The sequence below is a fragment of the Muscardinus avellanarius genome (genome assembly GCF_963383645.1).
Source record: "Muscardinus avellanarius genome assembly, chromosome: 3".
Lineage (NCBI taxonomy): Eukaryota > Metazoa > Chordata > Mammalia > Rodentia > Gliridae > Muscardinus > Muscardinus avellanarius.
Window position 1 is genome coordinate 146050663 of NC_137788.1, and position 142604 is coordinate 146193266.

Below are 142604 nucleotides of genomic sequence, written 5' to 3' on the forward strand. Positions count from 1 at the left end.
ACAGGATGTCAGAGAAAGAATGAGACGCGTGACAGGGAGACCGGAACTCCCACCGAGGGCCTGAATTTATTTCGTGCAAATCGCTCATTAGGCCACTTCCTCCGCAGCCTCGGGGTGCTAACAGCTAGATGGGGTGTGAGTTGCAGAAACTACTCGGGGATGGCTCTCCTCCTTTCTTCCCTTGTCTCCTATTAATTGTCCTCCTGCATATGTAACTTTCTCAAAAAGCTATTTAAAATCCTTTGGGGCAGGAGGTGGCCTAGAAACCGTAAATTATACACAGAAGTCAACTTGCATCTGCTCACATGCCCATCTCCCACATTGCAGAGAACAGCCCATCTTCACCACCCGAGCGCACGTCTTCCAGATCGATCCCAGCACCAAGAAGAATTGGGTGCCCGCGAGTAAGCAGGCCGTCACCGTCTCCTACTTCTACGATGTCACGAGGAACAGCTACCGCATCATCAGTGTGGATGGAGCCAAGGTAGTGCCTGCCCCCTTGCTGATATGAACATTCTCGCTTCTTTTCCATCCAGAGCTGTGGGATACATGTGAAAACTGGGAAGAAAAAATGTACCCCAGAATTCTCCCTTCTTAACACACAAGTTGTGCTTACTCACAATGTCTGTGTCGTCACGTACCTTGCCTTTTCTTCCCATTGAAAATTATGGCAAACGAGTAAAAAGTAGATTTCCCCTTGACCACACTCTCTTCGTAACTAACATTTTAACGGCTGTATAATGATTCCATCAGGGGCCTATAATACGCTCCATTTCTCCCCCACGGTTGGCTATTTAAGTGGCTTCCAGTTTTTTGCCATGGTAGATAATAAGCATTCTTGTGTATTAAATATCTTCAGTTGTTCGTCATATACTTATTGCTTTCTTTTGAATGTTTGTTTTCTTAGGCTACATTCCTAGAAGTAATATTATAGGTGGCTCTGGATGCATATTGCCCAATTGGGTTTCAAAAATATGCTTCCGGCATGTATGGAAACACCATTTTATTGTACCCTTGCCAGCACTGGGTATTATATCTAGTTTGGTTGTGGTATAATTAGACACAGGAGTCAAATTTTATTAAATGGTTTTGCAATATTTCTCTTTCTTTCTTTCTTTCTTCCTTCCTTCCTTCCTTCCTTCCTTCCTTCCTTCCTTTCATTCTTTCTTTTTGCAGAACTGGGAATGGAACCCAGGGGCATTCAACCTCCGAGCTATGTCCCCAACCCTATTTTTTATTCCTTATTTTGAAACAGGGTCTCACTGAGTTGCGAAGGGCCTCGCTAAATAGCTGAGGCTGGTCTCGAACCTGCGATCTTCTTGTCTCAGCCTTCCAAGTACTGGGGTTGTAGGCGTGCACCACCACACCCAGCTACAGTAATTCCTTTTAGCTTGTCAAGTGGATCTGCTTTGAGCTATCTAACAAAATCCACAAAACAGTATGCCTTCTATTTTGTTTTAAGATTGTAACTTGTATCCTGGCACGGTCATGCTCTAGTTCTAGTTGGCCTCTTCCTTTCCTATCTCTAGTCTCTCCCAACCGACCTCTGCCTCTAGGTCAGCCTCCCTGGGCAACAGGAAGCAAGGGAGTTGGGAGCCGGGCAGGAGGATGGGACCTGGGTGTCGGCCTCTTCCCCAGCCTACAGAGTAGAAGGCCTGGGGAAGCCTACCCTGGAAGAGGCTGCTGGTGCCAGCTGATCCCAGGAAGCTGCCTGCATTAAGGCGAATTCTCCTTCCAGCCCACGTTCCTCCCCTCTGCTCTCTCAGCACCATGGCGGCTGCACAGGAAGTATTTTGGCCCCACCATTCTCTTTTTTCCAGTCACCCAAACTCTTCCTCCTACTCAGAAAGGGAGCCCAGAAGTCCTCGTTTCATAGCTGAGGTCTAGACGGAGGCAGCGACCCGGCCAAGTTCACACTGCTGGGGAGGTGTGACAGACTGGGGCTGGTGCCCAGCTCCTCAGACACCAGGTGTTGGGTCCCTGGGTTGGAGCAGGCTTCCTCCTGGCTGCTAGAGGAGCCTTTCCTGACACAGGTCATGAAGGTGGTCTCCCCCTTCCATCTCAGGTAGCAGGTGCCTGTACACAGCAGGTGGGTGACATATTTTTGATGAGCGAATATCTGAAAGGTGCTTTGATGTATTTTTAATTTTTTTCTTTTTTACTTCTGGGAGACAGTTGCAAATGCCTCTTCTCTGTGCTTCTGAGCTGGAACTGTCCAGAATCTTTCCAAGATGTTAGTTCCGATAGGGATGGGGATTGAGCCGACCTGCCTTCTTGCATCTGTAGATCCTGTCTGTTCATCTACCATCCTTGATGGGTTTGTACTTTTGTCAGTTATCTAAAGATATGCTTGGCTTATTTATAGATAAAACATCTTCCTTAGAGCAAGTGCTTTGGCCCTATTAGCTAGACTTGTAGTAATTTGTCAGCCACTGTATCCTTAGGGCTCTGCGGCTCCTGGAGGCTGTGACAGCGCAGTAGAGTTTGAGCCAACTGAGGTGGTGACGAGAAGTCAGGCGGGCATAGTAGGGAGGCAGTGCCCTTGCTGCAGAGTAGAGCTAATTTAGGGCCAGCGTGGGGATCCATCAAGTTAGAGACTCACTTAAAGAATAGGAGTTGAAACCTAGGCCACAGGGCGCCACTGAAATACAGAGCCTGAGCCAGAGGACCTCGGGCCTCTACCACCCCTTCTCCTCCATAACTTCCCAGAACCACCCAGAGTTCTGGCCTTACCATCGTACACCGAAGAACTGTGAGGAGGCCTGGGTCTATGGGAGGCCCTGGGGAATGGGGAGGTAGTGATGGAACTTAGTCATGCCTTTGTGTGTATGGTGCTGGGGATTGAACCCAGGGGTATTCTAGCTCAGAGCTACACCCCCAGCCCTATTTTTGTTATTTTTTAAATTTTGAAATAGGTTGCAGAGGGCCTCACAGTGTTGCTGAGGCTGGCCTTGAACCTGCAGTCCTCTAGTCTTAGCCTCCCAAGTACTGGGATTATAGGCATGTGCCACCACGCCCGGAGAATTTAGTTATTTCATTATTATCACCAGTATTCAGGGACAGAGTATTCAGTATTCAGTGGATGGAGGCAAATTTCTTGCCTGGAGAACTGGAGCATTTAGCACTGGATGTGATCCCACCCTCAGTCCGCTGGACCCACTCGACAGTGAGCGGCAGCGAGCGAGGCCAACAGCCAGACCTAGGTGAGATCAGGCGGGGCGTGGAGAAAGGACCTCAGAGCGGGAGCAGCCACCGCACTGCCCGGCATCCCTCAACGCACCCCTCCCCACCTCTTCCTGGTCCTCACCACCCTGGCCCAGCTCCTGCCCTGTCCGAATAACTCCGGATGGATCGCCTCTCTCCCTGTAGACTGGGAGAGGTGCAGTGTGCTGACTTCTAGCCACCTGGGCTGACGCCAGTACAGTGCCTCCCCCGACAGGCTCTTGTCTCGTGTTTGCCGCACCCCCGTCTCTGTTTGGTCAGCTGGGTTCTCCGTCCTCATCCCTGCTACCTGCCCAGCTGTACAGCCAGGCCTCAGGTGGCTTAGGAACGCACCGTGAGCCAGCCACTGAGGCACGGTGGCACCTGGTCTAGGGGAGCGTGGGACTTCCTGTCCTCCCCATCTCTGTGGTCCACTGCATCGAGACAGCTACACTTCATTTTAGGCTTTTGATCCCCAATGTGGACCCCAGCTGAGATGACAGCTCAGCCTTTGGGGCCATGTCCTGGCCTGTGGGGTGTACCTGTTACCTTGGGTGGGTCAAGGGCCTGTGGCTGGGCCTCTCTGGGTTCATCTGACCACATCATTGAGCTCCTGCTTGGCCCTTCTGGCAGAGGGCTGTTGCTGGCTGAAAGAAGAGACCCGCTTCACCCCACCCAAATAGAGTAGATGTGCTTCAGTAACAAGTGGCCGGTGTGGAAGGGGCTTGGAGGTCGTTGTGAGCAAAGGATGTACCAGACCCCGCCACTGTGTGTGAGCAGCCTTCGGAGCCCAGGCTCCCGGAGGGGAGGCGTTACAGGCGGTAGCTTTAGCAGCTGTCATCCCAAACCGAGCGCAGTGCGCTCCTCTGCCCTGGCGTTTTTCGTGCTCTGCTTGGGGAAGGACACGTGGTAGGTTCCTCGGCTCTGAGAGCAGGTGGTGCTGCTCTCGTGGGAAAACCGTATGCGGCCGACCTGGTCTTCATCCTTGCTGAGACGCGGAGGTGTCCCCTTTCTTCAGGGATAGCATTGCGGGTGTCAGTTTCATGGCCCTAGGGGACTATTGGGTCTGCGTCGGGGTATGGCCTACCAGGAGACTGCTAGCTCTTTGAGGAGGGGGCGCCAAGCCCGGCTCATCTTTGGAATCTCCGCTCCAAGCCAGAGCAGGCAACACCGGAGAATTGGGAGGGCGAGTGAGTGGGTGGCGAGGTCAGGCCTGGCCTCAGCCTCCCCAGGCCCCAGCAGGTGCATCGTGTGCCGGGGGGACAGTGGGCAGGGGCACGGGCACTGCTAAGGGGGAGCCAAGACCAAAGCCCAGAGTAGCCCTGTTCACGGCCAGCAGGCAGATGGGGCCACAGGAGGCGGCTTCCCGCTTCCCGCCTCTCACAGCCGTGCCGTGAGACACGGACACACACCCTCAGCCGTATGATTTATGGTGAGTTTTGGGCAGAACAGCCAACTCCATCATTAAGACACTCCATTTCCAGGGCATTTGTTAATGGAGCCGTCACAGCACTGGGGTTCATGGTGCTGTTGGCACTCTTCATAGACAGAGTTAATCACTGCCGTCCTTATGAGGAACTGCCTGTGCCCGGGATGAGGCTCGCCCCAGGCAGGCGCTTCCCCTAGGTGTGCTGGATGACACCACCGCCCTTGGTTCTCAGTTATTTATAGGATCTCAGAAAGGTTTTCTGTCCTACAGATATTTAGCACAGCCCACTGTGTCAAAGTACTGCCTAAGCATGGTGGTTGGAGGATAGCAGCCACAGAAACCCTGGCTCGTTTCGTGTGTCTCCTGGGAACGTAAAATGACTTTCAAGAGGACATTGAGGTCTCATTCCACTCGTCACTGTAGCTTCCTCTTGAATAAATATAAAAGACCTTCCTTCCAGGAAGGGAGTGAGCATCTGGAAGGTTCCTAACACACAGTAGGTTTTCAGTGAATGTTGATTTCTTTGCTTCCCTGTCTCTGTATATTTTTCTAAATCATCTATTAATAATTACCTTGGAAGCAGGCAGCATATCATATATATTACAATATGTGTGGATATGTTTTTATATTGGTGCATTATAGCCTCGCATAATGTGGATCACACTGACAATGGCATATATTCACACAGTCCTTGTTAACCGAGGCAGCATGTCTTTTCATTGCTGTCACCCATTCTCAGCCTTTTGTGAAGAATGTCTAAGTCCTTCCAACTCCCAACTCCCCGGATCTGGGAAGGTTTCCATGAAGAGGAACCTGTGTCTTGTCTCCCCATGTAATGAGCAGCTTCTGCTGAAGCCCAGAGCAGAGACTAGAGACTGACGGAGCTGAGCTTTTTGCTCAGGTATTTTTGTGCATTTTACGAAGACTTGGTTCTAGTGACCTAACGGAACAAACTGGGTCTTTTCCTAGGGCATCTTTTTTCCCTTTGGGAAGAAAGCAGAAGTAGCTCACGAGAAAAGCAGGTGGAAGCCGGGCGTGGTGGCGCACACTTGTGATCCCAGGATTCGGGAGGCTGAGACCGGAGGATCGCGGTTTACAGAGAGCCTCAGCTACTTAGTGAGGCCCTCCTCAACTCAGTGAGACCTGGTTTCAAAAAATAAAGATTAAAAATAGGGCTGGAGCTGGAGCTCGGAGGTCGAATGCTCCTGGGTTCCACAGAAGAAGAAGGAGAAGAAGGAGGAAGAAGGAGGAGGAGGGAAAAGGAGAAGAAGAAGAAGGAAGAGGAGAAGGAGAAGGAGAAGGAGAAAGGCAGGTGTATGCAGGGGTCAGGAGCCCTCTGAAAGCTCGTGCCCAGGACGCTTTACAAAGCAGCCCCTCTCCCTCCTGAGAGGAATGATGTGGAGGCCGGAGAGGAGCTGCCACAGAGAGCAGAACTAGAAGCATCTGTCTGCCCATCTTGTCAGGACTTCATCTTGATGGCCAAGCGTGTAGGCCAGGATGTAGCTCCCACAACGTGGGAGGTGATGGAGAAAGCTCCAGGGTTCCCCACTTTTGAGAGCACAGTTGCCCAGGATATTGTTTGCTACTTTTGTGGCTTTGAGAATGTTCAGACCAGCTGTCTTTGGTGGTCATGGCAGTGTAGAAACATGCTGGAGAGATTGGAAAAAAAAAGCCTTTCTCTGTTCTTTTTCTTCTCTCCTCCCCTTTTTACTACCCCCTGGATCTGGGAAGTCCCAGAGCCCTGGGGTAAGCTGTAAGGAGCAGGTAGGACATTACAAAGCTGCGTGGAGCCAGAAGTATCAGCGGAGCATGATAGGGAGAGCAGGCATGGAGCCGGCGCCGTGGCCCACCTCTGTAAGCCTAGTACTGGGAGGCTGAGACAGGAGGATTGCAGGTTCATAGGCGGCCTCAGCAACTTAATGAGACCCTGTTTCAAATAATAAAATAGTGGTTGGGGTAGAGCTCAGAGGTAAAAGTCCTTGGGTTCAATCCCCAGTACTACCAAACAAAAAAAAAAGAGGATGGGTTTGCATTTCTCTCCGTCCTGGCTGACCCCCAGATTGTGGGATCCTACAGGCTGTGTTCAGTAAGCACCTGGATGCCTTGATATTGGAGACAAGGAGGGGGATCTGTGTTGAACCAGGATTAAAGCAGTTCCCCAGCAGAGCAGGGGAATGAGAGGACAGTAGACTCCCCCTGACTTCCCTGTTAGGGGGAATGAGAAGGACAGTAGACGCCCACTGGGAAATTCTAACGAGTTCCTTCAAAACCAGCATCTTGTGTCCCAAGAGGGATGTGATGAGGCACTGCGCAGCGTGTGCTGGGGAGGGTGTGGGTGAGGACTGCGCTGCTCTGGGGGACGGGGTGAGTGAGTTAGGCTGAGCGCTGTGGGCTGTGGGCTGATACCTCCAAACTTGCTCTCCCTCTTCAACATGCTGCAGAAGGGAGGAAGAAAGAGGATCTTAGAGGACTTAGAGTAGCTGAAGCCTGAAATCACACCAGCAAGGGGCTAACCTGCCTGAACATACTTTTGCTCAGCTGACATACCCAGCAATCTTATGAGAAGTGTCATGCTTTCCATTAACTTTATAGAAAATGTCACTCGAGACACATAGTAAATTACATCTTTCAACTTCCGTGGATTCATCGCTTTGTTTCTGAGTTAGGTATAGAGGTTGCAGCAGACCAGTGTTCCCACTGATAACTAGCAGGGGGTAAATATAGATAAATAGGGTGTGTGTGTGTGTGTGTGTGTGTGTGTGTTATACTGGGATTGGACCTAGGGGCCAATCCCTATGTCCAATGTTTTATTTTTTATTTATTTATTCATTTATTTATTTTTATTTTGAGACAGGGTTTTTCTAAGTTTCTGAGGCTGGTCTCGAGCTTGTGATCCTCCTGCCTCAGCCTCGTGATTCACTGTTTTTTCAGGCATGTGCCACCGCTCCTGGCAGATAAACACAATTAAAAGCATTGAAGAACAGTAGAAATGATGAAGACTAGAGTGACCACGATTCCAGAGAGATGAGTCTGTCTGTCCGTCTGTCTCTTTCTCTCTAGCAGTCACCAGTTCTGAGTGCAGGCTGGAGATGGGGCTTGACTCTTACAGAGTTACTTCTGGGTGCAAGAGAAATCAACACAGCACTTAGCACTTGATCACAGGGCTCAGAGATCAAGTTGGAACCTCAAGGGGCTTCAAACTCAGCTGATTTTTAATCACAAGATATTTGCTGAATTCCAGGTCTGTCTCAGAGTGTAAAGAGTTAGGCTGCTACTTGGAGTAAAATTCTTCTCACATTGACTGTGCCTGGAAAGCAGAGTCCTGCAAGGGGGCTTAAAAAAGTAGTAAAGACATAAAAGCCTGAGAATCAGCCCTGGACACCTGCATCCCTATTTAGGGAAGCCACTCACTGATTCTAGAAGCAGCTAGAGGCTGGGACATCCGGCCTCGGTCCCCAGGAAGTCTTCTGCTAACAGAGACGGTGTCATCATATAATTTAGTGACAGAATGCGAAACTTGAAGGGCTCTAAACAGGTGGCCAGTTTCCCCTTTGTGATCTGTGAAACTATGAAGCTGTGTGAATTTGAAGACCATGTTACTATGCCGGACCCTTTTCGAGAATGCTACTGAATCTCCAGCAGCCTTTCGGGGCAGAGGAGATGAAGACCTGACAGAATCTCCAATGAAATCCCTACAGGGGCCGCCCTTAACTCAGGGGTGAAACAGAGGTGATTTTTACCACAGCTGAACCCCAGCCCTGACCCAGCTCTGTCCCTGAGAAGTAGGGACTTCCTGCTTGCCTCACAGAAATAAAGGAACGCTTTCTCTGGTAGATGAGAACATTATATGAAGCCTTAATGGTTCATTTATACTAATTATCCTACAGTAAAAGTGACTAGACTTGTGAGAAGGTGAGGTAATAAATATCCTTGGAGTCAGGAGGGGAAAAAAACCAGGTAATAGAAACATATTTTAAAAATGATCCAGATGTTAGAGTTTGCATCAAGGATTTAAAAATAACTGTGATTCATATATTCAAGGAAATTGAGGGGGAGCAGGCAGATAGATGAAGGGAAGAAGAATATCCCCAGATACTCAGAATTTTTTTTAAGTATCAAATGGATAATTGTACAATTTAAGAAATATCATATCTGAAATTAAGAACTCAGTTGATTTAGACTTAATAGCAGATTGGCTGCGTCGATAGCCAAGATTATTAATAAAGTAGAAAAAGATCAATAAAAACTCAAATTGAAGCAGAGAGAGCCAAGAATTGGGAGAGACTAATTGATCAGTGTAAAAAAAAAAGGTTAGACATACCCAAAGGTCTAGCGTATACGTGTTTGGAGTCCTAGGGGGAAGGAGAAACAGTGGAGCCGAAGCAGTAATCATGGAGAGAATGATGGTGAATTTTCCAAAAACTGATGATGAGTTCACAGGTTTGAGAAGCTAAGTGAAGCTGAACATGTGCATGCCTGTGATCTCAGGACTTGGGAGGCTGAGGCAGGAAAAGCTCAGGTACGAGGCCAGCCTCAGCAACTTAGGCCCTCAGAAACAGCGAGACCCTATTTCAAAGTAAAAAAAATAAAATAAAATAAAATAGGGCTGGAGGTGTCACTCAGAGGCGGAATACCCCTGGGTTCCATCCCCACTACCATAAGAAGGGAAGAAGCAACAGCTAAATTAACCCCTAATCGTGGTAAATCGATTCTGCTCTTGAAATCCATTGTTGCTTTGTAAGTAATGCGTCCATGATACCCTTTTTGACTATTCGCTACTTTTATAACCTTGAACAAGTCACTTGACCTTACTGATCCTCAGGGTCCCCTTTTGTAAAAATAAGGTTTAGATAAAATACTGTATGGAAACATGCCTTAGAAGCGGTTAGGGTCTCAAGCCAGAGAGCATCGCTGTCGCTGCAGCTTGACTGACTCTGGGGTCACCTGCTTGGGGCGTGCTTGGAAGCTATGCCCTGGCCACTGGTCAGCCTCTGTCCACTGCCACTCAAGGGGACTTGTGAGGTGGGGCGTGTGATTCCCCTGGGGGCCTAGGGCTGCAGGGAAGGCAGCAGCAACACTTAAATCAAGTTTCTGGATGGTCTGGGCCTTGCTTTGCCCTCCCAGGATCCTAGTATTGGAAGATGTCCAGGGTTGGCATTCTGGGCTCATGAATTCCTCCTGATTTACATGCCTTCTCTAGGTCTGCCTTGGTTCTGCCATGTCAGTCCGGCCTGTGACTGAGCCAGAGACCCACCACCCTCCAAGGTCTCAGGAACATTCCCCCGTACCTGCCCATATTTAAACCTGCTTCTCCCACACTCCACTCCCCTGTCTCCATTTCCTGACCATGTCCGGGGACAGCCAGCAGATCTCTTTACTAACTGTCTGTGGTAAGCAGAGTGCTTGGCACATACTAATGCCCAATGTTCGTTGGATGAATGGATGGATGGATGGATGCATCATGTGCTGGATACCATCCTTCCACCCCTCTGGGTTCATTCTCTACCCTTTACCCTGCTCTGGTCCCAAGAAGCTGACCTGCAGATGACATCAGTGGGCTCCTGGGGCTTCTGGTTGGGTTTGGCCAATGACAAATGGTGATCAGAGGAAGAGAAGGGATTTGTCACCCCCCGCCCGGCTCCCCTGTTTTGCAGTCACACATGCGAGCTGTGTCCCGAAACAGAACAGAAGGGCATCTCCTTTCTCCAGGCAGCCTCTCCACCTGAGCCCGGCCCTCCAGGGCCTGCAGCCTCCCGTCGCTTGCTTCTTCCTTTTGGCCACGGGGTGGTGACAACACCAGGTCCCTGTACCATCCTTTAGTTTCCTTATGCTCTGCTTACACCTGTGTAATTGTCTCTATTAATTAACTCTCTACAAATTGTCCTAATTGGTGTGTACCTTCTCCTTCCCATTGGGAAGCAGCAGGCCCCCAATTGCTTATGAAGATTTTAAATGGTTTGAACTGGGCACTGGAGCTACAAGTGATTTTAAAAAGTACATATACTACAGTTCTTCCAAGAATATTGCCGTGGCTGGCCTTGAGGGGCGCTCTGGTGCGTAGCAGCTATGGAGCAATAAACGGCAGTTTTGAAACTACTCTCTGCTTAGGAGAAACCTTCTCCCACTGATAACCTGTAGGATCTTATTTAAAAAAATGTGTGTGTGTGTGTGTGTGTGGTATTGGGGATTGAACCCAAGGGCACTCTCCACCTCTAAGCTACACCTCCCATCCTATTTTACTTTTTATTTTTGAAACAGGGTCTCACTAAGTTAAGGATAGCCTCACTAAGTTGCTGAGGCTAGCTCCAAACTTACAATCCTCCTGTCTTGGCTTCCTTCCCCAATACTGGGTTATAAATGTGTGCCACCTCGCCCAGCTTAGGATCTTATATTAGATCGACTCCCTCTTGTTTAGTGTCTGGAATTGCCCCTTACCATGGCTGTGAATCTGACTGTGCATGGGATGTGCTAGAAGAAGAGCTTAGGACCAAATACAGCAGGGCAGGGAAGCCGACTGTAACACTGCTCTGTCTGCAGAGACATTTTAAAGAGCAACTGTGGCGTCCAATTTGGTGTTTACGTTTCTTTTTCTTTCTTTCTTTCTTTTTTTTTTTTTTTGGTGGTGGTACTGGGGTTCCTGGAAGCCCTTCTACCTCCGGGCTATACTCCCAGACCTATTTTCTATTTTTATTTGAAAACAGGGTCTCTTAAGCCAGCACGGCTGGCTCCGATCCAGCGCGATCCTCCTGTCTCTGCCTCCCAAGCACGGGGATTACAAGCGTGCGCCACCACTCCCGGCTGGTGTTTACATTTCTCCTCTGGAATGTGTTCCTGCAGGTGATCATAAATAGCACAATCACACCGAATATGACTTTCACCAAAACGTCGCAGAAGTTTGGACAGTGGGCTGACAGCAGAGCCAACACGGTGTTTGGTTTGGGGTTTTCCTCTGAGCAGCAGCTGACAAAGGTAGGTGGTCTTTTCTTTTCTTTTCTTGTCATGTCTTTTCTTTTCTTTTCTTTTGGTGGTACTGGGATTCCTGGAAACCCTTCTACCTCTGAGCTACACTCCCAGACCTATTTTCTACTTTTATTTGGAAACAGGGTCTCTTAAGCCAGCGCAGCTGGCTTCGAACCAGCGCGATCCTCCTGTCTCCGCCTCCCAAGCGCGGGGATTACAAGCGTGCGCCACCACGCCCAGCTAGGCGGTCCTTTCTACAGTTCAGTAAACACCACACGGGTTGCCGCTCTCATTCAGAAATTAACTGCGCTCTCATTCAGAAATTAACTGCCGAGGGATGGAGTGGTGGCCTTGGGGAGCAGGATTTTTTTTTCCTGGTGTTGCATTTCACTCTTTTGATATCACAGCACGGCCAAAGCAGGTACCCTTTCTGAAACACAAGCTTCCTTAACGATGGAGCAGTCGGTTGGGGAAGGAAATTCATCTCCAACAAATGTTACTTCAGGGTCTGCTTCCTGCCATCCAGGGGCCAGCTGCCGCCTCCTGTGCTCAGAGTCGGTGCACACTCGGGGGAGGGTGCCCTACCTGCCCAGATGCTGTCCACCGGATCTTCAGGACCCACAGGAGGGGACAGTTGTTGAAGGGTGGAATTCTGAGGAAGAGGCCACATTCCTGTACCAGCAACTGTGCGTCTTCGTGAAATAAGCTGGCTACGTGTTTTAAAGCATAAAGTACAGGGTGCCCAAACAGGCAATACCGTCCCCCAGCGGCTGATAGAATGAAAATATAGAACACAAACTTAGGTGACTGCAGTGGTATATGCTTATAATCTTATTACTTGGGAGGCTGAGACCGTAGGATTGCAGGTTCAAGGCCAGCCTCAGCAACTTAATAAGGTACCGCAGCGACTTAGACCTGTTTCAAAAGAAAAAAAAAAAAAGGCTGGGAGTATAGCTTGGGAAGTTTACTGAGCTCAATCCGTAAAAAACAAACAAACAAACAAACAAACAAACTTGTCACTTCACTTTTTTATTTATTAAAGAGAGTAAAATTCACCGGGCGTGGTGGCGCACGCTTGTAATCCCCGCGCTTGGGAGGCGGAGACAGGAGGATCGCGCAGGTTCGAAGCCAGCAGCGCGCGCTGGCTTAGGAGACCCTGTTTCCAAATAAAAATGTAAAAATAGGTCTGGGAGTGTAGCCCGGAGGTAGAAGGGCTTCCAGGAACCCCAGTACCACCATAAAGAGAGAGAGAGAGAGAGAGAGAGAGAGAGAGAGAGAAAGAGAGAGAGAGAGAGAGATATTCTAGTGTGCACAGAGTACTTTTTGTTTTTGTTTTTGTTTTTCTGAAACAATTTTCTGAAAACTATTTGTTTTTCTGAAACTATTTTCAAGTTTGGTGTAATTTTTTTTTTTAATGTGCTGGAGAGATTGGAACCCAGAGGCCTTTTAACTTGAAGGTACATCTCCAGCCCTTTTTATTTTTTGTTTTGAAATAAGATTACACTTAGTTTCTGAGGGACCTCACTAAGTTGCTTAGGCTAGCTTTAAACCTGTCATCTTTCTGTCTCAGCCTCTCAAGTACTGAGATTACAGGCACGTGCCACTGTGCCCAGCTATGATTTATCTGTGACAACCATCAATGCCAGTGACTGGAATCCTCAGAGATAGGGGATAAGGTTTGTTTAAGAGGAATCCTTAACCTGGAGTCCCCACACTTCTTAAAATGCCACATAGTGGTATGGAGGGGTCTTTTTTTTTTCCTAGAGAGAGGGTTCATAGGTTTGAGTCCATTCTCTAAGGGTCTGAACACACCTGTGAATGGCTGGAAAGGAGCTGAGCAGATCAGAGCTGACCACAGACCTGGGGCCGAGGGAACAAGCCGATGCCGCTGAGGAGCCTTGCCGTTGAAGGGCTGGAAGCCCGACTTAGAGAGGAGTCTCCTTTTAGGGTAGAAGAGCCCCTTGTAGAGATGCAGACTATGTGGGTTGAAAGTCAGGTTGACCAGTTTATGTGACAGGAATCTCGAGTGTCAGTATCTCAAGGAGAAAAGGGAGAGCTGGAAATCTGGGCCCCAGAAGGGCTGTGGCCGGGCCGGCTTCCGGCAGCTGTTTTTCTCTAGTCTGTTGCCCTGAATGTCTGATTGCCTGCCTGCCTGCTGCTCTTCCAGCACCGCGCTAGGCACTGAAGCGCAGAGACGCGGGCCCTCTTTCAGGAGTCGCTTTGCAGGATTCTTGGGGAACTGACAGAGTTACATACTACAGGCTCAGCTGGTTGAGTTCCCTGTGTGTACTGAGGGAGATTTTTAGTGTACTGGGGATGGAACCCAGGAGCTTTCTACCCCCGAGCTACACTCCCAGACCTATTTTTTAAAATATATATTCTATTTAGAAACAAGCTTTCACTGAGTTGCTGAGAGCCTCACTAAGTAGCTGAGGCTGGCTTCGAACCTGTGTGATCCTCCTGTCTCAGCCTCCCAAGTACTGGGATTACAAGTGTGTGCCACCATGCCTGGCTAAGGGGGATTTTTAAAGAAAGGGGAATTAGGGTGAGTCCAGAAATCACTCCAACAGTGGCCTGCTGATTTGTACTCTCCTTTCGTTCAGTGCTTACACACATTTATGTATGCAGGCACACTCATACACACAGGTCTAAGGAGGCTTCCACACACAGATCGGGCCATCCCACACCCACTCCCCTGACGGGGATGCCCACAGATGATCCTCTGCATCCCAGGGGCTTCCATGAGAACTCTGTTCCCTGAGAAGCTCAAGAAGTTCAAACAGGCCTGGTGACGCTCTGTCTATCCGTTGTCATGCCACCCATCACGGAAGCATTGGATCATCGTGGCCCATAAATTCAAGGCAGCCAGCACAAATGTTGAGGGTGGGTCATTGGATGCTGTGAATGGACATGTCCTCTCCACCCTGATCCTGCTGACCCTGGCCTGTGGTGCGGTGCCTCTGGAGCTGTGATGTTCCCGCAGGCACACGCACAGCAGAGCACCGCAGCACATGCCACTGCTGCTGACCAGGGACGTGGGAGAGCCCGAGTGTCCCTGGCAATTAGACTCCTGCTTCCCTGTGTCTGCAAACGGGCGAGTTCTCTGTTGATTCCTTCGGGCTGAAGCAGTGTTGTGCGGGGCCAAAAGCACTAAGGCGCTACCATCTGTAGTGTCTGTTGACGTAAGGATAAGTCACCGCTCCCTCTGTTATGAGCTTTCATGAGGGAGGCAGCTGGTCACTGAGAGCTGGGATGCTTAGGGTGGGTCACCGTGTTAGCAGCTGGACACTCAGCAGGCCAGAAGTGTCCCCTGGTACCATGGCCGGTGTGTCCAATGTGTCCAGAAGTCTTTTGAGCAAACACTAGGTTGTCTGGAGGAGTAGAATCACTAAGTACCCACACAGCAGCCTTCCTGTCACCGAGTTTGAAAGATTCTCCTTTGCTCTGAAGGGTGGGGATTTCTGATGAGCATTCACGTGGAACATGGCTATTTTCAGGCTTTGTTATATTTGGATCTGTTAACATTGCCATTTTCCAAATCTCTGCCACTAGTCGTCCAACTTGATTTCCTCCTTTTCCCATGCAGGCAGGCCCTCATTTCCCCAGGGTTCAGTACAGATCCCGGTGCGGGCCGCCTCTCCTGTGCATATGCGTGGTGAGCTCTTACAAGCTGGGGGCGTTCCCTGCATGCATCGTCCTCAGACAGGAGGACTAGTGAGGCAGTCGTGGTGCTGAGTGGTGTGGGCGAAGCCGCAGACCTTCACAGAAGGCCCTGATTTAGGAGGGCAAGGCTGCCAGAGGCCAGCCCTCGGAGTGCCTCGCTGGTCCTGCTGGGGTTTCTGGGATTTGTCCTATCACCTGATCACCTGAGAAGGGTTTTTTGGTTTTTTTTTTTTTTTTTTTTTTTTTTTGGTGGTACTGGGGTTCCTGGAAGCCCTTCTACCTCCGGGCTACACTCCCAGACCTATTTTTTTTATTTTTGGAAACAGGGTCTCTTAAGCCAGCGCGGCTGGCTTCAAACCTGCGTGATCCTCCTGTCTCCGCCTCCCAAGCACGGGGATTACAAGCGTGCGCCACCACGCCCGGCCCTGAGAAGGGTTTTAAGCCCAGAAGGAGAGTGATCAGATTTACATGTTAGGTCGGTTTTGTTTTTTGTTTTTGTTTTCTGGCAGCGCATCAGATTGTTTTATATTACTTTATTTGCAGTACTAGGGATGGAACCCAGAGGCATTCTACCTCCGAGCTATAACCCCAGCCCCATTTTTTACTCTTTATTTTTGAAACAGGTTCTCACTGAGTTGCAAAGGGCCTCTAAGTAGCTGAGGCTGGCCCTGAACCGTGATCCTCCTGTCTCAGCCTCCTAAATGCTGGGATTACAAGTATGTGCCACCATGCCCAGCTACATCAGATTGTTTTAGACCAGAATGGAGCTAATGAAAGGTTGAGTAAGAGAGGTATAAAAGATTGAGGAGCTAAACTGGCAGTTCTTGGCAAACAGATGAGGGAGGGAGGGAGGGAGGGAGGGGAAGACTTGGGGATGATGATGCTGGCTTCTGAAATGGGGAGGAAGAGCAGGTGTGTCAAGTGGAAGTGGGCATGATGGGGAATGAAGGAGTGAGAGGCAGCGCTCCCATCTGAAGTGGGCAGGGTTACGGGGTCTTCCTCCTGGAGCGGCCCCTGGAGGGAAGGGAATGACAGGCACACCCAGGGCCTGGGCGAGTGGGCTGGCCCATCTCTGCAAGTGGTCCTGATCTGGTCCAGGGCCAGAGGTTCTTCCTGAACCCCAGGCTGGTTTGAGAGAATCACTCGTAGCTGCCTGGAACAATTTCTTCAGTATTTGGAGAAATCAAAGTAGCTGGGAAGAATAAAAGGGGGGATGTTTCTATGAAAAGAATCGAAAGCAGAACTCCAAACAGAATCCAGAACAAGTTGTTAAAGCTCAATTCTTTGTGCCTCTGGGAACTAAAAAAGACCTTGAGCTATGCCTGCTTCCAAGGGCAGCCACTTCTAATTTTTCCCAGACAGAAGAAAATGTCCTATCATTAAGGAGGCGTGTCCTGTCTTCTCGAGCCAGTCTCTGGCAGCTCTGGAGTCTCCACTCTGTCACAGTGACCTGCCATCGTCACAAAGACTTCTCAGACTCTCGGGTATCTCTTTTGTCCAAAATATTTCAAATCAACTTTCGCCTTTTCTTTGAAGGGAACCATTAGCCACACGCTGGTAAATTGCCGGTGAAGTGAGGCTGGCAGTCTTGACAAGTGGCAATTAGCTGGAGGGCTCCGGAGAAGTGTGCTGGAGACAGCTGTGGCTGAGTATTCCTGGCTTCCCAGAGCACCACCCACAGACCCCCAGGGGGATGGCAATCAAACTCTCTAGACTACAGAAAGGAACACCAGTGTGGACGTTCCCATTTAAGAACACTTTAGAACTACTTCTCTAGCCCCCAGAAGGAAAATAGATACCTTGGTCTTAACAGCTCTCATTACAAGGACCACTTCACAGCCACCGTCCAAAAACTGCTGCAAGGAAACTTTCTGCTCTTTAGACAGGCTTTCCAAAAATAATAGAAGTTATGTATTCCCAGAAGTAAAGTAAACTGGGACTCATCTGTCCACCCGCTGGAAAGACACAATACCTCAGCCTACTAAAGAATGTTGAAAAGGAACTCATGTGTTCAGATAAAAGGAAGAGCTTACGAAAAAGGAGAAAACGAGAGAGGGAGACCCAGATACCACAATGACCCAGTTATTGAAGTTCAGCTTCTTTCTGGCCTCTGGCCTCAAGTTGTCTCTGTTCTGCGTTTGGCTTCATCTCCGTCATCACAGACAGAAGGAAACACATTTTGTCACCAAGCAGAGCAGTCTGGGAGTCACGACTCCCTTGCAGTCGGTCCAGCTCAAAGCCAGTACACAAGTGGTACCTGCCTTCCACCCATTTCAGTACTTTTATCTCTAACTCCTGTTTGTCTCCTTATATCTATTTTGTTCATGGTGTCATGGTAAGAACATTGCTCAGTCTTCCACCTTTCTGTCAGTATAAGCACTGATCTTTTAAACGGGGGATATTACTTGTTCTTTTGATATGTTTTAGTCTAGAATGGTTTGGGCTGCAAGTAACAGAAAAATCTAATCAGTGATTAAACAAGGTTATTCTTCTCACCATAGTGCTGGGTCTGAGAATTCTGATGGCTCTTTTGTTCACTGGCTGCTGCTTTTTTGACCTTCCCTTCATGGTGACATGGTGACTCCTCAGCTCTGCACCAGCATCTGGGCTCATAGCAAGAGCCAGGGAGGCAGAAAACTACTGAAAACTACCCCGGCAGGCTTAGAGGTCTGGGCTCCATCGTCATTCCTAAGGCCCTGGTCCACTCTGCCCCTCACCCCCAAATAAAGGGAAGTAGATCGCCATGATCAGCTGGGTCCAGCACTGACGAAGTCTACTGCCCCGGACAGACTTGGCATCTGTTAAGCTTAGAGAAAGGGGAAAGTAGATTCTGAATGGTAAACAGTAGCGTCTGCCACAGGTCTTCAATGGCCGAGGCTAAGAAGAGCTATGCCTAAAACCAAGCAATAGTATTCATCTTTCATTTTTCACGATAGTGTTGGTGATCATTTTGATTAAAATTGTCACCACAGCTTTAAAAATTGTAGGAAATTGCCTTCATAAATGCATGAGGATTTGGTAATATGTTTCAGAAACCTTTTTGGTTTGACTATCCTTTGATATGTGGGTTTCATTTACAGGAATACATTCTGAAGAAATAATTGAGAACAAAGATTTTACCTCTAGGATTTTCCTTGTAGCATCATTTGTAAGGATAACTACAAGAGAGACAGAGAATAAATATAAACCTCCAACGGTTGGAAATTGGCTAAATAGCCCATTATATCTTTCAGGGTAATACGGTAGAGTAATTAAGAAAATGTATTAGAAAATCATATAATTCCATGGAAATATTCATTCCATATTGCTAATTCCAAAAGAGGCTATAAAATGAGATGTGCAATGTCATTCCATTTTTAAAAGAAATATATGTGATGGATGCATATATACAGACATAAAATATTGGAAATTTGCCTGGTTAGTGCTTATTTTGGGGTGGTAGACCATAGATTTAATTTTTTAAACTATATTTTCCAAGTTTATAAGCATAAGAAAAGGGAAATACTAAGGCAAACTGTAGAATTGGCCAGGCATGGTGGTGCACACCTGTAATCCCAATAACTTGAAAGGCTGAGACAGGAGGGTTGCAGGTTTGAGGCCAACCTCAGCAACTTAGCAAGGCCCTCAGCAACTTCGCAAAACCCTGTTTCAAAATAAAAAACCAGCTGGGCATGGTGGCGCACACTTGTAATCCCCGCGCTTGGGAGGCAGAGACAGGAGGATTGAGCAGGTTCGAAGCCAGCCACGCCCACTGGCTTAGGAGACCCTGTTTCCAAATAAAAATGTAAAAATAGGTCTGAAAGTGTAGCCCGGAGGTAAAAGGGCTTCCAGGAACCCCAGTACCACCAAAAATAAATAAATAAATAAATAAATAAATAAATAAATAAAACAAGCCGGGCGTGGTGGCGCATGCTTGTAATCCCCACGCTTGGGAGGCAGAGACAGGAGGATCGCGCAGGTTCGAAGCCAGCTGCGCGCACTGGCTTAGGAGACTCTGTTTCCAAATAAAAATATATAAAAAAAATAGGTCTGGGAGTGTAGCCCGGAGGTAGAAGGGCTTCCAGGAACCCCAGTACCACCAAAAATAAATAAATAAATAAATTAATTAATTAAATAAAAAACAAAACAGGCCTGGGAGTGTAGCGCAGAAGTAGAATGCCCCTGGGTTCCATACACGCACACACGTGCGCACACACCCACACACCAACTGTAGACTTGGAGGGATTTTTACACCGAAGGCTGATCTGTCGGTGCCTCTCGACCTGCTCTTCTGATGCTGGAGATGCTAAGAGGGAACCTTCTCCCGTCATCTCCCAGGATTCTCTGCGTTGCTTCCAGGTCTTTGTTATTGTAGGTAAGATGAGGGTCACACCCGTCCTGTGGAAGGCCTTCTTTCCTGATTCCCAAGCATTTGTGCAGAGCAGCGCCCCAGAAGCGCTGCCACCGAGTCAGCAGGTGTGAACAGTTTTCTTTTTCTTCACTCGTGCTATTTCCAAAATGCTTCTCAGCAGGGCTGTACCAAACCACAATAACAAAAAGATCTTGCACTGGGGTTTATAATTGTATTTAGTGTTTGCTAATTTAGCAGGGAAAGAATGGTACCTCATTATTTTGATTTGCATTTCCAGTGAGGCTGAACAATCTTTTCTTTAAGTTGTTTAGTTATTGCATTTATTCATGAATTTTGCCATGTATCTATTGGGGTTTTTATATATTTTTCTTTTTATCTTGCACAAATTCTTTCTGTACTAAAAATAATAGCCCTTTTCCTGTTATCCCAGCCCAGCTACAGATATTTTACCCACACCGTTGTTTTACTTGTATGTTAGTTTCATTTTCCTTTTTTATATTCAAAGCTTTTAAATGGTTTGTAGTCAAAACTGTCGTTTTTGTGATTTTCTTTTATTTCTTTCAAGTTTAGAAAATTATATTCCCACCCCTCAAGCCATAAGTTTGATAAATATTCAACTTGATTTGCATCCAGACTTTTTGGGTTTAGCTTCTTTTTTCTACTCACCTCTTTAACTCATCAGTAATCTACTATGCTACTGGTTTGTAATAGGGTGGCGTTGTTGTTTTGTGGCACTGGGGGTGGAACCCAGAGGCTTTCTACCTCTGGGCTATACTCCCAGACATATTTTCTATTTTGTTTGGAAACAGGGTCTCACTAAGTTGCCGGGAGCCTCACTAAGTAGCTGAGGCTGGCTTCGAACCTGTGCGATCCTCCTGTCTCAGCCTCCCAAGCGTGGGGATTACAAGCGTGCGCCACCATGCCCGGCTTCGTAATAAGGGTTTAAATCCCCTCCCCAATTACTAAATTTCTCTCCATTACGTGTTGAATAATCTTCCTACATAGTTTATGATTCCTCCTTCATCATAAGTAATTTCTTTTCTTTTTTTTTTTTTTTGGTGGTACTGGGGTTCCTGGAAGCCCTTCTATCTCCGGGCTACACTCCCAGACCTATTTTTACATTTTTATTTGGAAACAGGGTCTCCTAAGCCAGCGCGCGCGGCTAGCTTCGAACCTGCGCGATCCTCCTGTCTCTGCCTCCCAAGCGCGGGGATTACAAGCGTGCGCCACCACGCCCGGCCATCATAAGTAATTTCTATCTAACTGGTAGGGCTCTGTGTGTTCTGCTCCATCATGTGTCTACCAGTAACATAGCGTGTGTGTGTGTGTGTGTGTGTGTGTGGTGCTGGAGATGAAATCAGGGACATTCTACCTCTGAGCAACATCCGCAGCCCTATTATCTTTATTATTTTGAAATTTTGAAAGAGGGTTTTACTAAGTTGCAAAGGGTCTCCCTGTGTTGCAGAGGCAGACCCCAAACTTGCAATCCTCCTATCTTAGCCTCCCAAGTACTGGGATTATAAACAGAGACCACCATGCTTGGCTACAACATATCTTTTAAAATGAGTATTTATTTAAAGTATATCTAGTAGGGCTTTTCTTATTTTGTTACATCTTAAACTTATTTTCTTAAATTTCATTTTTGATTTGTGCCTGTTGAATATAATCAAAATCCTCTGCAGAGCTGAGCGTGGTAGTGGGTGTACCTCGGAGAACACAGGTTAAAGGCCAGTCTCACAATTTAGCAAGGCCCTCAGCAATTTAGTGAGACTCTGTTTCAAAATAAAAAACAAAATAGGGCTGAGGGTGTAGTTCAGAGGTAGAATGCCCCTGGGTTCAATGTGTGTGTGTGTGTGGGGGGGCCTTTGAGGGCAGGAACCAAGCCTTTGACATGATCCTCTCCTTTCTCAGGGGCAGGGCTATGCAAACCTGAACCCAGAGAACTGAGAGCTCATCCATTCACTGAATAAATGATTGGTGCCTGCTTTATGCCAGGTGTGGAGGTGGCTGCAAAAAAGAGAGGCCGGGACTCCACCATCCAGGAGTTCATGGTGTGACGTTTTCACCGAAGGGGTCTCCAAAACGAGGAAGGGACTTCATCCATCCCTGCTGAGTTTGATGCAGTTTAAGCAACAAGTCATGGCTTTTCCTCTGACAGCTCTAGGAAGGTTGAAGGTGAAGCCCCACGCCTGTGGCTTTATTAACAGGGTCTGCAGCAGCAACAAGAGCCAGAACTGAAAACCCAGCATTTTAATCTCAGAGGCCAAGGTGTGGGTCCCAAACATGGGTCTCACTGTGTTTGTTTATCCATCAGGGTGAGCACTGTGAGGATTCTCAGAGGACTGCCTCTGCCCAGATATAAATGAGTCCTCAACAAGGCCACAGAGCTGTCTGTAGCGTTGCAACCTGTTCACTCTTTGTCTGTCTCTCAACAGTGATGTTCAGCTCTCCAACCTGTAGTACCAGCATCCTCCGTAACTGACTGTCTTCTGTTCAAACCATTACCTTGCCAGTAGCTATGAGCCAGTGATTGATATGGTAGCCCGGCCTTTTAAGACTTTTTTTTTTTTTTTTTTTTGGTGGTACTGGGGTTCCTGGAAGCCCTTCTACCTCCGGGCTACACTCCCAGACCTATTTTATATTTTTATTGGGAAACAGGGTCTCTTAAGCCAGCGAGGCAGGCTTGACACCACTCCTGTTAAGACTTTTTTTATTATGAAAATACTAAAACATTTTTGTAGAAGTAGAGAGCATGGAAGAATGAGCATTCTCTACGCATCACCTAGATTTAACAGTCATTAACATTTTGCCACGTTTACTCATCGTGTGTTGTCATTGGAGTCTTTTAAAGCAGATTCCATAATTAGGGGCTTAGTCATAGGCTACATGTTGCATTACTGTTTTGTATCCTTAAGCTTTTAAGACCTTCAACAGTTCCTTCCCCAAAACTTCGTGGGTGTCTTCCTTTTTCTTGAGGAGTTTTTGGATCTTTTTGACGGGGTTGGGGACGTTTTTTCATGGATTCCTGCGATGTAGCTATGTTTATTTTGTCGTTTTTGTCTTAGTTACTGTCATTCTGAGGTTATTCATTTGTCTGTTTTTTATACCTCAGCATCAAACCAACATGAGCAGCTTGGAAGCTGATTCAGATCTGACCTTGACCAATAGTATTTACTGAAAAATAATCCTTATATTCATTTTTCTTTAATCTCAAAATTATTTTGGATTTATATGGGCTTTACTGGATTAAAATGGATACAAAATAGTAAGGATGATTCCTTTTATTTATTTATTTATTTTTTGGTGGTGGTACTGGGGTTCCTGGAAGCCCATCTACCTCTGGGCTACGCTCCCAGACCTATTTTTTTTATAGGTTTTATTTGGAAACAGGGTCTCTTAAACCAGCGCAGCTGGTTTCGAACCTGCGCGATCCTCCTGTCTCCGCCTCCCAAACGCGGGGATTACAAGCGTGCGCCACCACGCCCGGCAGGATGGTTCCTAAATGACAGCCATGAATAATATTGGTAAAAACCCTAATAATGGTTTCTTCTGTTCAGTTTGCAGAGAAATTCCAGGAGGTCAAAGAAGCTGCCAAACTAGCCAGAGACAAGTCCCAGGAGAAAACTGAGACCTCAAGCAATCATTCCCAAGTAAGTGCTTTGACTATGAAATAAATCTACTGTGATTAGTGATCAAGACTTCTCACTCCTTGCTGCTCATAGCAAGAAAAGAAGAAAAGGAATTTTGGCAGTAGGGCATTTTGAAGGCCTTTTCAACTGTTAGCCTGCTCACAGTGAGATAGATAGAACACATATTTCTGTAAAACTTCTGAATTTTTTTTTTTTTTTTTTTTTTGTGGTACTGGGGTTCCTGGAAGCCCTTCTACCTCCGGGCTACACTCCCAGACCTATTTTTTTTTTTTTTGAAACAAGGTCTCTTAAGCCAGCACAGCTGGCTTCAAACCTGCGCGATCCTCCTGTCTCCGCCTCCCAAGCGCGGGGATTACAAGCGTGCGCCACCACGCCCGGCTAAGGTTTTGTTTTAATAGTTATCCCCTTGAAGTGTTCTGAACCTTAAGAAGTATATACCCAATAAGATATCATTACACACACACACACACACACACACACACACACACACACACACACACTCACATACTAATTATGTAGAAAATGAGTTTTTGTAGCCAGGTTTCGTGAAGCACAAATATAATTCTAGTACTTGGGAGGCTGAGAAAAGGAAGATCACAGTTTAAGGCCAGCTGCAGCAACTTAGCACGACTCTCACAACTTAGCGAGAATTTTTCTCAGAATAAAAATGAGGCTGGGCGTGCTGGTGCCCACCTGTAATCCAGTACCTGGGAGGCTGAGACAAGAGGATCGTAGGTTAGAGGACAGCCTCAGCAAGCAGTGAGAAAGATCCTGTTTCAAAATGAAAAATAATATTGGTCTGGAGGTATATCTTGGAAGTAGAATACTTCTGGGTTCAATCATCAGTACCAAAAATTTTTTAAAATTAAATAAAAATTAAATAGGGATGGGGTGTATCTTGGAAGTAGAATGCCCCTGAGTAACACACACACACACACACACACACACACACACACACACACACTGAAATGGGTTTTTGTTACTAAGCTTTAGTTTTTATGTACCCTTCTTGATATTTCCCCAGAAATAGAGATCATTGTACAGTTTTTTGGTTTTGGTTTTGGTACTGAGAATTGAACCCATAGGCATTCTACCTCTAAATTACACCCCCAGTCCTTTTTTTGTACTGGGGATGGAACCCTTCTACCTCCAGGCTACACTCCCAGACCTATTATATATATATATATATATATATATATATATATATATATATATATTTTTTTTTTTTTTTTTTTTTTTTTTTTTAAATTTGGAAACAGGGTCTCTTAAGCCAGCAAGGTTCTTCGAACCTGCATGATCCTCCTGTCTCCACCTCCCAAGCACGGGGATTACAAATGTGTGCCACCACATCAGGCCACCCCCAGTCCTTTTTATTTTATTTATTTAGGTACTAGGTATGGAACCTAAGGGAAGATCGTAGATTCTATCTCCAAGCTACATCCCCAGCCCCTTAAAAATTTTTTTTTATTTTGAAACAGTGTCTCAGCCAGGTGTCGTGGTGCACGCTTGTAATCCCAACAATCAGGAGGCTGAGACCGGAGAATCACAGTTCACGGACAGCCTCAGCTACTTAGTGAGGCCATCTGAAACTCCGTGAGACCCGGTTTCAAAATAAAGAATAAAAATAATAGGACAGGGGGGTGTATCTCGGAGGGAGGTCGAATGCCCCTCTGGGTTCCATCCCCAGACCCGCAGGAAAAAAACAAAAAAACAAAAAAAAACCCAAAAACAGTGTCTCACTAACTTTCTGAGAGTCTCACTAGGTCACAGAGGCTGGCCTCAAATCTGAAATCTCCCTGCCTCATTCTCCCAAGTCCTGGGATTACAGGTGTGCGGCACCATGGCCTGGTTTCATTTTTCTTTTTATTGGACATCAGTTGCTTGTTTTTCTGAATCTCTTAGAAAGTTAACACTAAGACCAAGATTTTCAAAGATTTAAAGCACCTAAGGACAAAAACACTTAATATGGGTTTGTTTGTTTGTTTGTTTGTTTGTTTTTTACTGTAAAAGCAGTATGCGAGAGCCGTGCGTAGTGGAGCATGCCTATTGAAATGGAAGTGCGTGCTGAAGGTGTGGGCATCATCGCCAAGGTTTATCCTGCATAACTTGTTCATTCCCTCAACCTGCAGAAACGTATTGTTCTAACTCCTGCCAGCAGTGACGAAGCCTTGTTTTCCCTACACCCTCACCAAGAAAGCTTTGTCCATTTGACATTTACAAAATGCATCTCAATGACTTTCTTCATCTTGTATTTCTTTCCTAGTGACATCAGATATTTTTTATGTTCATTGAATGTATTTCTTCTTTCGTAAACATCAGCCTATCTTTAACATTTTTTTAAGTTAAGGTGCTCATCTCCTTTTTGTATTGATATCTATGCGTTTTATGTGTTTTTAACATGAAATTTTTGAACAAATAAAATGTTAGGCAGAATTATATAATGAACTTTTATGTATCCACAGATCAGCTTTAATCATAAGGAACTTAGGACCTATTGTTTAATCTATGCACTACACGTCTACCCTAACCTCTATATTTTCAGAAAGTCACTGAATTTTAAAAACATAAATATTTTAGTAGATAGCTCTAAAAGATGAGGATTCTAAGAGTTTTACAATATAGAAAATACATTAGCATTTTAGTTTTAATATCAGTTGCAAATATTATCCCCAGGTTTTGTTTGCCATTTTAATTTTGTTTATGGCAATTTTTGCAGTGCATTAATTCATACATTAATACATTTATTTTAGCCAGATTTATACATAATTCCCTTCATGGTTTCTTCTTTTGCCTTTTTGCATATTGGAGGCTAAATAAGATCTTCCAGAGATCTCCTCCAAGACTAGAAGTGGTTTCAGTTATTAAAGAAAACACTTCAGGATATTCATAAAATGCTAAATAGTAATGGGGATGACAAACGCCCAGGTCTTGTTCCTGTTTTTTTAATGAGTATGTTGATCTGACTCTACATAGCCCTAGGATTTTTAAGTTGTCTCAGTTTCTAATACTTTTTCCTCTATCTTCATTCACTATTTGTTATTCTCTCTCTCTCTCTTTTTTTTTTAGCTCATAAGCTCTTTTAACTTTATTTTTTAGAATTTGATAAGCCGGGTGTGGTGGCCCACGCTTGTAATCCCCGCACTTGGGAGGTGGAGACAGGAGGATCGCGCAGGTTCGAAGCCAGCAGGGCTGGCTTAAGAGACCTTGTTTCCAAATAAAAAAGTATAAAAATAGGTCTGGGAGTGTAGCCCAGAGGTAGAAGTGTTTCCAGGAACCCCAGTACCACCAAAAAAAAAAAAGAATTTTATTTATAAAATATTTATCATTGTGAGATCCAAAGTGATACATTTATATATGCATGCATCTCTTGGCACTGTGTCTTACTTTTTGTTATTTATAGTAATCCCCAGTAACAATAAATAAATAAATAAATAAATAAATAAATAAATAAATAATAAATACCATAGAACACAAGTCACAGATTAAAAGGGGAATTACAAGGGTGTGCCACCACACCCAACTGTCCTGTGGTGTTTAAAGAGACCAGCCTGGGCATGGTGGCGCACACCTGTAATCCTAGTACTTGGGAGGCTAAGACAGGAGGATCGCAGGTTTCTGGCCAGCCTCCGCAACTTAGTGAGGCCCTCTGCAGCTTAGTGAGACCCCACTTCAAAATAAAAACTAAAATAGAGCTGAGGATGTAGCTCGGATGCAGAATGCCCCTGAGTTCAATCTTCAGTACCACAAATAAAATAAAATAGAGACCAGGTATGCAAGCTTGGGTTTACCTGTGAAGTTTGAGTAAAAGGGGTCTGAGCAGTGGCCCAGGTGTTCTCTCTACCAACTCCCCGGCCTCTTAGGGCCTTCCTCTGCTCACTGATCCTCTTTGTGGTCTCTTTTCCTTAGTCTTCAGTGCGTTCTGGTTGGACGCATTGAATCATCCATACTCATAAGCACACTTTCTCATTGTGCCTGAATTGCTGCCCGTGCGAAGGATGAGCAGTAAGGTGTGGAGAGAATTCACCGTGGCCAGGAAGCCAGGTGTAAACACTGTCTCCTCTGCAGGCATCCAGCGTCAATGGGACGGACGATGAGAAGGCCTCTCACGTGAGCCCGGCTGACACGCACCTCAAGTCTGAGAATGACAAGCTGAAGATTGCTTTGACACAGAGGTGAGGCTGCCTAGAACCTAGGCTGGCGTGGTGCACCTGTGATCCTGGTGCTCTGGAGGCTAAGACTGGAGAATCACAGGTTTGAGACCAGCCTTAGCAACTTAGTGAGACTCAGCAACCTGATGAGATCCTTAAAATATAAAATAAAAACGGTTGAGGGTCACCAGGCGTGGTGGCACACACTCAGCATTCGGGAGGCTGAGACAGGAGGATCATGGTTCACGGCCAGCCTCAGCTACTTAGTGAGGCTCTCTGCAACTCAGTGAGACCCTGTCTCAAAATAAAGAATAAAAAATAGGGCTGGTGTAGGTGTAGCTCAGTGGTTGAATGCCCCTGGGTTCCATCCCTAGTACCACACACACAAAAAAAAAGGTTAAGGTTATATCTCAGGATTAGAATGCCCCTGGATTCAATACACACACACACACACACACACACACACACACACACACACAAACACACATATCTAGATTCTAGCTAGGCACTGTGGCACACACCTATAATTCCAGTACTTGGGAGGCTGAGATAGGAAAATTGTAGGTTCAAGACCAGCCTCAGCAACTTAACAAGAATAAATAAAAAAATCTAAATAAAATAAAAAGACTTTTTTATTTTTTTATTTTGTTTCAAAATAAAAAGCGAAGCTGGGCGTAGTGGCACATGTTTGTAATCCCAGTATTTGGAATGCTGAGACCAGAGGATTGTGGTTCACAGACAGCCTCAGCTACTTAGTGAGGCCCTCCACAGCTTAGTGAAACCCTGTTTCAAAATAAAAGAATAAAAAATAGGGCAGGGTTGTAGCTCAGAGGTCGAATGCCCACTGGGTTCCATCCCCAATTGAAAGAGATAGAGAGAGAGAGGGAGGGAGGAGGAGAGAGAGAGACTGGAAGAAAGAAAGAAAGAAGGAAAGGAAGAAAGAAAGAAAGAAAGAAAGAAAGAAAGAAAGAAAGGAAGGAAGGAAGGAAGGAAGGAAGGAAGGAAGGAAGGAAGGAAGGAAGAAAGAAAGAGCGGGCTTAGGGATAAGTATCCTAGGAATCAGTTCTTAGTACTGGGGTGGCGGGGTATGGAGAATCCAGATCCTATTTTCTTCATGTTCAGCCCAGGAAGAAAGACTTTTCTACTCTGCAGGGTTTTAGAAAATTGAAATAGAAAGCAGTCCTGCTCAGAGCACCCAGTCTTGTCTCCTGATCAAAGGAAACCCAGCTGGCTTCATTGTCCTTCTCCATCTGGCCAAACACATCAGCATCAGTTAATCCATGCACGTGTGTGTGTGTGTGTGTGTGTGTGTGTGTGTGTGTGTGTGTGTAGCCTGTGCACACAAATTTGTATAGGATGTAATGGAGAGATCGCATGTGCACATGTGCGAGGGTATGTGTGCTCAGGGAAACGTGTGAGTTGTAGATGAAGAGAGAGTGGTGCGGCCCTGTGATTTTGCTTTGTTTTGTTTTGTTCTTGAAGAGACACATTTCATATATTCACATCAGATACGATTGTTTTGAACATCCACAAAAATCATATAAAAACCTAAGGAACTATGAAAAATGATATGAAGTCACACAAAAATCAGTAATTTCCCTGTATGCAAAAAAATCACATAGAATATGTATATCAGAAGAAGAGATTTGGCAACAAATATACAGTGTCTGTGTGAGGCAAACTTTTAAATTACTTTTGAAGCCAGGCGTGGTGGCGCACGCTTGTAATCCCCGCGTTTGGGAGGCTGAGACAGGAGGATCGCATGGGTTCGAAGCCAGCCTCAGCTACTTAGTGAGGCTCTCAGCAACTTAGTGAGACCCTGTTTCCAAATAAAACATAAAATAGGTCTAGGAGTATAGCCCAAAGACCTCTGGGTTCCACCCCCAGTAGCACACACACAAAAAAAGACTTTTGAGGATTACAAGTGAATCATTAACAAGTAGATATATCCTTCAAGGTTTGGGATTATTTTTTTTTTTTTGGTTTTTTGTGGTTCCAGGGATCAAGCCCAACATCTCCTGCATGTTAGCCAAGCATTCTTATCACTGATAGCACATATTCCCAGTCCCAAATTATATTGTTTTTTTCAAATATATATTTTTAAAATTTTAGTGGACATGTAATTGTACATATTCATGGAGTACAGAGTGACCTGAAACCCATGTATACAGTATGTAGCGGTCCGTGTAAGCAGCATCTCCATCGCTTTAAGCAGCCTTGATATTTGATAAGGTATTCATTTTCCCTAAGTAGATCTGTACGTTTAACATGACCCCCATACCGATACCAAGAAGGCTTCAATTTTTAATGACAACTCGAGCAGTGCCTGGGTGTCTGTGTCTTGAGGACTGGCCCATGAGTGCTTGCGGGTCATTCTGCTCACCTGGTCAAGAGCTTTGGCCAGCTCCCCTGCCGCCTCCTTGTGACCCAGAAGCTGGAAGTCCTCCTCAGCATACTCCTTTAAGAACTGGGTCTCCTTATGAGCCACTGTGTCCACATCCCCCCACTGTACAGATGAGAAACCCAGTCCCCGCCAGTGTCCACATCCCCGCACTGTACAGATGAGAAACCCAGTCCCCGCCAGCAAGGTGACTCCCCGCCCAAGGTCACATGGCTAAAAGTACATTTTTGCTGCTGGGTGTGGTGGCGCTCGCTTGTAATCCCAACGCTTGGGGCACTCGCTTGTAATCCCCGCGCTTGGGAGGCTGAGACAGGAGGATTGCACAGGTTCAAAGCCAGCCTCAGCCACTTAGTGAGGCTCTCAGCAACTTGGTGAGACCCTGTTTCTAAATAAAGTATAAGATAGGTCTGAGAGTGTAGCTCAGAGGTAGAAAAGCCCCTGGGTTCTACCCCCAGTACCACCAAAAAAAAAAAAAAAAAAGTACATTTTTGCATCACCCCGTATGGCCTGCCATTCATTCAAGGCTGGATTACGGTCTCTTCAGGAGCACCCCACAGGCAGAGCCACCGCAGGGCTGGCACCTGCCTCCCCACTCGGTTGCCCAGGCCGGGCTTAGCGCTTAAATCCTGTGATCTGACCTAGGAGTCGCAGGAAGCATATGAGACCTCTAGACTTGACCACCTGCCTCTGATCTACTTCAAAGGACAACACTGTGACCAGCCTCTCTTCTTACCCATCAGGTGATTGTGAGGACTATTTTTGGCTGAGTCACAATAGACAGCCTGGATGAAAAGGTTTCACCCCTAAAAATAAATGTTTTTTAAGTCCAAGTTTAACAAACAAGTGAGGTCCAGGAATGGTGTGAAGCCATTTTCTTAAGTCAGCTTAAATTCTCAGTTGTTAACTCTAAAAAATTCATCAGATAACAACATTTTACTAGTTTTCAGCCTGTGGTATTTGAAAGTGAAAGCGTGTCTTTTCTGATCACATTCCTGGGTGCTTGAGGCTGCGGGCTGAAACATAACACAAATTATCAGTCACAATTGTATTTGCTCTGTTTTGTACTCAGGATTGAACTCGGGGCCTTTCTGCCTCCAAGCTACATCCCAGCCTTTTTTATTGTCTTTTTTATTTTTAAACAGAGTCTCACTAAGTTGGGGAGGGCCTCAGTAGGGTGCTGAGGATGATCTCAAACCTGTGATCCTCCTATCTTAGCCTCCTAAGTACTGAAATTACAGGTGTGCACACCACACCTAGCTTTAAAAAAAAAAAAAAGTTTAAAGAACTCGCTCATCAGGGAGAAACCTTCTGAGGAGCTGGTCACACGCGGCCTCAGGTCACATTCAGTGCCACAGCCGTGCGGGCTCCACGCTGCGGGAGTCACAGGAGAGTGGAAAGGGGCCCAGTTCCTGTCTGTTTTAGACTTCTTCCTCACTCAGCACATAGAAGCCAAAGTAAAACAGGAGGCCTCTGTGGCGAGAGCAGAGGTGTCCTCCCGTCCCCGAGGTGACATGTCAGCCAAAGCTCCCCATGCCGAGCCTAGGTCCCCAGTTCTGTGCACCAGGGGCTGACTCCCAGGCTCTGTCTCCTATGGCCTTGAGTTCTTGGCTCTCGCGTCTGGACTCCTGGAAGGCTCTGCGGAGGCCCCACTTGTAATCAGGCCGTTATCCTTATTGGGCTCCAGGAGGCTGGTGGCTTTCACAAGAGTCTCAAAGGGCCCCTGGTCCACCCCAGCAGTTCAGAGCCTCTGTCAGGAAAGAAAGGGCAGGAGAGAGTTCTGTGGCAGGGGGTCAGCCAGGAAGGATGGGGGGGAGAGGGTGTCTTTACTTCATGCCCTAAGAGCTCTGCTCTCTTCTAAGGCAATTCTTTGAGAAAACGGCCCTGGAGGGGGATATGTTCACAGTAGATCGGGCACCGGCCCTCTTGACACTTGGTTGGTCCATCCAGCCACACCACTCAGCTGCCCGGTGGCAAGAGTGTGGCTCCCTCAGGCGGGTCAACAGGCAGAGCCCCTGTGCAGGCGGGGACGCAGCACAACGGCCGGCATCCCCACCCCGACTGCTGCCCGCTTTCCGCCCCGCAGTGCCGCCAACGTGAAGAAATGGGAGATCGAGCTTCAGACCCTGCGGGAGAGCAACGCGCGGCTGACCACGGCGCTGCAGGAGTCGGCAGCCAGCGTGGAGCAGTGGAAGAAGCAGTTCTCCATCTGCCGAGACGAGAACGACCGGCTCCGCGGCAAGGTGGGCCCCCCCGGCAGCTCGCGGCCTCCCTCCCGGTGCCCCCATCCCCATGGGCGGGGGAGACTTGTGGCCTCTCCCTGTGGACAGCCCTCCGCCGCCCTGCTTTTTTTTTTTTTTTTTTTTTTTTTGTGCTACTGGGGATGGAACCCTTCTACCTCTGGGCTACACTCCCAGACCTATTTTATTTTATATTTTATTTGGAAACAGGGTCTCTTGCTGGCTTCCAACCTGCGCTATCCTCCTGTCTCCGCCTCCCAAGTGCAGGAATTACAAGCCTGTGCCACCACGCCCGGCTCCTCCCTGCTTTTCTTCGTAGGAATTTAACCACGTAAACTACTGATTTAATACGTTTATCAAACCAAGTTTTCTCGCGCCCGTTGCTGAGGGGAAGATGGAAGCCCTGTCCCTCTCCAAGCCCCCTCTGGTGCCGGCCAGCGTTGCAATGGCCTCTGCGCGGCATTTCTGTAGCTCAGTACTGTTCAGCGGAGGAAAGGGATCCAAGGATGAGTGAGACTTAGTTCTGGGGAACAGCGAGGCCTCAGAAGCCCAGCCTCCATTCACATCATCCTGAAAATGCAAAGGAGCGAGGAGGGTGGCGCTGCCGGCTGCCCTCTACTTTCCGACTCCCGTGTCCTCACACTTAAATTCTTTAAGAAATTCACCTCAGCCAGGTGTGGTGGTGCACACCTGGAATCCCAGTACTTGGGAGGCTGAGACAAGGAGGATCCCGGTTCGCAGCCAAGCCACGGCTACTCAGTGAGGCCCGCCGCAACCCAGTGAGACCCTGTTTCAGAATAAAGAATAAAATTGGGCTGAGATTGTAGCTCAGAGGTAGTATGCCCCAGGGTTCAATCCCCTGTACAAGAAAAATAAAAAGAAGGAAAGAAAGAAAGAAGAAATCAGTTCACCTGTAGCCTCTCTGTAATTAGTCACTCTCACTCTTCGAAGTTGTGCGGAGTTGATGAAGTGGTTTCGGGGTCACCAGAGCCTCCCCCGTTGAGGTTCTGAGGTTCATGCTGCCCATGCTGTGATGGTGAGACTGGGAGCCCCTGAGGTTACAAGGGCTTTGGCGTCCGCCCTGCGGTGCGGGGCTGGGGCTGTCACAGCTAACCCAGCCGGAGCTGCTGCAGACCTGTCTCTCGCCTCCTTGGTGCTGATGGCACACAAAGCATCTCGTGCTATTTTTTTTTTTTTTTAATCTCAGTGCTGAAGGTGCTGACAGTAGGGATCCCAGGCCAGTTGCTGACTCGGCACAACCTGTCAGGTGTGCCTGCCAAAGGATCTTTTTTTCTTCTTTTTTCAAGCAAAGAGCCAAGTTTCTTGCTTGGATCTGAGTATGAAACCCGAAGGCAGTGCATGGGAGAGAAGGAAGAGCATCGCCTAGCACGTGCTGCTTTGGGGAGCGTGTGCTACTTTTGGGGGGCAGGTGGACGTCCCTGGGTGGGTGGCATCCGGAGCTGGGTTTCCATGCTGGGGTGGGAGTTGGTGGGATTTCCAGCAGCAATTGCGGCAGGGGGTTCAGGCCCTGAGGGCTGGTGCGGGCGCCTCTGAGAGGTGTCCTCATGGCAGCCACCCAGATTGTCTCCATATCAAACACTGTCGCTCGTGGTCTCCAAGAAATGCTCCTCACGGGATGGCAGTATCAGGGTGTCAGGCTTTGCAGTCTTGTTCCATATCGGGAACTCCTTTTGAGGAGTCAGACCTGGGAGAGAGGGAAAGTAGAACCCTGGAATTTGCCATTCGGGATCGAGGAAGAGGCCTCCTGGCCAAGCCCCGTCTGTGTGTATCCATAGGGGAGGTCACCTGCATATATACAGTGTTTGAAATGTCATCGCTTCCCATTTGATAGCCACTGTGCTGGCTTAAATCTTCAGATGAAACAGAATAATTCAGGCCATGATTTAAATGCTGTAAAAATCGTTTCAGGAAAAGCATATCAATTCACGTGACAGCTGGCCTCTGATGGATTTTTAAACCAAACCTAAACGTATTCCCAGGTGGCTATGAGAGAAAACCAGAACCCAGAGCCCCCTGAAGCCAGGTTTGGCTACTTTTTGGTCCTGCTGGTTTTAAGGGAGGCAACCCTTACGAGCAGAGGCAGGCAGCCCCAGGGGGAGCTGCTTGGAGCTCGTTCATAGCCACAAAGAAAACTGTGCAAGTGGGTTGATATGCTTTAAAAGAACGTGTAAAAATAGACGTGGGAACCTCTTGTCTAATTACGAAACTACTCCATTAAGATGAATGACTACAGTGCCCCAATAAAACAATAAGTAGATAATTCTAAAACTACCATCCTTGCTTTCGTATTGCAATGTTTATTAAAGATTGATGAGTTGGAAGAACAGTGCAGCGAGATAAACAGGGAGAAGGAGAAGAATTCCCAGCTGAAGAGAAGGATTGAGGAGCTGGAGTCAGAACTCCGAGAAAAGGAGACGGTGAGTAGTGGTCTCTGAACTCCCTTCACCCCTGGGTCTGGGGCTGACGCGACGACCCCTACCCGGGGACAGGCAGGTGGCTCGGGGCTTGTGGCTGCCTGGGCCCCGGGTCGGAGAGCCAGGAGTCACTGCAAGGTGCTTAGGATTTAGTCGGTAACTCAGGTCCAAGAGCGAGCCGAACATCGCACAGGGCTCTTGGGCACTCTTATGGGTCATCTGTCGCCCAAAGATGAGCTCTGCTGTCAGTGCGGCTAAGACTACTAGTTACCAAGTCATTCATATTCTGGGAGGCACAACAGTTAAGTACACACTGAAGACCCTGGACAAGTTACCACATCCCCTTAGGCCTCAGTGTGTCCATCTACAAAACAGAAATCATGAGCAATACAGGGCTTTTTATGGTGGTGTGGCCTTCATGTGATCATACGTTTAACACACGTAGCCCTCCGACTCGCCTGATGTTTAGGAATATGCTGTCTTGGTTAATATTTATGCAGACAGGACAGGGTGCCTAAACAGCACCCTGAGTATGTGTGCAAGTTGGTGATTGTCAAGAATACGCTTATCTGGATGCTTCCATGTTCTTTTTTGAATTTCTCTCTCCCATAGGAATTGAAGGATCTCCGAAAACAAAGTGAAATCATACCTCAGCTCATGTCAGAGTGTGAATATGTCTCTGAGAAGTTAGAGGTGAGAGGGGGGCACACATCTTTTCTGGCTCGGATGAGAAGGTGACTGCATGTGGCTTGATTCTCCATTCCCTCTCAATTTCACACTTAGGGCAGTAATGAGAGTGATTTTCTATTCATAAGAAGCGAGCAGTAGTTGCATGCCATTCCTGCCTCCAAACGCAGATTCCGCAGCATCGATTTTCTCGGTTTTTCACTTTTTTTTTTTTTTTTTTTGCAGTACTGGGTATGGAACCCAGGGACATCCTACTTCTGAGCTTTTTATCCTTTATTTTTATTCTTTGTTCTTTACTTCCAGCCCTATTTTTTAATTCTTTATTTTGAAACAGGGTCTTACTAAGTTGCAGAGGGCCTCACTAAGTAGCTGAGGCTGTCCCCGAACCGTGATCCTCCTGTCTCAGCCTCCCGAGTACTGAGATTACAAGCGTGCACCACCCCGCCCGGCTTTAGGTTTTCCACTTGTACAAAGGGGTCCTTGTGTGTAAATGTAGTGTGGGCAACTGTTTTCCTGTCACAGAAGTCACTGCAGGACCACGGAGATGGTGAGGAGGGGCAGCTGGGTGCCTGAGAGCACAGGGTCCCCGCCCCCAGCCCCTGACTTTGGGACTGGCCTCGGACAGGCCTTCCTGGCTGGCCTTGGCTTTCCGATCCATAAAATTGAAGGTTTTCGGGTCCTCCTTCACGTCCAGGGATCCCCTCACCTCAGGCCCCTTGACATACACAAGGAGCATTTTACTGAATTCTACAACTCCTGTTATGTATTGGTAACTGGTTCCTGGGCACATGTTCAAGAAAATCCCAGTTTATGTCCACAGAATAAAGCCAGTTATTTGACATGAAGAGTATAAGATTAGCTGGACATGGTGGTACATGCCTATAATCCTGGTACTTGGGAGGTTTGAGTTCAGCCTTAGCAATTTAGTGAGAACCTTCACAATTTAGTGAGATCCTGTTTTTTGTTTTGTTTTGTTTTGTTTGAAGTACTGGGATGGAACCCAGGGGTATTTCACCTCTGAGCTACACCCCTAGCCCTGTTTTTTATTCTTTATTTTGAAATAGGGTCTCACTGAGTTGCAAAGGGCCTCGCTAGGTAGCTGAGGCTGTCTGTGAACTGCGATTCTTCTGTCTCAGCCTCCCAAATGCTGGGATTACAAGAGTGCGCCACCATACCTGGCCTAGCGAGATCCTGTTTTAAAGTGAAAAGGGCTGGGGGTGTAGCTCAGATATAGAACTCCCCTGGGTTTCATCCCTAATACCACTATAAAAAAAAATAGTAGTAATTCAGGCTCATTAAAGGATGCGTGGCCATCCCATCTCTGGGAGCTTGTCTCTGGTTTACCTCAGCTGGACCATGGGGCCTGTTCTGCAGAACACCTCCATGGTAATAGCACCAGAAGGTACACAGACTGCCTGTCCCGAGTCCCTGGCACCACCCGGCCTCCCTAGCCATGGGCCAGAGACTGGCCTGAGGCCACGAAGGTCTCTCAGTAAAACCAGGGAAACAAGCCACTTTTCCATTTATTCTGTTTCTCTCCCTCTCAGAGTATAACCAGCAGGTGTCCTCTGCTGACCATTGTGGGATTGGGGGTGAAAATCCTCACGCCAGAATTTCAGAATCTAGGATTTCAGAATCCTTTTCTGCTGGGCCCTCTGCTAGAGCGCTCTGTGTTCTGCCTTGCGGGTTAGAATTTGGGTTTTCATCCAGGTCTCAGCCACCCACTTGGCCTGTTGGCTCCTCGGCTAGAGGACAGGTAGAGGAGGCCACCCCGCGATGCCCACTGCCTCCCTTCCCACAGCGTGATCACAGGCTCGGGTCACGAGGGTCTCGCCTCTCTCTCCGTGGGTCTGCGGGGAGTGGCTGGGCCGGCGATCCCAGGCCCCGCGAAGGCGCCCGTCCCTCTTTTCCAGGCTCTTCTCCCTTTTGTTTTGTCAGGCAGCGGAGAAAGACAATCAAAACCTGGAAGACAAAGTGCGGTCTCTGAAGACAGACATCGAGGAGAGTAAGTACCGACAGCGTCACCTGAAGGTGGAGTTGAAGAGCTTCCTGGAGGTGCTGGACGGGAAGATCGACGACCTCCACGACTTCCGCCGAGGCCTCTCCAAGCTGGGCACGGACAACTAGGGCCAGGCAGGGGCCGGCCGGGCCAGCGTGAGTCCCGAGTGTGTGTGTGACAGAGGGGACAGAGGTTTCTCCTGTTGTGTTACTTCTGTGAATTCAGGCGCCGCGTGTCGTGTTTCCAAGCCAGCTGTGCCGTCCACTCCTTCTTCTCCAGGATAGAAATCTCTCGCTTCTCTGGCCTCGTGAGGTTGTGGACAACTGGACGATTCTGACTCAGGAATCCAGAACTAGGTCTACCTTAAACGTTTACGCAGTCAAGGCAGGGATGTTTATATCTTTCTTAAGGGCTGCTGTAACCATACGAACTGAAAAAAAAAAAAAAAGCATTTTCTAATCTAAATATCAGTACCTTTACAGAGGCCATTTTGCTCTTTTTATTGAATAAAGGTTTGGAGTACGTGCTGGCCCATCAGGCCCCAGTCCACAGGGCAGGCAGGGGGAGTGACCAGGTCTCTCTCAGTAAAAAAAAAAAAAAAAAGTGAGATACTTTAAAGCAACTATTGAGTGGCGATTTATCTAGAAAAAGAAAACAAATTCCTGGCGGGTGCATTTTCCGGTGTGGGAATCACTTGTATCCACTGTATCCATCTCCCCCAGTTTATCCGGTTGTGGCGACGGTCCTTCTCTGGGTTTTATTTTCTGAGCAGATGCTTAGGCTTTTGGGAACAGCACAGGGTGAGGGTGCCCAGGACAGTGCCTGGCACAAAGTGGGTGCTTAATAAATATTTATTCAATTAAACATACAAACAGAATTTAGTGTTTTAATCAAACCCCTCAGCAGAGTTCAGAACACTGTTGAACGATACACCATCTTTGCTGTGCTGGGCAGTTATCAGAAATGAGCGTAACTAACTGTGGTCAAACCCAAGGGTGGCTCAGGTGGCCCTAGGGCCCAAGGGTGACAGTGGAAGAATCAGGCTGGCCCAACGGTCCCCAAGAACGCAGCCATGATGTGGTACCCTGGGACCACCTTCTTCTCTAGGCACTTGGTGGGGGGGCTGTCACCTGAAGATTCCAGAACCCTGGTTGTCCATGCTACCAAAGCTGCCCAGGGCTTTGGAGTTAGGCTGGGACCTTTGATAGGTTTAGACAACTGAGGAATAAGTCATCCAGGCTGGTGAGCCTCGGCCTCCACGACAGAGAAGCTCTGCCCAGATCTGCCCTGTCCCTCTCAGTCCCTGCTAAGGAAGGGACAGCTCTGTGAGCCTTTCCTCTCATGCAGAAGCCCTCGGTGGCCAGGGGCATCGGGTGCCACCGGCCTCTTTCAATGGGAGAGAGGGTCTGTGCATGACAAGACATTTTGAGTCCCTGATCCCAGTACACTTCCAAATGCCTTGGGTGAGCAAGAGGAGGCTTTGGTGTCCCCTTCGCCTCTCTGAAACCACCTAAGAGAACTTCTCCCTCTAGAAGCATTTTCCCATAGGGTTAGAAATTCTTCCTGCTGAATTTTGTCATGAAAAACCAGCCTGGCCGGACGTGGTTTTAATCCCAGCATTTGGGAGGCTGAGACAAGAGGGTTCCGTTCACAGCCAGCTTCAGCTACTTAGTGAGGCCCTTTGCAACTCATTGAAACCCTGTTTCAAAATAAAGAATAAAAAATAGGCCTGGGGGTGTAGCTTGGAGGTAGAATGCCCCTGGGTTCCATCCCCACTAACACACACACACACACACACACACACACACACACACACACACACAGCTTCAGGAGCATGTCGGGGCCTCAGGGACAGACCCAGGCCCCGAGCTGAGCTGGAGTCCTCGACTCTCCTTCCCTTTTCCTGGCTGAGATGCCTTTCTGAGCTGGGGAGCCTTGTTTGGGATAGGAAAGGAGGGATGGCTGGTGATCTGGAGGGCCAGGGTACTTTGGGGAGACCCCACTGACCTCAGGTACACAGGGCTCTTAGACAGGAAGTGGAAAGTGTGCTCAGCCCTTCTGTGGTCCAGGCCTCTGCCCAGGTGGCTTCTGTAGCAGCTCTCGACTGGCTGCTCCAGGAGACCAGGAGCTGGGCGGGCCATGAATCGGCCCTGTGGCCCAGCAGGACCCTATGGGGTAAAGGAGAGTCTTCCCAGGAGCAGTGGACACTGGGAACCCCAACACCTTCCCCTTGAATCTTCAGATGACTGTGACCTCTGCCCACAGGCAACCTGCTAAGCTAGAAGGAACCTTTTTGGCTGACTGGAACACGCCTAAGTGACATAGACCTAGGAGATAGTGGCTAAAGCATTTGTGCATCCGCAAAGCAGCAGTATTTGAAAGTGTTCAGAGTGGAAGTAAGTACCACACAGGCTGCTGCGGGGTCAAGACCATGACCTCCATTCATCAGCCACTGAAGAGTGCGGTGAGCATCTCGTAGGCACTGGGTAAGGACTGAGGTTCCTCGTACTCTTGGGCTTTGTCCAGCCCTAGACCTGCTGTAGCCAGGAGCTAAAAGCAGTAGGGGTTCCTTTAAAGGGAGAGTTGGGTTCCACAGTAGAAGCGTAAAACTTTACAAAAGCACTAAACTTTCTGTTCCTTTTGCTTTTTCTTTAAAGACCTTAATGTTTCTACTTTTTATTTATTCATTTATTTATTTTCAGTACTGGGGATCAAGGCCAGGGGCACTCCACCACACAACTGCATCCCTAGTCCTTTTTATTTTATTTTTTTTTTTATTTTGAGATAGGTTTCACTGTATTGCAGAGGCTGGTGTTAAATTTGCAATCTTCTTACCTCGGCTTCCTGAGTAACTAGGGTTATAAGTGTGTGCCACCTGGCTTCATTTATTTATTCTTATTTTTAAATAATCATGGCCCAGGAACAACTTGGCCAGTCAAGGGATTGGCCCTGCCAGGCAGCCTGTGGCCCTGTGGAAGGCGGACTCAGCCTTGACTCACCAGACTTGTTAGTCTGCTGTGTCCATCCCAGGCTGAGGCGTGCAGGTGGGACCCACCCGAGCATGCCTCTCCCTCGTGGCCATCGCAGCCACTTCAGGCTGCCTGCAAGAGGCAGAGCCACCGCCGTCCTGCCAGTTTTTATACAAGGTGCCCTGGTTTGGGCATTAACCAAGGCTTCCTGTACCTTGGTTAACTAACTTTCTTTCTTTCTTTCTTTCTTTCTTTTTTTTTTCTGCATTCATGAAACCTGGGGCCTAAAGAGGCTAAATAAAACTCGGAACCCTTTTAACCATGATGTTCCTGAAAAATAACTTTTTGCTCCAGTCAAGCCCCAGCAGGACACATTTCTAAGTTGGGAGTGCAGAGGAGAGAGGGCACTTTCCAGGTGCCCAGGGAATGTCAGAGCCCAGAGTGGCAGGGCGGGCGCAGCGGAGTCCACAGAGGGCTTCTGTCCCCGCCTCCCGACACGCCATCACCGTCCACCTTTGTCAGGTGTGAGAAGTGGACAGAGCTCGTTTCTTGCATTGTGTAGACAAAAAGCAGAGGCAGAGAAGGTGGCCTGGCCAGGGTCACCCCGCCATGACCAGGAGCGTGGACTCTGCACCCAGGTCTCCTGGACCTTGGTCTAATTTTTTTTTTTTTTTCTATGAGCCATATCGCGTTTTTCCCTTTAGTGACCCTTGGGTGCCAAGAGGGAAAAATTCTCTTGTATCCTAATAAGAGCACATGCACATTACAGTTATTTTAAGGTGTGTCCACAGTGAAGGTCAATTTACAAAATCAAAATTGCATTTACATTCATTACGAACAGTCCCATTTTCTAAATGATTCTGGCCTTTTAGCCCTCTTTAGAGAGTGCTGGTGACAGTCGTGTTGGTGCTCTGAGAGGTGAATTCAGCAGAACACAGACTTCTTGCTTTGAGTTCTTTATTGAGGGTTTTCATGGATGCAGACTAGTGTCTTTAGCAGATGGAAGGCCCTGAGTTTTCAGAGACGTCAACAGCAATCTGGCCAGGGCGGCTCCATCCAGGAGACATACCAGTGCTGGGAGGGAGGTGACTTGCTCAGGGCTTAGAGCAGGCCTCCTGGAACCTGACCAACACCCAGGAAGACTGCCATTGGGGCAGCCAGTCCCCAACCTACAGGGTCCACAAGATAGCCTTTGTGAAGGTGGTTGGCAGGTGCCCAGCTGATAGGTACTAGGCTTCACATGAAACATCAAATAAAGGGCAGCTTGCCACGCAAGAGCCAACCACAGGATGTGCCAGGATTTTATCACGGGACTTCTACGTGGCCAGTTCATGCCAGGGATTTTATCACGGGACTTCTTCGTGGCCAGTTATACCCTTGGAAAGAAGGCAACCATGATGTGACTTAACTGTCGCACTCGAAAGAGGCTGCCCTTTAAGAGGGGACCCGGCCGTTACTCCTTGTTAGGAGGCAGGCGGCTTGTGCCGTTCATCCTTCTAGAAGTTAAAATTCTTTTATCCATGGGAAACAACACAGATTTTGAAGCACTTAAAATAGAAACTAGAAGCTTAAAAATCAATGTCGATATACATTTTTAAATGATATACATGGTTTAAACAGGCCCCCATTTCTGAATACATGGCTTTGCCCAAAGAAATGGTGTTTTCTCTGGGGATAGTGGGGGTCACAGCACGGAGAGGGACTCCTGTGTAGAAAGTGTTATTTATGTACGTGTCTTTTTCCTATACCTGTTTCAAGAATATAGCTAGCTCCTCATTAAACAGGGGCCTGATAAGAAGGTGATGGGGCTATAGAGAGAATTTTGAACTGGACGAAGTGTTCTGGTGAATCTAGGTGTGTGTGTGTGTGTGTGTGTGTGTGTGTGTGTCCGTGTCTGTGTGTGTGTGCGTGTGTCTGTGTCTGTGTCGGGGGAAGAGGCAGCAAGGGGAAGCAGGAGAAACAACGAGAAAGTGTTTTCAATCAAAATATCTACTTAAGAGGAGCCTTTGTTTGAATACTTCTGGTGGTGATGTTTTATGTCCTGCAGTGCATTTAGGAGAAACGTTCGCAGGTCTTTTGTTGAGTGCCCCGCTGTCTTTGACGGTACCGAGCTTGCTGCAGAGGGTTCCTCAGTGACGCCCTGGCAGGAGCGCAGACCAGCCACATTGGAGTCCAAACTCTTGTACATGTTGGCCGGTGATGGTAAGACTGAGGACGTGCAGTGGTGGCAGATGTGTTGCTGTTTTTACACTCTGGTACCACGTCTAATAGAAAGTCCTGACTTCTGCTCAGCTGTTGCAGCGGTGTCTAACCATGTGACAGGCAAGAAGGCACTCCTTACGATCCAGTGTAAGCGCTTTATAAGTATAGGGTAGATGTGTAGACTGTCCCAAGAGTACCAGATTTTTTTTTCTTTTTAAGAAATTTTTTGGCATATAAGTAATATATACTTTTTGTAAAAAAAAAAAAAACCTAAAGATAAGTGAAAAGAAAAGACACCTGTTATTATACCATCTCATTATAACCACTGTTAACATTTTAGCATCTATGTGTTCAAATTCTTTCTCTGCATCTGTATTTGCTTTATTACATTTTCTATGAAAAATAATATACATTCTGCTCTGTGACTTGCTTTTTTTCTCTCATAGTATTACACTGTGAATATGTTCACAGATCAGGAAATATGTAATTACGTCCTTTTAACCTTACAGGAGTTGTACCTTGCTTAGACAGGTAGGCTTTTTACTGTCGTAGTCAAGGACGTGGTGACGTTCTTCTCAAATTTCTGTAACGTTTTCAGAATATTAGGATAATTTTCTAAAATTGGACCCGTCTGTTCAATCTCATGCTTCTCCAAACCTGCGGCTCCCTTCCTTTCTGGGCCTCGCGGAGACCGCACTTATGCCCCGCTGTCATCATCCAAGGTCCTGTGGCTAACTGGCCGAGACCAAAAGCCCAGGCAGCGTTCCAGTCTGTGCTCCGTGGCCTGAGCAAATGGAAACGTCCCATTACCCCAAAGCGATGGAGCTTTCGGCATTTCAGAAGGATGACCCCAATGTCTTCTCCCACCAGCACTGTGAGAATCTCCTCCTCCCTCGTCAACACTGTTAGCCTGGAGCAGGGAGTTTAAAAAAATTAAATTTTTCATTAAAAGATGACCTTAAGCCAGGCGTGGTGGCACACGCTTGTAATCCCAGCATTTGGGAGGCTGAGACCAGAGGATTGTGGTTTGCAGACAGCCTCAGCTACTTAGTGAGGCCCTCTGCAACTCAGTGAGACCCGGTTTCAAAGATAAAGAATAAAAATAGGGCAGGGGGTGTAGCTCGGAGGTCAAATGCCCCTGGGTTCCATCCCCAGACCCGCAAAAAAAAAAAAAAGATGACCTTAGTTAGCAAAAAAAATATGTATATTGTAGCTTACCTATATTCACTTCCTTTAGCCAGTTTCTTATGTCTAACACTCATTAATTTCCGAAAAGTTTTTTAAAAATAAATATAAAAGTGGGGTGTGGTGACGCATGGTTGTAATCCCAACATTTGGGAGGCCAAGACAGGAGGATCGCGGTTCACGGACAGCTTCAGCTACTTAGTGGGGCCCTTTGCAACTCAGTGAGACACTGTTTCAAAAATAAAAGAATAAAAAACAGGGCTGAAGGTGTAGCTCAGAGGCAGAATGCCCGTGTTTCATCCCAAATAAATAAATAAATAAATAAATATTTTAGTTGGGGTGTGGTGGCATATGCTTGTAATCCCAGTACTTGGGAAACTTGGACAGGAGGATCATAGGTTCCCAGCCAGCCTCATCAACTTAGGAGGCCCTCTGCAACTCAGTGAGACCCTGTTTCAAAATAAAGAATACAGTAGGGCTGGGGGTGTAGCTCGGAGGGTTCAATCCCCATTACTGGAAAAAAAAAATAAGTTGTATGCATGGCTGTGTGTGTGTGTGTGTGTGTGTGTGTGTGTGTGTGTATTACTGGGAATTGAACCCAGAGCCATTCTGTCTCTGAGCTACACCCCCAGCCTTAGAAGTTGTGGAAAGCCTCACTAAATTGCTGAGGCTGGCCTTGAACCAGCAATTCTCTTGTCTCAACCTTCCAAGTACTGGGACTACAAGCATGTGCTGCCACACAGCTATATGTGTGGCTTTCAGAAATGTTCATGTGTGTGCGTGCATGAGTGTGTGTGTGTGTGTGTGTGTGTGTGTGTGTGTGTGTTTACAGGGGATTGAACCCAGGGACATTTTATCTCTGAGCTAGACCTTCAGCGCTTTTTTATCTTTTTAATTTTTGTTTGTTTTTGAATCAGGGTCTCACTAGGTTTCTGAGGGTCTTGCTATATTGCTGAGGCTGTCCTTGAACCTGGGATCCTCCTATCTCAGACTCTCAAGTACTGGGATTACAGGTGTATGTCACCAATGGATCTGGCTCCTCAGATTTTTCTTTTTTCTTTTTTTTTTTTTTACTATGGATTGAACCCAGGGGCATTCTACCTCTGAGTGACATCCCTGATCTCTGACCCTATTTTTTTTTTTTTTTTGGTGGTACTGGGGTTCCTGGAAACCCTTTACTTCCGGGTTACACTCCCAGACCTATTTTTATAGATTTTTTATTTGGAAACAGGGTCTCTGAAGCTAGCGCGGCTGGCTTCAAACCTGCGCAATCCTCCTGTCTCCGCCTCCCAAGCGCGGGGATTACAGGTGTGCGCCACCACGCCTGGCTTGACCCTATTTCTTTATTTTGAAACAGAGTCTTACTGAATTGCGGGGCTGGCCACAAACCTGTGATCCTCCTGTCTCAGCCTCCCAAATGCTAGGATTTTAGGTGTGTGCCACTACCCCCGGCTTCCTCAGATTTTTTTTTTTTTTTTGTACTGAGGATGGAACCCAAGGGCATTTTACCTCCTAGCTACACCCCCAACGCTATTCTTTATTTTGAAACAGGGTCTCACTAAGTTGCAGAGGGCTTCACTAAGAGCTGAGGCTGTCCACGAACTGTGATCCTCCTGTCTCAGCTTCCCAGGTACTGGAATTACAAGCGTGAGCCACCACGCCTGGCTGCATATTAAAAAACAAAACAAAACCAAAAACAAAACAACCAAAAAAACTTTTTAGTGAACTCTGCCTTTTTTTTTTTTTCTTTTGTGGTGGTACTGGGGGTGGAACCCAGAGGCTTTCTACCTCTAGGCTATACTCCCAGACCTTTTTTATATTTTATTTGAAAACAGGGTCTCACTAGGTTGCTGAAAGCCTCACTAAGTAGCTGAGGCTGGCTTCGAACCTGCGTGATCCTCCTGTCTCCGCCTCCCAAGCGCGGGGATTACAAGCATGCGCCACCACGCCTGGCGAACTCTGCCTTCTTTATAGTTACCACCTTCTCTATCGTGCTTGCTAAGGCCTTTTCAATTTACATTCCAATGTTATATAAATATTCATTAGTCTTTTATTACTGATGTTTCTTTTCTTTTCTTTTGTAGTACTTGGGATAGAACCCAGAAGCATTCTACCACTGAGCTACACCCCAGCCCTGTTTTTTATTCTTTATTTTGAAACAGGGTCTCACTGAGTTGCAGAGGGCCTCACTAAGTAGCTGAGGCTGGCTGTGAACCACGATCCTCCTGTCTCAGCCTCCCAAATGCTGGGATTACAAGGGTGCGCCACCATGCCCGGCCATCAAGTACCATGTTTACTGTGTACCCGGTCGTCCTGCTGGGCACCTCGGATGCACATACTGTCTGTGTGTGTGCTTCTGAACTTTCCAGTGCTGTTCCAGCACTGATCATTATAATGTTAAAAGAAATGTCCCCATTAATTAAAATTTTTCAAAAATTTTCTCGTGTATTTTGCATATTAATATTTCCCAAGAAAATTTTGGGTCATTTTGTAATGTTTGGAAGAGTTAGAAATTGGATTATATAATTTTTATATATTACTATAAAGTTTACATCTTTTTATTTTCTCTTTCATTTCAGTAAATTTATAATGTTTAATTTTATGTCCTTCAGTCTAATATTACTAGAAATAGTATTTGCAGTTGTGATTACTTTTGTAAATGAGATCTTTTGTCTGTTGTATTTTCCTGCTGTATATTATTAGTATGTAGGTACCCCACTACTGTGTGTGTGTGTGTGTGTGTGTGTGTGTGTGTGTGTGTGTTGTCCTGGGCATTAAACCCAGGGACATTCTACCTCCAAGCTGCATCCCCAGCCCTGTTTTATTTTTATTTTGAGACAGGTCCTCACTAAATTACTGAGAGTCTCGCTACATTGCTGAGGTTGACCTCAAACCTGCGATCCTCCTATCTCAGCTTCCCAAATACTAGGATTGCAGGCACCATCATGCCCAGTGACTATTCTTTTTTTAATGAAAATTAAATCCATTTATATTCTAATTTAAGACATTTAATAAAAGTTATGAAGACTTAAACGTGAAAATCATAACGTAGAAAATGAGAGCTGAGTGTGGTGGCGCACACTTGTAATCCTGGTACTTGGGAGGCTGAGACACAGGTTCGAAGCCAGCCTTGGCAACTTAGCGAGGCCCTCTGCAACCTCGTGAGACCCTGTTGGCAAATAAGAAATAAAATTAGGTTGGGGTTTAGGACAGAGGTAGAATGTCCCTGGGTTCGATCCCCAGTGCCACAAAAGAAGAAAAAAAAAAAAAAAAGAAAAGAGAATGAAAGTCCTTCAAAATTAAAATGTCTCTGCACCCAAGATAATCAATTGATGCATAATCTTCAGATTTTTCTCTAAAACGTGTTTTTTTGTCTTGATGGTACAGTCTCTCTGCTACCTGCATTTTTCAGTTGACAATAGCGCGTGTCTATCTTCCTGTGTCAGTGAACAGCCTACCTCATCCCCACCTCGGTGTACTAGAGTAGGGTGTAGTTGTGTGCGAGCTTATTTAATTTGGAAAAGGGTTATTTTGAAATGAGCCAGTTATTGAATTATTCTCATTCTAATCATTTTTGTTCATTCCTTTTGCCTTTTTCAGGTAGGCAATAGTTCTAGGTACTTATAAATAATCTTACCTTCAAATTTTTAACAAACTTACTTCACTTTCTTGGCCCATTACACTGATCATCCCATTAGAACAATTTTAAATAACGCATATATACTTGTGTTGGTCCTGTGCATTCTTCTTTATATATTTTCCCATAGTGAGAATATTTCTTCTGTTTCTCCAGAAGCATACATTTAAGTCTTAGTATAAGGTATTCTTAATATTTGAATTCATATTAAAGTTATGCTCTTCTATTTCTAGATTGCTAAAAATTTTTAACACTAATGGATATTGGGATTTTAATGAAAGGCCTTTTTCACATCTGTCAAGGTGATCAAACGGCTTTTCTCTATTATGACTTAAGATAAATAATTTTAACAGATTTGCTAATGTTAAGCCTTTTCTGCATTTCTACAAAATCTGACACAACATAGTATATTATTTTAATATACATCTTTGAATGTTAACAGTGGTTATTTATAAACAGGTTGATCTATGGTCAGTTTTTCTTTTGTGTTTCTTGTCTGAATTTTCTGATTTTTCTACAAAGATTGTATATTACTTGTATAGTACAAATAAGAGCTTTACAATGAGAAATATCCTTCTGGGTTTGGTTTGTTCATTTTATTTTGGAAATTCCATGTCTAAATAAAATGAATGGTTGCAAATTTTTCTGCTGTCTTTGTCAGATATTTTTATGTTTACTTCTTTTAAAAAAAAATGAACTTAGAAAGTTCTCTTTTTTCTGTGCCCTGGAACAGTTTAAATAATATTTAGAACTTTTTGCTCTTTGAGGTTTTTTTATAAAATAAACAAATTGCCCAAGTCTAGTGCCTTTTTAGGAAATAATTCTTTGATAATTTTTTCAATTTCTTCCATGCTCATTGACCTCTTCAAACTTTCTTCCTATTTTATACTTTTTTTGGTATTTTAAATATTCCTAAGTAATAACTCTATTAAGACTTTCAAATTTGTTGGCAAGGAGTTGTATATTCTCCTTTCTAATTCATAATGTTAGGTGCCTGTGCTTTTCCTTTGTATTCTGATTAGCTTTTCCAGAATTGGTCTATTTTATTAGTCTTTCCAAAGAACCAGCTCTGGGATTTATACCTTAACTTAACCATTTTATTATTTTTTATTTATTTTTGCTCTTATTAATTTCTTTATTATTTTTCTACCTTCTCAAGTTAAACGCTTGTGTGTGTGCGCGTGTGTGTGTGTGTGTGTGTGTGTGTGTGTGTTATTTGGAATTGGACCCAGGGGTGTTCTACCTCTGAACTACAACCCCAGACCTTTATTATTTTGAAACAGGGACTCACTAAGTTACTGTGAGCTGGCCTGGATTCTGCGATCCTCATGTCTCAGCCTCCCAGGTTTTGGGATTACAGGCATGCACCACCACAGCCAGCTGTTGAATACTATTTTAACTTTTCTTGCTAAATAAAAGACAATTACCAGCATTGTAAGACTGAATTTTCCTTTGAATATATCTATATAAAATTTACATATGTATTCTGTTATAATTAATTTATAATTTCAGATTTGACTTATTTTTATTAAAGAGTTATTTGAAATTACACCTTTAGATTTCTAGTCTGGTATTTTTTGTTGCTTTTAACGCTAATTATAAACTTACAGGTGTCTTGCCTTGTCAATGAGTAAATTTAAGTTTTAATAAATATCCCCAGGAAACTGGAGAAGGCATATTCTCTGGAGGGGACAAAATTTAGTTTATATGTATTAATTTGACAATATAAGCATAATATTATGGATCTTGCCTTACTTGATTCTTTATGACTAAGAAAGCTATGTTAGTTCAAACTACCGTTGTATTTCTGTTTCTCTTGTGTATCTTAACAGTTTTCACTTTATTTAGTTTCCTTTTGATGTTATTTGAAAAATGATTTTTTTATATTTAAGGGCAAAGTTATTTTCCTTTAAAGATTTATATATATATATGCAGCTTTTTTAGTTTGATTTTGTTGTGCTAGAGTTGTTGATGTAGAAATACATAGTTCAGTAAAATGTTGGTGTCTGTTTTTAGCTGACAGAAATCTTTGAGAAGCCCTCTGCTCGTTCACAAGTATTTTAGCTCGTGTCTCTCCAAGCTGACTGCTGCCCTCTGGGGCTCCTTCCTGAGCCAGAGTCAGTGCATCAGTCTGGGTTGGGTTGAAATCATCACTGTGGAACAGAATGAAGTTTTCTCTGAGCGTGCTGACATTTCTGGGCCCTGCTTTTGGGCAGCCTTGTGTGGGGTGGGGGACCGCTTAGGGGGACCATTTAGAGGACCCTGCCCTACAGCTGGCCACATTCTGCCTCCTGAGGCCACACTCAGGTACTGCTCAGCCCAAGAGCCCCTCCCCCCCACGCAGAGGCCAGCCTTGTGAGTACGGCGGGGCAGAGTGTGTGCTCTCATGCCTGGCTGCTGAGAAAAAAGCTAATCTCAGAGCCTCATCATTCTAAAAAGGATCTTCCCAGAGCTGTTTCAGTAGGTTGTTCACATGGCAAAGCCTGTGCCAAGCACATAACCACCTTTCCCGGATGTACACAGGAGATGTGAATTCCAGCCTCAGCTCAGGAATAAAAGAAAGGACCTCATTTTTTTTTTTTTTTTTATTTAGCTGATATTTTGAGCCCCAGTTCCACCAGGCTCTTAAATTTTATCTCAATCAATTATGCAACTCACTTTTCTCCAGAGGTGAGTCTTCGAAGGTTTTTGGGGGGGCTGGAATATTCCCAGGGTGTTAGGAGGATGGGGCCCATGTCTGCCGAGATGTTCTCTCCCTCTCTCTACCCCTACTGAGCCTCGCCACCACCACCTCGCCACCACCCGGGAGCTACTCAACTCCTTCCTGCAGGGATCTCGGGGAGCGTCCTCGGCCTGGACTCCTGGGCCCTCTGCAGCTACCTCCTGTCTGGCGCAGCCTAAGAATGCCAGCCAGGAGGGATAACACGGGGGGACCAATAGGTCGGCCAGGCGATTCTGTGGCCACCTCCAGTGCAGCCTGGCTTGCTGATGGCCACACGCCCGGGCCTCGCGCCCCAGTGCTGGACTCTGGAGTTTCCTCTAGTTCCTTTCTCTCTGTGTGGACAATTCCTTCTCCTCCCCCACCTCCTCCTGTTCAGTTTTCATTGGAGTCTCCAAAGCTCTTCTTCCTTTAATTCTTTCTTTCAATCTTTCTTTTTTTCTTTCTCTCTTTTTTTGATACTGGACATGGAACCCAGCGGCATTCGACTTCCAAGCTACACCCCAGCCCTATTTTTTTATTCTTTATTTTGAAACAGAGTCTCACTGAGTTGCAGAGGGCCTCACTAAGTAGCTGAGACTGGCCGCAGAACCGCGATCCTACGGTCTCAGCCTCCCAAATGCTGGGATGACAAGCGTGCGCCACCATGCCCGGCTCTTTGAACTCAGGCCTTCCACCACCAGCTGAACCACTGCTCAGCGTCAGACCTCCTCCTCCTCCTCCTCCCCAGCGCTGCTCCTGCGTCTGCCTCCCTGCCCAGCAGCCCCAGGGTCCCACGCACCTCCCAGCGCTGGCACCGCCTGAGCGCTCCCCTTGCTGCCTGTGCAGTGAGGCACAGCTTCCTGCCTCGATCCTCGCCACCCCATGGCCCCGCTCCTGCCAGAGCGCCTTCCTAGCTAGCGGGCTCGCTCCCTGCCCTGAGCACACGCCAGGCCCAGCGTTGCATTCTCCCAGGTTCTCTCCCACGCTGTCCCCGTGGCCTGGAATCCCCGCTCTCTTCCAATTGCTCCTCTTCTTAGGCTCGGGTCAAAGGTCCGCCACATGAAATTCAACCCAGGACTTCCCATGGCTTGTATAGTTCTTTTCATACTTAATAGCTTTTAAGTCATTCACGCGTATATATATTTCACAAATACTTATTGAGCATCTTTATGCCCCAGGCGCTGGGACACGAAAGGGAGAAGAAAGGCTTGGTTACTCCCCAGGCCTTTGTTACAGTCGACTGACCTGTTGCAGGGGTTACAGGGGCTCCGCTGACGGGCGTTTGGGTGGCTCCCCTCAAGATAGCTCTCACAGGTGACCAAGAACTGGGGCCAGGGCTTTTCCAGGCCTGGAGTGACCCCAGGCCACTGGAGATTTAGTGACAGATGGGGCCTCAAGGCTGTGGACCTTCAGAGGTACCTGCAGTGAGTCAGCATGCCTGCATCCTCCCTCCCTCCCCGCCAGCCCCAGTTCCATCTGGCCGTGTGGGTACTATCAGTGTTTTCTAAGGATGGTCTGCAGACCAGCTGCTATATGGGTTTCCAGTCCATCTCCGAGAAGCCCAGATTAGAGCCTGTGCAGCCTGGCCCTAGAAATCTGCCTTTTAGCTAGACACATAGTAGCCCCCAAAGAAGTCCACACTAATTCCTGGAGCATGTGACTGTCGCTTTACAAAGCCAAAAGGACCTTCAGACAGGAGGTTCCCTGGACTGTCTGGGTGTTTTTGGTCTACCCAAAAGGCAGGGAACCTTCCTGACGATCAGAAAGAGAAATGACGGAGGGAGGGAAGGTCTGAAGACCATCGCTGTGCGGGCTTTGAAGATGGAGGAAAGGGCGGGAGCCAAGGAACTCTGGCAACCTCTAGAAACCAGAAGAGGCGAGGAAGCGGCGGCTCCCTGGACCTTTTAGAAAGACTGTCTTGTTGAAACCTCAGTTCTAGCCCTGTGAAACCTGCGTCGGACTTCTAACCTACAGAACTCTAAAAATAAATTTGTTTTAAGCCCCTGAGTTTGCAGTAGTTTGTTATGGCAGCAGTAGAATACAAGCCCTCCCCACAGGCATTTATGCGTGTAAGGTTTAAGCCTTGCTGCGTGGGTCCCTCGCCCACGTGATTTCACAGGATGTGTAGTCACGAATCCAAGGCTTTTGGTTCTGGCTCCTGCCACAACCTGCTTGATTCCCAGTTCATATTGGAGAGGACAAGTGAATAAATAAATCAAATTGGAGCCGGGCGTGGTGGCGCATGCTTTGCAATCCCAGCATTCGGGAGGCTGAAACCTGAGGATCGTGGTTAGCAGACAGCCTCAGCTACTTAGCAAGGCCCTCTGCAACTCAGTGAGACCCGGTTTCAAAACAAAGAATAAAAAATAGGGTAGGGAAAGCCGGGCATGGTGGCGCACGCTTGCAATCCCCATGCTTGGGAGGCGGAGACAGGAGGATTGCACTGGTTCGGAGCCAGCCTCGCTGGTTTAAGAGACCCTGTTCCCAAATAAAAATATAAAAATAGGTCTGGGAGTGTAGCCCGGAGGTAGAAGGGTTTCCAGGAACCCCAGTACCACCAAAAAACAAAAGGGCAGGGGTTGTAGCTTGGAGGTTGAATGCCCCTGGGTTCCATCCCCAGACCCGCGGATGGTCATGGCTTGGCCATCTCCAAGGACCAGAGACTAGTCCCCAGTCAGCCCACCAGCTGCCCTCAGAGCTCCCCTGTGGACAGGGGAGGCAGTGTGACTGGCGTCCAGGATGTGGCACAGTGTCTGTGCAGGGTGAGGGCGCAGGGCAGACCCCAGAGAGGAGAAAGCCACTGGGCTGGGGCTGGAGGAGGAGCCTGGGTTTGCCAGGACACAGGTGGTGAGGATATACTCCTGGTGCGTGTACTCCAGAGAGCAGGCTCTTTGGGAGCTGGCAGCAGGCAGTTGGTGGCGGTAGAGTAAAAACTGTAGTAGGGAAAAGGGACGGTGGCCAGGTCCCCGAGAGTTGTGTATACTATGCTGTGGGGCCAGCCCTTAATTGTAAGGGTTGGAAAGTCAAAGAATGCAGAAGGCAAAGATTGATTGGCAGTTACTTTGGAGGGCGTATTGGAGAGATTTGAAGCTGGATAATAGAAGACATGCTTGCCCCCTCCTTGGCTCTGAATTCCCCAAAACCAGGGTCTGGATTTATATCAGGGCTTGGCTACAAGAAGGGGGTTAGGAGAGGAATGAGGGAGAGACGGTTCCGAAGGTTTTTTGTTTTGTTTTTCCAGTACTGGGGATGGAACCCAGGGACATTCTACCTCCGAGTTTCACCATCAGCCCTATTTTTTTATTCTTTATTTTGAAACAGGATTTCACTGAGTTGCAAAGGGCCTAAGTAGCTGAGGCTGTCCACAAACCATGATCCTTCTGTCTCAGCCTCCCAAATGCTGGGAATTACAGGTGTGCGTCGCCACGCCCGGCTCGGAGAAATTTTGAAGCACTTGAAGACACTACTGGGCCAGGAACTTTGAGAGAACACTTCAAAATATCTTTTTTTTTTTTTAAATGGCTTTTCATCTTTGGCAGCCCCTCAAAAGTTAGTTCTGAGGATTACCCAAACCTGACAAAGCTCTCCGGTGTCTTGTAATACTGAAATTATAAGTAACGAAAACAAAAGCAGTAAGAAATAATAAAGTCCCACAAAGCCCAATCTTGCCATTTTTATAAATAGCACATTTTTCCCTAAAGAATTCTTTGGTGCTGAGCCGGGCCTACCTGTGATGGAGGCCGCTGAGGCAAAAACTTCCTGCCTCAGGACTTGAGAACTAAAGCTCAGGAAGAAGTCAGCAGGAAGAGCACCCCCCTTGGGTGCCCCTAGACCCTGCAAGGGAGCAGTAGGCTGGGCCAGTGCAGAGCCAGGGCTGGGTCCCTCGGACACCAGCACCTTGACAGGCCCGAGCCCGTGGCGAGGGGCACTCACTCACTCACACACACGAGCTGCACGGGGGTCCTGGGAATGTGGAGTGACGGGCCCAAGGGCAACCCAGCAGTGGCCGCCCTGGAGGATTCTGGCTGTGGCTGCTGAATAAGGACTCGGACACCCCCCACTCCGCCCCTCAGGTTGCTATGGGCTGGGGTTAAGAAACTGGAGATAGGAAGACTTTTTGTCTACAACTTTTCTCTGGAAACAAGGAAGGTGAGTTTACCTTGTTTTGTGGAAACCCAAGATTGAAGTAATAGAATGAGCTGGCAGAAGATGGGCAGTTTGAAAAATGAAATGGATTGCTTTGTATTTTGTATCAGTCCCTTCCCCTTTCCTAACTTTAACGCAAAGCAAGGAAGCCAGGGACACCGGAGCGTGCCTGTAATCCCGGCACTTAAGAGGCTGAGATGGGGATCGCAGGTTCGCGGCCAGCCTCTGCAATTTAGCGAGGCCCTCTACAACTTAGGCCCTATTTCAAAGTAAAATAGGGCTGGGCTGAGTGTGGTGGTGCATGCTTATAATCCCAGTATTTGGATTCGGGAGGCAGAGACAGGAGGATCGCAGGTTTACAACCAAGCCTCAGTTACTTAGTGAGGCCCTGTTTCAAAATAAAGAATAAAAAATAGAGCTGGATGTGCTGGTACATTCTTGTAATCCCAGTACTTGGGAAGCTGAGACGAGAAGATCTAGGTTCTTGTATAGGCTCCACTACTTAGTAATACCCTCCACAACTTAGCGAGACCCTGTTTCAAAATAAAGAATAAAAAATCGGGCCAGGCGTGGTGGCGCATGCTTATAATCCCAGAATTTGGGAGGCTGAGGCAGGAGGATCACTGTTCAGTTACTTAGTGAGGAACTTTGCAACTCAGTGAGACCCTGTTTTAAAGTAAATAATTAAAAATAGGGCTGGGTTGTAGCTCGGAGGTCGAATGCCCCTGGGTTCCATCCCAGACCCGCAAAAAAAAAAAAAAAAAAAAAAAAAAAATTGGGCTGGGGTGTAGCTTAGAGGTAGACTGCCCTGGGTTCAATCCCCAATACCGCAAATAAATGAATTAATTAATTAAAAATAGAGCTGGGATGTAGCTCAGAGGCAGAACCGGGTTGAATCCCCAATAACACAAAAACAAGTTAACACAGAGCAAGAAGCGGAAAGATGCCAGCACAGGGCGTCGGTTCCCAGGGGGGCGGGAGCCACACGAGTCCCACCCTCAGTGTCTGCATGACCAAACGTTTAGCTATGAGCTTACTGAAATTCAAACCTATTCAGGCAGCAAGGCTTCGCCTTTACAATGTAAAGACAGTTTTCATATTCTCAGAAGCAACACTGACACATTATAAATAGTTCTTTATTTAGGAGTGTACATAGTACTTAACATGTAAAATAAATTTCATCTAAGTATTTAAAATAATTCCTGAATATAAGCAATTTATTCTGACTGTAGCTAAAATAACGCTCACATTCAAACCTTTAACGTGAGAAGACACTATTCTGTATGTACAAGCAGACATAGCCAGTAGTCTAGCCGTGCACTTTATCACAGTAGTGTAAACTTCCTTCAGAATCAGGGAATGATTCTAGGTTACCCCTGGTGAAAAATAAGTACTTGCAGGGCACGGTGGTGCGTGCCTAGAATCCCAGTCCTTGAGCAGCCAAGTAGGAGGATCACAGGCTCATGGTCGGCCTCAGCAACTTTAGCAAGACCCTTGCAACTTTGATTCAGCTTTGGGGGAAAAAAGATGAAACAGGGCTGGGGGTGTAGTAGGCAGAATGCCCCTGGACTCAACCCCCAGTACAAACACAGAAAGATAACTGGTGTGTTAAGCCAGTGACACTGACTACGGGTTGTCGCCTTGGCCAAATCACAGCTGCGGCGTCACGGGCCGGGCTGCGCGGGGTGCCGGGCGGCCCCTCCCCGGCCGGCTCGGGAGGACCCCGTGTCCCACTCGCTGCTCTGCCCATCGCTGTGCTCGTCGCTGTCCGAGTCAGCAGACACGCGCTTGATTCTCTGCAGCGCTGCCCTGATGCTCCTCTCCAGGTCGCTGGCTGGCTTGTCGCTGGGGCTGGAGCCTGAGCGGACCTTCTTCAGCTTCACGCCTTGCCTGATGGCAGCCATAAGGTGCTCGTGGACAGAGGCCCGGGGCGGGGTCGGAGCGCGCACTTCTGCTTTCTGGAGGGGCGTTCTGCCAGGCCTCAGGGAGGCCAACACTTCATCCATGGATCCTGAAACAGAGCAGACAGCCAGGGCTGTTATCAAGTACAGGTTGCCAGAACGGCACTGTTCTAGTTTAAGCGACAGTTTAAATAATCATTCCCTTAAATGCTTTGATTACCTGCTAGACAGATCAGTGATCAGCTCTGTTTGAATCCAAAATAGTTGTTTTGTTTTAGCAGTGCTGGAGCTGGCACTCAAGGCCTTAGGCATACTGGGTGGATGCGACCTCAGCTACATCCTAGCCCCCAGGAGAGCTTAATAACTAATGTTTTTATCTTGACTATTTACTTCCCACTAACTTCTTCAAAGCCCTAGCTGCTTACAGGTACAGTCATACACACGTTTTGTTGGAATGACTGTTTTTCAAGAGACCATAAAGAACCTGGGGTGGAAATACTCTGACCCACAGTGCATGACTGAGCCCTCTAAAATTAAATCTCCATTTCCCTTTCCTTTTTTTTTTTTTTTTGGTGGTACTGGGGTTCCTAGAAACCCTTCTACCTCAGGGCTACACTCCCAGACCTATATTTTTATTTGGAAACGGGGTCTCTCAAGCCAGCCAGGCTGGCTTCGAACCTGCGCGATCCTCCTGTCTCCGCCTCCCAAGCACAGAGATTACAAGATTACAAGCATGTACCACCACGCCTGGCTCCCTTTCCATTAAGAAAGATCTTTACAAACACACACCCTGCTGCGTTTCTCTACATGCAGTCCTGGATATTAGTTGGCTGCGGCTCATTCCAGGACAGTGAAGTGAGCAGGTCTCCACACACAAAGGTGCACAGTAAAATGTGGTGTGTGTGGGGGGCACACTGGTGCATTTCTGTGTGGTATTTAAATCCACCCACATAACCATGGGGTGGCTACAGCTAGGGGGCGTGAAATGCTGTCAAAACACAATTAGCTCAGAATTTCCAGGTGCTGGTGAGAAGAAGCTATTTTCCCCTCTAATACCTTGAGACTCTGTGGAGGTAAAATCTTCTATCACCTGCTGGATGTAGGGGCATGATGGTGGCCTCTATTTTAGAAATCTTCCAAGTAAGCCCGCAAGCCCCTAAGATCTGCAGTCATTTCTAGTTGGGGATGGAAATGCCATGCTGTGGTCAGCAAGGGCTCTTCCACTTTGGATTTAAACATACCCAATAGCACTCTCTCCTGACAGTGACATGCCAAGGCTCACAGCCGAGGTCATCTGCTGACTCACACTTTCTTTTCAGTGTGCAATAAAGCAGTGTTTATGAGTTGAATAGAGCCCCCCAAAACGAAAACAAAGGCACCCCTCAAAGACCTGCGTACATCTCAACTGCTCCAGGCCAGCACAGTGTCACTGCAAACCCACAGAAAAGGGCTACCTGCTCCCCATCTAGCGTGGACGTTTTCACTTGTACCTAGTTCCGAATACAGTGAAACTGAGAAATCACCTGAATGCTCAATTAGGCGGAACCATAGCCTGCAACGTTACCTGTGCATCATTCATAGCATCATTTGTTATGGGTACCCTGCACGCTTTAGGTGGGACTGCTCAAGCACAGTTTGGAAATGAGTGCACAGAGCATTTTGCTAGGAATTATCTAACACACACATATGCACACGCACACGCACGCACGCACGCACACACAGCAGTAGACTCTGAATCTAAGCAGATATAGACCAGTATCCTCAACAGTCAATGCTGAAAGCCAGAATTATGTGAAAGAACTATGGCCCTCATTAAACAAATACTCAGATGCATTCAGTTTACTATACTTGCAGAACAAACAGTGGCTCGCTCTCTTCTAATCATTCTGCAAGAACAACCTGCATACTGGTTCATATTACTCTACAATGATATTTTCTTTTAACATCTTAAGTGAATCTACAGTGATTTCCAAGCAATGCTCTCAAGACACAACAATTTGGTAAAAGATTCAGACACAACAATAAGTTGATTTTAAAGGTATACTGAAAAATATCCCAAGCTGGGCATGGTGGCACACACCTATAATCCCAGTACTTGGGAGGTTTAGACAGGAGGATCTCAGGTTTGTGGCCAGCCTCAGCAACTTAGGGAGGCTCTCAGCAACTTAGTAAGAGACCTATTTCCAATAAAAAATAAAATATGGCTGGGGGTATAGCTCAAAGGTAGAACACCCCTGGTTCAATCCCAAGCACCATAAAAAAATTAATTTAAAAAATATATGTGTGTGCCAGGCACGGTGGCGCATGCTTTAATCCCAGCATTTGGGAAGCTAAGAAAGGAGGATCGTGGTTCATGGACAGCCTCAGCTACTCAGCCCTCCGCAACTCAGTGAGACCCTATTTCAAAATAAAGAATAAAAAATAGGGCTGGGGGTGTAGCTCAGAGGTAGAATGCTCCTGTGTTCTATCCCCAGTAACACACACACACACACACACACACACACACACACACACACACACACTCAGAATAAAAAATGAGCTGGGGGTGTAACTCAGAGGTAGAATGCTTCTGGGTTCCATCCCCAGTACTGCAAAAAATTGTGTGTGTGTGTGTGTGTGTGTGTGTGTGTGTTTCAATGGTGGAAGTCAAATGCATTCTAAAGAAACCTGTAACAAACTGATTCTTTAACAGCCTCAGAAATCCCACACCGTGTGACCAAAGTGTGGAGATGGCTTTTTCCAGGCTGAGTTAGCATTTATCAAACTCAGATTTCAGCTGTACTAACTTTGCAATAAAACACTAACCCGAGGGAACAAATACTGGAATATTTTAAGACTAGAGAATTGTGAACAAGATTCTAAAGATGATGGTCTCTAAAGCTAGAATCCTCAAGAGCTTAACAACCAGAGCAGAGACTTGGAGCAGATTACCTGGGCAGGGAGATGGTCCCCAGGGAGCATGTGGTCCCTCAGCAGGGGGCTCACACACCAGAGAGCGAGGCTGGTCATCCTGTACTGCGGTCCTGAGGCTGGGGTTCTGATGAGTGGCATCTTGAGAGGATGCAGACAGGGCAGGGAGAGGGGGCGGTGGCGGAGGGGGAGGAGGAGGGGGGAGAGGAGGAGGAGGAGGGGGAGGAGGAGGGGGAGCTTGCAGGGGTGGTGACAATTCCTCATTGGATTTGCAGTGTGTTTGGTCACCAACTGGAACACAAGTCTGGGCAGGGACATTTTCACCACAGTCTTGCTGCTCAGGGGTTTTCAGGTCACTGTCTTCAGGCAAGAGAGGAGCACCTCCGGTGTTCCTGGAGGACGGCTGAGAAAGGCCGCTTGGCCAGTGTGAAGCCACAGGTTCTGGGCGGGAGGTTTTTCTTATAGACTGAGCTACTTGTTTCTGAAAATGGAAGATGGTGGTGAGAAATGTACCACAAATCCAGACCATTAAGATGCTGGAGCTGTCTACAAACAAATGGAGAAGGGAATTCTGGCAGGCATGGGTGTTCTAGTTCAGGCAGCGGCTCATCACTTGTGAGGCCATCTTTGCTACTAAATCTATTTTCAGGTGTTAAAAAAGCAAGCACCTAGTGTGTGTGTGTGTGTCTGTATCCATTTTAACCTGTGATGTACAATTAAAGAGCACCAATAAAAGTATAAATAAAAAATAAGCATTTATGGCCAGGCATGGTAATGCATGTCTATAATCCTGATACTTGGAAGGCTGAAACAGGAGGATCACAGATTTGAGAATAGCCTCAGCAAGTCAGCAAGACCCTGTTTCAATTTTTTTTTTTTTTTTTTTTTTTTTTTTTGGTGGCACTGGGGTTCCTGGAAGCCCTTCTACCTCCGGGGGTCTCTTACGCCAGCGCAGCTGGCTTCGAACCTGCGCGATCCTCCTGCCTCCGCCTCCCAAGCGCGGGGAGTACAAGCGTGCGCCACCACGCCCGGCTAGACCTTACCTCTTTATATGCCCTCAGTCGCTGGAGGGCTTTCTGGCGTTCTTGGTTTAACCATTCTTTTTTCTTTTCCTCTTCTTCTTTCTTTTTATCTCTTTTCTACATTTAAACAAACATATATTTGTAAATTTCTCAGAATTCGAATCATATATATCTTGACATATAATCAAAATATATCCTGACAGAGAAAGGGGTTGTAATCTGATGTCACCCCCCCACCCCCCCACCCCGTGTGCCCCCGGCAGGGCAGGAGGAGGGGGCAGACAGCTGGGTCTTGCAGTGACGTTCCAGTTCCCGCAAGTTTAGGACAGAGCTTCACATCATGCAGATGCAAAATGTGGTCCTTCAGTGACTCACCATCTGAACGCTGTGATGCTGATGAAAACAGCGTACACTTTCTTCAGCCTGCAGCAACCTGAGCCGGTGGTTTTCTTTGCATTGGTCCTGATGGAACAATGTTAATCACCTACATTATCTTTAGTATTACGATGGCTATAGCATAAAAGTTTAAAAGAAAAAAAGCACTGCATTTGGGCTGGTAGTGGGAGGTATCCATTAATATTAATTTCTGGTGTGTCTCGATGGCAAGGCCTCCTCCAGCGATGTGAGAAGGACTGACTGGCTGCTTACAGCAGTGTTTGGAGAGATGAAAGAGGATCCTCCGATCATGAAAGAATACACGAGCAGAGCCAGGCGTGGTGGCGCACCCTTGTAATCCCAGCATTCGGGAGGCTGAGACCGGAGGATCGCTGTTTGTGGACAGCCTCAGCTACTTAGTGAGGCCCTCTGCAACTTAGTGAGACCCTGTTTCAAAATAAAGAATTAAAAAAAAAGGGCAGGAGATGCAGCTTGGAGGCCAAATGCCCCTGGGTTCCATCCCCAGACCTGCAAAAAAAAAAAAAAAAAAAAAAAAAAAAATACACAGGCAGTCCTCATTCTTACATGGGGCATGTTGCTGGGTAAGGCAGCCCAATCCTATAATATTAGTACTTGGGAGGCCGCGACAGGAGGATTACAGGTTCAAAGCCAGCCTCAGCAACTTAGCAAGATTCTTATCAATTTAGTGAGACTGTTTCCAAATAACAATAAAATATGTTTGTGGGTGTGTAGCTTGGAGGTAGAATACCCTGGGTTTAATCCCTGCACCGTAAGGGGCGGGGGGTGCACCTTAGCTGCTTTAAGGTGATTGACATTTCCCCATATTATAAATATACCTACAACAGCATAACCAACCTACAAAAAGTTGAAAAACTATGTTAAAAATTATATCTCCTTTATGTTTAACCACTTATAACCTTTAATGTATGTGGAAAATAATAGAGTAAGAATAGTGACGCTTACTGAGTGAGTATGTTTTAAGTCTCAGCATCGGTGCCAACCACCTCTCATGCCATTTGATTCTCAGAATAACCATGGAATTTGTATTAGTGCTATGATTATCCTCTTAACAGAGGAGAGAACTGAGCTCAAGAGAGACTGAAGTAATTCCCCTATGGTCACGTGGTACCAAGTGGCCCAAGCTGGACTGTGAGCCTGACTCGGCTCCCATTCCATTTACCCAGTGCCTTCCAAATTCCAGCATTTCCAGAGCCCAGTGGAAAGAGCTTCCTGCCTGGCCTGGAGAAGGGGTGACAGCCACAAGGTGAGGGTCAGTGTTCGGCATGGCTGAGAGAAGCCAGCTATCCCAACAGAGGCAGACAGCTGGCCGTCTCGCCACAGCCTGTGGTGCTTGCAGGCTGCCCTGCCCCGCACCCAGAGCTTTCTGAAATGTAGAGCAAAGGACAAATGTCCATGAATATTCAAATCATCAGGACATATTCCAGCAGCTTTTACCAAAGTATTTGTTTGCAAGGAAGAGTAAGGCACATATTTGGAAGCTAGAAGTCACAATTTTCATTTTAAATTTAAATTATAATAAGCCAGGCATGGTGGCGCACGCCTAGAATCCCAGTACTTGGAAGGCTGATACGCAGGTTCAAAGCCAGCTTCAGCAACTTAGTGAGAAACTTAAAAAAAGAATAAAACAGGGCTGGAGGTGTAGATCGTAGATCCAAGAAAGAATGGCCCTGGGCGCAATCCCAAGTGTCTGTCTGTCTGTCTCTCTCTCTCACACACACACACACACACACACACACGCGCGCGCGCGCGCGCGCACGCTAAGAAAAAGAGCAGCCTGGCCCCCTACCATTCTGTTCCTGAGAGAGGCCCTCCTGGCGCAGAGCCGGCCCCGCCTGGTCTCCAGCCGCTGGCACTGCAGGCGGAGTTCTCTCACCTCTGCCTGCTCACCACCCTGCAGCTCCCCCGCGCCGCCTGCTACTCGAAGCTCCTCTGGACTTTCACACGGATCGTAATAGACAACTTCCTCCAGTTTCTCTAAAAATGTATTAATGGTTTTCTTAAACATGTTTCACGATAAGAAATTAATGCATAATTTCTTAAATGTAAGCCAAGTAAAAAAAAACTTGCAATTCCACCACCTGGAAAAAAGCACTATTAACTTTTACATTCAGATATACACATACTACTCATATAGCTACACGCATAACAGTTCTAAGGAGAATATTTTCCATGGGATGGAAATATAATTTTAATGGCAGCATGGTATTCTCTAAACATTCTCTGATGTACGAATGTTCCAGTGTTCCATTATCCATCTCTGTATATGATAAATCTTGTGTGCATTCTAACTCCTCTTTCTTAACAGAGGAATATCCCAGCCTCTTGAGACTTAGTGCAAATTGCCTTCCTGAAAGGAAACTTCTATCAATGGCACACTATAAAGGTACCCTATTGATATTTAATACTGACTATACTAATTTTTTTTAAATATGTTTATTACAACAAATTCAAACCTTACGGAAGTACATAAAGAGTGAAATTTTAGGTACGTAAAATGGTTATAACTCAAAACTACTGCAAAATTTTTGAATACCCAGAATTAAGCTAAAGAGTCAGGATCTACATGAAGTATCAAACTTGGAGGGCCTGTGGTGGGAAAACGACAGTTAAATCAGTGGAGAAACGTCCCATAATCTTGGTGGGAAGATTCAAAATTGCAAAGATGACAATTCTCCCCAAAGCAATCTCTAACTTTAAGCACCATCTCAATCAATATTCCAGTGGGTTTTGTGTGAATGTGTTGTTTTGTTTTGCTTAACTTGCCAAAGTGATTCTAAAGTTCATCTGGAAGAATAAAGTGAGAAAAGTGAGAAAGCTTGTGAAGTGAGTAATGAGGGGTGACACCTGCCTAGGTGTTAAAACGTGGTACCCAAACCAAGGACAGAAAGAGCAGAGCTCGCACCGCAGTGCTCACCATCAGCAGAGGAGGTGGCGGGTCACAGGGAGACGAGTCAGCCTCAAGTTCTAGATCTGAGACACAGCCATTCAGAGCAGCAGGGGGAATGTTTTGAAAAGCAGTCTTTGGAACTAACAATTTGGGCAGAAAAGTTAAGATTCACTTTTCTTTTCACTTCACAATTCACTAATATACGTAACGTGGAAAATAAATATTCCAAAGAAAAATGGGCAAAGACCAGGAACAGACAGTTTGTAAAATGAATATAAGTGGATGAATGGCCAGTAAACATACAAGACTGTGTTTAGCACGACTTATAATTAAATAAATTAAAATGAGAAGATGCTATTTTTTCTACCAAGGAGCCAAAAACTTTTAAAAAAAAAAAAAGGCATGAGTATAGGAAAACATGTTTTCATAATCTGTTGATGAGAGTATTATTTTGTACAGCTTCTCAAGAAAGCCATTAAATTTAGAAATTAAAAGAATACAGGGTGAAGAAAAATGTATCTCAAATGACTGTTGTAATGTTGTTTTCACAGGTATGTAGTATGTAGTAAAATATAAATTACACATTTTTCATGACACAATAATTCCATACTTAGAAATTTATCTTAAGGAAATAATCTGTCCTATACAGAGACATGTGTGAAGGAAAACTTTTCTGCCATACTGTTGTTCAAACAGTGAAAAACTATAAATCAGTATATCTATAAAGCAGAATACTATGCAGCCATTAAAATTTTGATTTTATTAAATTACTAAAATAAAAAGGTGATTATGTATTACTGAACTGTACAAATAGTTTGGGTTTTAAAAATTCATAGATATAAGCTAGGCATGGTGGCTCATGCTTCTAATACCAGTACTTGGGAGACTGAGACAAGAGGACTGCAGGTTCAAAGCCAGTCTTGGCAACTAAGTAGGATTGCAGGTGCGAGGCTGGTCTCAGCAACTTATTTATTTTTATTTTTTTTAATTTATTTTATCTTTTTTTGCAATACTGGGGATGGAACCCAGGGACATTCTACCCCTGAGCTATACCTCCAGCCCTATTTTTTTATTTATTTTGAAACAGAGTCTCACTGAGTTGTAAAGGGCCTAAGTAGCTGAGGATCTGAGAACCTTAGTCCTCTGTCTCAACCTCCCGAATGCTGGGATTACAAGTGTGCCCAACCACACTTGGTATTTATTTATTATTTATTTATTTATTTATTTATTTATTTATTTATGTGTGTACTGGGGATAGAACCCAGGGGCCGTCTATTTCTGAGATACACTCCCAAGCCTATTTTATTTTTTATTTGGAAACAGGGTCTCACTAAGTTGCTGAGAGCCTCACTAAATTGCTAAGGCTGGCTTCAAACCTGCAATACTCCTGTCTCAGCCTTGGTCTCAGCAATTTAGCAAGACCTTGTTTCAAAACTAAAAATTAGCTGGACATGGTGGCAGACACTTGTAATCCCAGTATTTGGGAGGCTGAAACAAGAGGATCGTGGGTTCATGGCCAGCCTCCGCTACTTAGTGAGGCCCTCCACAATTTAGTGAGACCCTGTTTCAAAAAAAAAATTAGGCTGGGGTAACTTGGAGATAGAATGCCCCTGAGTTCAATCCCCAGTACCACAGAGAAAAATAAAAACATAAATAAAATAAAATAGGGCTGTATCTCAGAAGTAGAATACCCCTGGGTTCAATCTGCAGAACCACGCACACACAAAAAAATACTAAAAGGAAATTAAGAAATTTCATAGACAATTTATAAGAAGTAATTGATACCATGGGTCATATTTCTTCAAAACACAAAATTTACCTTTTATAAGTCTTTTAATAGAGTCCAACTGTGTAATAAGAAGGATTTCCTCATTTTTTAATATCTCAAATTTAACCTCATACAGTTCCAACTGAATTTCATAATACTGTATTTCTAATTCATCTACAAGAGCTATATTTTTTTCTTGTTCTGGAAGATCTTCCATCTTGTTTTTATGGGGAAAAAAACAAGTTAAAATAATTAGTACATTTAAAAGAAAACTTAAGAAGGATTTCAGCTATTTTCTATTCCTTACTCAGTATTAAAAAAAAATTAGCAGAGAAGAAACATTTTTCTTTAGTGAGACAAAAATGTTCATTACAAATACTTTGTCTCATCTTTGAAACATATGGCATATGAGACATGGCTCAGTGGTAGAGCACCTGCAGGGCCTGGGTCCAGGCCCCAGGAACACGCACGTACACACACGCACGCACGCATGCACGCACGCACACACGCAGAAAACATTGCTAATTGATTTTAAAGGATATTAACCACTTCAATACTGAGCTCAGTGTTATTATAAACTGAATCCTATAATATAGTATTTTGAAAGCATCTAAAAGGAAATTTTATGGCCAACCTTCCAGCCAGGCGTGGTGGCACAAGCCTACAATCCCAGTACTTGGGAGGCTGAGACAGGAGGATTACAAGTTTGAGACCAGCTACTTAGCAAGATACTGTTTCAAATTTAAAAATAAAACAAGCTGGGGATGTAGCTTGGAAATAGAATTGATCCTAGGTTCGATCCCCAGTACCACACACCCACAAAAAGTCTAAAGTCTTTTTGACTAAAAGATGGTATTAGAAGTCCATCAACAGTGTGAAACTAGGGTCCTATGTAAAGTGAGTGTATTTTCAGAACCATTCCCGGGCATCTTTACTTACCTTTCTCCGAATTTCAGCCCTTTTGTGATTCAGACACAGCTCTTGGGCTCTCATGAGCTGCAGGGTCTCTCGGGCCCGCATGAGTCTGAGCTTCTCCAGCCTGGGTGCGGCCGTGGCCCAGGCTGCCTGGCCAAACCTCTTCCCGTCCTGCTCCATTTGCCTCTGCATTTCTGTGGGTTATAATTAACAAAATAAAATTACAGCTCGCACAAAGGGCGGAACTTATCCTGAGCTAGCCCTTTGTTGAATGCCGCTCATTATTACCCACAAAACACTTTTTAAAAGAAATTTTGTGCCGGGCGTGGTGGCGCACACTTGTAATCCCCGCGCTTGGGAGGCGGAGACAGGAGGATCGCGCAGGTTCGAAGCCAGCCGCGCTGGCTTAAGAGACCCTGTTTCCAAATTTTAAAAAATCTAAAAAATAGGTGTCTGGGAGTATAGCCCGGAAGTAGAAGGGTTTCCAGGAACCCCAGTACCACCAAAAAAAAAAAAAAAAGAAAAAAAATTTTGTTTGTTTTTATAATTTTTATTACCACAAAAGTAATACACGATCATTGATTTTAAAAAAAAAAAGTATTAGGTATTACATTTTGTGTGTGTGGTACTGGGGTTCCTGGAAGCCCTTCTACCTCTGGGCTACACTCCCAGACCTATTTTATATTTTGAAACAGGGTCTCATAAGCCAGCACGACTGGCTTTGAACCTGCGTGATCCTCCTGTCTCCGCCTCCCAAGCGCAGGGATTACAAGCGTGCGCCACCACGCCCGGCCAAGGTATTACATTTTTCAAAAGGGACAATAACTCATGATCTACCTAGCTGGCAACTGATTCTGATATTCTGCTTTATATTTTGCTTATATCACTCAATATCAAGAACTCTTGCAAGTCATTTAAAAACAAATAGAGCCATGTGTGGTAGCACATGCTTGTAATCCCAGTACCTGGGAGGCTGAGACAGGAGGATCACAGGTCTGTGACCAGCCTCGGCAACTTAGCAAGGCCCTCTGTGACTTAGACCCCATTTCCAAATAAAAATTAAAACAGGCAGGGCTGGGAGGTAGAATGTAGCTGGGAGGTAGAATGCCACCGAGTTCAATCCCCAACCCCCCTCTCCCCGCCACTTACACACACACACACAAAGATATAGAGAATCTTGCTTAAGAGTTAAGTAGTTTTCCATTTTACAGATGTATCATCTTAAACTGACTGACAGACCTCAAGTCGTGTGGTGGGGCTCTTAACTGCAGTGCTGTAAGATTCCTCCCACCGCAAGCACTCTGTGGTCTGAGGGTGCCAGCCTTGCTAGCACTACCCCTACCTTCACACTCCCCCGTGCTCTCTGGGGTCCAGCCCCCGGGCTTCCTGAGGCTCCTCATACCCGCCAGGTGCTCTGCATCTGCTCCTCCCACACCACTCTCCCTCGCGTGCCCACCCTCACTCCCCGTCCTTCAGTACTGCTCTCGGAGGCCTAGGGAGGCCACCTGGTCAAAGCCACTCTCTCGGGTTCTCCAAGCCCGTGCTTCTCCTCATGTCCCTGCCTCTGCCATTTTCCTCCGCGGAATGAGCACAGGGCAGACATTTCTCTCCCCTCACCAGACCGTGCAGTGTCTGTTTATACTTCTTGGGTTGAATTCCTAGTACCTAGAAAACAGTACCTAGTGCTTAAGAGGCACTCAAGATGTTTGCTAAATAAAATTAAAATTGCATGTATCTTAGAATACCCAATTTTATTATCACCTGCTAATGCTTTTACTGTTTCCTTAAAATAATTCACAGTGATATCCTGAATAGAGACGACAGCTCCTTCAGCCTGCCGGGTCCAGTCTTTGGCTTCCTTCTGCAGGGCAGCTACCCTCTTGGGGCCCAGCTCATCCTTGTCCAGTGACTTCTACAGAAAGGAAAAGATGACAGGAACGTGAATCATTCACAAACTGAAGGAAAACGATCACAAGGATTGTCTTAACTACTTTTTTTTTTCTTGGTACTGGTGATTGAACCCAGGGGCATTCTACTTCTGAGCTATACCCTCTTCCAGCCCCTTTTTATTTATTTTTGTTTTAAAACAGGATCTTGGTAAGTTGCTGAGGTTGGTCTTGAACCTATAATTCTTCTGTACTCCCAAGTACTAGGATTGGTTACAGGCATGCACCACTGCTACTGGGGTGTGTGTGTGTGTGTGTGTGTGTGTGTGTGTGTGTGTTTACTAGAAATTGAACCGAGGGGCATTCTACCTCCAAGCTATACTCCCAGCCCTATTTCTAATTTATTTTAAAACAGGGTCTCACTAAATTGCAGAAGGCCTAAGTTGCTGAGGCTGTCTGTGAACCTGTGACCCTCCCATCTCATCATCACAAGTACTGGGGTTACAAGCAAGGGACACCATGCCCAGCTTAACTACTTTTATTATTAATACTTAGTCACTTAAATTTTTATTCACTCAGCAATTCCTTATTTTTTTATGAATAAGGCTTAAGATAGACACCACCTGGAAGACAAAGGGGTACTTGAGCATGGAGAAAATATACCTTTCACTTTTTCTATAGAGGAATGCTATTGAGGTATATTTTTCATTATTAATAATAATGCACAATTGGGCATGGTGGCATACATCTGTAATTCCTGTACTTGGGAGGCTGAGACAGGAAGATTTCGGGTTCGAAGACAGACTCAGCAAGAGTAGGAAGACTCATCAACCTAGCAAGAAGACTTTGTTTCAAAGTAAAATAGGGCTGGGAGTATAACTCAGGGGTAGAATGCCCCTGGGTTCAATCCCTGGTTTAAAAAGAAATGAAATGAAGCCCTAATACATGGTACAACAGGTTGAACCTTGAGAACATTATGCTGAGAAGCCAGTCACAAAGGAACACATTGCATTTATAAGAAATGTCCAGAATAGAGAAATCCACAGAGACAGAAAGCAGACTGGTAGTCTGTCTAGGGTTGCAGGAAAATTAGAAATGATTGTTAGTGGGTATGGAGCTTTTTAGGAGGATAGGTAAAAAGTATTCTGGAATTAGGCTGGGTGTGGTGGCGCACACTTGTAATCCCAGCGCTTAGGAAGCTGAGACAGGAGGATCGCACAGGTTCTGAGCCAGCCTCAACTACTGAGTGAGGCTCTCAGCAACTTGGTGAGACCCTGTTTCCAAATAAAATATAAAATAGGTCTGGGAGTATAGCCCAGAGGTAGAAAAGCCCCTGGGTTCCACCCCCAGTACCACACAATAAGTATTCTGGAATTAGTGGTGATGGTTGTACAGTTCTGAATATATTAAAACCACTTTACATGTGTGGTCTAGGAATTGTATCTCAATGAAGCTGTTACACACACACACACACACACACACACACACACACACACACACACAGTACTCTCCAAACAACCAAGCAATAGACTTTCAAACTAATGAAGAGAACAACTATTTACAGGTGAGAGCAGCATGATTTTCATCTAAATGTGATACTGTTTTTATAGATCCTGGCAGGGGTCACGAGACTATGTAGAAAGATGGCCAAGCACAGGGACAGAGATCAGAAAAGCTCCCCGATGTCTTCTGATTCCAGCTGTTGAAGCCCAAGGCCAGCTGTTTAACTCCTCTGGCCTGTGGATTCATTTGCTGCACTGGGCTGATAATTCCTTTTCTAAATAGAGTCATACTCAGTGAGCTCAGACATTTACTAAAGCTTAAATTACTGAGTTTCACAGTAGGGTATGCTATTGAAACTTTTAGCCTATTTCTAAGAATGTTCTGTGTGTCTTTAGAGGTGGGGAACAAGTTAAGGGAAAGAAATGTTACATCAATAAATCAAGCCAGGCGCAGCGACACATGCCTCTAGTACCAGCTACTCAAGAGGCTGAGGCAGGAGGATCACAAGTTCAAGGTTAGTCTGGGGAACATAAAGATATCCCATTTCAAGGGGAAAAAAAAACCATCAACAGAGAAAGTGTTTAATCCTTTAAAATCTGCAGAATCCCCCCCCCCACCCCCGTGGTATTGGGGATGGAACCTAGGGGCCTTCTACCTCCGGCAATACTTCCAGACCTATTTTATATTTTATTTGGAAACAGAGCCTCACTAAGTTGCTGAAAGCCTCACTAAGTAGCTGGGGCTGGCTTCGAACTTGTGCAATCCTCCTGTTTCAGCCCCTAAGTACTGGGATTACAAGCGTGCGCCACCACGCCCAGCTCGGCAAAATTCTTAAGGTAAGGAGACAATAACCAATGTAAATATCTTCATTTTTTTTAAACCAATTTTTGTTGTCACTAGAGATCAAAGCCAGGGCCTTGTGCATACTAAGCATATGTCCTACCACTGAGCTACATCCCCACACCCAATTTTTTAAATCAATTTTAAATATACTTCAGTATATCTACAATATCAACTAAACATAAAGATGACCCAAAGAAAGTAAAAATACAGCTTGAGCCTTAAGTGTGACTAAAGAAATAAGACATGACAGAGCCAGGCAGGTAGCTCACACCTATAATCCAGTACTTGGAAAACAGACAGAAGGATCACAGGTTCAAGGCCAATGGGCAGTAACTTAGCCAGACCCTATTTCAAAATAAAAAAATCCAAAGGGTTGGGGGATAGCTCAATGGTAGAGTGCTCCTGGGTTCAATCCCAGCACCACAAAAGCAAACAAACCAAGGGGGGTGGGGAATGAAGATATACACACACACACACAAACACACACACACACACACACACACACACACACACACACACATATATGAGACAGACAGTAAATCTAAAAAAAAAAATGAAAATATAAAGAAACATACCAAAATATCAAGCTTACATGAAGTTGCAATCTCTCGAATATCCCTAAATGGCTGCAGTAAATACTGGAAGAACATGGTTGCCATAGTCACTAATTCCTGATACGCTTCATCTTCCTCTTGATAAACTTTCATTAATGCTATCATGGTATTGGCTTTTCCATGTGCTTGAAGGACCTAGAAGGCAAAATGTAAATAAAGCTACAGTCTGGCCATTATTTATAAAATCATGACAAATACAATTATAAGAGAAACCTAATGTTCTCAGCTTTAATCAATTTTAGATACTGATGAAATCACCACTGTCCTCCAACTAAAATGCCCAATAAAAACATAAGTGGTTAAATAAATCTAACCACAGCTCAATATTATTACTGTAGTTATTTAGCACGGTGCTTTTGAAAACTGTTTAATAATATGAGGACTTTTTAATATTAAATAGGGAATGCAGAGCACAAAAATTTCTCTCAACTATGTACAAAGCACACAGAGAAAAGGACCCCAAAGAAACACTGAATGTTAGTTACTTCAAGACCTCTTCAGCTCGGAGGTCGAATGTCCTTGGGTTCCATTCCCAGACCCGCAAAAATAAAAAATAAAAAATAAAAAATAAAAAAATAAATTGCCCAGCTGGCCTCGAACTTGCAATCCTCCTGCCTGGGGGGGGGGGGGGCTTAGCGGCTGCAATTACAATGCCGGCCACCTCAACAATGTCTTAGGAGTTTAGAAAAGTCTTCCTGTTGAGGTCTTTAACGTTCACTTCCTGTGGGCTCTCCAATTGACCAAATCTCTAGCACTTAAAAAAACAAAACAAAACAACAAAACACCAGCCTGACGTGGTGGCCACGCCTGTAATCCCAGGATTTGGAAGGCGGGGACAAGAGCTTCAGCTAGTCGTAGTAAGCATCTCAGCAACCCTGCGAGACCCTGTTTCAAAACAAAACATGAAAAGGGCTGGGGGAGAGGAGGTGGACTGCCCCTGGGTTCAATCACTAGTGCCTCTACAAAGTATTTAGAAAATTAAAGAGAAAAAAAAAAAAAGCCTCATCCTGTACAACAGCCCGTCCCCATTCTAGATCGTCCCTAGAGAGCCTGGAGGAGCTTGCACTGGGCGCTCCTTGCCACTTCCGGCAGGCGTGTGGTTGCAGTTCTGCTTGCTTTCTGCAGCCCGGAGCTCTCGGCTTACGACATCCCGCTGGGCCGAGACCTTCAGGGGAAAGGTTAAGGGCCGGCCCAGGCCAGGAGGCTCGCAGCGGCGCCCGGCCCGGCTCCCCGCACCCGGGCACCCGGGCACCCGGGCACACGCACCTGGCGCAGGCGCGCGCCCGCCTCGGCCCAGCGCACGCGCAGGGCGCGCTCCCGCAGCTCGCGCGGGCTCTCGGCGTCGGCCGCGCCGCCGTCGGCCGGGAGGAGCGCGTCGCGCACGGTGGCGCCGCCGCAGGCGTCGGCCGCCTCGCCCAGGTAGCGCTCCAGCCGCGCGCACAGCTCCTGCAGCGCCGCCTCGCCCGGGCCCGCGCGCGCCGGCCACAGCAGCGCCCACAGCCCGCGCGCGCGCCCCGCGCCCAGCTCGGGCGGCAGCGGCGGGAGGCGCGGCTCCAGGGCCGGGCACAGCGCCGCCAGCTGCCGGTGCGCGCCGCGGAGCGCGGCGGCCGAGAGCAGGCCGGCCCAGCTGGGCGCCGCCCCCGGCCCGCGGCCCTCGCCGCGCCGCCGCTGCGCCGTGCGGTCGTGGCACGTCACCGCGAACAGGCCCTCCGCGTCGTTCCAGCCCACCAGGAAGCGCAGCCGGTGCCGCTCGGGCGCGGAGAAGAGGTCCTCGCGCAGCGGCACCCAGCCCTCCAGGCTGTCGGGCGCCTCGCCCTCCATGGCCCGGCGGCCCGCGGCGCTCCCCGCGCCCTCCTACCCGCCGCGCCCCGCCCCCCGCCGCGCCGGGCTCCGGGATTGGCCGGCGGGCGGAGGGCGGGTCTGCGACAGCCAATCAGAGGTGGGGACTTCTGCCCCGGCCCCGAAGGGAGCCATCAAGCTCTGCCGGGTCTGCAGCTGGGCAGGACCTCCTTGGCCTTCTTCGCCTTGGCCTTCTTCGCCTTGGCCTCCTTGGCCTTCTTCGCCTTTGCGCACACTGACGTTGGGAAAATGTTCTGCGAACGAATTACCGTCTTTGCCTCCTGATCTGGGAACTTCTTGAGAACAGACATGCCGGCGACTCCGTCTTTGGTCACTCGGAGACCCCATTGATTATACGGTCCCTGAAGGTCTCGAACTTGCTGGGGGGGCCTAACCATCCAAGTAAACTCTGTCGTTACTTACTGAGTAACCAGGCACTGGTAGAAGACACTTATTTTTGTCAATTCAATAAGCCTTTACTGTCTGATGTGTATCAGTATTTTGGGGAGAGGTAGAAGAGGGAGAGAAAAAGCTATCTGTACCTACAAAGCATCCCGACTCTCACCTCAACGTGTTGAAGGACAATCTATGTTCTAATTTTATTCTAGAGGTCAGGAAACAGACCCAGAAAAGGAAGTTGTTTTAGGATTCGGCACACTATGCAGGGCGCGGAGGAGCACACCTGTAACCCCAATACTTAGGAGGCTAAGACAGGATGATCGCAGGTTCGAGGACAGCTTCAGCAAGCAGTGAGACTCTCATTAACTTAGTGCGACCCTGTTTCAGTAAAAATTTAAAAATAGGACTGGAGATGTAGCTCGGAGGTAGAATGCCCTTGGATTCGATCAGTATTGAAAAAAAAATCCGCATTACAAATTGGGAGTGGTGGTGCACGCCTGTAATCCCAGTACTTGGGAGGCTGAAACAGGAGGATCACAGGTTTGAGGTCAGCCTCAGCAACTCAGTGAGAGCCTATTTAAAGAAAAATAGCAGCGCCAGGTGTGGTGGCGCACGCTTGTAATCCCAGCATTTGGGAGGCTGAGAGAGGAGGATGGGGGTTCGCAACCAGCCTCAGCTACTAAGTGAGGCCCTTGCAACTCAATGAGACCCTGTTTCAAAATATAGAATAAAAAATAGGGCTGGGGTGTAGCTCGGAGGTAGATGCTCCTGGGTTCCATTCCCAGTACCACCAAAAAAAAATTATATATATATATATATATATATATATATATATATATATATATATATATATCTTAGGGGTTGTCAAACAAAAAACAGCTAAGACACCTAACCAGACCAAACATGGCACCTTGGCTACTGACTCACTGTCAGTGTGAGGCGCAGCTGGATGTGTTCATGCCACAGGGACCCCGCTGCCCTGGTCTCTGCCTGGAACAGGAAGCGGGAGGCGGAGGAATGCCCCGCACAGGAGCCATCGCAGTGGAGAGGCTGGGTAGGAGTGAAAGGCGAGGCTCAGGCAGGATGACCAAAACCTGTGAGCTCTTAACCTCAGGTTTTGAGCTGAGAAAGCCTGGGCCTGGATTAGCCCTTGCTGTTATTCCCTAGTTAACAGCAACAGCAAATGATAAGCCCAGAGCTAAACCATCACCCAAGATGACTTCCTGGAAAGGCAGCCTGAAGGAGGAAGCGCCTCCGTCCTGAGGAGCCTGCCCTTTCAGGCTGGGCGCCAGCCTGGCTCATGCATTCCCGTCCTCCTGCAGACAGAACCCTCTAGCTGAAGCCATCTGTTTTCCCCAAAACTACTTCTAATATGTGATTTTAGCTAATACTTAGTTTTTTTTATTAGTCTGTTTAAAATCTGATTTGAATATTCTTCACCATCTGTCATTTTACTATATTCGTTTTATACTACTTTATCCTTTCTAGTGGTTTCTTAAATTATTTGGTTTTTCAAAATGAAACAATGAGTCTTTATCATTATAAAAGTAATTTTTAGTTTATGAGGGGATTTGTTTGTATTTCTTAGAAAAGAAATAGAAGAAAATATATACCAAACCTGAAAGAAGTATTACTAGAATTCATGACTAGCCCATGCTTTGGGGTTTTGTAGTATTTGATTCTTTCTAAGCCAAAAGGCATTTCTTATTATTATTATAAAATATTTTTTAGCCGGGCATGGTGGCGCACGCTTGTAATCCCCGCGCTTGGGAGGCGGAGACAGGAGGATCGCGCAGGTTCGAAGCCAGCCGTGCTGGCTAAGAGACCCTGTTTCAAAAATATAAAATAGGTCTGGGAGTGTAGCCCGGAGGAAGAAGGGCTTCCAGGAACCCCAGTACCACCAAAAAAAAAAAAATTTTTTTTAAATAAGCTATATGGCTGGGTGTGGTGGCACATGCTTGTAATCCCCGCGCTTGGGAGGTGGAGACAGGTAGATCGCGCAGGTTCGAAGCCAGCTGCGCTGGTTTAAGAGACCCTGTTTCCAAATAAAAATATAAAATAGGTCTGAGAGTGTAGCCCAGAGGTAGAAGGGTTCCATCCCCAGTACCACACACAAAAAAAGATATGTGTGACTATTATCAAATAGACACTATCAAAGGTATAACCCAGTGGGGTGTGAAAAAGAAAATACCTGGGAGGCTGAGACAAAAGTGGCAGATTCTAAGCCAGCCTCAGCAACTTAGCAAGACCCTGTTTCTAAATAAAAAGTAAAATAGGGCTGGGAGTGTAACTTGGAAGTAGAATACCCCGGGTTCAATCCTCAGCAAAACACACACACACACACACACACACACACACACACACACACAACAAAGGTATAGCTCAAAAGAGAGAAACTCTGCCCCCATGGGTGACTCCGTGTGTGTGTGTGTGTGTGTGTGTGTGTGTGTGTGTGTGTATACACGTAATGTCTCAGATCATTTGGGCAGCTATAACATACCATACACCCAGTGGCTTAAACAGCAGCAGACATTTATTTCTCACAGTTTAGGAGGCTGAGAAGGCCAAGATCAAGGCACCAGGAGACTCATACCTGGGGAGGGCCTGCTTCCTGGTTTCTAGAAGGCTTTCTTCTTCCTCCTCACCTGATAGAAGGGGCAGGGAGCCCTCTAGCACCGCCTTTATAAGGGCACTAATTCCATCGATGAGGGCTCCAGCTACAGAGCCCAGTCACCTCCCAGAGTCCAGTTCCATATACCATCACACTGAAGCATTAGTTTCAACATATGAATCATGTTGAACAACATGAATCAACATATCGGTCATCTATATATAATAATTAACTGTATGTGCCAACTGGGCCATCAGGGTGCACAGCTACTGGGTCAAACATTATTCTGCATGTGGCCATGAAGATCTTTCTGGATGAGATTCACATTTGAATCTGGGAACTAAGTCTGACCACCCTGTGTTTTGTGGGTGGGCTTCATCCAATCAGTTAAAGGTCGAAATAGCTCAAAGAGGCTAGGAGGGAATTTCTTCTGCCTGACTGCCTCTAAGCTAGGAGGCCATGTTTGGTCATCTGCCTCCAGATTCTAACCGAAGCATCAGCTCTTTCTAGATTTTGAGCCTTTGACTTTCAGACTGGAGCCTCCCCACCTGCTCTCCAGAACCCAGGACTCCTCAGCCTCCCCAACCATATGAGTGGTTTCCTTCGAATAAATCCATATGTGTAAGCATCATGTTGGTTCTGTTTCTTTAGAAAACCCTGACTAGCACAATATGTATATAGGTATGTATGTACAGGATCATACTACATAATATTCTACATATTTTTCCACTTACAAATATATCGTGGGCATTTTCCATATTAATATATATATATATATATATATATATATATATATATATATATATATATATGTATATATATATGGTTGAGAGCATAGCTCAGCGGTAGAGTATGTGTTAACAAAAAACAAAAGTAGAGCCGGGTATGGTGGTGCACGCTTGTAATCCCCGCGCTTGGGAGTCGGAGACAGGAGGATCGCGCAGGTTCGGAGCCAGCCGCGCTGGCTTAAGAGACCCTGTTTCCAAATAAAAATAAAAAATAGGTCTGGGAATGTAGCCCGGAGGTAGAAGGGTTTCCAGGAACCCCAGTACCACCAAAAACAAAACAAAACAAAAGAAAAATTAACGTGGGCAGGCCAGGCGTGGGTGAGAGAGTGGCCACGTGGGTGAAGAGCCAGCGGGGTGGCTGTTTTGAAATCATACTGCATCTTAGAGTTTAGTTTACCAGGATGGAGAGTGAGGCCTTTTTGCTTAGGTCCAGATGTGGGCCAACAAGAAGAGGGCCCGCAAGGAGTAACCTAGATCTTGCCCCAAGGGCCACCTGCTTGGAGGAGAGCCCTCACTGGAGAGATCCTAAAAGTAGTCCATCATGCCCCAAGGAACAACAACAACAACAAAAGGCTTCCTAGAGGAGGAGGCTGTTAGCCTGGTCATGGGAGCTTCAGGAGGGGAGTCTCCACACTAAGAATCCCTAGAGATGTGAACTAGATCTCCATGAGAGAGACCAGACCTAAGCATCTTCTAGGCCCCAAGAGCCCAAAGTCAGCGCCCACTGTGGTGTCTGCAGAGATAGGAGGCAGCTCGGTGTCCTTCGGCTCCTGCCCCAGCATCCAGCTGGCAGCACAGGGAGAGGCCCCTTGCTCTTTTTCTCCCTGAAAAGCTCCCTGCTAAAGAAACATAAGCTGGGGTGGGAGAAAGATGTGGGGCGGGGGGGTGGGGGGGAGTGCTGAGGTTGGAACCCAGGGGCCTTCTACCTCCAGGCTACGTTCTCAGACTTATTTTATATTTTTATTTGGAAACAGAATCTCACTGAGGTGCTAAGAGCCTCACTAAGTAGCCAAGGCTGGCTTTGAACCTACGTGATCCTCCTATGTCAGCCTCCCAAGAACTAGGATTACAAATATGCATCATCACGCCTGGCTAGGGGGGAAGATTTTAATACGGCTAAAACAGGTTTGGCTTTGGGGTTAATATATTGAACAGGACAGACAATTACCGAATTTGAGACTAAGGCTTTGAATGGACCCTAAGACTATTTGTTACCTAAGAGGGAGCCGTAATTTATAGGTTCTGCTGGATTTTCATCCAGGGGGGAGAATCATTCTCACCTTGATTATATTTAAAAGGAATGAAAAATAAGGGAAAAAAATTGCTTTTGATTTCCTTCCAAGCTGTGCTTGTTCACTCTTTGGGAAAGCAACAGCGTGCCCAGGGGCTGCTGGATGCCTCCCTCCTGGCTTTGCTGGGACCCCACACCCCCGCATGTGGCCCATTCAAGTGACAGGTCTCGAACTCCCACAACAAATGAAGAAACACAGAACCAGCATGTGACCCCTTTCAATGACACTTGAGCCGTAAGAACTGTCAGCGCTGCCACGGCAGGTCTATATTTGGACTTGGGCTCATGGCAGGCCTGTTGCTATTTGTGGCCGGATCCAGGTCTTGTTACCACCAGCTCTGGTGCCCACTTGCCGAGCCCGAGTGTAGAGCTGTCAGGGCTAGCCCGAGGGCCACGCAGAGGTCGTCAGCAAGGAAAGCCTGCCGAATAGCAAATCACCTTTCTAACAGAAAGCCAGGTCCTCTGAGCCAAAAGAAGCAGTTATGGACCCTTAAATTACAGGCAAGTTTTGGGGTAGTCATATTCTTCTAGTGCAAGTTTTTGTCATTAGAAACTCTCGGTGCCACTATGTGAATGTTGTATGTTTCCTTCAGATGAGAAGGGATATCATGGTAAAGAGTAAATTTTAAATATTCTTGACAGTATAAATGTTTCCTGCACCTTCTTGTAGCAAGGATTCACATTTGCTAAACAGGGTATTGGTACTGAGTATGAGGGGCTGTCGTGAAAGTTGGGGAGGGGCTGCTGATTCTTGCAAGGTGTTAGAGCAGTCTGGTGTTTGTTTGTTTGTTTGTTTGTTTGTTATGGTACTGGGGATTAAATCCAAGGGCATATGTCTCTGAACTACACCTCCCAACCCTTTTTATTTTATATTTTGAAACAGTGTCTCACTAAGTCGCTGAGGCTGGCAAGCAAACCTATGGTCCTCCTATCTCAGCCTCCTAAGTACTAGGATTAACATTTCTTTTCTTTTTCTTTTCTTTTTTTTTTTTTTTTTCGGTCTGGGGATGGAACTCAGGGGAATTCTACCTCCAAGCTATACCCCCAACCCTGTTTTTTAATTCTTTATTTTGAAACAGGATCTCACGGAGTTGCAAAGCGCCTCCCTAAGTAGCTGACACTGCCTAAGAACTGTGCGATCCTCTGGTCTCAGCCTCCCTAATGCTGGGATTACAAGCGTGCACCACCACACCCAGCTGAAGAAGACTTTTCTAATTAAAACACAGGGACACACCTCCATTTAAGACAAACAAATGTCTTTTTTTTTAAGCTGCCATTTTATAGCATAGAGGAGAGGCAATCTGCCCAATATATTCCTTATAGACTATGATTATGACTTCCTTCTCTAAGCATTTCATACTTTATAAAATGACAGTTTATCATCCATGTTCCTTTCTCTCCAAATTCTGCCCGTGTTAAGAAGCTGAAAGGGTGTAGGTGTCGAGAACAGTGCCATGTATCGCAAAAGTCCTGCTCCCATGCTGAGCACACAGACCAGTTTGAGTCTGTCTGTTCAAAGGGCAAACAGGCCTGAAAGCACATGTTCTTATTAGCATGCTTACTAGATGTTTCCAAGTCGTGTGTGTGTGTGTGTGTGTGTGTGTGTGTGTGTGTGTGTATGTGTGTTACTAGGGATGGAACTCAGGGACATTCTACCTCCAAGCTACAGTCCCCAGCCCTATTTTTTTTATTATTATTCTTTATTTTGAAATGAAGTCTCACTGAGTTGCAAAGGACCTCACTAAGTAGTAGCTGAGGCTGTCCTCGAACCATGATCCTCCTGTCTCAGCCTCCCGAATGCTGGGATTACGAGTGTACAACACTGTGCCTGGCATTTCCCAGTCTTCTTGCTGTGTCCTCTTAACAGTTCAAGCTGGTATTTCATGTTCCAGCTACTGTTTGAGAGGACTTCTCAGGGTGATTTTTTTTTTTTTTTTGCAGTACTTGAAATGAAACCCAGGGGCATTCTACCTCTGAGCTATCCCCCCAGCCCTATTTTTTATTTGTTTTCTTTTTTTTTTTTTTTTTTTTGTGGGTCTGGGGATGGAACCCAGGGTCATTCGACCTCCGAGCTACAGTCCCTGCCCTATTTTTTTATTCTTTATTTTGAAACTGGGTCTCACTGAGTTACAGAGGACGTCACTAAGTAGCTGAGGCTGTCCGTGAACCGTGATCCTCCTGTCTCAGCCTCCCAAATGCTGGGATTAGAAGCGTGTGCCACCACGCCCGGCTTCTCAGGATGATTTATAGGTAATACAGAATCCTGGTTATCTCTCCTTCAGCAGCACATGGAAATGTATTTATAGTGGGGTGCTCCACTGTCTGTAGGCAGTGTGATTTAGTGGAAACCTCAGTTTGGATCCAAGCTCTTCTGCCTGGCTGTGTGTCCAGTATCCAGCAAAGGGCTAGATATAGAATATCCCAGACCAAGCCTCATTACACGCAACTGGCCATAAACAAGCCCCTCGGCCTCACAGGAACTCAGTGTTGCCGTCCTCAAACATGGAGATGGAATTGGGGGCTCTCCGTCCCTAGAATACCATGTCTCTTCCTGGGCCCCTTGGAAGCTCTTGCTGTGGGTGAGGACGCCTTGCAGCCAGCATCTGTACCTGATCAGGAAGCGCTCCTGCCTTGGCACCTTCTCCCATCATCAGCTGCTTTCAAGGGACACATCTGCCCACAGCGGCCGCAGATGATTCCACACTGCTGTGGCCACTGTGGGCTTTCATTCCCATCCCTGGTCCTCATCCTCGGTGAGTAACCAGGTAGGAGGCTTCCACACCGGCCAGGTGGGAGATGCTGGTCCAAATAACGGTAGTAGTGACAACAACGAGAACAGTAATAAAAGCAGCTCACCTTTGTTGAGGACTTACTTTGAGCTATGAAAGATGCTATGCATCTTACCTACTTCTATTATTTCATCTAAATGTCAGCCTTACGAGATAGGCATCGTTAATAAACCCGCTTCACAGGTGAAAGTGAGACGGATTTCTCTGCGGTCACGCTGCTAGGCTGTAGTAGACAGGGCAAACGCGGACGGTCTGGATCCTGAGGGCAATGTCCTTGGGGCAGGGGCAGGGGGAGGAAGAGGAGGGATGACATTTAGAGATTTTGTTCTTTTTTTTCCCTCTATTTGGACTCTTTTTTTCACCATTTCACTTCTCAGCACAATTTTGTAAAAACAGCATTTTGCTAAGCTTGGACATCTATATTATCATCTATAACTTCTCTACAAAAATACAAGACTTGAGATTTAGATTTTTTTTCTTTTCCTAGAACTATAAGTCTTTAAGTAGTACCCTCTTTTTTTTTTCTTTTCTCTCTCCCCCCCCCCCACCCCCTGCGGTACTGAGGATGGAACCCAGGGGAATTCTACCTCCAATCTATACCTCTGGCCTTATTTTTATTCTTTATTTTGAAACAAGGTCTCACTAGGTTGTGGAGGGTGTCCCTAAGTAGCTGAGGCTGTCAGTGAACTGGGATCCTCCTGTCTCAGCCTCCCAAGTACTGGGATTACAAGCGTGGCCACCACATGCAGCTCTGAAATGCATCTCTTAATGACATTAATTTTTTTCTCAATTAAGTTACCAGTATAATTTTTAGTCACATGTAAGCAAAACAATATGTTACAAATTTTGGTAGATAATTGTTAAACAGAAAAATAAAATGGAAATGCGTCTCTCTTTGGGGGGATACTGGAGATTGAACCAAGGGGCATTCTACCTCTGAGCTACATCCCCAGACCTATTTTACTTTTTATTTTGTTTTGTGGTACTGGGGATGGAACTCAGGGGCATTCTACCTCTGAGCTACACCCTGAGCCCTGTTTTTTTTGTTTTTGTTTTTTGCTTTTTCTGGTGGTACTGAGGGGTGGAACCCAGGGGCTTTTCTACCTCCAGACTATATCTAGGCTATACTCCCAGACCTGTTTTTATACTTTATTTGGAAACAGGGTCTCACTAAGTAGCTGAGGCTGGCTTTGAACCTGTGCGATCCTCCTGTCTCAGCCTCCCAAAGGTTGGGATTACAAGCGTGCGCCACCACACCTGGCTTTACTCTTTATTTTGAAACAGGGTCTCCCTAAGTTGCTGAGGGCCTCGCTAAGTTGCTGGGGCTGGCTGCCAATCTGCGATTCTCCTGCCTCAGCCTCCCTAGTACGAGGATCGCAGGCATGCACCACCACAGGCTGCTCTGAAATGCATCTCTTAATGAGGTGGATGGTGACTTCCTTTTCCTTCACTGCTGCTTTGTGGATACAGAGCACAGGTTCTAGGCGCAGCAGGAATTCTGTGACTTGTCGCCCTGTTTTCACTGTGAGACGAGCAGAGGGACCTCGCTCTCCTCCTAAGGAGATGGAGGCGGAAGCAAGTTACAGCACGTCGCTCAATTTCTGAACGTTCAGAAATGTACACGGAAATTGTACGGTGATCTGTCACCAAAAAAAATTAATAGTATTTCAGCTGACAACTTGATTAGACCCCCTTTCACTTTTGTTGGAAGCAAAGAACTGGAAACCATTTAACTTTAAAAAAAAAAAACTTTTTTTCTTACCCGTCCATCAATGTCATTTGCGCTCTCATCATTGCTACCATACTTCAAATTGTCCTTTCATTTAACTCCCTGAAGTTTTCTAAAATTTCCAAGCAACAAAAGCTTTCAGTGCAATGTAATATTCGGGATGAGTGAAAGGTAGAGTTTCACTTATATAAGAAGGAGAAGGAGCTGGGCGTGGTGGCCCACGCTTGTAATCCCAGTGCTTGGGAGGCTGAGACCGGAGGATCGCGGTTCAAGGCCAGCCTCAGCTACTTAGTGAGGCTCTCCGCAATTCTGTGAGGCCTTGTTTCCAAATAAAGAATAAAAAGTAGGGCTGAGGGTATAGCTCAGACGTAGGATGCCTCTAGGTTCAATCCCCAGTACTGTAAAGGGGCAAGTGCGAAGAGAGAATCTGCAGGAAGCCTGGAATGCTCACTCACTCCCAGGTAGAGCAGCTCTGGAGGAGATGAAGTATGAGATTGAGCCAGGGAATGGGAATGTCACAGGAAAACAGGACAATCCTGTAGGGTTCTTGGCTTAGATGGCAGAAAAGAATTTCAGCACACGCTGGTCAGAGAAAAAGAGATTAACTTAGGAAAGTGAGGGATTCGAGGGGGAAGGCAGGCCATCTTAAGAAGTGGAGAGCTTCCGAGCAAGATAGACTCTGTGGCTCTTCAATTTTTTTATTAGAACCCCCATGAGGAGGTGGGTGGGGTCTTGAAGCTACCCAGCCCTATTTTATTTTTATTTGAAAACAGGGTCTCACTAAATTATTGAGAGCCTCACAAAGTTGCTGAGGCTGACCTCAAACATGCGATTCTCCTGTCTCCACCTCCCAAGCACTGGGATCCCAGGTGTACACCGCCACACCTGGAAATATTTGTTATTTTAAGTTATCAAATTTTGGAATAACTTATTATGCAATAATAAATAACACGTATTACTGTGGAGTAAAAATAACCCATTCCCACCTGACCAACCTTCTGAGGTAGGATAGAAGAAATAAAATATTATGTAGAAAAGAGATGAATTGAGAAGGAATAAAAAATATAGTTTTAAGATATGGAAAGTTTATCATCTCTAACCCTACCCTATAGGGTGTGTTCTGTCTTAGGCAGAATAGATAAGAAAAAATAATAATTAAGCCAACTGAGCCGGGCATGGTGGCACACGCTTGTAATCCCAGCATTCAGGAGGCTGAGACCAGAGGGTTGCAGTTCGCTGACAGCCTCAGCTACTTAGTGAGGCCCTCTGCAACTCAGTGAGACCCGGTTTCAAAATAAAGAATAAAAAATAGGGCAGGAGGTGTAGCTCAGAGGTCAAATGCCCCTGGGTTCCATTCCCAGACAAGCAAAAAAAAAAAAAAAAAAAAAAAGAAAAGAAAAAAAGATATTCAACCATAGCTGTATATAGGAGACGCAGTTTAAATCCAAAGACACAAAGAGATTAAAACTAAAAGGCTGAAGAAAAAAAAACTAAAAGGCTGGAAAAATATAAATTATGTAAAAAGCAATCCCAAGAAAGCTGGAGTGGCTGTTCTAATAATATCAGAAAAAATCTTAAAACTAAAAAAATGTTACTAGAGATAAAGAGAGACGCTTAAAACATGTAAGAGTCAGCACCTCAAAATATGTAAAAATTTTGTGTGTATATGGACCTAGCAACAAACTGACACGAATGAAGATTTATTATTACCTAGACCATGTAAAAATAAATAGTTGGAAACTTTAATACTTCCAATAATGGTTGAAATAACTAAGGAGAAATCAATGAGGAAATAGGAGACTTGAATATTACTGTAAAACAACTGGACCCAACAGACATCTGTAGAACTTGGCTCAACAGCAGCAGAAAACACATTCCTTGAGCGGGGTGTGATAGCGCACACCTGTAATCCCAGTACTTGGGAGGCTGAGACAGGCATTCTTCTCAAGAACATATTGAATATTTTTCAGGATAACTCATGTGCCATTCTATAAAAGAAACTTCAGTAATCTTAAAAGGATAGAAATATATAGCCAGGTGTGGTGGCACAGACCTGTAATCCTAGTACTTGGAAGATAGGAGGATCAAAGGTTTGTAGCCAGCCTCAGTAATTTAGCAAGTTCAATGGCAACTTAGTGAGGCTCTGCTTCAAAATAAAAGGCAAGTCAGGGCTGGGATGTAGCTCAGAGGCAAAATTCCCAAGTTCAACCCCCAGTACCACAAAGAAGAAGAAGAAGGAGGAGGAAGAGGAGGAGAAGAGGAGGAGGAGGAGGAGGAGGAGGAGAAGAGGAGGAGAAGTAATATGATGTTCTTTGACCTTACAATGGAATGCAATCAGAAATTAATAACATAAAAATTGGGGAAACTCACAAATATATGGAAACTAATATATTCTTAAATAACCAATGGGTTAAGAAGAAATCAAGAGGAAAGTTAGAAAATATTTCGAAATTACTAAAAATGGAGGTGAGCTGGGCGTGGTGGCGCATGCTTATAATCCCCCCGCACTTGGGAGGCTGAGACAGGAGGATCTCACAGGTTCGAAGCCAGCCTCACTTACTGAGGCTCTCAGCAACTTAGTGAGACCCTGTTTCCAAATAAAATATTAAAAAAAGGTCTGGGAGTATAGCCCAGAGGTAGAAAGCCCCTAGGTTCCACCCCAGTACCACAAAAAAAAAAAAATAAAATAAAAAATAAAAATGGAGGTGAAACATACCAAAGCTTGTGGGATAAAACAAAAGCACTGCTGAGATAGAAAATTATAGCTCTGAATGACTGTATTTAAAAAGAATACTTGGGAGGCTGAAACAGGGGACTCACAGGTTCAAGGACAGCCTCAGCAACTTAGCTAGACCCAGTTTTGAAATAAGAAATAAAATAGGGTTGGGGTGTGGATCAGAGGCAGAATACCCTTGGGTTCAATCCCTACTACCACCCAAATCTTGTGAATTGTTCATGTACATTAATCTGTTGAGATCTTAATTTTCCAATGAATTTAATTATATTTTTAAATATTTTAAAATAACAATTATCTGAGATTCTTCCTATGGTTTTACCTTTTAAGTTTTGGGTTTTTTAAATGTACAGGATTCTTTTGTTAATCAAATCTTTTGACATTTCTCTTGTAATTTTTTCTCTTAAGTGTAGAAGTTCCATCCTCCCAGAGATAATATAACTCTCTTTTATATGTGGCTTATAACCACACTGAGCTGCTGAGATGATTTAAAGCAATTTTTTTTCAGTACTGGGGATTGGACCCAGGGGGGTTCTACCTCTGAGCTACACCCCCAGCTCTATTTTTTTATTTTATTCTTTATTTTTTTTTATTCTTTATTTTGGAACAGGGTCTCACTAGGTCATAGAGGGCCACACTAAGTAGGCTGAGGCTGGCTGCAAACCTTTGACCCTCCTGTCTCAGCCTCCCAAGTACTGGGATTACAAGAGTGTGCCATCACGCCTGGCAGAAAAGTAAATTTTTGTGTGTGCCAATGAGTAGAACCCAAAGTCATGACCATGCACTACAAGAGCCTTCTTGGGGCTGATATTTTCTACTCTTTTTGTTCTAGGCCAGGCTACTCGCTACTAACTGTTCCAGAAGCGTCTTTCTTGTTCAGAGGTGCTTTCCAGGACTTCCAGGATTATAATGGAGGAGGAAGCTGGGCAGGCACCAGGGCTGGGCAGGTCTGCTGTCCCCGAGGACTTCCAGTTTTATCACATGGATCTGTATGACTCTGAAGACAGAGTGCAGATCTTCCCCGGAGAAAACACCAGAACGGGGAGAGAAGTCCTGCAAGCTAACGTGACCACTGAGCCCAAAGGGGCGGGGGAAGAAGAGGCTCGAAGAGCCCTTCAGGAGGAGGTGGATGACCTGGTCCACTTATATGGACTTGAAGATGACCACGAGCTAGGCGATGAGTTTATCGATGAGGAAAGAGTGGAGGTTTTGGGCTACCCATACGGGGTGAAGAGGAGGGACCCAGCCAGGGAGCAGCGAGGCTGGCGGCTTGGTGGAGAGGCAGCGGAGGCCGGGGACCTGGGCTACGGAGGGTGGGGCGCGGCGGGCCAGTGCCAGGACTTGCGGGACGCCTACAGGTACACGCACGGCTGTGCCAGCGAGGAGTACGAGTGCTACGTGATACCAGAGGAGGAGGACGAGGAAGAAGCTCCCGATGTCTTCTGTGTCACCTGCAAGACTCCCCTGAGGGCTGTGGAGAAGGCTTACAATGCACACAAGGAGCACGAAGTGGCCCCGCTCAATAAAGCGCTGGAAAGCGCCAAGGTAAACAGGCGCCTAAGTGCTTGTCTTGATGTCACGCTCGTGTCTTGAGTAGGTGGGGAATGAGTCCGACGTGCGTCTACAAAAGAAAGAGAACAGATGTAGCAGTAACATCTTTTGTGTGTGTGTGTGTGATGCTCTGTTGGACAGGATGAAATTCACAAGAACATGTGCAAACTAGAAAAGCAGATTATAGAGATGGAAAATTTTGCAAGTCACTTGGAAGAGGTTTTCATCACTGTGGAGGTAAGAGCATACCGCGCGGTCTTGTGGACACCTGCACCTTCCATCAGTGGCCGAGAGCATCTCTTTCTAGAAAGAGTTAGAATCTGATTTCTCAGAATGCCAGCAGTTCCCACTGCCCCTTCCCTGGACCCTGTGCCTGAACACATACCCAGCAGCACTGATTTTCCCTGCTGGCCCTTGTGCTCTGGGGGTCGGGAGGCTAGGTCTCCTGCATGGATACACCCCCACCCACCTGTACCATCCTGCTCCTCCATAGACTCCTCCCTCTCCCGCCCCTTCACCCTCATCCCCGATGGTATATGACAAAGATCACTTCATGGTGCATTGGGCAGGTGGTGAATGGGTGGACATCCCAGCCCAAGTGGTAAAGAAGCAATCTGCTTTCTTTTTATTGTGTTGGTTCTTCATTGCTTTGTCTGTTCGTCTCATACACTGAGAATCCCTCCCGTGCTCTCTGATGCTCTGGCTGGAAAAGCAGACACGGTGGAGCTCCGAGTTGTCTCCTTGTTCTTTGGGGTTGTTGCTTGTGGCCTTAGGGGACTCTGTTGTACTAACCACATCAAGCAGGTGCTTACTATCAGTTTTAGGTGTTTTGGGAAACAACATTTCTACCAGTTATTGTTGCTCAAACACAGACATACATTTAGCTGTGCATGCCTTACATGAAATTACTTCATTTTCTAGTTAGCCCTTTTGCAGGCTTTCCTGAGAAGTCAGTAAGAATTTAGAATCCTAGGGTTGGTAGGGACTTCCTATTCCTTAAAGCCCTTCTCCCACCCCATCCTAATGTGGGTAAGAATGTGGGCTCTTAAGCTGGGTGTGGTGGCGCATGCTTGTAATCCCAGTACTTAGGAGGCTGAGACAGGAGGATCGCAGGTTCACAGCCAACCTCAGGAACCTTGTGAGGCCCTCCTCGGCTTAGTGAGACCCTGATTCAAAATAAAACATAAAAATAGGGCTGGGGGTGTAGCTTGGAAGTAGAATGCCCCTGAGTTCAACCTTAATACCACAAAAATAAATAAATAAATAAATAATAAATAAAGCATTGTGAAGCACCCATTTTTTCCTAAACGTACGTCCTTCCTTCCTTCCTTCCTTCCTTCCTTTCTTTCTTTTTTTGCAGAACCCAGGGGCATCCTACCTCTGAGCTACACCCCCAGTCCTAGTTTTTATTTTTATTTTCACTAAGTGAGAGGGCCTCACTTAGTAACTGAGGCTGGCTGCAAACCTGTGATCCTTCTATCTCAGCCTCGAGTACCGGGATTACAAGCATGTGCCACCACGCCCAGCTTCCATCTTTTAGACTCAACACCGGGGAGTCATCTGTTACTTTTCTCTCATACCGTTTGAACAAGTCCCATGCACGTTGTAGGTGCTTATTAATGACTCTCTGAATGATTAATAAGAGCCTCTTCTTTGGAAATGTCCTCGTTATCTGATGAAGATGGCATCAGTCAAAACCCACAGACCTCTACCGGGTTTCCAATTTAAGTCATGGGGTCCAGGAGTTAGTATTTACTTAATATTTCTTCCCCTCTGGATTAAATGTGATAAGGACATACCCTCCTGCTTTCTGCATTTTCTTATTTATCATGTGGTGCCACCTGGCCACAGCTTATGTCCCTCTTTGCCTTCATCTTTCCCCTAGTTGTTACGACCTTGGTATTTGTATGGTCTAAGTATCATGAAGTGAGACAAGCATGGGAGATTCTGAGAGCTCAGGAGGGAATGATAGGTGGGTCTCTCAGGGCAAACCTTCTCACCCTGAAGTACAAAGTTCCAGAAACAGGCTGATTCATCATAGATAACCTCCCTGGATGGTTGTCATGGTGACAGTGGGTAGATAAAACTGGAAGAGGATTGCAAAATGCCGCCAGGAAGGATAGCAGTGCTTTTTGTAAGATTAGTCCATGCAACCACTTTTTTTTTTTTTTTTTTTTTTTTTTTTTGGTCGTACTGGGGGTGGAACCCAGAGGCTTTCTACTTCCGGGTTATACTCCTAGACCTATTTTATATTTTATTTAAAAAACAGGGTCTAACTAAGTTGCTGAGAGCCTCACTAAGTAGCTGAGGCTGGCTTCAAACCCCTGCGATCCTCCTGTTTCAGCCTCCCAAGCGCGGGGATTACAAGCGTGCGCCACCACGCCCGGCAATGCAACCACTTTTGAAAACAGTGTGGAGGATCCTCAGAATGGGAATTAACCTACCATATGACCCAGTAATATCACTCCTGGGAATCTACCCAAAAGAATGAAAACCAAACTACCAGAGGAATGCATGTATATCTATGTTTATAGTCCTGTGAATCTAGGATGGGGAATCCTCTGTTCTGCCTCCCTTGGCATCCACCCTAGCACCCTGTCAAGATAAGATGAAGTGGAGGGACTAGCATATCTCTGGGCAGATGCTTTTTATGTGTCTGATGACTTTAGTCAACATACCACATTCACTGAACTGATGGCTGAGGTCAACTATCTTGCAGGAGAACTTTGGAAGACAAGAGCAGAACTTTGAGTTACATTACAACGAGATCTTGGAAACACTTGCTCAAAAATATGAAGAAAAAATTCAGACTCTAGGGGAGAAGAAGAAAGAGAAACTGGAAGCCTTATATGGACAACTTGTCAGCTGTGGAGAAAACCTTGATACCTGTAAAGAACTGATGGAAACAATAGAGGAGATGTGTCATGAGGAGAAGGTTGATTTCTTAAGGGTCAGTGATGAAATAATAAAACAGAAAGGGAGTCAGTGCAGTCCTGAGCTGATGGGAGAGTCAGGCTAGGGCAGGTTAGACTAGCCTCTCCTGAGGGTGTAGGAGCTGACTTTTATGCTCATCCTCCGTTGAGTTCAGCTGAGTGTTTGTGATGGGGAAGGGTCACGTGATCTTTCTGCAGTGCATCACCACGAATGGCCAAGCCGACTCAAACAGCTGACCCTTTCTCTCCGCCATTGCTGAGGTAGCACCAATCTTTATTCCTCTGTCCTGGTTACCCAGAGACTTGTCCCCTCATTGTGGAAGTAGCTGAGCAAAAAGTATCCTGAGAGTTTTCTGGTCCCCTCAGATGGCCTCTTGGAGCTCTGGGGTAGAAAGTTATCCAGGTTAAAAAGGCACCCTTAAATTTCCCGATTCCAGGGGTAGCAATTATAATTCTCACTTCAGAGACTCAGACATGTATCAAAATAATCCAGGTTTTAATTTACTTGAAACTAAATTAAACCTTACCCAAACTCCATGCTGGGCTGTGGGTATTTAAATCTCTTTAGAGCTAGGGTCCCTTTTTTTTCCCCCAAAAGGTCCCATAAGACTGTGGTGTGGATATGGTGTCCAGGACATGGGGAAGGGACTTCCAGCTTCCTGGTCGTCAAGGGTGACTCCCACATTGTCCAAGCCCACGGTTGCCCCTCAAAGCCCAGCCACACCTCCTTCCTGCCGTGCTCAGGGTAGGAGACCCCCGTAAAGCTGGAGAGCAATTTGTAGGCACAGTGAGCGCCATCACTACTGAACACCTCTTGACTCAGTGCTCCCAGTGTCTCTGTGTCCCCAGAATACAATCTGGAACATTTGAAGTGGCAAAGGCACTGGGAAGTCATGTTCTTTTCACCATTATTTAAGATGATAAAAAAAAAAAATGGAAACGATCAGCCAGGCATGGTGGTGTGTGCTTGTAATCCCAGCACTTGGAAGCTGGGATAGGAGGATCGTGGGTTCGTGGACAGCCCCAGCTACTTAGTGAGGCCCTTTGCAACTCGGTGAGACCCTGTTTCAAGAATAACAAGTTGAAAATAGGGCTGGGGAGCCAGGCATGGTGGCGCACGCTTGTAATCCCAGCATTCGGGAGGCTGAGACAGGAGGATCGTGGTTCGGGGACAGCCTCAGCTACTTAATGAGGCCCTTTGCAACTCAGTGAGACCCTGTTTCAAAATAAAAAATAGGGCTGGGGGTGTATCTCAGAGGTAGAATGCCCCTGAGTTCCATCCCCACTACCACAAAAAATAAAAAATAAATAGGGCTGGGGATATACCTTGAAGGTAGAATCTGGGTTCAATCTTTGGTACCTAAAAAAAAAATTATTTCCAAAGTCATTTTAACATTTTCTCCTCTTCTCTTCCTTTTAGGATGCAGTGGCTATGGCTGACAGGTAATGCTTTTGTTCTGACGTGCATTTTTTTCCCTGTTCCTTTCACCTCCAGACTCAGCTCCACTGGGTTATACACTTCGAGCCTCACCCTGATCCTATGGGCAAATAGCACTGGCTTTGGAATGGTGGTGTGGGGTCCTATGGACGCCCTAGTATTGAATCTCAGAAACTCAGCACTGGAAGGGAGTATGTACCTGATCCCTTCACGAAGCACCCATTTCACCAGGAGGAACGGAGGTCTGCAGAACACTCCTATCATCCACAGGTGTTGTAGGGCCAAGTGAGAGGCTGAAGAAGGCATGCAAATTGTAGGGTCAAGCAGATGGAAGTTCAAACCCTGCTACCCCAGGACCCTGGACAGGTCCAACCAGTCTAACGACCCACATTCTCTATTTACAAACAGGGATAGTTTGTGAGAACCTAATATGACAGTGTCTATAAAACAATGTGAACTTAATAATGCCAGGGCTAAATAGTGGGTTTTGGCAAAAAAAAAAAAAAGCTCTAGTTTCAAATTTTGCCTTTGCCACTCAGAATCCTTGAAACTGCTAGGCAGTGCTGAGACCCAGAGACCCAAGATCAGCAACTTGAGGGCACTTGGCCATGTGGCAAGAAAGACCCTCTGTCTTTGGGCCTGGGGTGATGTGGGTCTGGAAGTTTCCAGGTTGGCTCCTATGAGATCCTGCAGAGGGTGAGAAGCTGCATCGTGTTGGTAGATGTCCTCCCACCCACCCTCGGACACAAGCCTGCCCTTCCTCTTCCCCCTCCGAGGAACAAGCCAATCCCACCCACTCCCACTGGTGACCTCCTAGGTCAGCCACCAAATTGCAAGGGAGAAGGCGGCTGGCAGCACATTAAGAAATGAACGTTTAAGCCGGGCATGGTGGCGCACGCTTGTAATCCCAGTATTTGGGAGGCTGAGACAAGAGGATGGAGGTTCAACGAAAGCCTCAGCTACTTAGTGAGGCTCTTTGCAACTCAGTGAGACCCTGTTTCAAGATAAAGAATAAAAACTAGGGCTGGAGTTGTAGCTCGAAGGTAGACTGCCCCTGGATTCCATTCACAGTACCGCAAAAAAAAAAAAAAAAGAAAGAAAGAAAGAAAGAAAGAAAGAAAGAAAGAAAGAAAGAAAGGAACGTTTAGCTGAGAGGCCCTTTCATTCATTACGAGGGACCCAAGGCTACAGGAGAATGTCCCTCCATCATGTCTTTTTATACCAACAGACTTGGGAAATTCTTAAAAACAAAAACAGATGTAGAAATCTCTGCACAGCCTGACTTTGAAGACCAGACCTTGGACTTCTCTGATGTGGAACAGTTAATGGACTCTATTAACACCATCCCAGGTATGAGTCTTACTGAGGGTGCGTATACAGGAGAGAGGGGGGGGGGAGGGAGGGAGGGAGGGAGGGAGGGAGAGAGAGAGAGAGAGAGAGAGAGAGAGAGAGAGAGATTGGCTTAATATCAGATCTATCCTCTTAACACATGTTAAAGTGCACATTGCTGTGTTGTTGACTATAGGTACTGTATTGTACTGCACTAGCCCCTATTCATCTTACATAACTGAATCTTCATGCCTATTGCATGAGAACCCTCCATTTCTTGGGGAGTAAATCTTCTTTCACTCTAATGTGGGATGCCTGCCCAGAAAGAGCAGAGCAACCCTGCTGAGGCCTCCTTCCCTTTGTGTACCCCAGTGCTGGGCAGCAGTGCTGAGAGTGCTGTTCCGTCTTTTCAGATGCCATGGAAGACCGTAGGACCTCAGCCTGGGGCAGGAGGTGCAAAGTATAACCCCAGCCTGAGACCCTGCCACTGACCCTGCTTCCCAAGATCATCTGTGTCTGTCCCAGTGGGATGGGCAGGCTGGTTGTCCTGGCAGGCTCATGGCCAAGATGCTCTGTGGCCCAGCAAATCCACTCCACTGCCTCCTCCCTCCCCAAGGCCCTGGATGCACCGGGTAGCACAGTCCCATAAAGGGGTTGCTCCCAGCCCAATTCCTACTGAAGGCTCCTCGTTTTGGTTGCTGTTATTTTCTCTTTTTCTTTTGTAGCTCCTTCTGCTCCAGTAATAAATCCACAGGCTCCCAACTCAGCCACAGGGTCCTCGGTGCGAGTGTGCTGGAGCTTATACTCCGACGACACCGTGGAGAGCTATCAGCTGTCCTATCGGCCAGTTCGTGACAGCTTACCAGGAAAGGGCCAGGCAGGTGAGGCTCCGCCAGGCACATGCTCACACCATGGGGACAGGTGGGGCCTCATGGGAGTCACCTCAGGGGCCCAGGCCTGCCCTCCTGAGGTGGTGTAGGTCTGCACATGGAGTCTGTGTGCTCTGAGAACACTCAGAAGGTGGGGTGCCAGCAGATGAGATTGGCAGAAAGGGCTGGAGAAGTAAGCTGGGGCCTGACTGGAGAGGACCCCGCGGCCAGGGTGCGGTGTCTGGAGTATGCCCACAGCCGTCGGGGTCAACGCTGTCCTTGGGATCAGTCTGTCTGCATTGGGTGCGGGAAGACCCAGGATCCCCCTCATAGAGAAGGCCCTGCTGGGCTTGGTTCCTGCTGCTCCAGCCTGCGCAGGTCAGACTGACTCTTCTCAAAGCCACCTGGTGCAACAGGAGGGTCTGTCTCAAAACCCCATGAGGGCTGAGGGCCTCTGCGCCCTGAACAGGCTGCTGCTGGTCAGACCCACGCTCCTGGGAATGGCCTCCACCTCCGCTGTCAGCAGCTTTTGCACATTTCCCCCAAGGGAAATGGCTGGGGTGGGGTTAGGGCTAGAGGAGCCCCGCCCACCCCAATAATCCATAAGCCATTTTCCTGTTCAGGAGTGTATTAATTGGCACTCTGTTAGTGTAAGTACTTGAGATAAATCAGATTTTAGCTGGGCGTGGTGGCGCACGCTTGTAATCCCCACGCTTGGGAGGCAGAGACAGGAGGATCGCGCAGGTTCGAAGCCAGCCACGCTGGCTTAAGAGACCCTGTTTCCAAATAAAAAAAATATAAAATAGGTCTAGGAGTGTAGCCCAGAGGTAGAAGGGCTTCCAGGAACCCCAGTACCACCAAAAAGAAAGAAAAGAAAGAAAGAAAGAAAGAAAGAAAGAAAGAAAGAAAGAAAGAAAGAAATCAGATTTTAAGGAAAGGTTTGCTTTGACTCGGTTCCAGAGGTTTGGGTTCGTGGTCACTTTGGGGCCCTAGTGCAGTGTGTTACAGAAGAAGGGAAGGTGCTCACCTCATGGGAGTCAGGGAGGGGAGAGAGAGGGAGAGGGAGAGGCGCTGGGGTCACAATATCCCCTCAAGGGCACGTCCCCAATGACCTAACTTCCTCCCACTAGACCCCATCTCCAAACATTCCACAGCCCCCAGCAGCTCCATGGCTAGGCACCAAGCCTTCATTCAACACTGGGCCTTTATCCAAACAATAGCAAGCAAGAAAGATCAGACTGCAGAAAAGCCCCCACTGTGCACAGGAGGAAATCAAAGGACCAGGTCTGGCCCTAAAGGACCTGTCCTGGGTACGTGGAGTTGGAGTGAGATTGCCTGCATGGGACTTCAGAGATCTCCATTTTGTGTGTGAGGAAGCCGAAGTCCAGAGGGAAACGAGCTGTGTGGACACGGTTACCGTAGAGCCAGGATGAGCATCAGCTCTGCAGGCTCCTGGCCCAGAGTTCTGCTCACTGTGCTGGGCTAGGTAGCTGGAGGGCTCTGAATTCCAGAAGGGGAGGATTATGTGTCTGCCAGGGACAGGAAGGAAGCAGAATTCTTGAGTAAAAAAGCACATCTGTATGTGGTGGCGCATGCCTGTAATCCCAGTACTTGGGAAGCTGAGATGGAGGATCACAGGTTCAAGGCCAGAATCAGCAACTTTGTAAGACTCTTAGCAACCCAGCAAGACCCTGTTTTAAAAACAAAAAAGTAGGGCTGAGGGTGGAGCTCAAAGGTAGAATGTCCCTGGGTTCAATCTCCAGTACTGCAAAAATAAATAAAATAGGGCTGGGGGGTGTAGCTTTGAGGTGGAATGCCCCTGAGTTTCATCCCCAGCACCACACACACTTGAAGAAGGAAGAGGAGGGAGGAGAAGAAGATAAGAAGGAGAAGAAAGAAGAGGAGGAGATGACAACAGTCGGGTTTGATCAACCAGTGCTTTTCCCAGCAGCACTCTCTGTAGATACAGAGGTCATTGTGCTGGGGAAGTATCAAAGAAATTTATGCAGGTCTTTTTTTATTGAAGAATTGGGGATTGAATCCAGGGCATTCTACCTCGGAGCTAGACCTCCAGCCCTATTTTTTCACTAAGTAGCTGAATAGCTGAAGCTGGCCATGAACCTGAGATCTTCCTGTCTCAACCTCCCAAGTACTCTGATTACAAACATGCGCCACCATGCCCAGCTTATGCAAGTCTTTTATTTTTATTTTTTAAATTTTTTTATTTGTTTCGTGGTAGTCGGGGTGGAACCCAGAGGCTTTCTACCTCCGGACTATACTCCCAGACCTATTTTTATATTTTATTTGGAAACAGGGTCTCACTAAGTTGCTGAGAGCCTCACTAAGTAGTAGCTGAGGCTGGCTTTGAACCTCAGCCTCCCCAGCGTGGGGATTACCGGTGTGAGCCACCACGCTTGGCTATGCAGGTCTTTCTTTTTTTCTCTTTGCGGGTTTGGGGATGGAACCCAGGGGCATTCTACCTCTGAGCTACACCCCCTGGCCTATTTTTTATTCTTTATTTTGAAACAGGGCCTCACTAAGTTGCAGAGGGCCTCACTAAGTAGTAGCTGAGGCTGTCCGCGAACCCCGATCCTTCGGTCTCAGCCTCCAGAATGCTGGGATTACAAGCGTGCGCCACCACACCCAGTTTATGCAGGTCTCTTAAATAGACCATTTGTTATAAGAGAACTTATATCAAGGGGTGAATTAATGAGTTGTCACTGCCTTTCAGAATTCTGGGCAGGCCTGGAGTTGTATCAGTTAGTTTTGCTGTAGAGCAATAATGCCTCTCCAACTTAGTGGCTTAAAATAACAAGCATCTGAGTCAGGCGTGGCGGCGCATGCTTGTAATCCCTGCGCTTGGGAGACGGAGACGAGGATCGCGCAGGTTCGAAGCCAGCCGCGCTGGCTTCAGAGACCCTGTTTCCAAATAAAAAATGTAAAATAGGTCTGGGAGTGTTGCCCAGAGGTAGAAGGGTTCCCAGGAACCCCAGTACCACCAAAAATATAAATAAATAAATAACAAGCATTTGTTATTTCTTATAACTTGATGGGTTGGCTGGACGATTCTGGTCTGTGCCATCTCGAGTTGGCTGGGTGGTCTAGGATGGCCTCACTAATGAGTGCTGGCACCATTCCTTGCAGTCTGGCATCCCCCTGGACGCTGGCTCAGGCTTGTTCTTGTGGTATTGGAGCATTCCCAGTAGCAAGCAATACACCCCAGTGTGCCGGCACTTCCCAAGCCCCCACTTGTATCATATTTGTCCTTGCCTCATGACCAAAGCAAGTCATATAAGCACACCACATAGGGAAGCCCAGATCCAAGGAATAGCAGGAAGACAGACTCTTCAGAGGAGGAGCAGCAGAATCGTGTTGCTCAGGGGCATGCCTGCGGCCACGGGAAGAATCATCAGACACTTTTGTAACCTGCTATGGTGGAATTCAACACAATGAACTTGGAGCCACTTGATCTATTTTAAGGGTTGAATTCTCCTCCTTCTCCCCTCTCCTCCTCCTCCCCTCCTCCTCCCTCCCTTCCTCCTCCTCCTCCTCCTCCTCCTCCTCCTTCTTCTTCTTCTTCTTCTTCTTCTCCTTCTTCTTCTTCTTTCAGAGTTTACAGTAACCATCAAAGAAACATATTGCTCAGTGACAGACCTTGAACCGAATACCCAGTATGAATTTTGGGTCGTTGCTCAGAACAGGGCTGGCCCCAGTCCCTCCAGCGAGCGTGCAGTGTACATGACAGGTAACGGGGTCACTTCTTTTCTGTAGCAGGGTTTTTATGCCAGGGGGCACCAGAGTTACAGGTTTCTACACATAATAAGAGTCTTGATTTCATTTGCAAGGACAGAAATATCTGTGTGGGTTTTGGGGGTTTTGTTTGCTTGTTTGTTTAATACAAGAAAATGTCCATGCCTCATACAACAGGACCATTTTCTCTGGTTTTATCTCAAATAATGCTGCTCTGAGTCCCACTGACATTTGAGCCTTGGGACCCTCCTCCACTCCAGGAACATCTGAACGGGATTCCCTGCTGCTTTTCATTGTGCTGACACTTTTCTGTGGGAGGAAGAGGATGATGGAGATATTCGCCCATGGTTCTGAACAAAATGGCTAGAAATGAAGGTAACAGTTGTTTATCTCTCCTCTTCTATACTCAGCCCCTTCTCCTCCTGTTATAAAAAGCAAAGAGATACGGAGCTGTGAAGAGGCCGCGCTGATTTGCTGGGAGTCTGGGAACCTCAATCCCGTGGACTCGTACACTGTGGAGCTGACCCAGGCTGAAACCCCGGAAGCCTTGGGGGTCACTGAGTAAGTCTCGGGAAGCTGCTGGACTGCTTAGTAAATGCATGCCATCTGGAGAGAAGGAATCTTAATTTTGGGTGGCTGCTCCACATAAGAAGTAGCTGGAATGCTATTATTGGAGGTGGATGATAACTGAGTAAGTAGGTAAATGGATGAACCTCATGTTTAACCCTGGGAAGCGAAGGTTTCCCATTAATTCATGCAGCAAGTACTGAGAACCCAAGTGGGACCAGGTTCTGCGTGCAGCGCTGGGAAACTAGCGTGACCCATTCCTCACCCTGACCTAGATGCAACCAAACAGGGAAATCAGCTAAAAAAGAAACAAGACAACACCAGTGTGTAAACTATGCAGTGCTCTGAAGTGTGAACTGCTAGGAAGGAAAAAGAAATGTAAAGACCTAAAGAGTGGCGGTGGAGTGGAGACATCCCTCGGAGAGAGTAGACATTTAAACTGAGATGTAGACAGATGGGAGGGACTAAGTCTGATTGCGTGGGTGCTAGGTGCTCCCCGAGAGGGGCTGAAGGAGTGAGTTGGATGTACTAGAGAGGACAGAGATCCACCCGGCTAGAATTTGGGGAGAGGAAGGAGAAGGCATGAGCAAAGACAAGATATTGCAGCTCAGTGTTCAAAGAATATCATCCATTGAGACAGGCATGGTGGTATGTGCCTATAATCCTAGTACTTGGAAGTTAAAAACAGGAGGATTGAAGGTTTGAGGCCAGCCTTAGCAACTCAGCTACATCCTTTTTCAAGAGAGAAGGGCTGGGGATATAGCTCAGAGCTAGAATATCCATGGGTTCAATCCAGGTAAAAGAAGGGGAAGAGAAGAAGGAGGAAGAAGTGGAAGAGGAAGAAGAGAAGGAGAAGCAGGAGAAGGAGGAGGAGGAAATTGTCTATTGTAGGAAGTTATAGGGAGGCTCACATTCGCCCCTGGTGGTCAGAATGGGAGTGGGAGACAGTCACAAGCAGATGAGGACTGGACTCCGTGACCACCAGGGTCTGCAGGCCCAAGTCTACGGCCCTGCTCAGCAGAGGAAGCCTGGAGGTTCCTCTGACTTTCACCAGAAAATTGTGGAAGGTTAATGAACTTCTAGGCAACTCAGCACTGGCCGCTACGCCCAGTATAGCCCTGCCGTGGAGTGCAGAAGTGCACCGAGCTGGGCCTGAAAAATGGAAGCGTGGCCAGAGCCAGCTGTCAGGGAGGCAGACTCTTCACTGCTAAATGCTGGCCCTGGAACCCAGCCATTTACGCATGTATCTGTCCAGGGCAGAGTCTCTTGTCCACAGCCAGGTCAAGGCTGACCTTTGCTTTCTATTTCTAGAGATACTTGGGAGCCAGGCAGGGGTCCCGTGGCTCTGGCAATCCTAGGGCTCCAGGTTTCCTTTGCAGTCTGTGCTGACACTTTCAGAGCACCTGACACCTGGGACCATAATGATGGCATCCTCAGTGGCCTGGATGGTGTGAGGTGGCCTTTCCTTTCCAGTACAAAGCTATCCATAGCCTCACATTGCTGGAGGAGAGGCAAGGCTCCATCATGGGCCCTGGCCCTTCCTGCCTCTCCAGCTGGCCCCACACTGGCTCCCCTTCCTCTCCAGCCAACCACACTGGTCCTTCTTTAGTGCCTTCATGCTGACACAGGACTTAGGCACATGCTTCTCCTTCAATGTAGGAAACTACCGCTTCTGTTCGTTGACATCCTATCATTCCTCAGACCTCAGCTCCAAGTCACCCCACCCCTGCACTGTGCTCCATAGAACACTGTAGACTCAGGGTTCCTGCGCTGCCTGGTTGAGGAGTTCCCTCTTCCCAAGGACTGTAAGCTCCAAGGGGCAGGGACTGCACTGGGTCTCCCCAGAGCCTCCCCATACAGTGCCTGGAGCCCAAGGTGTTTAGTCCGTATCTATCGAGTGGGAGGAAGGAAGTGCCTCTCCAGCCTGGAGCCGCTTCTGAGATGACCTGGACAGCCTGGCTTTGTCTGTGAGGGTATCCCATCTGTTAACTCTGAACACTTCTCTCGCTCCTGGATGGGAATGGGCTGGCGGTCACAGGAATACAAGACAGTGTGGATTACAAGTTTGTACTCTTACTAAAGTGAATTAGATTATTTCCAGTAGGCATCTGTCCCCAGGAGGTTGACAGCAGTGGACTTCTGTGGGCTCCTCCAGCTCTGATCAGTCATCTGTTCATAGATACATAGAGCCTCCATGAACCCAGCACAGAATTAGTTAGCGGTGCTCAGCCATGCCCCAGAGGTCACGATCCTCACAGCCATACGGAGACACTGGTTCTGCTGCACCCTTAGCATGCCTTAGATCAATGCCCAGCCTGGTGCTGGGTGCCCGGGAGCCAGGGAGAGGAGCTCAGAAGGAGCAAGTGGACAAGTGCAGCCGTGGGTCAGGATGTGGCAGGGGCAAGAGTGAGTTTTTAAAATCTCAGTCTTGCAGGGTCGTCTGTGCTTGGCCCAGGCTCCTGGGCCTCAGCTGACTGGCTCTGCTTCCCTGCCAGGTCTGTTGTGGGCATCCCGACCTGCGAGTCCCTGATACGGCTGCAGCCCAGGCAGAGCTACACCATCTACGTGAGAGCCCTCAGCGTGGGTGGCCCCAGCACCAGGAGCGAGCCCGCCACAGTCCACACCACAGGTCCGTGACCTAGAAGGGGCTCGTGGGCCATCAAAGCCCTGTGCGCAAGACACCCTGCAATTTGGTGACTGAGAAAACATTAGAACTCCAGGTTTCTCTGCGGGCCCTTTGAGGAGCAGAACTTGTCCTGCTGGTTCCAGACACCTCTTAGCTCACATAGACTGAATACCTTCCCTGGGGTGGGGGTGGGGGTGGGGGGGCTTTATGAAATTACCAGAAGGATCATTGGCCGGGGCTCACCTCTCTGTTCCTGCTGTGGCCTGAGCCATTTCCCCAGGGAAGGTAATCAGTCTATATGAGCTACGGGGTGTCTGGGCCATCAGGAACCAGCAGGACAAGCTCTGTTCCTCTAAGGGCCAGCAGAGAAACCTGCAGCTCCTGCCTGGCCCTAGGAGTCCTCAAATCCCTCCCCTCTGCCTCTATAGCGTCAGAGCGCCTCATGTCTACGTCAAGCATCAACAGAGGCCTTGCCAGCGGGGTTCACACACCCCTATGGTCCTGGCGGGCTCTTCCGTCTGGACTTTGCCAGGGCGCACAGAAGCCAGGGGTTCTCCCACATCACAGAACACACCTGCCAGGTCAGCGAGTGGCCTGGGGTGGGCAGCAGGAGTAGGGAACCCGGCTAGGGCAGGGGACAGTGTGTGCGTGGCTGGGATTTTTCACTGAGAGAAGCTGCGCCATTTCGTTCTAATTTCCAATGCCAGGGAGAGTGGCCTGTGATTGGCCGCATTGTTATTCCTTCCACACAGATGGGAAAAGACAAGTTCAGTAGTCGCCACAGGTGGCAGAGCCGGAAAGGAGCCGCAGGGATTAGGACTCAGGTTTTTCTTTTATCTCGTGATGGGCCTCCTTGGAATTGTTTGACACTTCTAATTTTTGTGTGTGCTGACTTGAATTTTTTTTTTTTTTTTTTTTTTTTTTTTTTTTTTTTTGGTGTGTGGCAACCCAGGGACATTCTACCTCTGAGCTACACCCCTAGCCCTATTTTTTATTTTGAAACAGTCTCATTAAGTTGCAAAGGGCCTCACTAAGCAGTTGAGGCTGGCCTAGAACCTGCGATCCTCCTACAACAGCCTCCCAAGTACTGGGATCGCAAGTGTGTACCACCATGTGCGGCTTGACTTGATATTTTGAAGTACCACATTCTGGCTGTTTGAGTAAGGGAGAAGAGAGATTCAGCCATCTCTGAATTAATTTGTTTGATGATTTTTTTTTTTTTTGCAGTTCTAGGTATTGAACCCAGAGGGGCACTTTATCACTGAGCTATATCCCAGCCCTTTTTTATGTTTTATGTTTTATTATTATTTTTTAATTTGTATTGGGGATTGAACCCAGAAGTATTCTACCTCTGAGCTATAACCCCAGCATTCTGTGTGTATATGTGTGGTACTGGGGATAAAACCCAGGGGCATCTTCCCTCTGCACCACACACCAGTCCTTTTTGATTATTTGTCTTGAAACAGGGTCTCATCAGATTGTTGAGAGTCTTGCTACCTTGCTGGGACTGTCCTCGAACCTGCAATCCTCCTTCCTCAGCCTCTCAATGACTAGGATTACAGGCATATGCCACCACACTTGGCACTTTCATTTTTTAAATTTATTTTGTGGTACTAGGGATTGAACACAGAAGCATTCAACCTCCAAGTTATGCTCCCAGCCCATTTTTATTTCTTATTTGAAAACAGGGTCTTGCTAAGTTGCAGAGGCTGGTTTCAAAGCTGAGATCCTCCTTCTCGGCCTCCCAAGTACAGGGGTTACAAGCGTGCGCCACCATGCCCGGCTTTTTTTTTTTTTTCTTTTTTCTTTTTTAAAAAATACGGAATGCTTCACGAATCTCCGTGTCATCCTTGCGCAGGGGCCATGCTAATCTTCTCTGTATCGTTCCAATTTTAGTATATGTGCTGCCGAAGCGAGCACTTTTTTTTTTTTTTTGAAACAGGGTCCTACTAACTTCCTAACTGGTCTCAAACCTGCAAGCCTCCAAGTACTAGGATTACAGGCATTTGCTACCACGCCCAGTTTAATTTTTAAAATTTATTTATTTTTGTTTTTACTAGGAAGTCAGGAGTGTTCTATCTTTGAGCTATTTCCCAAGCTCTATTTTAACATTTTATTTTGGAATAAATAAGGTCTCTTTTTTTTTTTTTTTTTTTTTTGGTACTGGGGTTCCTGGAAGCCCTTCTACCTCGGGGCTACACTCCCAGACCTATTTTTACATTTTCATTTTGGAAACAGGGTCTCCTAAGCCAGTGCACGTGGCTGGCTTCGAACCTGCGCGATCCTCCTGTCTCTGCCTCCCCAGCGCGGGGATTACAAGCGTGCGCCACCACGCCCGGCTAAATAAGGTCTCTTTAAGTTATTGGGCACTAGCCTAGAATCTGCGATTCTCCATCTTCCTCCCACATACTGGGATTATAGGTCTTTACCACTGTGCCCAACTCCTTTTTTTTTTTTTAATTTTTGAGACAGGGTCTCACTAAGTTGTCCAGGCTGGCCTTGAACTTGTAATATTCCTGCCTCAGCTGCCTGAGTCACTGGGATTACAGGCCTTTGCCACCATGCCTAGTCTGATCACTTTTTTTTTTTTTTTTGGTGATACTGGGCTTCCTGAAAACCCTTCCAACTCTGGGCTATACTCCCAGTCCTATTTTTTTTAATATACATTTTTTATTTGGAAACAGGGTCTCTTAAGCCAGCGAGGCTGGCTTCGAACCTGCACAATCCTCCTGTCTCCGCCTCCCAAGCGCAGGGATTACAAGCGTGCGCCACCACGCCCAGCTTCTGATCACTTTTAATTTCTGTTTTCTTTTTTTTTTTTAATATTGGGAATGGGAATGTAACCTATTTTGTGCTTTTTATTTATTTATTTATTTTTGGTAATGGGGATTGAAACTAGGGGGCATCCTACCTCCAAGCTACACCCCAGCCCTTTTTGTTTTAACAGGGCCTCACTAAATTGCTGAGACTGGCCTTAAACCCACAATTCTACTGTCTCAGCCTCCCAAGTACTGGGACTACAGGCGTGCACCATCATGCCTGGCTCTTTTAAATTTTTTATTTTTTGTGGGTCTGGGATGAAGCCCAGGAGCATTTAACCTCCGAGCTACACCCCCTGCCCTATTTTTTCTTTATTTTGAAACCAAGTTGCAAAACTCACTGAGTAGCAGAGGGCCTCACTAAGTAGCTGAGGCTGTCCGCGAACCGCGGTCCTCCGGGCTCAGCCTCCCGAATGCTGGGATGACAAGCGTGCGCCACCAGCCCAGCTCTGTACCACTTTTGATAAGCTCTGTCTCGATCACGATTTGGGACTGACTGGTCTCCTTCTCCTCCACTGCCGGAACTGCAAGGTGGATGTTGAATGCTGCTAACCTTTGCCGAATGGAGCATTAAGAATTCCTCAATTCCTGTTTCCTTTGGCAGTTAGGTTGGAAATTCTTGTCCATCTACAGCCTACACGTTAAGAGACAGCCTCTAGGATCAGAGAGGCACAGGGTGCAAACGTGAGTTCTGTCATTTGCCAGCTGATTTCTTACCCACCGGGCCTCAGTTTCCTCATCCACAAAATGGAAACAGGAGCACCCATTTCTAAGGGTAATTGTGAGGGCCGAAGGAGATGAGACTTGCGAGCGCTTAGCTCAGTGGGAAGATTCAACAACTGCCGGAAGTGGCGCATGCTTATAATCCCAGGACTTGGGAGGCTGAGACAGGAGGATCTGGGTTTGCAGCCAGCCTCAGCTACTTAGTGAGGCCCTGTTTCAAAATAAAGAATACTAGCCAGGTGTGGTGGCTCGCGCTTGTAATCCCAGCATTCGGGAGTCTGAGACAGGAGGATCGTGGTTCGTGGACAGCCTCAGCTACTTAGTGAGGCCCTCTGTAACTCAGTGAGACCCAGTTTCAAAATAAAGAGTAAGAAATAGGGCGGGGGGTGTAGCTCGGAGATTGAATGCCCCTGGGTTCCATCCCCAGACATGCAAAAAGAAAGAAAGGAAGGAAGAAAGAAAGAAAGAAAGAAAGAATAAAAATAGGGCTGGGGGTGTAGCTTGGAGGTTCCATCTTCCAATGCCCCTGGGTTCCATCCCCAGTACAAAAAATATATAAATAAATAAAAAGAACTGCTGGATACATGGTATTGCCTTCCTACGTCACAGGACGGCTGTGAGCCGACCAGGCTCAGGGGATCCCACAGGAAGCCAGTCCCAGAGTGCTGGGAAAGCCCTGCCCGAGGGGCGTGTAATGACTGGCTGGGGGTCTCCTGGTGCTCCCTCCCCATAGGAAGCTACTTCCACCTGAACAAGGACACCTGCCACCCCTGGCTGACCATTTCCGAAGACGGGCTTACAGTGGTTCGAAGCGAAATGAAAAGCCACGCAAGGGAACTGCTGCCCAGCAATACCCGGTTCACCAGGTACTTTATCGACTGCTCTCTAGAATGTTCCGTGAACTTCCCTGATGACACTGTTATTCAGGGAAAATTGGATTATGATGAACAGAGATGTAGTTTAGAAGGGGGAAAAGAAATCCTGGAAATAGGTGAGGGGGGAAGGGGGTCCTGGAGAAGAGGCCTGCGGGGGAGCCAGAGATCATGGCCCTGGGATGCCAGCCGGGCTGTGGGGCGGTGCGGGGCCTCCAGCGCACCTTCTCCTCCACGGTGAGCCCTCCTACTAAAACTCCTGAGGGGGTCTTCTTTAACCTCCTGTCGCCAGTGTTTCTGTTGTCCTGTGAGCCAGTGTGCCGTGCGCTGGAGGTGAAGAGATGCAGACGCTGTCCCTGCCTACCTAAGACTTGGTTTTCAAGCCGGGCGGACACACGTGAAAAGACACAAGAAAAACCACGCCCCTGACAGAGCAGATGTATGTGTGGATAAGGCGCAGTTCCAGCCCCAAGGAAGGCTTCTTGGAAGGCCCTGAGGGATCAGTAGGAGTTCTTCAGGTCAACAAGGCAGAGGGGTGCTTTGTACATGGAGAAAGAAGCCAGGAAGGCCCTGTTTGGAGGGCTGCAGGGAGTCTGTGGGTCTGCAGTACAGGGCCATACTGGGAAGAGATGAAAGGCGAGGTAGAAAAGATGGAGAGGAGCCGGGCGTGGTGGCGTACGCTTGTCATCCCAGCACTTGGGAGGCTGAGACAGGAGGATCGCGGTTCGCAGACAGCCTCGGTAACTTAGTGAGGCCGTTTGCAACTCAGTGAGACTCTGTTTCAAAATAAAGAATAAAAAGTAGGGCTGGGGATGTATCTTGGAGGTAGAATGGCCCTGGATTTCATTCCTAGTACCACAAAAAAAAGAAAGAGAGAGATGGAGAGGGTCCAGTGCAAAAAAAGGTTTGGATTCTGTCCTTTAGGTGGTGGCATTACTGGAAGATTTCTGTGTGTGTACCACTGACTTTGGGAGGTAGGAGGGGTGGGGACACAATGATTCCCATTTGGGACATCGAGTTTGAAAGAGGTGACGTGGGTCTGGAGCATGATGAGGTCATGTTATGGGCAAGGAGACCAAGGTGTAGGAGCCAGCTAACATGCAGCCTCCTTCCCAAAGCTTTGCTGAAGCATCCGGTCTTGGGATATTAAGAGTAGCAAGAAGCCAGGCTTGGTGGCACAGGACTGTAATCTCAGCACTTGGGAGGCTGAGACAGGAGGATGAGGGTTTGCGGCTAGCCTCAGCTATTTAGTGAGGCCCTCCACAACTTAGTGAGATCCTGTTTCAAAATAAAGAATAAAAAATCAGGCTGGGAGCCGAGCGTGGTGGCACACACTTGTAATTCCCGTGCTTGGGAAGTGGAGACAGGAGGATCGCGCAGGTTCAAAGCCAGCCGCGTGCGCTGGCTTATGAGACCCTGTTTCCAAATAAAAATATAAAATAGGTCTGGGAGTGTAGCCCGGAGGTAGAAGGGCTTCCAGGAACCCCAGTACCACCAAAAAAAAAAAAAAAATCAGGCTGGGGGTGTAGCTTGGAAGTAGAATGCCCCTGGGTTCTATCCCCAGCATCACATATACAAAATAAATAAAAATAGAAATAAAACAGGGCTGAGATAGAGGTAGCTCAAGGTAGAACATTGCTGGGTTCAGTCCTCAGCACCATACACGCACATGCACACACACACACACACACACACACACACACACTAAAAGGAAATTTTAAGGAGAGCGGAATGCATCTTTCCAGGGTGTTGGGGGCTGTGCAAAGTGGCTAACATAGGGGTCTTCTTGCTGTTCTTGAGTCAGTCTCTGAATTCCTGTCTCTGACCTGGAGTTATCCGCAACACAAGGGTTACTGCAGAGACCCTCTTCGTCCATTTTGTACCATTAGCAAGAGCTGACCAGTTCATAAACTTGGTTCTCTGGGTTGTGCTCCATTCTGTGAGTTTTCAGTCTCCTGTTTTATAAACAAAAGAGCCAAATCTTTATTATTATAAAAAGAAAAAGAAAAATGCCCCAAGTATTTTTAAGACCAAACAGAGCCTGTTCTATGGGTTTCGTGTCCTGCTCTTCCATTACCAGGCAGTGTAATATTCCTCTTCTAATTTCGGCACCTGTCAGCTGGGTCTCGAGAGCCAAGGATGCTTCACAAGTGGGGTGTCCAGAAGCACCCTCTTGCACATCCACAGGCCACCTAGTGACTTGCCCTGGCAGTTGGCATCGCTCACCTGTACAGCCAGGTTTAGGGCGCCCCAAGTCAGATGTGCTATTGCTTTCTACAAGCAGGTGTGTTGCTGTCATGGGAAATCTAATTCCGGTTCGCGGTCGCCATTACTGGGAGGTGGAGGTGGACGAGTGTTTGGACTACACAGTTGGCGTGGCCTTTGACGATGTCCCTAAGCAGGAAGACCTGGGAGCAAACTGCTTCTCCTGGTGCATGAGGCACACGTTTTCCTCATCGAGGTAAAGTAAAATCTGGACACCTGAGATTTGAAAGGTTGCGTGAGAGCCACACACAATGGTGCACACCTGTAATTCTAGTGCTTGGGAGTTAGAGACAGGAGGCTACTGCATGGAAACTAGCAGGATTCTATCTCAAAATAAAATTGAAAAAGGGCTGCAGTGGGGCGTGGTGGCGCACGCTTGTAATCCTAGGATTTGAGAGGTTGAGACAGGAGGATCACGGTTCATGGCCAGCCTCAGCTACTTAGTGAGCCCCTTTGCAACTCACTGAAACCCTGTTTCAAAATAAAGAATCAAAAACAGGGCTGGGGGTGTAGCTTGGAGGGAGACTGCCCCTGGGTTTCACACTCACTACTGCACAAAAAGGGGGGCTGCAGTGGGGTGGGACAGTGGCAGAGCACTTGCTTAGCGTGGAAGGCCTTGGGTTCTATCCTTAGTGCTACAAAAACAAGTTGAACAAGAGGCAGCGGAGTGAAGCAAGGAGGGGGTGTGTGGCGGGCGGGTGTGGGGACGAGAAGCAGGAGCAGGTGGGTGTCTTGCAGTAGAACAACAAAGTAAGGGTAAAGGCCAGCCTGGAGCAGGAGAGTGTGAGTGGAGAGAGGGCGCACTCTCCTGGTGCATATGGAGGGTGTGGTTCCTGGTCTCAGACTCTCTAGGCAGTGTGAGGGAAGGCAGAGGAGGGGCTCATTTAGCTGTGTGTGTGTGTGTGTGTGTGTGTGTGTGTGGTTCTGGGGGTGGAACCCAGGGGTTTTTCTACCTCTGGGCTATACTCCCAGACATTTTTTATACTTTATTTGGAAAGATCTCACTAAGTTGCTGAGAGCCTTACTCAGTAACTGAGGCTGGCTTCAAACCTGTGCGATCCTCCTGTCTCAGCCGCCCAAGCGCTGGGATTACAAACATGTGCCACCACGCCCGGCTTCATTTAGCTTTTGGTGGCTGCTTCCTTAAGAAAAGCATCCAGGTATGGTGCCGCATGCCTGTAATCTCAGTACATGGGAGGCAGAGACGGGAAGATCGAGAGTCACTGCCAGCCTCAGCTTAGTGAGGCCCTCTGCAATCCAGTGACCCTGTTTTTTTGTTTTGTTTTGTTTTGCGGTACTGGGGAATGGAACTCAGGGTTCCGGTCCTATTTTTTAGTCTTTTTTATTTTTTGAAACAGGGTCTCATTAAATAGCTGAGGCTGTCTGCAAATCGTGATCCTCTGGTCTTCACCTCCCAAATGCTGGGATTACAAGTGGGCACCAGCATGCCAGGCTGAGACCCTGTTTTAAAATAAAGAATAAAAAATCGGGCTGGCGGTTTAGCTCGAAGGTAGAATACCCCTGAGTTCAATCCCCAGTGAGGAAGGAAGGAAGGAAGGAAGGAAGGAAGGAAGGAAGGAAGAGAGGAAGAAAGTAAGTAGCTAAGGATCCAGGCGTGGTGGCACACACTTGTAATTCCAACACCTGGGAAGCTGAGACAGGAGGATCATGGTACTTGGACAGCCTCAGCTACTTAGTGAGGCCCTTTGTAACTCAGTGAGACCCTGTTTCAAAATAAGAAATAAAATATAGGGCTGGGGGTGTAGGTTGGAGGTAGAATGCCCCTGGACTCCATCCCTAGTACAAAAACAAAAACAAAAACAAACAAACAAAAAAAAAGCAGCTAAGGGTGAAAGGTAAAGTAGGACAGAGAGAAGCTGGCTTGCTCTGACTCATTCAGATAGTAAGCCCAGTGTTCATCCTGGGGGCTGGACCAGGCGCTGGTGCAGTTCTTCAGATGTCTGTAGGTGGCAGAGTTAGACATGCCTGTGTCTGGCTTTGGTTTTGGCCATTTTCCACTGCACACAGGACACAGAGTGTGGTTCAAGCGTGCTGGTGCTACCCAGCACCAACAGTGACCATCCTGTGATGGCAGATGCCCCACTCAGCCTGGGGTTTCAGAACTGGACACCTCATGGTACATGTCCACAGAAGAATTTAAGCCCAGGGCCCATGTCACCCATGCAGGACCACAGGGCTCCACTTCCAATGTCTTTATTGAAAAGGGTTTACGCATGTGAGCCTTGCGATCTGAAGGCTTCATGTGTTCTATCTATGCTAACTTGGATGCAGTATGACCTTATGTTCTTAGCTCAAGAACAAAGAGGTTGAAAATGTTTCTTAGGATAATTTTTAGAAAAGAGATGCAGAGAGTATAGCTTTCGAAGTAGCCTATTACTTTGGTCGTAATTATATAAGAGAAAATAACAACTTCCTGAGTATGAAGAAAATTTATGTTTTATAAAAATAGTTAATCTACAGAATTCCTGAAGCTGTTGTATCAACATTTTATTTTCAGGCACAAGTATGAATTTCTGCACAACAGGACAACTCCAGATATAAGAATAACAGTTTTCCCCAGGAAGATTGGCATTCTACTAGACTATGAAAACTCAAAGTTGTCATTTTTCAACACAGACATTTCGCAGCATCTATACACATTCAGTTGTCAGCTTCACCGATTCGTGCATCCCTGCTTTTCTCTGGAAAAGCCTGGTCGCCTGAAGATCCACAATGGCATCCCGATGCCAGTTCATGTCTCTTTCTATTAGACCCTCTGGTGCCATTTCCTGTCTCTCTCTTGAACCACCCCTCGCAGCCACCCTCAGGGCTGCGGGCTGAGCTTGGCATGTTATCGCCCCATGGACTGGTGCTGGCAGGCACTTCACTTGATCCGACTTCTAGTCCTGTGCCCTGTTACATGTGTGATTTAGGAGGGCCACTGCCAGGCCCAGCTGTAAAAGGCGGGATCAGACTAAAGGAACTAAAAGGGCTTTGGCGTGTAGAACTGCATTTGTCAATTAGTGTATGTGCAAGCATCACGAGTCTCCGTGGCTGGGAAGCTTGGCTGCTGGGGCGGGGAGCTTAATGGCCCTGCAGCCCCTGGACACTGTACACTCATCGTTATTTTGTGAGAGATCACGAACAGACTCAAAGACAAGCTGTCCACAGGGACCAGGGAAGCCACGTGCCCTCTACCATTTCCCAATGGTCAGCAGCACTGGGGTAGGGTCCCCACTGTATACTTCATAGCACACCATCTTTCCCTTCCCACACTATGCTCACTTTGGTGTTACCCTGTAATGACTACTATTTGCACAAAGGCAGGCAGTGTCTATCACATGATCCTCATATACCAAACCTATCCTCCCTCCCTCTCATCTGTGTGGTACTGAGGATGGAACCCAAGGGCATTCTACTTCTGAGCTACACCCTAAAGTTTCGGGTTTTGTTTTTTATTTTCTTTTTCTTAAAAAAAGGGTCTTGCTAGGTTACTAGCAAGTATTGCTAAATTGCTGAAGGTGTCCTCAAACCTGCGTTCCTCCTGTTTCAGCCTGTCAAGTACTGAGATTACAGGTGTGTGCCACCACGCGTGGTTTGGCAAGGCTCTTTCAAAACCACAGCAAAGGACCTATGGCTACTGGATAAGGAAAGCCTGAAGGGAGGCAGTAAAACGGAACAGGACGCCAGGCGTGGCGGCGCATGCTGGTAATCCCAGCATTCGGGAGGCTGACACAGGAGGACCCAAGTTTGCAGACAGCCTCAGCTACTTGGTGAGTACCTTTGCAACTCAGTGAGACCCTGTTTCAAAATAAATAAAAAGTAGGGTTGAGGGTGTAGCTCAGAGGTAGAATGCCCCTGGGTTCCATCCTCAACAAGTTAGTGAGACTCTATTTCAAAATAAAAAATAAAATAGAGCTAGGGATATAGCTCAGAGGTAGAATGCTGCTGGATTCAATCCCTACCCCCCACCCAAAAATAGGAATAAAAGGGCATCTATGCCTTGGAAAGGCAGGGGAAGTGGACCCACCAGGTACTACTTCATACACGCTCTCATCACGTGGAGGACTGAGGGGTAGATGGGAATAAACCCCAACATTAGCTGCAACTGATCCTAAGAACTCATGCAGTGTACAGCCAGACTTGAAATCCAGTCCTGGGTCTGACTGCCACAAACACACCTGCCCTGCCAAGCTGTATCACAGACCCTGAAATGGGAAACAACAGATACAGGCACCGAAATGGTTAAAGTTATCAACAATTAAAATATACATGTGAGCTGGGCATGGTGGCACACATTTGTAATCCCAGCATTTGGGAGGCTGAAACAGGATTGCGGTTCAAAGACAGCCTCATCTACTAGGGAGGCCCTTTGCAACTCAGTGAGACCCTGTTCAAAATATAAAAAATAGGGCTGGAGGTGTAGCTCGAAGGTAAAATGCCCCCAGGCTTCGCCCCCAGTACCTAAAAAAAAATATATATATATGAATGAGCTGGGCGTGGTGGCACACGCTTGTAATCCCAGCATTTGGGAGGCTGAGACAGGAGGATCACACAGGTTCAAAGCCAGCCTTAGCTACTTAGTGAGACCCTGCTTCCAAATAAAGTACAAAATAGGTCTGGGAATATAGCCCAGAGGTAGAAAAGCCCCTGGGTTCCACTCCCTAGTACAAACACACACACACACACACACACACACACACACACACACACACACACACTTAAAAAATGCCAGCTACTAAAACAAACTACCAAATAGGAAATATGATGCTACAGATAGGGTAAGCTTGCAGTCAGGGTTCTAATAGGCTTTATATAATACTTCACATGTAATAAAATATGGATGAATAAAAACTTGACATGTATCAGGTTTAATAAAATTTTTATTTAGCCAAGAAAAACTGCTAAGAATGACCTTTGACATTTAAAATTTTTGGGGGGTACTGGGAATTGAACCCAAGGGCATTCTATGGCCAAGCTACAGCCCCAGTCCTTAATTTTATTATTTTTTAATTCTTTATTGGTATAGTATAGTCATACATCTTAATGGAGTACAAGATGGTAGAGACATACACGCACACATCACTCATTTAGCCCTTCCCCAATTCCCACCCAATCCCTCCTCTCTCCCTCCTTCTCATGTTTGGCTTAGCGCCTTATTTTGAAAATGGTCTAAATTGCTAAGGGTCTTGCCAGGTTGCTGAGGCCAGCTTTGAACTTATGATCCTCTTGTCTGCCTCCCAAGTACTGTGATTACAAGTGTGCACCACCATATGCAGCAAAATACATTTAACTGAGGGAGATGACTGATTTCAAACATCACAATTATTCAGCAAAAAGAATCTTTGTTTAACCCATTTCCTGCTTAGAAAAAAAAAAAAAGACCAGCTCTTGGGAGTTATTTCAAAACAGATCCTGTCTCTAAACTTAATGTAACAGAAATGTATGTAAAGATTACTATTTAATACATTTTTTTTCATGTGGTAAATTTCAAAGCAAGGAACAACACAAAGCAGAACATCATATTCTGCACAAATATATCAGGTTTCTCTCCAGATCTTCAGCCATCCTTGTCCCTGTGTGAGCAGCAAGCTTTGCAGCGACCAGCAGTGTGCTCCTGGAGAAGCGTCTTCCAGACAGGCGATTTCATCAGAGCACAGGCGGCCTCGGAGGCGTAGCTCCCAGGCCTGCGATGCTTTTCCAGCATTCTTTCAATCAACGTCCGTGTGCAGTTCACCCAATGGTGGTGTGCTTTGAGTTGTCCTTCTTGAACAGGTGGGAGGTTAGCACTGTGATGTTTAGAAGGTGGTGAGCGTTTGCACTCAGTTGTATAAGAAGCAAGTATTTGATGGGCCACGTGCACTGCTCCCATACTCTTGCTATAATCTACAATGACCAATGGCTTCTTAATTTTCTGCCCATTTCTGCCGTCTACTTTAATCGCAGCATCACTGTGCAATGCTGACCAGTGTCACCTCCTTCTTGTCACATCACTTCAGTGCACGGGTTCACCACAGAATCTGGCTACAGCCATCCCCTTTGCAAGCCTTATTTTTAGATCATTTGGCATCTGTGTTCTGCTCAAACAAGCTGTCCCATCCGCATCAGCCCTGTTTTGATGTAATTCTCTGAAAAGCATAGGAGATGTATAAAAGTTATTGATGAAACACAATATCCTTGACCAAGATCAACGACCAAGGTAAGAACAATGTGTGACAACCGGGCATGGTGGCGCAAGCCTGTTACCTCCATACTTGGGAGGCCGAGACTGAGGACTACAGGTTCGATCACAGCCTCAGCAAGTAGTGAGATTCTCATTAACCTAGTGAGACCCTGTTTCAAAATAAAAATAAAATAGGGTTAGGAGTGTAGCTCAGAGATGGAATGCCGGAGTTCAATCCCTATTACTACACACACACAACAACATCAACAACGCGTGGCCATTTCAAGCCATCAGCTAAATCTTTCAACTCCATCCTGAGCCCTGTGTGAACAAGTGCATTCCACACACAACCAGACTGACTTTCGCAGAGCACGTGCAGCTGGAGACCGAGCCGCGCACACTGTCAGGATGCACTTCTTCACAGCAAACCGCCTCGAGCAGCGGTGATTCCCCAACAGTTGAAAACTTATTTACAAGAAAGTTGAACGCAGGTTTGATTTTCTGCAATGAAATCTGGGCTTTAGATTGAAATGCAGATATGGGAGAATCTTTGACAAAATTTAAGCGCTGAAGCAAAGGTAAAAATCTTTCACCAGCCATAATCTGCCTTAGATGTGTCCAAAAGAGGCTCTGCTGACCAAAACCTCTCCAGCTACAAATTTCTGCACAAGCCTTTCAGCTTGTCACTGTCAATGTCTTTCCATTTATCCATTCATGAAAATCCTTTAGGACCTGGTAGCTTTGAAGCCGACAAAGCAGCTTGGGCATTCATTTCACTGAGAATTTTTGAAACAAATTCCTCAGTAAAGAACAGTTTGAAATATTGTGATGGGCTGGTGGTATCACTGACATCAACGTTTCTGCCAGGTGTGCCAGTGAAGTCCTACCTTTAACACCAAACTGTCAACAAGTTGACCATTTCAGAGTGAACCTGAGTCAGCTGATGCAGGGCTATTTCCATCAGATTCCAAACAGGATGGAGGCCTGTTGTAGCATCTTCTGAAAAATCATTAGAATTGTCTATTTCAGAAAAACTTGATTCATCAAATGATTCTTCAGCTAACAACTGTTCAAGAACAGTGTTAATGTCACACATAGGAATGCTATGTTTTCTTGGATTTGAGGTTTTCAGTGATAAGAGAATTACTATAATCTGTAAATGAAAATACTACTAAAAATAGAATCCTATAAAAGGAAAGACATCACTTGTTTCTAAGATTACCAATATACAAGCGATGTGAAAATCACAATAAAAGAGAGCTATTTTGTGGCCGACTTTGGGGATGAGGTCAGGACTGTAATCTACAAGTATTCTCAGGGCAAAAAGGAAATGGGTTAAGAGCTGGGGATGTGGCTCAGTGGTGAGCACTTGCCATCTCCAGCACCATGATCACATGCACATACGCACACAAAAGAACCTCTCTTTCAGCATTTTTCTCATGTTCTTTAAGAAGAAAAAAATAAGCCTACAACAAAACTCTTGTTTTTTGTAAAACTCTAGTTCCTTAAATGACCATGAACAATCTGATGACACTAAAGGGGTCACTTCATGGCCACGCTCACCTGCAAATGGCTCATCAATCTGTTAAAAGCAACACATAAGGACTCTAAAAATGAGACCACTGTGGCCACAATCCCCAATACTAGGCAGTTGAATGATACACAACTGTTCTTTTCTTAGCTTTACCTGCGTCATGTTATAACTCTTGACCAAGACATTACATAAGCGCCGGCATCTCCTCCTGAGAAAAAAAAAAGAGAATATGTAAAACAACCACAGAATCTCGGTGAAAACTACCATGTGCTCAGGAGCCAGAATATTCGGAATTTAAGATATCTTTATTAGATGAAATTGGAAAGTTGGCTAGCAACTCGGGACACAGAATTTAGTGAAGCCTTCCACAACTTAGTGAGACCCTATTTCAAAAATAAAGAATAAAATATGGCTGGGGTGTAGCTCAGAGGTAGGACACCTCTGGGTTCAATTCCCAGTACTACAAAAAAAAAAAAAAAAAATCACAGTCTCATACAATGGACACATCAGAAGCTGCCCAGAGCACAGTTCTCAGTGATGTGGCAGTGTGTAAATGAGAACGTTTAAGGAAATGCAGCCAGAAAACCTTCTGGACTCTGTGAAGTCCACACTGTGGGAAGAAATCCTCGACTTGACTCAACAAACCACTTCCCCGATTTCTAGTCACCTTCCTACCAGCTGGCAGAGTAAGAGTCTCCTGTGTTCACTACACCTTTCTCAATTGAAAAGCTACTACTCCTATTCTCTATAGCATGATAATGCAAAGTGCATAACTGCTGTTGGTAGATAAGTAGGTCTTGAATTTATTTAGCCAACAAGACCTGTTCTATCTACCTTTTCATTTAGGAGGCTAAAAGCAGAGTCAGCTTGACTTCAAGGACTCTATTTTCTTAGTCTCCAGAAGAGTATAAATAACCAAGTCCAGCATTTAAAATACTGCCCTTTAACATGCCAAGATATGAAAGGAAACATACTTTATAACTTTCAGCTTTAAGAAAGCCGAATTCTTTAGGTATGTTCATGTCACTGAAATTAGTAGTTAATTGTCAAAATACAAGATAACAGTTACATGGAAAGAAGACCCAGCTGCTCAGCATCCTTCCGGTCCCTAACAAGTCTCCTGAAAGGGAGATGACTATGACCCAGGAACAACCGTCCCTACGGCAGCGAGGATCTTATCAGAGCTGCTGCGCAGCTGGTCCTGTCAATACACCACGTCCAACTGCTTCACTGCTTGTTTTCTGCTACTGCCAATCACAGAAAAAAGCCCGACTCCCTGGGGGATGGCTTTTCCTTCACTTCCCCAGATCAATCTATCTTTCTTTTTTTTGTGGTGCTGGAGATTGAACCCAGGGACATTCTACCTTCGAGCTACACCACCAGCCCTACTTTTTACTCTTTATTTTGATACAGGGTCTCACTAAGTTGCTAAGAGCCTCACTAAGTAGCTGAGGCTGGCCATGAACCTGCGATCCTCCTGTCTCAGCCTCCCAAGTACTGGGATTACAAGTGTGCACCACCACGCAGGGCTCATTTTCCCATATTTTGACACAGGTTTTTCTGTTCTGTTTTTCCATAACTTAAATTCTGGAGGAATTAAACTATCAACTGAAATATATAAACTAAATATTTTGTAGCTGATTCATTCAGACAACATTTAGTTATTCAGACAGCCAATAAACATTTTTTTTTATCCTAACTTGGCTGTCTCCCCCATTCCCATTCTTAAACCAAAATATGAGTCTTTTCTTTTTGAGAAAAGTTTAAGAGATGCCCTTAAATCTAAGCAGACTAGCCAGATGTGGTAGTATATACCTCTAACCTCAATATTTGGGAGGCTGAGACAGGAGGATCACAGGTTCAAGGACAGCCTCAGAAAGTAGTGAGACTCTCATTAACCTAGTGAGACTCTGTTTCAAAATCTAAAAAATTAGCCAGGCATGGTGGTGCACACCTGTAATCTCAGTACTTGTGAGGCTGAGACAGGAGGATCACAAGTTCATGGCCAGCTTCAGCTACTTAGTGAGCCCCCACACACAACTGAGTGAGACCTTATTCCAAAATAAAGAATAAAAAAAATAGGGCTGGGGGTGTAGCTCGGAGGTAGAATGCCCCTGAGTTCAATCCCCAGTACCACAATATATATATATTCAAGCAGACTGGACTGAAGCCAGGAGTATAAGCCAAATTCACTGAGAAAATGCCCAACCAAGAAAACTGAGGCTTTTCCAGCTGTGCATTTTAATAAGGCAGGAACACAGCTTTTAGATATGGATTCACTGGGTGTGCACATTACTTCTTGGTAAACCTGTCTATTATTCCTACTCTTACTTTCTTTCACACCCCAAACATCCCTTTAATTAAGGCAGAGAAGAGAGGGGGAAAAAAGCAAAAAAAATTATCCAAAAGTAAGGACAGACGTCTCAAAAAAGGTGTGATACTTGATACTTTTGTACCATTTACAATTTAAAACCAGCTAGATTCCTAGGCTTCAAGAATGGCTCCCTCCAGTTTCTAAGTCTACCTAATGCCTGAGTAGTTCAAAGGTCAGTTCTGGGCAGCACTAATTCCTCCCTCTCCCAAGCTGAGCTGAGCTGAGCACGGCATACTCACCCCTAGCTGAGAACGCTTACATGGCCGCCCTGTGACCGCAGGCTTGTGTCTGCTCTACCTGCCTGTACGCAGGCCAAGAACAGGGGCTGCCCTTCATGATCTCTGAGTGATCAGAACACAGAAACAACTGCTTTCCTCTTCAGGGAGCTCATATAACTGAAAAAACAAGACATTAAGTTATCTTCCAAATCAAAGGAAAAGCCTCTTCACCAGAAAGCAAAGCAGCTTTCAAATCTGGGTGTGCTTGGGGCGGGGGGGGGGTGCTGGCAATATGGAGCAGTCCCAGGAGACACGCGATCAGACACACCGTCCAGCAGTGACAGAACAGTGTGGGGACTTCCCATCTGGGAAAATGAGGAGTGTAGAAGACTCTGGGGGATGGAAAGACGTATGTGCTTTAGAACATTCTTCCCATTACTGCAAGAAAACGTGGACACTCACATTTAATATTATAGTTTTGATTAATCCTAAGATAGCCCAAAGACCTGTAATATCTATTGTGTGTGTGTGTGTGTGTGTGTGTGAGAGAGAGAGAGAGAGAGAGAGAGAGAGATATTGGAAATTGAACCTAAGGGCATCCTACCTCTGAGTCACACCCCATCCCTTTTTATTTTCTGTTTTGAAACAGGGTCTTGCTATGTTGCTGAGGCCGGTCTCAAATCTGTGATCCTCTTCTCTCAGCCTCCCAAGTACTAAGATTATAGACATGCACCACCACACCTGGCACTGCAATGTGTATTTAATTTATTTATTTATTTTGCGGTCTGGAGACGAAACCCAGGGGCATTCTATCTCCAAGATACACCCCCAACCCTATTTTTTATTCTTTATTTTTTAAACAGGGTCTGACGAAGTTTCAAAGGGCCTAAGTAGCTGAGGCTGTCCACAAACTGTGATCCTCCTGTCTCAGACTCCCAAATGCCGGGATTACAAGCATGCACCACCATACCTAGCTTTCTATGTGTGTTCTAAATGCTATGAATCATATATTTGGAGGCTGGTGACTAGAAGCTGCACCCTGGCCACTAAGTAAGCTTAACTGTCCTCCTGGTATTTATAGCACAACATGATTATGTGGCTTTCTGCTGGTTTTAGAATCTAACACTTTTATAGAGGAAATTATACCTGTAAAGGTAAAGACTAACTTAGGAAATTATAAAGAACATAGGTGATTCATTTTCAAATGTCAAGTGTTTTTAAAAATCATCTTACGGGCCGGGTGTGGTGGCGCATGCTTGTAATCCACACGCTTGGGAGGCGGAGACAGGAGGATCGCACAGGTTCGAAGCCAGCCTTGCTGGGTTAAGAGACCCTGTTTCCAAATTAAAAAAAGGTATAAAATAGGTCTGGGAGTGTAGCCCAGAGGCAGAAGGGCTTCCAGGAACCCCAGTACCACCAAAAAAAAAAAAAAAAAAAAAAATTATCTTATGGGACAGACTCCCTCACAAACAACAATTAAAGTATATAAGTACCAGCCAGGTACAGTGGCAGACACCAGTAATCTCAGCAACTCAGAAGGCTGAGACAGGAGGAAAGCAACATAGTGAGACCCTATCTCAAAAAGGTGCTAGCCGGGCATGGTGGCACACACTTGTAATCCCAGCGCTTGGGAGGCTGAGACAGGAGGATTGCACAGGTTCAAAGCCAGGCTCAGCTACTTAGTGAGGCTCTCAGCAACTTAGTGAGACCCTGTGTATAAATAAAGTATAAAACAGGTCTGGGAGTATAGCCCGAAGGTAGAAAAGCTCCTGGGTTCCACCCCCAGTACCACAAAAAAATAAATAAATAAAAAGGTGTTAGGGACGTAGTTTAGTAGTAAAGTGTCCCTGTGTTCAACAACCTGAACCATCCCCCTGCCCAAAAAAAAGCAGCTCAGTACTTAACAAATCAACATCCATCCCCAAAACAATTTTGGCCAAATTTATATATGTGCAGGATAAAAATCAGATAAAGGCACTTGTCACTACTGAAATCCCCTTTTTATTTATTTATTTTTTTGGTGGTACTGGGGTTCCTGGAAGCCCTTCTACCTCCAGGCTACACTCCCAGACCTATTTTTACATTTTTATTTGGAAACAGGGTCTCCTAAGCCAGTGCGCGCGGCTGGCTTCGAACCTGCGCAATCCTCCTGTCTCTGCCTCCCAAGCGCAGGGATTACAAGCGTGCGCCACCACGCCCGGCTGAAATCCCCTTTTCAAAAAGGAGATGGAAAAGCTGGTGTGGTGGTACGCCAGCATTTGGGAGGCTGAGATGGGAGGATCACAATTTGCAGACAGCTCCAGCTACTTAGTGAGGCCCTCTGCAATTCAGTGAGACCGTTTCAAAATAAAGAATTAAAAATAGGGCTGGGGGTGTAGCTCGGAGGTAGAACGCCCCTGGATTCTATTCTCAGTACCGCCAAAAAATTAATATTTAAAAAAAATAAAATTAAAGAATTAAGAAAAGACTGATGGCTAGCATTTTAAGATAATGTGATTCTATTTCATTTTTAAAATCAGAAATGTTCTCAGCTGTTTAAAGGACCTCAAGCCAATTTCCCAAAAATAGCCACATATAACTATCTGTATCAAGGATTTCTACCTATTAAGAAATTTTGGTTTTGGTTTTTTCCTCATTGGGGATTGAACCCAGGACCTTGCCCAAACTAGAAGCCCAATATAAGAGTTTTTTGTGGCACTGTAGATTGAACCCAAGGGCTTTCTTCCTCTGAGCTACACCCTAGCCCAATTTTAATTATTTTGAAACAGGGTCTAACTACGATGCTGAGAATGGCCTCAAATCTATAATCCTCCTGTCTCGGCCTCCCAGGTACTGGGTTGTAAGTATGTGCTACCTGACTCAATATGTGATATTTTAAACACTGTTTACCTATTTATGTAACAATTATACTCAGTAGTAGGTATGTTACTGTGTAATTACTTATCCTTTGGAGTTATCACAGGTGTGGGAGCACATTTCCATTTCATAAGATGATAGCAATAGCCAGGCTTGGTGGCGCACGCCTGTAATCACAGTACTTGGAAAGCTGAGACTGAAGGATTGCAGGTTCAATGCTAGACTCAACAATTCAGTGAGGCTCTCAGAAACCTAGCGAGACCTGATTTTGAAAAAATAAATAGGGTTAGGGGTTTAGCTCAGAGGTAGAATGCCCTAAGTTTATTCCCCAGCACCAAACACAGACACAAAAAAAGATGATAATAATACAAAATACACTACACTGCACACGCACCAAATGTCGTAATACTTACAAAGACAACAAAGGTCTGAGTGTCAGCATCTCACCTGGACTTGTGAACATCTTAACAAGTTCTTTAATTGGTTTCTAATTCATATAAAACTATAGTCCCAGGGAAAGAACTCAGGGCTTCACACATGCTAGAAAAGCTCTCTAGAATGAACTACATTCCCAGAATTTTACTTTTTTAATCTTTTTATTTATTTAATTAATGTATTTATTTATTTTGGTGGTACTGGGGTTCCTGGAAGCCCTTCTACCTCCGGGCTACACTCCCAGACCTATTTTTACATTTTTATTTGGAAACAGGGTCTCCTAAGCCAGCGTGCGCGGCTGGCTTCGAACCTGCGCAATCCTCCTGTCTCCGCCTCCCAAGCGCGGGGATTACAAGCGTGCGCCACCATGCCCGGCCAATTTTTTATTTTGAGACAGGGTCTCATTAAGTTCCCCAGGCTGCCCTCCAACTTGGGATTCTCCTGCCTCAGCCCCCGGCATGGCTACGATTACACAAGTGCGCCACCGCGCCCAGTTTGAGTCCTCTCTCCTAAACTTTGCTCTGCGCGAGTGATCGCCCCCTTCTACATCTATCCGCAACACAGCCCCGTGGGTGCCAACCTCATTTTTCGAGAAAAGTGCAATAAAGGAATCACAGCGCACCAGAAACGAGGCCCAAAGGCTTCCGCCGCGACAGACCCAGGCCCTCACCTCGACTTCCATTCCCTGCGCGTCCCTGACACTCGGAGGCCAGCCTGCCTCCGGGGAAGCCACGGCCACCCGCCCCGCAGGCTGACGAGGACCCGCCCGACTCCACGCCACAGCCCCGCCAGCCATCGCCGACCCTCTGTCCGTCGCAACTCCTCCCTCCTTCCGCTGGAAATTATTCTTTCTCTACTTCCGCGTTGTGTACAGGAAGTCCCGCCTTACGCAACTACGTGACGTAACGGGCACGTCGGGGCGCGCGGAGCAGGCTGGGAGAGAATCAGCTGCCGTGGCTCCGGGCTTTGCACACTGCTTACCCTCGAGCCTTCAACCTGCGGGACGCACGCGCACACACACACACACACACACACACACACACACACACACACGCACGCACGCACACGCACGCACACACACACACACACACACACACACACTTTTGCCCCACCTGACCTGCTTACTAACGTGCCTATCTCGTGCTGTCCTCACGCACACCTCTCCCTTGACCCTGTATCATTGCAGCCACTACTCTATTTTCCCACTTTCTTTATAGAAATTCTGCAAAGTATTGCCTAGATTCTTTGTCTCCGTTTTCTTGGCTTCTGTTTTATCTTTAACCCACTCTGGTCCAGTTTTCATTCCCATCGCTGAACTGGTGTCTTATAATTTATGTGTGTTCGTGATACTAAGGACTGAACCAAGGGGTAGTCTACTTCCCAGCCGTATCCTCGGCCCTTATCTTTTAATTTTGAAACAGGGCCTGGCTTAGGTTGCTGAGGGCTCTGGGAAATTGCTGAAGCTGGTCTTGAACCTGCGATCTTCCTGTCTCAGCCTCCCAAATACTGGGATTATAGGCGTGTGCCACCACGCCCGGCTAGTAATTTATGTTTTGTTGTTGTTTGGGTTTGTTTTTTGTTTTTTGTTATTTTGTTTCCAGTGCTGGGGATGGAACTCAGGGGCATTCTACCTCTGAGATACACCCCCAGCCCTATTATTAGTCTTTATTTTGAAACAGGGTCTCTCTCGCTGAGTTGCAGAGGGCCTCACTAGCTGAGGCTGGCCACGAACCCAGATCCTCCTGTTTCAGCCTCCCAAATGCTGGGATTACAAGCATGCTCCACCATGCCCAGCTTAATTTTGATTTTTTTTTTTGGGGGGGTGGCACTAGGATTGGAACCCAGAGGCTTTCTACCTCTGGGCTATACTCCCAGACCTATTTTATATTTTATTTGGACACAGGGTCTCACTAAGTTGCTGAGAACCTCACTGAGTAGCTGAGGCTGACTTTGAACCAGCGTGATCCTCCTGTCTCCGCCTCCCAAGCGCGGGGATTACAAGCGTGTGCCACCACGCCCCGCTGGTATTTTTGAGCTACACAGGTGGCTCATGCTTGTAATCCCAGTTCTAGGGAGTCAGAGAAAGGAAGTTCTCAGGTTTGTAGCCAGCCTCAGCAACTTATCAAGGCCCTCTGTAATTTAGTGACACCCTATTTAAAAATTTAAAAATAAAAATAAAATTGTTCTGGGAGTATAGCTCAGAGGTAGAATGTAGAATCCACCTTGGTTCAATCCCGCAATACCACACACACACACACACACACACACACACACACACACACACGTGCGCGCGCACACACGCACACACTCCCATGAAATCACAAGACAAATATGAAGGAAACCACTCCTAAAGTACATCATAATCAATTTGCCCAAAGCAAAGATACAAAGGAAACCTTGCAGCCAAGGAGGATACATGGCAATGTCAACAGCAATTTGAGTTGTTGAATTCTCACCCGAAACTATGTCGCTCAGACATTTGTGGAGAGAAATCTTCAGGGAGCCATTAAAAAAATATATTAATACAGAATTCTATGTCCCATAGGATGAGTGAAGATAAGATAAATGTGTTTTCCGATAAATTAAAACTAAAAGAAGTCATTATCAACATATCTTAACCATTAGAAAAGTTGACAGGAATTCTTCAGCCTAAAGGGAAATGATATCAGAGAAAATTTGACACCTTTGAAATGAATGAAGAGGATCGAAAATGATAAACACCTGAGTAAAAGACTTTTCTTCTCACTTTTTTTTAAAGATACAGGACAGTTTAATGTAAAGTTTGTAACATTGTCTAGTGGGGTGCACAATGTCTGTAGCTATAGTATGTATGACAAAGACAGTAAACAAGATGGGTAGGGGATGGTCACAAATGGATCTATATTGTTACAAGGCTTTTACGTTTTACACGAAGTTGTATAATATCTCTAAGTAGACTGTAAAAAGTATGTAATTATATTTGAATCCCCAAATAAACCACTAATATATGTAAAAGAGGTAGAGGTAAATATCAATAAATCATTAAAGTGGAATTCTTTTAAAAAATTCAAATATAGTCAAGCGTGGTGGCCCCTGCTTGTAATCCCAGCATTTGGGAGGCTGAGCCCGGAGGATCGTGGTTTGCAGACAGCCTCAGCTACTTAGTGAAGCCCTTTGCAATTTATACCCTGTTTTAAAAAAATAAAAAGACTAAAAAATGGGGTTTGGGCCAGGCGTGGTGGTGCACGCTTGTAATCCCTGCGCTTGGGAGGCAGAGACTGGAGGATCGCGCAGGTTCGAAGCCAGCCTCGCTGGCTTAAGAGACCCTGTTTCCAAATAAAAATATAAAAAATAGGTCTGGGAGTGTAGCCTGGAGGGAGAAGGGTTTCCAGGAACCCCAGTACCACCCAAAAAATGGGGTTTGGGATGTAGCTCAGAGGTAGAATTCTCCTGGGTTCCATCCCCAGTACTGCCCCCCCCAAAAAAATCAAATAACTCAAAGAAGACAAGAGTGAGGAACAGAGAAAACAAAGAAATAAAAAACAGAAGAGTAAAACAAAAGACAAATAAATAATGGCAGACCTAAACCTAGCCATATCATATTTATTTAATACATTAAATATCCACGGACCAAACAATTTGACGAATAGGCAGAGAATGCCAAAAGCAAGACTCGCCGGGTGTGGTGGCACACACCTGTGATCCCAGTACTTGGGAGGCCGAGACAGGAGGCTCGCATGCAGGTTTGATGACAGTCTCAGCAACGACTCCCAGCTATGCAGTGAGACCCATTGCCAAACAACAACAACAACAAAACATTTTTTGTAATAAGCTAAGGTATAGCTTGGAGGTAGAATGCCCCTCGATTCAATCCCCAGTATCTCATGCTTTATTTATTTAGGCATTGGGGATTAAACCCGGGGGCATTCTGCCTCTGAGCTACATCCCAGGTTCTGTTCTTGTTTTTATTTAGAATCAGGGTCTCTCTGGGTTTATGAGAGTCTCGCTACCTACTGAGACTGCCCTGGAACCTGTGACACGTCTACCTCAGTCTACCTCAGCCTCCCATATACTGAGATTACAGGTGTGCATCACCATGCCCCACTTATTTTTACTTTGAAAATAATCTCACTAAGTTGCTAAGGGCTCTGCTAAATTTCTGAGGCTGGTCACAAACCTGTGATCCTCCTGTCTCAGTTTCCCAAGTAGTGGCATTACAGGCATGTGCCACCACACCTGGTTGAGAAGCACTTATAGAAAGACCTAAAGCCAGGCACAAAGATGCATACGTGTAGTCCCCAGATGCTGGGGAAACTGAGACAGGAGGGTCAACTGAGTCCCAGGAGTTCCCAAGTAGCCTGGGAAACAGTGAGATTCCATGTCAAACACAAAAACAAATATGAAGATATAAAGAGATTGAAAGTAAATAGATGACTAAAGATATGCAAATAGCATGATATCAAATCATAAAGACTTCAGATAAAAAGGCATTAGTACACCCAGTACTTGGGAGGCTGTTAAAGAAGAATTACAGGTTCACAGCCAGCCTCAGAAACTTGGGGAGACCATCCACAACTCGGTGAAATACTGTTTCAAAATAAAAAATAGGGCTGGGGCTGTAGCTCACAGGTAGAATGCTTCTGGGTTTAATCCCCAGTAAACCATTCCCTCTCGCACACAACGATTATTAGAGACACAGAGGAACATTCATACTGTTCCTCATAAAGGTCAATTCATCAGAAAAACATAAAAATCATAGAATGTTTATATATCCAATTATGGGTTTCAAAACCCAGAGAGCAAAATTGGACAGAATTTAAAGGGAGAAATAGATTATTCCACAATCAGAATGGGAAGTCTTAATACCTCTCTCTTAACTGTAAAAAAATCAACAAAGTCATAGATGATCTGAACATTATACCAACCGCCTTGACCTAACCCATAACTATAGACTACTATACCCTAATCCGCAGAATACACACTTGCAAGTGTGCAGAGCTGTTCATCAGTGCAGACCACATGTTAATCCAGAAGGCAAACCTCAGTACATCTAAAGGGAGGGAAATCAGATGCTGTTTCTGATCATTGCAGGTGAGTATTGGCAGCTGAGCCCCTGGAGGACCCTCAGGGTGAAGAGCCGGTGCCGAGAAAGACACGGTGGCTGTGTGGGCACCAGCAGGACTGGGGCAGGGATGGACACCAGGGCAGGAGAACAGGGCACCAGTCACCCACCTGGACCCCAGCCCCACACTCTCTGGCTTCTCACTTGCCCCCAGGGCTGCAGGAGGAAGGACTCCGTGGTCAGACTGGCTTGGGCACTGATGTCAACAGGGCCCCAGGGCTTCCTGCTTGGCCCCTTTATCTGCCCATGGGATGGACAGCTCATTCTCTCTGCTCTGGCTACAGAAGGTCCCACCGGTGTGGAGCCGGCCACTACAAGGTGAGCTGTTGGGCTGGGGGCTGCCAAGCACCGAGAGGGGACCGGCAACCAAAGGCTCTGCAGGAAAAGGAGGAGGCAGAGCCGTTCTGGTTAGTTCTGGCTGAGGGCAGCTGCCCAGAGCAGTGTCCAAGCCTTGCCCTCCGCAGGCGTCCTTTGCCCAGGCTAGACTAGGTTGAGGGCAAGGGCTGAAAGTCCAGGCCAGGTGTGGCCCAGGGCTGCCTCGGTGCCCCACAAGACACAGAGACAGGACTCCACTGGGTTGAGGTCCTGCGGGCCCTGGTTCTGGGAGAATGGCAGGGCTCTGGGGCCCAGAGAAGCTTACCTGTGCCCAGTTGCAGGGGCATCTCCACAACTTGGCTCTCCCCAAAGCCTTAGCCAAGGCAAGAAAAGGGAGGGCTCGGGCCCCAGGCAAGGGGCCCCAACAGGTTGGGCAGTGTCCTCAGGCCCTTGCTCCTTTCCCTTTATTACAAAAGACAGCGGCTTGGCTACATGAAAGCCCAGTGGAGGGGCGGCTGTTTCTCCAAGTCAGGAAGGATACAGGGGAAGGGTAGTACTTCCCAACAGTGGGTCTGGGGAAGGGAGACCTCGTGTGCTCACCACACGAGACGGGCAGCCCTGTACAGTGGTTAGGGACACGGAAGCTGGAGCCACACCTCCTCAGCTTGAATTCTGCCATTTGCTAGCTTGTGACCATAGCAACTGCCCCAAGCTTCAGCCTCCCCATCTGTAGAATGAGAAGGATGACATCAATATCGCTGTCGTGACATTGTTCTTAGAGCTAAGGGGGGCTTTCCTATAGTTTCTGGCAATAAATGCTATTTGTCAGAGATGCAGAACCACCTGTGGACCTAGGTCTTCCATCTGTTGTCCAGACCCCGACTGGACAAGTCTAGGAGGTCCAGCTGAGTGGCCAGAGTGCCCTCCCCATCCCCACTGGGCCCTTCCAGCTGGGTGATTTTCTTTGAGCTCTGGGGCAGGGGTCACAGGGAGGCCACCAGCTCTGAGGGACCATTGTGTTTCTCCTCTGAGCTGAGAAAGATGTATTCTCCCCTCCCCTCCTCTTGGCACCCAATTCCGCTTGCTCAGGAGCCTTAGACAAACCAGCTTTGTCCTCTGGCCCGTTCCAGTGCCTCCTGGCACTCCTGCGATGCCCCACCCCATCTTAATGTCCCCAGTTCACAGATGAGGAAGCTGAGGCCCAGAGAAAGCAGCTTTTAGATGATGTCCCACACAGGGAGGTGAGCAGCAAGGACTAGGTCTCTCAGCAATCAAGAGCAGGCTCCCTAAATGCACCATGACAGACAGACAGCCTCACAGACGGCACACACAGCCCGAGGGGGAGGACCAGGCAGAGCCAGGCAGTGACGCTGTTTATGTCTCTTTTCTCCCTAGATGAGCTTCACAACCCAGGTAAGTGGAGCAGAAGTACTTGGCTCCTCGTCTCAGCATCTTCCCAGGCAGGCGCCCACAGCCTCAGCAGGGCCTAGGACAGCCTGCCCTTCTCCAAGGCTTTACCCTCTGCTCAGCCCAGGGAGGAGGGAGAGAGAGCAGGAAGGATGGTGCACTGCCTTCCTGGTGGATGGGAGCATGGCCCAAGGACACTCCACGTAACCAACTGGGTCCTCCCTAAGGCCTTCAAGGCTGAGGGAGATGGAAAGGGGGAGGCCTGGGCCTAGGGTGAACTGTCCACATTTTCCTGGGGTGCAAGGCTATCATTTTTAAAGCCTGCAAAGTCTCAGACAGACTGGGAGTAAATTGGTTACCTGAGTCTTCCAGAGCTCCCGGTCAGAAAATGAAGCCCACTCAGCAATAAACAAGGAATACTGTGGACTGGGGCCAGGAGAGAAAGGAGGCGCCAAGGGAGACGCACAGTGGCCAGCACTGTGCAGCACGGTCTAGGCAGCTCTTTGTTTGCATCTGAGTCCTTCCCACCCAAGTTGGATCTCTGGAGTCAACCCTCTCCCTCTTCACAAAGATGCCCAGAAGCCTGACAGAATGGGTTGCTTCCCACTCCCAGCTCTTCTTTCTCGACTTGGGAGAGCTCAGTGGTCTTAGCTTCACCCCTTTCCCAAGCGCAAACACCAAAGCTTCGGCAAAGCCCAAGCAGTGAGACCATCCTCCCAAGTCCCCGGATCCCTCTGTTCTGAGTATGGACAGGAAAAACCTGAGCTAATATAGGTTTCTCACTTCCTTGTGGAGGAAGCACATGTGACCAATGTCGAGTACACAAGGCACAGGCAACAAACATGCAGGCATGTGCCAGCTGTGTGCACTCTGGCAAGGTTTGTGAGCCTTCGTTTCCTTATCCTAAAAATGAGCATACTGGCCTGGCATGGTGGTACATGCCTGTCATCCCAGCTACTCAGGAGGCTGAGGCAGGATTATAGATTCTTCAAGGACAGCCTGGCCAACTTAGTAAGACCTCCATCTCAAAATAAAAAGAGCTGGGGAAGTGCTGGGGAAGCCAGGCGTGGTGGCACATGCTTGTAATCCCAGCATTCAGGAGGCCGAGACCAGAGGATCGCGGTTCACGGACAGCCTCAGCTACTTAGGTCCTTTGCAACTCAGGGAGACCCTGTTTCAAAATTTAAAAAGACTTAAAAAGGGGGGGGGCTGAGGGTGTAGCTCAGAGGTAGAATGCCCCCCTGGGTTCCATCCCCAGTACCACAAAAAAAAAAAAAAAAAAAAAGAGCTGCGGATGTAAGTCAAGTAGAGCAAGAGAGTAAAGCCCTGGGTTTGATCCCTAGTACCACACCAAAATCAACAACAAAAAAGAGGTGTGTATGTGTGTGTGCATGTCTGTGCGATTCTTCACCCATCGTGTAGGATTGAATGAAGAATCCAGTGAGCCACTGTTCATAGCTGTTTGCTGCCAAGTTTGTTGGGTTGGGAGGAGGGGCCCGTCCAGGGTCCACATCTCATCTAGGTTTTCCTGTCTCTTCAGATCTCCTGCTCAACCCAGGTACCAGCTCACACCCAGAACCCAGTGTTGCTTCCAGGAATGGCAAGATGGGAGATAATTGGGGGGGGAGGGGCGGTCCTGGAGCAGGGGTAAGGGAAGAGAAAGGAGTGGCTGGATTTTGAGATAAGAAGACAAAAGTGGATGGAGAGGAGGTCCCAATTGTTGGAGATGGAGGATTTCTCAGATGGGGCTCAGGGCAGGATACATCTGTGATGTTCAGACCTCTGGATTCTCAAGGACAGGGAGGAGGTTGGGGCAGTGAAGACATTGTGTCTGGGTCCTCCTGAACCCTCCTTCATGAAGGCCTATCCCAATGCCCTGCAGTCTGGGCCCTTTCTCCTTCCAGACTCTGGTGGGGGCATCCAGCACCATCCAGTTCTTCCTCTCTGAGGCGTTCCTGGGTCAGCACTTCAAGGCTATAGAGTTGGAAAGTGAGCCTGAGCCTGGGGACCTCTTCCTGTTCAGGCTGCAGTCCTCCACTGGACGCTGGTGTGGGGCCCACGTGGGAGTGTACTGTGGCCAAGGAGAAATCATCCACTTTGAGGGTGAGTGCTTGCACCTGAGTCTGGCTAAGGTGTGGATGGGAGACTGCCCAGCCAAGCACGCCCCACCCGCAAGCGGGCCACATCACATGGGGTGAAGACTGTGGTGTGAGTTTCTGAACACTGAGGATTAGGCAGCCAGTATATGGGAAGCAGGGCCTCGTGATCTGAGGAAGTGGGGGGGGGCACTGGACACGGGGCCTAAGCAGGTTCTTATTTGCACTGGGCTGGTGATCCCCACAGGCAGGACTCCCAGAGATTGTGGAGTGCCAAGGTTTCTGGGCCCCTGGGAAGGCATCATATGCAAACAGGGCCACCGCCCGCTGCGGCGCACCCGCTCCCTCTGGCGCGTGCTGCGGCACCGTGATGGCATTGACCGCACCTTGCTGGAGAGCCGTGTGCGTGAAGCCATGGACACAGACCCGCCACTCTATCACCCCACGCGAAACAACTGTGTGCACTTTGCACTGCACTTGCTTGGCCTGGACAGAAGCCCCAATTCGGTGCGTACAGCCCAGGTACCAACCCAGAAGTGGCTCATAGGCCCAACCAATTGCTCCTGCAAAATACAGGCCTCCCTTCTCTAGGCCATCAAGGCCACCTTCCTCCAAACTCAAGATCTGCTTTACTCTGGGAGGCCCAAAGCCCCAGAACCAAATAGCCTGTCTCTAAAACCCTTTTGGGTCCCATCCAGGTAGGCCTCAGGCCCTAGCTCACAGATCCTGGCCACATGTATTTGCTTCAGCCAGCAACTCCAAGCCAGGTCCAGCCTGCCAACATGAGCCTGCCATTTCCATTGGCTCAAAAAAGCCTTCCTACCCATCAAACCTCCACTTTCTCCGCCCATTTCCAAGCAGGCCCATCCATTCTGGCCTTGGAGACTTCAGGACCCTCGCCTGCAGACTCAGCCCTTAGGAACTCTTCCACTGTCCTGCCCAGCCCAGAGAGCCCAGCCCAGCTCACTCCTTTCCCTCTGATCCAGATCCCCTTGCTCGGGCCTTGGGGGTTGAGCTGGAGGAGCCTCACCCTAACCCCATCTCTTCCCGTCCTTCTTAGGTGTCGGTGAACCTGGACTTGACCACAGATACGGTGTGACTGACCATACACCCTCCTGGGTACATGGGAGGGAGCTTCAGAAAGAATCATTAAACAATTTTCCAAAGCTTAATGAGAAAGTTCCTTGGTCTCTGTAGTTTGCCCCCATGCCTGTCCTAAGCCCAATAAGAGTTCCTTGGTGCTCCCAGGCCGGCCTTTGCATAAATTCGACCTTCTCCAGGAAGGGGCTTGGCTCCCCATTTAAAAGGCCAGACGCCATGAGAGGGTCCTAGAGTTTGTATAACTGGTGGGGCAGGAAAGGAAGCGTCCTTAGGCCTCAGGAGAGTCTGGGGTCCGTTCCTCTTGCCTGGCTAAGCCTAAGAATGCAAACTTCCTTGATGCAAGGGTAAACGGAGGGCCTGGAGGCTGGGTGGAGGCGTGGAGGTCAGGCTTACACATCCCTGAAGGCTGTCCCTTCATCAGTGTGGCATCCTTGCCCACCCAGCCCTGGAGGTACGGCAGGTCCCTTTAAAGGGCTGGACCGTCCTTCCCGAGGGGGATTTGCGCGGTCTGGGGCGGGGCGACCAGGCGGCCCCTCCCCGCAGCAAGCCCCTCTGCAACACGCCTGCGCTGGGCAAGCAGTGACAGGTCCGTGCGCAGCGTCTGCAGTGGAGCCACCTGCCTGCCAGGACCGCGGACCCCTGCCCGCCCCCATGTCGGCCGCCCCAGCCTACAGCGAGGACAAGGGCGGCTCCGCCGGCCCGGGGGAGCCCGAGTACGGCCACGACCCGGCGAGCGGAGGCATCTTCTCCTCCGACTATAAGCGGTGAGGAGGCCGCAGCACCACGGACAGCGCCCGGGCTGCTTGCCCTCCGCGGGTGGGGAGCATCTGAGCGCTGGGTGGGGACGCACCCGCCCATGGGGGGGTGGGGGGGCCTGACTGTGCGGGGTGGGGGTGCGCCGGCCTGCTGGGGTGCGGAGGACCCGCTGTCCCATCCTGTCCCCGGGTCTCCCGCCTGCACACAGAGCCCCAGGTTCGAATGGGGCAGATTGCCTCCCTCCATTTTTATTTTATTTTATTTTATTTTGTAGACTAGAGGAGGGTTTGAGTTGGCCAACTCGAGTTTGAGGCTGGGGCCTCTCCAGGAAGGTGGGCCCTTCGGTGCAGACTCAGGACTCCCAGGCCCGGCTCCTCAGTTCATTTCCCAGGGTTCTGGTTCTGGTCTCCCATCCTGTCCAGCACTCACAATCCTCTGCCCACCTGCCCTGGGGTCCAGCCCTCCTTGACTCTTTGCTTATTCGTAAATTGTGCGAGGGCCTGCGGGTGGAGTCCCCACTAGTCATGAATTCTGCTGTGATCCAAGGCCCCCCTGGTCCCTAAGTTGCCCTGGAGGGGAGCACCCATGATGTAGTCAGTGACCAGCTCTCTATGAAGGGGGCAGTGGGGTGGGGACGAGGGAGGATGGCCAGGGAGGGCCAGGGCTGTGCAGAGGGAAGCGCTGGGTGCCAGGCTGAGGAATGAAGGCTTGCCAGATTGAAGGTTTCAGGAATGACACTGGTGTGGTCAGAATCACTGTGCCAGACCCCAGAGGGGAGGGCCACTGAAGGTTCTGAGTGGGCAGCGCCACTGATTTGTATTTTAGCAGGCTCACAGGTTGCACTGTGCAGAAGAGATGGAAGGTGAGGGTTGGATGGAGACAATCCAGCTGACCACGTGTGGCTGGTGGGGTAGACTGGGAGGGCACAGGATTCGGGGACTATGAGGAGGGCGAGATGTGCGAGCTGGAGGTAAGGGGGAGTGGCTGGGAGAAGTTAAAGCTGATACTCGGGTTGCTGGTTCCTGCAACTGGATAGATGGTGGCACTATCAGTATAACTGGAAATAAAGACAACACTGATTGGCGGAAAGTAACGCTGAGCCCAGCTCTGAGCATGCCGAGGTTGTAGGCTTTGAGCGATGTTTGAGGTACCTGGGTATTAGGATTTAGATCCCAGGAGAGAGATGTGGAAATCAATAACACCCAAATGTTCATTAATGCCACAGAGTGGGAAATTAATCCCAGTACTTGGGAGGCTGGGACAGGAAGATGGCAGATTTGCCGTCAGCCTCAGCGACTTAATAAAAATAATATTTTTTTGTGACTAGAGGTGGAACCCAGGGGCTTGTCTACCTCCGGGCTATACTCCCAGACCTATTTTATGTTTTATTTGGAAACAGGGCCTCACTAAGTTGCTGAGAGCCTCACTAAGTAGCTGAGGCTGGCTCCGAACCTATGCGATCCTCCTGTCTCAGCTTCCCAGCACTGGGAATAAAGAGGATATTAAATAGGGCTGGCTAATAAAGAGGATATTAAATAGGGCTGGGGTGTAACTCAGAGGTAGAATCACCCTGGGTTCAACCCCCAGTTCTGAAATTAATTAATTAATTAATTAATAAGGCTACAGAAGGCAGTGGAGGTAATCCACGGTGAGTATATAAAAGTTCAGGCCGGGCATGGTGGTGCACACTTGTAATCCTAGTACTTGGGAGGCTGAGATAGGAGGATCGCAGGTTTGAGGACAGTAACTTAGCGAGATCCTGTTTCAAATGAAAAATAAAATAAGGCTGAGAATGTGGCTCAGAGGTAAAAACTCTCCTGGATTCAACCCCCAGTACCACAAAAAACACAAATAAATAAAAAATAAATAAAAGAAGTTCAGGCCAGGTGTGGCGGTACACATTTGTAATTCCAGAATGTGGGAGGGGAAGCTGAGACGGGAGGATCACAGGTTTGAGGATAGCCTCAGTACTATAGTGAGACACTCAGCAACCTAGTGAGACATTGTTTCAAAACAAAAAAATTAAAAGGGCTGGGGGTATAGATAGGAAGTAGAATGCCCCTGGGTACAGTGGTTCAATCTCAATCTCTAGTAACACACACACACACACACACACACACACACACACACACTTCAGATCAGGCACAAACTTAAAGCCTGAAGATGCCAACATTAGGAGACTGTCTCAAGGTATCTGAGAAGTGAAGCAAAAGGCAGGAAGAAAACAAAATTCATTTTCAAAAAGAGAGTGGTCAGTCATGTCAATGCCCAATCAAACAAGAAAGGTAAAGGCCAACAAGAAAAGAACCTGGAGACCATTGGTTCACAAGGGCTCGGCTCCCTCCAGCCCCCTGGCCTGGAGAACAGGAGCCAGATTATTTCTCCCAGAAGTCGATTGTGAATTATTGTAAACAGAAAAAAATGAGTGAGACAAGGAATGTGTGTTTGTCGCTCACCTCACATCAGCACATCAGCCGGCATGGACACGGGGCCACGCTTGCTTTGTCTAGCCTGTGTCTGTTTGCGGTGGAACCATGTAATTGAAGAAATCATGACCCTTCATCCGCAAATTCCAAATCACTATCTAAAACCAGGTTGAAGGGAATACAAGGAAAAACAAGGGGTGAATAAATAAAACACAGTAAATGGGTAAGGTGTGGTGGCACGCAGCCATAATCCCAGTACTCGGGAAGCTGAGACAGGAGGATCCCAGGTTTGAGGCCAGCCTCAGCAGTTTAGTGAGACCCTAAACAACTTAGACCATTTCAAAATAAAAAGGGCTGGGGGTGGCCGGGCGTGGTGGCGTACGTTTGTAATCCCCGCGCTTGGGAGGCAGAGACAGGAGGATCGCGCAGGTTCGAAGCCAGCCGCGCACGCTGGCTTAGGAGACCCTGTTTCCAAATAAAAATGTAAAAATAGGTCTGGGAGTGTAGCCCGGAGGTAGAAGGGCTTCCAGGAATCCCAGTACCACCAAGAAAGAAAAAAAAAAAAAAAAGGGCTGGGGGTGTAGCTCAGTGGTAGAACGCTTCTGGATTCAATCCCCAATACCACCAAAAAGAAAATAATAAGTTTGACTGTAAAGAGAGTTGGCTGGAGGAGATCATGAGTTTGAGGTTTATTGGTGCATTTTTAAAAATAAATAAATTTGCCAGGCGTGGTGGCGCATGCTTATAATCCTAGTACATGGGAGGCTGAGAGAGGAGAATCGCAAGTTCGTAGCCAGCCTCAGCTACTTAGGCCCTCCGCAACTTAGTGAGAACCTGTTTAAAAAAAAAAAAAAAGTAGCTAAGAGGCAGAATGCCCATGGGTTCAATTCCCAGTTCTGCAAAAAATAAATAAATTTATTTATTTATTTATTTATTTTTTACGGGACTGGGAATTGAGCTCAGGGCATTCTGCCTCTGAGCCACATCCCCAGACTTAAAAAAAAAAATCTTTTTTTGAACCAGGATCTCACTACGTTACTGAGGCTGTCCTTGAACCTGTGATACTCCTGCCTTAGCCTCCCAAGTACTGGATTACAGGTATGCACCACCATGCCTGATTATTTGTGCATTCTGGAGATGGGAAATCCCAGAGCAAGTTTTTACTGCTGATAGAAAGGAGACCATAGCCTGGGAGCGGCTGAGGGAAGGAAAGGGCTCAGCGCCCTGCGAGGGAGGGGAGCTTACAGAGCCAGGAAGGAGCAGCTTGGCACAGAGGGAGGGGAGCCCTAGATGTGGCCATGTGTGGGTCTGGGGAAGGGAGCTGCAGGGAATTTGATCTCAAGAAGGTCTTCTGTCTTCTGGGAGAAGCAGGCAGTACAGCTACAGGAGGGAGGGAAGGCTGTGGTGGGAATTTGCGGGCTACCGGGTTTGAAGTCCTCCCGGTGAATAAAGCCAGCCACCCTTGGCAGGCCCAGGGCAGGGGAGACTGTGGGACAGGAGGGCCAGTGTGTGTGGGAAATGGGGCCAGGGAGGAGCAGAGAGGAGAAAGGCTGACAGGAAGGAAGACCTGTCAGACTGAGAGAAGGACAGGTGAGAGTTCTAGGGAGGAGCCACGCCTAGGAAACTAGGCCTGGTTGTGGCTGTGGGGTTGGCCATGAAGAGAGTGTCCCTGTCTGCAGTCTGTATCAACTCCCAGGCCCTCAGGCCCCTCCCAGAGACAGGCAGGCCTGGGCCCCAGCCCCGCCCTTGGCCCCTCCAGAGCCCTGTGAGCTAGGAGGAAACCAGAGCCTCCCTCCTGGCCAGTGTCCGGTTACTGAGTTTCAGGGGCAGCCACCTGGTGACAGTGCCGGCCCCTGCTGGCTGGCTGGCCAGCTCAGTCCCATCCTGGAGCAGTACCTGGTGCCCCATGCAGCGATTCTTGCAGCTCCCGGGGGCCGTGGTGAGGCCGGGGGCCAGAGGGGCCAGCAGCACCGATCAGGAGGCTGCCAGCCCCGTTTTGAGTCCTGAAGGCGGGCCCCCGCCCTGGTACCAGGCCCTGCAGCCAGAGGAGCTTTGGTGTCTGCAGGCCCCAGAGGAAGACACAACTCTAGAAGCATCCTCCGAAGGATCTTGCCCAGAGTCTGGCCAGAGTCAGAGTCAGAGTCAGCCACTACGGTACGGAGGGACCTCAGGGCCCCCACGGCTGGGGTGGGCCACAGCGCTCAGCTCAGCTAGAGCATGCGGGCTGGGATTTAAGGTCAGAATCAGGGAATTGGGCGACGTGGGGTGCATATAGGGCTGAGAGTATGAGTAGGGAGGTAAGGGATTTAACTCCCTGGAGGATCTGGGGGAGGAGAGTAGTAGAATATTTGAGGGTGGGGCCCCCCACCTTGGCCTTTTCCTCCTGCAGGCCTTGGTTGGCATGGGCTGGGGCAGGGATTAGGGATGGGATAGCGCACAGACTGAGCTAGGCCAGGCTCTTCTGGGCCAGTGGGCTGGACGGTGGCTGGTGAGGGGAGGGAGGGCACTCAGGGTGACTGGCCACTGACACCATGTCTGATCCCTGGCTGGCTCTGGCTGCCCTGGCGGGGCCCTCAGGCCAGGCCCGGGGTCAGGGTGGTGCAGCGTAAGGGGATCTGACTGTGGAGGTGAATGTTTCATGAGCCTGGGGTGCCGCTGTGTGTCTCTCCCTCCCTCTGCCTCTTGGGAACACATGCTGAGGACCGGGGTGATGGTCCAGGCCCCTCACTCCAGGAGCGCATTGATGTTTGGGTGCCTGGGTATCCTGCCATCAGTCCTGCCTGGCCGACAGCCTCGTAGCCAGTGCCCCCACCCCCTTGATCCCCTTCTTCCTCAGGGCTTGGATGTCTGCCCTGGCTGGGGTGGGTGGGATGCCCTGTGCACTTGACAGAGGCCTGTGGCATTCAGGGTGTGGTGAGGACACCAGGGTGTGAGGAAACCAGCCTCAGGGATCATCCCAAGTTAAAGGGGCCCCGGGGCACCTCTGTCCACCTGGGCAGAGCAGCCACCCCAGGACGAGCCCCGGGAAGGAGGTCAGAGCCCCTAACTCTGGATGTGTTTGATCTTGGAAGCCTGAGTTTATCATTGAAGATCTCAAAGAGGAGTCCACTGGCCATTTTGGTGAATGAGACTGGAGGGGCCAGCTTCTATCAAAGTTGTGCATGTGTTAGGTGTGACTGTGTTGCGTGACTGGGAGCATTGTGGGTGTGCGTCAGTGTAGGGCATGTGCATCTACTTGAGGCTGTGGGCAGTGCGAGGTCTCGTGGGTGTATAGGTGAGGCGTGTGTCTAGGTGGGGAGTTTGTGTGTGGAGAGTGGTCTGTGGGTGCTGTCTGTGTCTGAGCATGTATGTGTGTGTGTGTTTCTGGACGTTGTGGGTATTTGTCCCCAAGTAATTTGTGTATGTATGTGGGTTATGTATGGGTTGTGTGTCTATGTGGGTGTGGGTCTATCTGTGGGGAATAAGTGTGCCCATGGGGGTGCAGGCGTGCCCATGGTACACATGCGTGGTGCAGGCAGGTGTGCAGCCACTGTGGCGAGAATGGAGGCTCCAGGTGTAGGGGTGTGGTTTGGGTCCTGGGGCCGTGCCTCGCTCTGCGCTGGCCCTCAGTGCTGGGTGGGTCCAGCTGAGTAGTGTGTGCCCCCGCCCGCACCCAGCAGTCCTGAGGAACTATGCACATAGGCACGTGGAGACACAGGAAAAAGATGGCTCCGAGAGAAAAAATGCAAAACACAAAATCCAGAGTGCTGGCCCAAGCCTGTAATCCCAGTACTTGGGAGGTCTGAGACAGGAGTATCACAGGCCCAAGGCCAGCCTCAGCAACTTAGTGAAACATCATTCCAAAATAAAAAGGGCTGGGGGTGCAGTTCAGAGGCAGAATGCCCCTGGATTCAATGCTTAGTACCACACATATGCACACATACACACTAAATATATAAATAAATAAATAAACAAATACATTTTAGCCAGGAATAGTAGCACACATCTGTAATCCCAGTGCTTGGGAGGCTGAGACAAAAGGATTGCAGCTTCAAGGCCAGCCTCAGCAGCTTACTAAGAACCTGTTTCACAATTCAGAAGTAGAATGCCCCTGGATTCAACCCCCAGTAACACACACACACACACACACACACACACACACACACACACACACACACACATTCCTCCATCCTTCCATAATGAAAAATAATTAACTAAGCAAATATGGGTTCTATTTGGTATGAAATCTGTTCATTGTTTTGCGGCATAGCAGTTGTCCCAACAGCATTTAAGGGAAAAGAAAATTCTTTCTCCCATTGGTGAGTCATTTGTTCCTAATTCATCAACTTAAATATTTTCAGGACATTTCCCCAGTGACCTTTGACTTCCTGTTTTTGTTTTGCTTGCTCGCTTGCTTGTTTGTTTTGAGGTACTGGAGATTGAACTCAGGGACATTCTACCTCCGAGTTACACCTCCAGTCCCATTTTTCTTCTTTTTTTTGAAACAGGGTCTCACTAAGTTGCGGAGGGCCTAAGTAGGTAGCTGAGGCTGTATGCCATCCAGGATCCTCCTGTCTCAGCCTCCCAAGTACTGGGATTACAAGCCTGCGCCACCGAGCCTGGCTTGACCTCCCGTTTAGACCTGCTAGCACAGGTTCTAACCCATCCTGTTGCTCTATGTCCAGATGTTTAGCGGGGAGAGTGTCCTGTCATCATTCTCTTTTCCCAAAAACATTCACATTCTTTGGAGTGCTCATCTACAGATTTTTTTTTCTCCAAGATAAATTTTGCTGCTTTTTCACAAATTTAACAATGTTTTCTTTGAAGTTTCAGTGGACAGTGCATAAAAGCATGCATTGGTTTAGCCTCTGCCTTAATCCACTCAGCCAGGTGCAAGGGCTCATCCCATAAAGGTTCATAACTTCCTTTCATGACTGTTGAACACTGGGTGACTGGGCTGGCCTTTGGTGTAATGCCACCTGGGGAGTCTCTGGGAGTCCCTGGAATCAGTTTGTTCTGTGAGGTCAGGGCCTGAAAATATACCAGGAATGGGGCAAGGCATGCCACTCTTGTTTGAACAGTCTCTTCTTTTCCATTATTCCTTCTCATCTATGCAACTGGCCCTGTTTCCTGAGCAAGGTCCATATATTCCCACCCCGGCCTTTCCTTTGTGTCCTGCTCTCTGTCCCTGGATGTATTAGTTCCACAATGGGTCACTAAGAACAACATGAATGTATGCCTCACAGTTCTGGAGGCCCTGAACTTAAGTGTGAGCAGGTCAAGATGTCTGAACCCAATAGGGAAATATTTCTTTGCCTCTTCCTGGATTCTGGTGGTTTACCTGCAATCTTTGGCTTTGCTTAGCTTATACATGCATCTCTCCAACACTCCATCTTCACAGAGCATTCTCCTCAAGTCTCTGTCTCTTCACACAACTCTCTTACACGAACATCAGACATATTGGACTAGGGACCGACCCTACTCTGGTATGACATCATATCTTATATGTTAGTCAGCTTTTCATTGCTATGACAAAATACCTGAGAAAAACAACCTAGAGGAGGAAAGATTTATCTTGGACCACCACTGTTTCAGAGGTTTCCATCCATGAATGGCTCCATTGCTCTGGGCCTGTGGTGTGGCAGAATCACAGTGGAAAGGCACTGTAGAGGAGAGCTGCTCAGCTCATGGCAGCTGCAAAGCAAAGAGAGGGGAAAGGGCTGAGGACAAGATAATGCCCTTCTGGGGAATTATCTTGCTTCCTCTAATAAGGCCTTTCCTCCTACAGCCTCCACCTCCCAACAATGTCATCAAATTATGAATCCCTCAGTGGATTTATCCATTGCTAAGGTCAGAGTCCTTCTGACCAATCACCTCCCCAAAGTTCTACCTCTGAACACTGCAGCACTGAAGCCCAAGCCTTTGGGGGCACAGTCCAGAGCTAAAGCTTAACAATTCAAGAACAGACTATCCCTGATATACTTAGGAGTTTCTGACTTAACGATGGTGTGAAAAGGATATGCATTCAATAGAAGGTGCTTTGAATTTTGATCTTTCGCTGAGATAGCAATCTGCAGTATGATTCTTTCATGCAATGCCCAACTGTGGGCTAAAGTATGCATTTTAAGTACATTTAAGGTAGGCCAGGCCAAGCTGCGAGGTTTGGTAGGTGGGGTGTATTAAATACATCTTCATAGCCTGGTGTTGTGGAACATGCTCGTAATCCCAGTACTTTGGAGGCTGAGATAGGAGGATCATAGGTTTGAGACCAACCTTGGCAATTTAGTGAGACCCTGTCTCAGAATTTTAAAAAGACTGGAGTATAGCTCGATGGAGAGCGCCTCTGGGTTCAATCTCTAGTACCCCTGAAAACTATACATTCTCAACTTTAAATAATTTTAATTTACCATAGGTTTTACCATAAGTGGAGACTTAATATTATCATAAATCAAAGAACACCTGCAATTACATCTTTCACAAATGTATTTTCAAATAAGGTCCCATTATGAAATGCTGGGGGTAGGACTTTATCTCTTCTCTTGGCAGGGAACACAACTCAACTCAGCTATAACACTGGCTGACCCATGTGCTTCTCCCAACACCTAAAGTCCCCTAATCTGTGCTATGCCCTCCCCCAGCTCCCGTGCCCCCTCTGCCGGGGTCTCCTCTGGGCTCCCCTTGCCTGTGTCCCTTCTTCTGCTTGGACCCTTGTGATCAGTATCCCACCCTGCTCTCGTGCCTCCGCTGACCTCTCATGCCTCCCCAGGCACGATGACCTGAAAGAGATGCTGGACACCAACAAGGACTCCCTCAAGCTGGAGGCCATGAAGCGGATCGTGGCGGTGAGAGGGGAAGGTGGGCGGGGCGTCCCAGAGCAGCTCTCCCAGGTCTCCGGAGGGCCTCCCCTAACCAGCCTCTGCCTCCTCCCTTTTCCTGCCGCTCAGATGATTGCCCGAGGGAAGAATGCCTCGGACCTTTTCCCCGCCGTGGTAAAGAACGTGGCCTGTAAGAACATAGAGGTGAGCAGTCCCCAGAGAGGCATCTGCTGACCGCACCACGCCAGAACTGGACTCACTCTGGGTGGGCAAAGGAGGGAGCCTTTGGGCCCCAGAGGTGGTCCTGACCCTGAAGATACTCTCCAGGCCCCTGAACTGGATGTGGGTTAGGGCCTGAGGCGCTGAGGGTGCTTGTGCCGCTGGCTGCGCAGTGACGTCCTGGCGGGGCAGGGGGGGGGCGGCGTCAGCCCCATGAAGAAACCTCTTGGTAAGAAACCTCCCCTACCCCCGCAGGTGAAGAAGCTTGTCTACGTGTACCTGGTACGCTACGCCGAGGAGCAGCAGGACCTGGCCCTGTTGTCCATTTCCACCTTCCAACGTGGCCTGAAGGTGAGATTCGCCCCCTGGGGCCTGGGCTCCCTGCTGCTGCACAGGAAGGGTGGGCCCAGGGAGAGCTCAGGAGTAGGCTCTGCCCCTTCCCACCTGCTAAAAGTGGGAGGGTCAGAGTCAGAGGAGAGGACCGGCCAGGCCTCTGGAGTGGAGGCTGGGCCCGAGGGGCCTGAGAGATACAGGGGTGCTCCTGCTCCAGGCCATGGCTCACCCCCTGTGAGGGGCCCATGGCAATGGCTGTGTGTGTCAGTCCATTTTCTGTTGCTGTAGCTGAATACCACGGACTGGGTAATTTATAAATAATAGAGGAATATTCAGCCACGGTTCTGGCGGCTGGGAGGCGCACTGTGGAGGGGCCTCCTCTGGAGAAGGCCTTTGGCTGGCAAGGGCTCTGCAGAGTCCCAAGGTGGCGCAGGTCATCACATGGGGAGGGGGGCTCGTAAAGACAGAGACCACCTGGCTTTTTATCAGACCTGCTCCTAGATAAACCACGGACCCATTCATGCATCAGTTCATAGCCCTCCTGACTCAGTCACCTCTTTAAGGTCCCACCTGGTCCTGAGACCTCACAGAGGGGATTGTGTGTATGTATGTGTGTGTGTGTGTGTGTGTGTGTGTGTGTGTGTGTATATATATATATATATATATATATATATATATATATATATATGTAAATTTTTTTTTCTTTTGGTGGTACTGGGGTTCCTGGAAGCCCTTCTACCTCCGGGGGCTACACCCTCAGATCTATTTTATACTTTTTTTTAAATTTGGAAACAGTGTCTCCTAAGCCAGCGTGGCTGGCTTTGAACCTGCAGGATCCTCCTGTCTCTGCCTCCCAAGAGCAGGGATTACAAGCGTGCGCCACCACGCCCGGCCAGGGATTATATTTTAACATGGCTTTTGGTAGAGACATTCAAACCATAGCAGGCAATCTGTAATATGGATCACTTGAGCCTAGACGGTGGGGAGCCCCTGAGCTCTTACCTCATTGGTGTGTGATGAGAATCGGGGTCCATGGGAAGAATTCTGTGGGAGGAGTGATGACCTGGATTCCTCACTCCAGGCAGAGGAGCCTCGGCACTGGCGGGCTCACCTGGTCCGGGTGTCTGAGGAGAACAATGACCATCAGCCCCTTTCCACCTAGAACTCACTAGGGAGGACCGAAGGGCTTACTGAGAACAGAGGAGCTACACAGAGAAGAAAGTGACACTTATCACTCAGAGCCTGAGTTCTAAAGTCAGCGTGGAAGGAAAAACACAGATTGTTAAAACTAACCCTTAGCCGGTCATGATGATTCACACCTATAATTCCAGTACTTGGGAGGCTGAAATAGGAGGATCACAGGTTTGAAGCCTCTGCAACTGAGGGAGACTCTGTTTACAAATAAAATAGGGCTAGGGGTGTAGCTCAGAGGTAGAATGGCTCTGGGCTCAACCTCCAGTACCCTATCTTCACCACACACAAACTAACCCTGAGAGTTCCGCTCTCAATTAGGTCAGTGTAGCCGGTGATTCCTCTAGAGTTGGAACAAACCAAACAGCATCAGAAGAAGCTGGCTTGGCTTAGGTGTCCCAGTGTATAAAAAATACCCATATTTATTTATTTATTTATTTATTTATTTATTTAATTTTTGCAGTACTGAGGGTTGAACCCAGGGGCATTGTACCACTGAGCTACACCCCCAGCCCTATTTTTATTCTTTATTTTGAAACAGGCTCTCACCGAGTTGCAGAGCACCTCACTAAGTATCTGGGAACCTGTATCCTCCTGCCTTAGCCTCCCAAGAAAGAAAAATACCCATCTTTAAACACTTAGGTCATATCTATTGTGGTGAAATGCAATTTGAGGGAAGCAGAAATCAAAATTACC

At 47.2% G+C, this 142604-nt stretch overlaps 5 protein-coding genes across 6 annotated transcripts in view; 4 read left to right on the top strand and 1 right to left on the bottom strand.

Moving 5' to 3' along the window:
- Positions 1-331: 331 nt before the first annotated feature.
- HOMER2 (homer scaffold protein 2) lies at positions 332-37289 on the top strand (the record flags this gene model as incomplete). Its single annotated transcript, XM_080691825.1, has 8 exons — positions 332-484; positions 11468-11599; positions 23162-23254; positions 27320-27426; positions 31887-32043; positions 34368-34478; positions 35088-35168; positions 37101-37289. Exons 2-8 carry the CDS (start codon positions 11498-11500, stop codon positions 37287-37289), a joined length of 840 nt encoding a protein of 279 aa, XP_080547951.1. The 5' UTR covers positions 332-484; positions 11468-11497.
- Positions 37290-55665: 18376 nt separating this feature from the next.
- Positions 55666-72488, bottom strand: WHAMM (WASP homolog associated with actin, golgi membranes and microtubules; the record flags this gene model as incomplete). Its single annotated transcript, XM_080691677.1, has 10 exons — positions 55666-56012; positions 58834-59215; positions 59856-59951; positions 60210-60296; positions 62038-62225; positions 64958-65123; positions 65846-66015; positions 67583-67733; positions 70629-70802; positions 71934-72488. 10 exons carry the CDS (start codon positions 72486-72488, stop codon positions 55666-55668), a joined length of 2316 nt encoding a protein of 771 aa, XP_080547803.1.
- A 13268-nt stretch (positions 72489-85756) lies between these two features.
- FSD2 (fibronectin type III and SPRY domain containing 2) lies at positions 85757-109360 on the top strand (the record flags this gene model as incomplete). 2 transcript variants are annotated; one of them, XM_080692486.1, is made up of 12 exons in its annotated part: positions 85757-86392; positions 86540-86635; positions 89118-89348; positions 90752-90774; positions 91998-92119; positions 92824-92979; positions 96578-96712; positions 97128-97278; positions 99780-99917; positions 104190-104318; positions 106609-106785; positions 109108-109360. In XM_080692486.1, the coding sequence occupies 12 exons, from the start codon at positions 85757-85759 to the stop codon at positions 109358-109360; spliced, it is 2247 nt and encodes a 748-aa protein (XP_080548612.1). The 2 variants fall into 2 exon arrangements, with proteins under 2 accessions (XP_080548612.1, XP_080548613.1); XM_080692487.1 differs by lacking the exon at positions 96578-96712.
- Positions 109361-125516: 16156 nt separating this feature from the next.
- LOC308260385 (uncharacterized protein) lies at positions 125517-130772 on the top strand (the record flags this gene model as incomplete). The annotated part of the gene is made up of 7 exons (XM_080691678.1): positions 125517-125588; positions 126764-126826; positions 126981-126998; positions 128897-129095; positions 129336-129610; positions 130149-130181; positions 130611-130772. 7 exons carry the CDS (start codon positions 125517-125519, stop codon positions 130770-130772), a joined length of 822 nt encoding a protein of 273 aa, XP_080547804.1.
- Positions 130773-130840: 68 nt separating this feature from the next.
- The window catches only part of AP3B2 (adaptor related protein complex 3 subunit beta 2), a gene marked incomplete at both ends in the record, with an annotated part of 34425 nt that continues 22661 nt past the window's right edge, over positions 130841-142604 (top strand). Inside the window, 4 exons of the mRNA XM_080691679.1 lie at positions 130841-130953; positions 140117-140192; positions 140295-140369; positions 140640-140735. Of these exons, the coding sequence (XP_080547805.1) occupies positions 130841-130953; positions 140117-140192; positions 140295-140369; positions 140640-140735 (360 nt within the window). The remainder of the gene's footprint in view (positions 130954-140116; positions 140193-140294; positions 140370-140639; positions 140736-142604) is intronic.